We start from the raw sequence: 144,179 nt of genomic DNA on the forward strand, positions 1-144,179 counted from the left end.
CCAAGTCCTTGGGCCTCTCCAGCCGCCCAGCGCAGTCTGCTTTTCGCCCCTTTCATGGCTACGGAATGGGTGCCCCACTACGTCCCACCCAGAGCCACAGGCCGCAGCAAGTTTCCCAACCTTCGCACGGCCAGGGACGTGGGAACCACCGCCGTGGTTCAGGGAGCCAGCGGGCGGGCCAGTCCACCAACCCCCCTCTGCAGCAGCCTCCAAACCCTCCTACTCCGACCTTTCAGGCCCATTAAACGCCAGTGGGTTGCAGGATCTGCCATCACCTCCCCCACTGGCGCACCATCACGCCGACAGGTTAGTTTTGAAAATAGTCCGAAGAGGCTACTCCCTCCCGTTCAAGGCTACCCTTTGAGCCATGCCGCCTCAATACCACCGCATGTCGGATCACCTGGGCCTTCACCAACATTAAGTTTTGGCTCTCTTACCCAAGGGAGCCATTGAGCGCGTTCCTGCCCCAGAAGTAGGTAGTGGTTATTACTCCCACTACTTTCTGGTACCCAAGAAGTACAAGGGCCTGCGTCCTATCTTGGATCTCAGGGATGTCAACCGCTTCCTCCGGAAGGAGAAGTTTAAGATGTTGACGCTTGATCAGGTCTTGTCTGCCCAATTGCAGTGGTAGCTCACGAACCAGGATTGGGTCAACGGCCAGATCCCTCTCCCTTACCCAACCAGACCACACAGTGGTGACAGATGCGTCCCTTCTGGGATGGGACGGCCACATGGGGAAGGCGGAGATCAGAGACCTCTGGTCTCTGGCGGAGTCCGGTCTCCATATCAACCTACTTGAGCTCCGGGCGATTCGTTTTGCACACAAAGCATTCCTTCCCTCTGTCCGGGGATGTGTAGTGCAGGTGTTAACGGACAACAACATCGTCATGTGGAACTGCCACAAACAGAGCGGGTGGGGTCGTCAACCCTATGTCCGGAGGCCCTCCGCCTCTGGACATGGCTGAAACATCAGGGCATTTCCCTGGTGGTTCAACACCTGGCCGGTTCCCTGAACGTCAGGGCGGAAACTCAGCAGAAGGTGCATGATGGATCACGAATGGTGTCTTCACTCGGAGGTGGTGCAAGGTTTCTTTCCACAGTGGGGAGAGCCTTGGTTAGATCTATTCGCCACCGAAGAGAACGCACAATGTCAGCAGTTTTGCGTGTTGAAATTTCCAAGGTGACTCTCGCTCGGCGCCACCTTTCGTCGCGAGTGGAGTTGCGGTCTGTTGTACGCCTTTCTTCCTATACCACTTCTGCCCACAGTGCTGAAGAAGATCAGGCGTGCCCGGGCCCAAGTCATCCTAGTGGCTTCGGATTGGGCACGAAGAGTCTGGTATCCTGAGCTGCTCAACATGGCCATCAATCCTCCGACCCGTCTGCCTCTTCGGGAGGATCTTCTGTCGCAGCAACAGGGGACGGTCCTCCACCCAAACATGTTCAGCCTCCACCTCCTTGAGTGGAGATTGAGCGGCAGCAGTTGACGTCTTTTCACCTGCCTCCCGATGTTTATGATGAAATCTTGGTAGCCAGGCGTCCCTCCACTAAGACGGTATACGCCTGCCGGTGGAACAAGTTTGCGGCATGGTTCACAGCAAAGGCTGTGGATCCCCTTTCTGCCCCTCTTTCTGAGGTTCTCTTGTTTCTTCTTTCTTTAGCCCAGCGGGCTCTGCTCTATCTTTCGGCCATCTCTGCCTTCCTTCAGCTTCCAGATCGGCCCTCTCTTTTCAAGTCCCCGGTTGTTAATCGTTTCTTGAAAGGCATAACTCATCTCTTTCCTCCTATTCCCTTCGTTATGCCTCAGTGGAACTTGAATCTAGTCTTAACCTATTTGATGTGCGCTTCCTTTGAGCTGCTTCACAACTGTCCTTCTGACGCTTAAAACTGCATTCCTGGTAGCCATCACATCTGAAAGAAGAGTGAGTGAGCTCCAGGCCCTTTCCTACAAGCCTCCTTTCCTGTCTGTCCATTGCACAAGGTGGTTCTCAGGACTTGTCCATCCTTCCTTCCCAAGTTTGTCACTGCCTTTCACATCAGGCAGACCATCACTTTTCCCACCTTCTTTCTGCCTCCGCATCCTTCGAAAGAGGAAGAGAGGCTCCACCGTCCGGACCCAAAACGTGCGCTTTCCTTTTATCTGGATCGCACCAAGCAGTTCCGGGTGGATGACCAGCTCTTTGTTGGCTATGTGGGCGCCAAGCAAGGTCAGCCGTACACAAGTGGACTATCTCCTGATAGGTTGTTTTGTGTATCAAGGCCTGTTATTCTCTGGTGAGAAAGGAGCCTCCATTGGGGCAGCGCGCCCATTCCACCAGGGCGATGGCAGCAACTACTGCTTTGGGACGAGGAGTTCCTCTAAACAACATCTGTCAGGCAGCTACGTGGGACTCATTGCACACATTTACAAAACACTACTGCCTTGACAGTCAAGTCAAGTCTTTGGCCGTTCTGTTCTCCAGGATTTTCTGGTGTGATCTTGGTTCGCAGACCCACCTTTTGGGTTGGTATTGCTGGGGTATCTATTCTAAGGTAAGGAATCTATAACTAACGAGTTTCTTTCAGATGAACAAGTTACTTACTTTTGGTAACGATATATCTGTAAGAAACATTAGTTAGTTATAGATTCCTTACCCCCCCAGCCATCCTCCCCATTCTGCTAACTGATTTCTAGGGTTAAGGATATCCTTTCAGGGCCTTAGTTTTATGCACCAGTGGTCAGTGTCTTGCATGGCTCTGCGTCGCTGGCACGGAAAGTCGTGTACAGAACTGACATCAGCGCGCGAGGGCGGCTTCTAAGTAGCTGCCGCAACATCATCCCGGGTACCACGACCCCAACGGCGGACGTGGAGCCCACCAACACCACCTTCCGGCACGCAGAGGTACTGCTGACGAAAAATATTTCCAGATCCAGTCTGACGCCTGGGGGTAATTCTATGGTAAGGAATCTATAACTAACTAATGTTTCTTACAGATCTATCATTATCGAATGTAAGTAACTTGTTAATCATTCTCAGAATGCAGGGGTAGAAACATGGCTGGATTCAGAGGGCAATAGCTTTTGATCGTAATATGTTTGGCAAACAATGTCAATTCGTAGCCAGTTAGACGTGCAATGGTGAGGTGCTGTGTCCTTGTGTTTTTTAAAAAGTGTGTCTACTGCATGGGGCACCATAACTGTGAGGTCAGTATTGAGTATGAGTCCAGCCGATTGTTGGATGGAAGTGGCCGTGACCGCACGCAGACTACTCGGGATGGCCCTTGCGACAGGATCGAGCAAAGCATTGAAACAAATGCAAGGTTTCTGTCTATCGCCACATTTGTGGGTCAAGACAGAGAGCACAACCAGCCATCTCTTGGACCTATAACACAAATGGCTTGTTATAGTCAGGTGTGCCTAATACTGTAGCAGAGCAAAGCGCAGTTTTTAATTCTTCAAAAGATTGCTGACAATCTGGCATCCAAGGTAAGGGTTCATGGACGTCTTTTGTTGTTAATGTAAGCAGGGGTTTGATCAGTAAAAAATAGTTAGGGATACACTGTCGACAGTAGGAAGTGGTGCCTATGAAAGCATTCATGTCCTTTTGAGTTTGTAGACAGAGCATTTTATCAATGGTACTGATGCATTCTGGCGTTAATCTTCTGCCCTCCTTCGACAGAAGGTGACCTAAAAAGGTGACTTCCTGTCGACAGTACTGAAACTTTGAAAGTGGAACTTTATGAACATGGTGTGCCAGGTGGAACAATATCTTCACCGTACTATCTTTGCAACCTTGTTCAGTATCAGAAGCAATTAACAAATCGTCGACATACTGTACCAATGCATTGCCTGTAGAAAGTGAGAGTAAATCCAACTGACCTTTTAGTGCTTGACTATAAATGATAGGACTTCAGTAAGCCCTTGAGGAGCTCTACAGAATCGGAAACATTTGCCAGCCAGCAAAAATCCTGGGTATGGGAATGCTAAAGAATGCATTTTTTAAATCAATGAAAAACTTAGCGATAGATGAAATCATTTTTAAACATGTGGTGATATCAGGAACCACTGGGAATTGCGGGACCACTATTTTATTGACCTCGCGCAAATCAATCACAAAACGATATACATCACCAGCACTGTTGGGAGAGTCTAGAGGCGCCCTTTTTGATCCGGAAGAACAGGACTATTGCATATGTTACCAGTGGTCTCCTCGACAACTCCCTTATGTATGAGGTCCTGAACAATATTAAGGAGAGCTTGTTCTCCTACCTTTGGTATTTTATACTGGGGACTGCGTGGTAGTATGGCGTTGTCTTTCACTCATATAGAAACTGGGGGTATGTGCAATAAGCCTACATCAGTGTCACTGGTGGCCCAGAATGTGGGTGGTACTGGATCAAATTCAGGTGGAAGGGGAACATCTTTAGATAGGCATTGTCTACTACCCACGTCAGGACCCATGGTAATCTAAACACCATCTGGCAAACAATATATGATAGCATGCAACTTCTTTAGTAAGTCCAAGCCCATTAGATTTTCACCACAATTAAATGTTAAAAGGAATGGGGAATCCACAGAAAAAGGGCCAACAGTAAGAGCAAGAGGGCACGAGATGGGGCTTACAATCGACACTCCTGAAAAACTCACTGAAACATTATTATGGCCAGACAGTGCCGCCCCAGGGACCAGGAGTCGGGAAATAGAGCTCTTTGTGGCACCTGTATCAACCAAGAATTCCTTAGTAGATCCTTGCAGATCCACTTTGACATTAGGGCACGCTGATCTAGAGGTTTGTGGACTGGTCCCTTACTCGGTCCTTGGCTGTCCTAGCTGAACACATTTAGTTGCGCGCGCTGCATCGCATTTGGCAATGCAGCGCACGCAATGTAATTCGTTTTATTTATTTAATTAGTTACTTAACTCTGTTTGGCCGTATGCTGTAGTTTACTACCCCCCACCCTGCCCCGCCCCGCCTTACTGTCCCGCACAACTCCCTCCACGAGCCGCTACTGAGAAATATTCCTGAACACTTGGGCCGGCTCCATGTTAATTATATAGGCAGCTTTATTAATATCAAATAGTATTTGGGGTGCTTCCGTTTCGATGTGTGTGCACCTGAGATCAATTAGTGTGGCGGACTTTTGTTTAAGGGCATGTTGCTGTATAAAAGGGTCAAAGTCTCTCATTGATTGCCATATGTCCTCAAGACTGTAAATTGGGTTGCGAGCCCACTGTATTGCCTGTTCTGCTATTACTTTTTTCTCCTCCTCCCCCACACCAGATCGCAGGACCTAACCGTTCCTTGAATCCAGTTAAATCTCTATCTTCCAGACTGTGCGCTGGTGTGTCAGTAACTAGTGTTAATGAAGGATGAGTGACTGTAATGGGAGTAACGGGAATTGCTGCAGTCATAGGTTGTGATGGAAGGGAAGGAGTATGGGGTACGTTACCTGGGGCAGTAGGTGTAGCAGCTTCAGCGACTGATGCACCTGGTGTGGGTTGTTGTTGCTGATGGGGAACAACAGGATATATCCATTCTGGGTTATATGGTGGCGGGGGTCGGGTATCTAATAAGGTCTCCATAAAAGGATCACCATCTTCCTGAGCTATATAGGACTTATCAATTTGCAACCAAAATCTTCTGTCTTACTTTAAAGGCTCCTTCCACCACTTTAAATCTTGTTTGCTTAAAATAACTGCCATCAATCTCTTTAAACAAACAATGTCGGGCCTCAGATCCCAACAAGATCTCAAAAATCGACGGGGCCTCGGCAGTATTAGCCATTCCATCCCCAGTCAATAGAATCCACATTTTTAACAAAAAACATGCAAAAAAATAAAGGCAAAATCCGGTATAGCTAAGCCACCTCTCTCCATTGGTAGCGTCATAAATCTAACCGCTCGTCTTGGTGTACCAGGAGCCCATATAAACTTCATGCAGAAATATGGAAGAGAATATGGAAATTATGTTTATTGGAGAAATTATCATACTATACACCAATGAATGCAACTAAGATCTTTCCTCCCATTTTCTGGGATAATGTTGCTGACGTGTGGAGGAAAAAAGGTATTACTACACTAGGGGATCTTTTTTCCCAGGGGGGGTCACTTATGTCGTATGAAGAATTGGAGAAACATTACAATCTGCCTAATTCTCAGTTTTTAAAATTTCTTCAAGTCCGGGATTATCTAATGCGGAGAAAAGTTGTCGCCGCTCCCAACTTAATTATAGAGTCTGTAAGGCGGCAGGAGAAAATTGGCGTCTTGTATAAGATATTGTTATCATATAGAACAGATGATTTAGGGAAACATAATAGCAAGTGGGCTAGCACTCTGGGTGTATATAATATATCCATTGAGGATGCCATTGTTAGATCTCGGGTTGTGTTAATGTCCGCTAGTTTGAAAGTACAATTTTTAAAACTGTTTTTGATTTGTATTATACCCCTGCTCGTATGTTTAAGTGGGGGGGGGAGGGTATGATGGAAAATGTTTTCGTTGTCGGGGGGATAATGCTGATAGCCTGCATATCTTTTTTAATTGTTGTAAACTGTCCAGATTTATAGCAGATATAGTTCTTGGCTGGAATTATTGGGAGACCGCTGACGATCACACCAGCCATAATGTTATTAGGGATGGGTCCTGAAACTGACAAAGGCACTTCACTATATATTCACCGTTATTTGATTTTTATAGCTATGACAGTTGCACGGCTATGTGTCGCCTCTAATAGGCTCCAAATGGACCCCCCTGTATTTGAATTATGGCGGGCTAAAATGTATAATCTTTTCAATTTAGAATTAAGCTTATTTTCTGTTAAGGGGGCTAAAAAACTTAAGATTGGTTTGAGCATATGGGGTTCATTTCGTGACCATACTTGAATTTGTGAAATTTATATATGTACAGCTGTACTGTATTCCTTTATTGTTTTTTTTTCTTTTCTTTGTTTCTGTTTCTATGCTGCTGTGGAGCAATAAATAAATATAAAAAAAAATAAAAAATCTTCTGTCTTCGCGTTCTATTCCTTTCTGCTGCTTGTCCTTATTGTAAGCTACAGCCTTTTGTGTAAGGGACTGCATATTTCGTTTTCTAGTATCTTTCTCCATTTTTAATTGCCTCCTTCTGCCAAGTATGAAGGGAGTCAAACATAGACTGTCTACTGCGTATTTTAAACAACTGTTCCTGAAGAAATCCTATATTTTGTTAGTCAAAGGAGCCTGTCAAAGGCTACTTTAACTCTGCATTGTTGCTCAAATATATGTGCCATAATGTACTAAACATAATAGGGCCAAGGCCATGGAAGGCGCAGGCTGAGATTCTTCCAACCGTGCATCTTTAGAACAATAATAACAGCACAAACTCCGAATCTCACTGAAACCAGGCATTGCAAAGAAAAGAGAAACAAAATCCGTATTCCACCTGCAAATATTTGCAAAAAACAGTCGTAGTATTGAAACAAAACCTATTTATGGTGGTACCACATAAATTGAAGCAGACTTACCTGGCGTCAGGCGCACCGATACACTGACTCTCCACTGACGACTCTTAGGACCAAACAGTCAGATCACAGGTTTGCCGTTCAGGACTCCATTCAGGATGAGCGCTGGGCGAGACACCCTCCGGTGGGATAGAGACAGCAACTGCAAAAAAACTATTTCATCATGCAGGGATCCCTGAGACCTCAGTCTGACCTGATGATGTTCTCTTCCTCCCCTCCGTCTGTGGAAAATGGATGGGTCATGCCCTGATGGAGTCCCTGTTCAGGCGCCAACTGAAGGAAGTGACCCGACTAGGGCCACCCTGGTTACCACTGACCACCTCTCAGCCTTCCATGCTCAATGAAGAGTCAGAAATACAGTGGAGAATATACACTAATAATTATTTATTATTTGCGCTCACAGCGGGGCTCCATCTGCACAGTCTCGAGAGAGTACTACAGAGGGAACTGAGAAACTGTAAGCATAAAAATATATTATATGCATTTCATTATCAACTAATAAGACGCCCACAGTGGAATTTTCCCAACAGATGTGGGCGAACGGCGTAAAGACAAGAAAGGTTTCTACTCTCGTATCTTGCACAGCTCAAAACACTTTCAAGACCTTTCCACCCTGGGCTCCGATCAAACGGACAGACAGTTGGGAGAGGTTCTTTATCAAGGAAAAGCTATGCACTGGCACAGACAGTTCCTTGTTACAGAAATGAAAATTAGCAAGAGGCGTTTCTTGAAATCAAAGAGGATTAGTTTCGAACAGTACATAAAATGGGACCTGATAATAGAAAATGGCATAGCGAATGCTAAATTATACATGACATGAAAGAGCATCAACAAGCATAATCTAACATTTCCATTTGACAATATATCTGCGACAACAGTACTTTCCACATTTGTGGGACTGGAATTGCAAGACTAGCTGTGTGAGGGCTTGTTTGTAAGACTTATTTGGATTCTCACAGGTAACATACTGCTCAATGAATGACAATACTGCCTTATCAGTATCCTGTACAAATTTGAGTGTACTATTTACCAACAGTAACTTGTATATGTAAAGCACCTCTATCTTGGCACTCTTTGTCCCTAAAGTAACCAATGTCGTCACCTATAGAAGGATTTTTTTGTTGCAAACAAAGTGCAGTATGGGTAGAAATCTATGATTAAGTTACCTACAGACATTTGCTAGCTTCATTGAGCACAATTCCCCAGGCGTTTTTAAATTAATTTCTGCAATGTCTGAGTTAGTTTGCCTGAGGAACTCATGAAGATCATCCCAAGCATACTTAGCACAACTCAGAGTACTCAACCGAAACGTATGAGGTTGTACTCAAGAATTTCATCTTTTCCATAAATTTGTTCCAGAAAGTCTCTGGCAGTAATGTTCTGGAATTGTGCTCCTGTATTGTGAACATTTGCTAGGGCATAGCACACAACGGCCAGTTCATGTTCAAACAGAAGATGAAACAGATATCCAATAGTTTGTTTAAATCGAGGATTTTCAGAATGCAATCTAGTTAACTTGTGCTTTGAAGTAGGAATTTCTCCCATGGGAAAGGGAATTGGAAAACAACAGGCTTCCAAACTTTTTCCAACACACTAATAAGCTCCCCTTTTGCTTCTCTCAGTTTATATATTTCGGACACCCATCACATGCCTAAAGTGTAGACGTGACCACTATTATTTTCATAAATGTATTCTCCTTTAACAGAATCTAATCTCTCAAACTGACCCCATTCTTTAGAATTTGATGAGTGCGTGCCCAATGAACTCAAATGTTGCTCTAAATCTACATATTTGTTTTCTACTTTCAGATATTGTGAATTTTTTCACCTTATCTATCCTAACCAGCTCCTGCCAAATTATTTTATTCTTTGGCATACCATTTACTAAAACCCCTGGTGGTTTTTCAACGTCCCGGTCTAGGACAAGAATTTAAATGTTGTCCTTCAAGTCTACTAGAAGATATACCACTTTCCATTTCAAGCCTTTCAGTAATTCTGTCAATGATAACTTTGTAATTTTTGGCTGCATACATACTATTGCTTATAAAGGGAGCTCAATCTGGATGACAATACCGTCGTACACATTCTGCTGCTGAAACGAGGCAAGAATTGGAAGTTATCGCAAATGCCTCTTACAGGCATGTGTATCCTCTTCCAGTTTGCTAATACAGTACTTACACATCACTTGGCTAATTCATAGATCAAACTAGGGCCATCTTAAGGATTTTGATGGCCCTAGACCAAACACATTTTGGGGGTCCTGTTAGGAACAGCTTTGAATTCACGATTCAGTTCCAGCTCTTTCCTGCCATTTTTGGCCAGGTCACTGACATGCACAGGCACACTTGTCCAAATTCTAAATGTGTTTACATCTAATATTCAGAGATAGTTGGGTGTGTTTTCTGCAAAACAGAGCTAGCTCTATCAGGGGGCCCCCCTGAAAAGCTAGGGCCCTGGGCCAGAGTCCACTTTGCCCATGCCTTAAAACATCTCTGGATCAAACCCTGCTTCAGCTATTAAGTACAGACCTACGTTGAACCACTGTACTAGATCTCTCTCATCAGATTTTCAACAAATATGTACCTTGTTTGTTTGGGCCTTGCAGTTTGTATGATGGCAACTCATACATACTGTGCGAGGAATTTCTGCTAATGTTGCAATAAATTCAGCAACTTCCTTTCTGAAACCATCTAACACGTTCTTTCCTGACATCCCTTCATTGCTCACCTCCAATACCACTTCATTTTCTTCATTCTCTCTTTCAGGACCAAGCATATAATTTGAATATCATCTATGTCATTCTGGAGTGAGTTCCATGTAACAAAGCATTATTTATGGCTTTTAAGTGAAGAGTTGGACTTTTGGCAAAGTTCCACCTTCTCACTAAATTATGCATATTGGTTTGGTGGACAGAGAGCATCGAAATGTGTTGGGAAGTACTGTCACATACTTGATTTGGTAAGCAAGCTAAAGTTTGCCCTTGTAGTTTTGACAGTTTCCTAACTACAGGGATCAAGGCTTCGCAAACATCTCAGTTTCTGCTTTACAGTTTGTTTACTGTACTTATTTCAGAAAGGCTTTAGTTTATCAGTAATCCTGTGTCTTATGTTGCAAATATTCCTACATTGCCACTCATTCACAGGAGCTGGAGAACTTCATTGTAACATCTCATTATTAATGGCATCTTCTGTGTTTCCAGGCACTAACTTCTCCTTTTCAATTGGTGTCGTACATAGGCTATATAGCATGAAGCGAAAACGTTTTTTTTTTTAGAGCACATGTGCCTTTCTTTGACTCTTCTGTGACCTGGGCAGCTCGGCTCCGCTGCCCCAGGTCAAACTGGTCTCACGAGTTCCCCGTCCTCCGGCCACCTGTGATTAGCATTAGGGCTTGACACACCATAAAGTCTTTTCATCCTACACAAGCCTCCAGCTAATCTCTTTCACACCTGACTGTTCCTACTTTATGGCTTGCTTCCCAAAACAGGAGATGCTCATGTTTATTGGGGCCTATCGATATCTGATGTGGGATCTGAGCCTTGCTGGGTAAATAATTACGGGCTTGCTTAAACTGGAATGTGGGATGGTCATCATGACTCTGCCTTTTCGTTTTGTAATGCATACTTTGAATGACCATACCATAAACTTAAGAATGTATGCCTGAGGCAGGAAATTCTGTATTTAAGGAGAAGCCCGTTTCTGTGATTTTTAGCAGTCTCCTGAGAACATACACGCTGTTGTACTTCTAGGATACCTGTAATTGGTCTGCAGCCAATAAACTGATCTTTGACTTCACCCAGAAGACTCTGTGTTTCTGTAGGTCTGAAACAGGAAGAACCCCGAAGTCATAGGGTGTGTTCCCCTGCACCGCTGGGCTTAAAATACCCAGTACTTCAGTTGGCGCCCAATGTTGGGCCATTTCAGCGGTACCGGTCCAAGCCTGAGGTTCGTGAGGAGCTTCGTGTGGAAATTCTGGAGGAAGGCCACCACTTCATCGACCCCTGCATGTCGACGTGGTCCGAAGGTCTTTTCTGCGAGGTTCTCCGCGTCCCGACGGCTACGAAGGACTGCTGCCCTGATTAATCGCCCTGTTTTGGACCCTTGACGATTTTTTGGTAGAGCGAAACAATCGAGAGAGTCTTCTGGTGACGCCATCGATCATCAATATTCAGTTAAGTATAAGTGGAGCGTCTCCCAGTTTGAATTTGGTATCCTTCGGGATCATTTCGATTTGGTGCTTGCAAGTCCCAAAGCCAGAGGACTCGTGTATTCACGAGACTATCGTATTCGATAATCCTTTGACGTTTGAAACTAGACTAGTGAGCGAAGATGCCTGGTGCTAGTGTATTTGGTAATTGGTTTTGTTTGAGTTGTAGAAGGGATTTCCAGTTGGAGGATTCATGTCCGGTTCCTCCAATTGGAACTCCTACTTATGAGCTTTATGTAAAACATGGCGTGGGCCCCATTGCATATAATGAAGTATGGATCCGATACACCAGAAAGGACGGTGTTTTAAAATGGCCCCAAAATGGTAGTTTCGATACAGATATCTTAGATAATTTGGAAGTAAAATTGTTTAAAAAGAAAGCCCGGCCGGCGATGTTTGATTCTTTCCGCCTATGGCGAAAGGAAGCCAAACAGAAGGAAATTAAGCTAGCGAAAAGAAATAAGAGAGAGAGAGGTATGTCAGTGATGCAAGCAGCTGTGCAATTTAAAGATAATGAGGAGGAACAAATGAATGAGCAATTGCACAGACAGCGCAAACTAGGGATTGATAAATGTTACCCTGTTTTGTCACCCCTTGTGCAAGATGAGACAAAAGAGAAAGAAAAAGATTCCCTAATGTCCCATTTGTTAAGTTCGCCACCCCCATATGCGCAAAATGCCACCGCACCTCCACAGCTTGTAAATGCCCAACCTCTAGTAAATATGCCGCAAGTCTTCCCGCAGCCGCCAGCTCCTCCTCAGCTGGCTCCTATCCCTGCAGTGCAGCCCTCTCAATGGCCGCCAGTTTTGCTACCTGTTGCCCCTGCGCTTTCTGCGACTTTGCCTAGCACACCAGCGGTTTCCTCTGGTGCTCCTTCTTGCACTACCCCGGTACCTGTCTCTGAATCTGTTTTTCTTCCCTCTATTTATCCCCCTGTTGTCGCTTCAACTTCTCCTTCAGCACGACAACGACTAACTAATGTACTTACTAGTCTAATGTCGCCTTTCTTTGGGTCATCTAGTGCGACTCATGCCTTACAGCGTAAGCAATTGCGCAGTCAGGTGCCTGATCCTGAAGAGAAAAAGACATTAGATCATATGGCGCGTAGGTGGATTATTTTTTCTTCACTCTATGATGTGGAGTCAGTTGTTGACTTTTTCACCAATGGGATGCCCCGAAACAGAGGTATATGTTCGAGAAAATGTGTGAAATTCTCTGTGAGGAATTGGATGATCATGGTAGAGATCCAAACCCGCAGGAGTTATGTCGAGTAAGATTCGATTTTGGAAAAGGTATGATTGTGGGCCCCGATATAAATAGAGCAGTTGCGATCTTATTATCTTTGAGGAATGATGATTGTCAACAGTCGTTGTTTGAACCAGATTTCCCTGTGGGGAGAAAGGTAAAAGCGCGCCAATACCCCATGAGAGAAGTCCCTCCGGTATGGAAGGAAGCTGTTGCAGCTGATGCCGTTCAAGGGATTGCTGCTGCTCCAGCTCATTTTCAGCGTGTTTGGGTGCATGTTCCATGGAAGCGTTCTGAGGTGTTAGCACTTAAACAGACATTGCCTGATCCCCGTAAAAACCCTGCAGGATATTATAAGGAGTTGTCGCAGACTGCAGAATCATGTGTAATGAATTTGGCTGACATAGATATGCTGTTTGGGAATGTGGTTCCACAGCCTTTATGGGGATCCATTCGTAATGTAGATCACGCTGCAGAATTGGGTGATACGTGGGCTAATATCGTTGCTGCAGACGCTAGACAAGTTGGTGGTGCAAAACCTGAGCCCCTCATAGCAGCGCTCCCTGGTAGAATTATTACCTACATGAAAACTATAATGCCTGCGATGCGCGTAAATTGGGATAAACTATCTGCATGTAAGCAAAAGAAAGATGAGACAGTGTCTGATTTCTTCACCAGGTTTGAAGAAACGTTTATCGACCACAGTGGTCAAGACATGAGCACTGAAGGTGGCCAACGCTTATTTGTTGATAAATTTGTGCAGAATCTACTTCCCGAGTTGTGTAAGAAATTAAAAGATTCAGAAAGTTCTTGGGCTGTTTCCTCCTCAGCGCAAATACTGGCTACTGCACAGTATTATGAGAATAGAGACAAAGATGAGAAGGATAGAACAGATAAGAAAACGAAAGAACTTAAGACAAAGGTCCTTTTGCAACAGGCCTATCCACCACGTGGAGGACAAAGTAATTATAGGCAAACACAAGGTATCTATCAGCAACCCCAACAGTTTCAGAATAGTCAGCAAATGAATGGGCATTATCAACCACGAATCCCTGTAGGTCCCAACCAATGTTCATATTGCAAAGAGGAAGGTCATTTTAAATATAGTTGCCCTAAATTGATGCAGCGTAACAGTAATGCGTATGGCGCAAGAGGTAGAGGTGGTCAGCAAGCTCCTAGAGGCAGAGGGCGTGGAAATCTTCCCCAGAACGCGCGTCCTCTTCTGCCTCAAAATACCATAAATAGCTTTGATCAGCAAGCCAACGCGACTGGTAATACAGCTCAGTACTACAATAATGATTATTATGTGGAAAACGACAATGTAGAGGATGATGATTACTAGGACAGCCGTAGACAGAGAGAGGGAGTTGTTTCAGTGCCAGTGAATCAGAGCGGACCTTATGTTAGAGTAACTACAGCAAATGTAACGGAGCCCTTTCTGCTGGACACTGGTGCTGCAAAGAGTTCAATCATGCATTCAAAACTCCCTGGCGCGCCTATGTCTGGCGAAATAAATGTCTCAGTAGGTTTTTCTGGCGCCCCAGTTAGGAACCCGATTTCTAGTCCTATGTCACTTTCTGTTGGCCCTTGTGAGCTAAAAGCACCCCTCATTCTAACATCAGGTTGTGGTGAAAATTTGCTAGGCTTAGATTTGCTAAAAAGATTGCATGCCATGTTGTATTGTTCTCCCTCAGGAGTACAACTTACATTAGGTAAGAAAGTGATTTCCCCAATGTATTTGTCTAAAAATGCAATGCCACCTGAATTGTCATCCCTTCCGGATGCCCTTTGGGCCACTGGTCCCAATGATGTGGGTCTCTTGGAAATACCGCCATATGTGGTAACTTTAAAAGCCAATGTCAGATTGCCACGCATTCCCCAGTATAAGATCTCCAATGAAGGTCAGAAAGCGTTGTTAGAAATTGTCAGCGATTTGATCAAGAAGGGTGTGATTGAAGAGACAAGAGGCAACGTTTGCAATAGTCCGGTTTTACCTGTCTTAAAATGAACGGACCCTTCACAGCCACCTGTTTACAGATTTGTGATTGATCTTAGAGAGGTTAATAAGATTGTTGTGCCACAGTTTCCAGTTGTCCCTGATATAACTGCCTTGTTAACCATGATTCCAGCCTCCGCTGCATGGTTCTCAGTAATCGATCTAAAGAATGCTTTCTTTAGCATCCCAATTGCAAAGGAGAGCAGAGACATTTTTGGCTTCAGTTTGGGAGGTCGCAGTTTCCGCTTTAAACGCGCTCCCCAGGCCTACTGTGAAAGTCCATCAATATACAGTCAGGCTCTAAAAGCGCAGCTTGATGCACTGGTTTTACCCAGTGGTGCTATCCTCATTCAGTACGTCGACGATTTACTAATCGCCGCGGATACTGAAAAGATTTGCAAAAACGCTACCTTGTCATTGTTGCGTCATTTGTCTGCCTTCCATCACAAAGTGTCTCTCTCAAAGCTGCAATATTGTCGACAAGAGGTGACCTATTTAGGTCATCTCTTATCGAAGGAGGGAAGGAAACTGACCCCAGAAAGAATTCAAGCCATTGCACAGTTGAGTGTGCCAAGAACACAGAGAGAAGTGCGTGCTTTCTTGGGCATTACTTCATACTGTAGGCATTGGATTCCTAATTTTTCCTTGTTGGCAAAACCTTTGTTAGCATTGACATGCAAAGACACACCGAATCCTATTCCATGGTCTGAAGAGTGTCAGAAAAGTTTTTTGGAATTGCGTAATGCATTGTGTTCAGCTCCTGTGTTGGGTACCCCTGACTACAGCAAGCCTTTTACATTGTATGTTCATGAGAAAGATGGTTGCACATTATCAGTGTTAACACAGCCTTTTGGCGACAGACCGCGCGTCCATGCGCGTATTTTTCGTCAACCTTGGACCCTGTAGCGAGGGCATTGCCAAGTTGTCTGAGAGCCACAGCGGCTGCAGCTATGTCTATTCGACAGTCTGCTGGCCTAGTGATGGATAACACATTGATCGTTATGGTTCCACATGCTGTGGACACATTGCTAAACAGGACTAAGACGCAGCACTTAACTAGTGCACGATTATCTGGTTATGAGCTGACACTGTCAGCAAACCATATACACATAAAGAGATGCAACACGTTGAATCCAGCTACACTATTACCAATCCCAGCAGACCTAGATGAGATTGAGCAACATGATTGTCTGTTCAGAACAGAAGAAGAGACGAAAGGAAGAGTAGATCTCAAAGATACTCCCCTGACTGAGTGTGAAGGTACTTTATGGGTGGATGGTTCGTGTTTCAAGCTTCCGAATGGTGATACGACTGCTGCATATGCTATCACGCCTTTGCACACGATTGTTGAAACTGCGCGTGTGCCACAGAATTCGGCTCAAGCAGCAGAATTGATTGCCCTTACAAGAGCATGCGTGTTGTCTGAAGGAATGAAAGTTAACATATACACAGATAGCCAGTACGCCTTTGGCGTGGCTCATAGTTTTGGGCGATTGTGGAAAGAACGTGGGTTCCTGACTTCGCATGGAGCTAAGATTCAGAATGGCAAGTTGGTGAATGATCTGCTTGAGTCGCTGACCCTACCGTTGCAAGTTGCGATTATGAAATGCAGTGCGCACAGGAAAATCACTGATGATGTTGGTCGTGGTAATGCGTTTGCTGATGAAGTTGCGAAAGAAACAGCAAAAGATGTGAAGACCCGAATGTATGTTGCAGGCCCTGCCAGATGGGTTGGTGATGTTGGAATGTGTGAAAACACAATAGAGAGTGTAAAGTCCCTTCAAGCTGAAGCCACAGAGAAAGAGTTGAGCAAGTGGAGAGAAAGTATGGGTAAGTTGGATGAGAATGGTTGTTGGATTGATTTGTCAGAACATAGGCGATGGTTGTTACCTGATGCATATGTGCTTCCAGTGGTTACTATGGCACATGGAATGGCACACATCAGTACGAAAGGAATCTGTAAGTTGTTGGCTCCAGTATGGCAGAATGCTGGAATCCCTAAGGGTGCAGAGAATGTGGTCAAGAATTGTATGGTATGCTTGAAGTACAACCCTGGTAGGGGAACCCCAACTCCAGCTGGTCATTTTGCGCCTCCATCATATCCATTTGAAGTTTTGCAGCTAGATTTTATTCACATGGAAAGGTGCAACAACCTGAAATATGTATTGGTGGTTGTTTGCGCTTTTTCAAAATGGATTGAGGCCTATCCCCTAAAGGATAACACTGCTCTGTCCACAGCCAAAGCCCTTGTGAAGGAATTTTTTCCTAGGTTTGGAATGCCAAGAATGGTGTGGAGTGATAATGGAAGTGAGTTTGTGGGTAAAGTGATGAAGAATGTGTGTGAGGGGTTAGGTGTAAAGCAAAAGTTCCACGCTGCAAATCACCCCCAATCAGCTGGATTAGTAGAGCGCTACAATGGCGCTCTCAAACTCAAACTGGCCAAAATCCAAGCGAGCTCGGGTCTTAAATGGCCTGACGCTCTGCCTCTAGTACTCCTGTCCACTAGAATGACCGTGCACTCACGAGTGGGACTTAGTCCTTATGAGGTTGTTTTTGGCCGCCCGGCCAATGTATGGGGTGTGCCAAGACCGACGAAATTCAGTGAAATCGAACACCCAGAACTGCTTGATTACTTGTATGATTTGACGGTTAAACTGCGTGTTTTACACCAACAGGTGCACGATACTCTCCCTCCAGCCTCTGAGGCTCCAGGACACCCCATTGATCCTGGCACGTGGGTGCTCATCAAGAATTTTCAGCGGAAAACCAACGATGAGCCCCGCTGGATTGGCCCTCACCTCGTGCTACTGTCTACAAGATCAGCTGTTCGAGTAAAGGGGAAGAGGAACTGGATCCACGGCGCCCACGTGAAGAGGATCCCTTTGCCTCTGCCGTATGACCAGTGGGTCCAGGAGGGTATCGCCGACTCTGAAACAGACACTGTACCTCGTTTTGTGCCGTTCAGTGATGCACGCATAAAAGGCACAACCTCAGCACAGGAAAGTGACGATATTTTGCAAGAAGCTGTGCCACCGTCAATTCGATTGGACACTACAGAGCCTGAACTTTTGTTTCAAGATCAAACAGTACCTGGTCGTCTCCACTACAATCTGAGACCAAGGCCTATGGACAAATAAATATTCTTTTCCTCACCTTTTTGTTTTTTGATACCAAAGCTCTCCCATCTGAAGGACTTTCTTGATTTTTGTTTTTCGAACCACCATCCGGGTTCAGCCGCAGGGTCGCGGTGCCAAGACTTTGGGGTACAGGCCGAAGACGTTAGGTCGACGGTTCTGGTTGGTCTAGGGCGTTCCCTGGACTGACAGGCGTACTCCTTAGCAGAAGAAACTCACCCGCCGCGAGCGGCACGATTAGAGGATGGAGTTTTGTAAGATGGAGAGACTCACTGAGGAAATGAACTTTAAAGCACGAATATGTAAAATAATGAAAAGCAAACGTTTTGTATTTTTATGCCTGTTTGTGTTATGTAGTATGGTAGTGTTTACTGTAGGATTTGTATTCTTCTCCTCTCAAGAGCCCATTGCCCCCACTGTACAGCCTATACCTCCTCCTACTATCTCCTCACACTCTTTTCACCCTCTGCCTGAACATGAACAAGTTAGACGATCAGAGTTTGTGAATAACTCGTTTATTCAGCTCCTGCACCAACTAGTCATGAATACAACAAATTGTTGGGTGTGCGGTTTAATGCCACATACCATTAATAAGGGTATTCCCTATTTGGTGCTGCCGTATAGTTACAATGAATCGTCATGGGCATTCCAGACCATGTTTCTCTATGCACTAGATGCGTACTCCCCGCGACAACCGCGTTCCATCAGACCTAGCACCAATAATAAAGCTTTAATGAAAGGAGTTGCCGACATGAGCAGAGATATCGATGCATACTCATCCATTCCCAAAGAAGAGCTGAGAGCTTATGTAGGGTGGAACGCGACGGGGTATAGTATTAGTCTAGGTGAAAAACAGCGGAAAATCTCATCCCCAATCTGGGTCGTACCCCACATAGGTCGGTTCTGTTTGCAAGGTAATGGTCAGAATCCTAGAGCTCAACTGGGAAGAAGTGACTGTACTGAAACGTACACTTTTCCGTCACAGTTTTCCCCTGCGTTTTTGGCTGCCAAGGGTACATATTTTATCTGCAATGACCGAGCATATACATGGTTGCCCCCTGATTTCTCGGGCACATGTTATATTGCAAATCTGCTACCGCCAACATTTACTGCCGCCTCTGACTATCACAAGACCAGAGTTGTGAGAGGCGTGATCAGTAAGGAGGATACTGCCGGTCAGGAAGTGGGAGATTTCTTTTTGGGTTTCCTGCCGTTTTGGGGACCTATGGTTAATAGTAGGAACCTGAGACAACTGACTCGTGTGGTTGAATCCACTGTGAATGTTACGGCTGGTGCCCTTGGTAATTTGACAGCTGAGCTCCAAGCGGATCGCCTCATGACTTTGCAGAACCGCATGGTTCTAGACGTTATACTTGCAGACCGTGGTGGGGTATGTAAGGTTATCCAATCCAGTTGTTGCATTTTCATACCAGACAACGCTCCAACAGTTTATCAAGCCATCTCCAAACTGCATAAAATATCTGAGTCCATACACGTGGATAAAGGAGATTGGTCACTGGTGGGGTGGTTCTGGGAACTGATATCTGCCTGGGGTTGGAAAGTTCTGATGGTCATTGGAATGATCTTAGCCATCCTTTTCCTGTTCTGTCTGTGCATACAGTGTGCTCCTGCGATATGTGGCCTCTGTGCTACATTGTGTGTAAGGAAACCTGTATCGAGGGACGAGCTAAGTAATAGAATGATGCTACAGCAACATCTCCATGACTTCGTGAATATTGACCTAGACTCGGATTGAAATGAGTGTAGTTATTGCCTATGTAAGGGCAAAAGGAGGGTCTGTCGTACTTTAGAATTTGGGACCGCGTAGGAGGCAGGGCCCTACCCCTGTCTATCTCGGTAATAGTGAACCGCGCATGGTTAATGCGGTATGTACAAGTGCTTTGTGTAACGTTTTAGCTATGAATGCACTGTGTATACGCTATTTTACATCACTACGTGGGTTCCATTTTGTATCAGTGGCCATCTTATGGTTGCCCTCACATAGGCTATATAGCATGAAGCGAAAACTGGTTTTTTTTTAGAGCACATGTGCCTTTCTTTGACTCTTCTGTGACCTGGGCAGCTCGGCTCCGCTGCCCCAGGTCAAACTGGTCTCACGAGTTCCCCGTCCTCCGGCCACCTGTGATTAGCATCAGGGCTTGACACACCATAAAGTCTTTTCATCCTACACAAGCCTCCAGCTAATCTCTTTCACACCTGACTGTTCCTACTTTATGGCTTGTTTCCCAAAACAGGAGATGCTCATGTTTATTGGGGCCTATCGATATCTGATGTGGGATCTGAGCCTTGCTGGGTAAATAATTACGGGCTTGCTTAAACTGGAATGTGGGATGGTCATCATGACTCTGCCTTTTCGTTTTGTAATGTATACTTTGAATGACCATACCATAAACTTAAGAATGTATGCCTGAGGCAGGAAATTCTGTATTTAAGGAGAAGCCCGTTTCTGTGATTTTTAGCAGTCTCCTGAGAACATACACGCTGTCGTACTTCTAGGATACCTGTAATTGGTCTGCAGCCAATAAACTGATCTTTGACTTCACCCAGAAGACTCTGTGATTCTGTGGGTCTGAAACAGGAAGAACCCCGAAGTCATAGGGTGTGTTCCCCTGCACCGCTGGGCTTAAAATACCCAGTACTTCATTGGTGGACCTTCTTTCATTACATCACAAGTGCACTTCTGTCAACTGCAAACACTAAACTATTCTGCTGAATGTAGCTTTCCTCATTAAAGAAAGCTTCTGTACTGAAAGTATGTATTCAGTCTACCTCAGACATGCCACAAGTTTGATTTGTTGATATGTTGTTTTTTCTGTCATTTCCTTTCGAGAGAAGTCACAAACCTTTCTAACATTCTCATTCTCATAAGAATAAACAACTTACCCTTTAGAGCAAATGCCTTGTCTTTAAGAGTTTCTACATACGCTTTCTACCTATATCTAGTTAGTCGATTCTTTACTTCAAATATAGACATCATAATATTATTTACTACCCTATTTGTGAAAGAACGTCTGACAAAGTTCCTTAAACTTTTTGCCCTTTGCACAAGAATGTTTTTCTCTCCTATTCAACACATTTCCCCCTTTCTATAATGTAGCTAGGCCAACTTTTCATATTGATAGTCCTTGCTACTTAGTAACAGGTTTTATCACTTTTTAAAAAACTTTTCTCAAATATCTTTTTAATAAGAGCAAGAGTACTCTTACAAATATTCTGTATTTTCCTTTCTTTCAGTTATACCTGTGGGTTTCTGTCTTTAACCTTCACTTGCTTCTTCATTGTACCCAGGCATAACCAGTGCTTAATTTGTGAAACAATAAGTACCAGGGCCCTCCTGCAGCTCGCACTACCCATTGCCCCTGCCAGTGCTCTCAATGACAGTACCAACACAACTTCTAACAATCACACACCTAGAAGTGTGACAATTCAGACTCTTTAAGGCCTCAAAGCTATAAGAATAGCTTGAATGCAAGGTATTAGTTGGTTGCAATGTAATTTGAATTGATAAACAACTGGTGTTGTGCCCATCTTTAAATCAGACAAAAAGCTCCACCATGTAGCAGACAGCCCTAAGGGCCAGTGTGGACAATCAAGTGCTAGTGCCGAGCACCGAACACCACTGGCATAAATTAAGCATTGTGTATACTCTGTTGTCTTATTGCCTTTCTTGTAGAACTTAATGACCTGCAGGTTAAGTATTAGAACATTTTAAAAAACAGCTGTATTAAAAATGTATAGGATTAAAACCTTCACAAAGAATCATCTTTACTGAAATTAAGAAAATTCTAATCTGTTTTCATGACAGTAAGTTAGTACCAGCACCTTTTAAGATGAAACTCTACTTAGAAATAGTAAATCCACTTATGTGTATGGAGACTGTAAACTCTTAAAAGATAGGTCTGTATAATGTGTAAGGTGTATATAGTATGGGCGTGGCCAGATAAACAGCATTGAGGTATCTGCTGGGAATGGACTCTTTGTGAAGATTTCTATAAGAGACAAAAGGTGTGCCTTGTAGGAACTTGAACCTTAATGAACTAGGACACCTGGAGGGGGTGAATTCGCAACGAAGCTTACCATGCACGGTGTACAGTGTGCATCGTAGGGAAATAGCCACCAAACAGGGCTTAGGCGTCTGAGGGGACTGGCCTCTCCATAAACAGTTATGTAGTGGGCGATGACTATACATAGCAAAGATTTAGCCATCTAATGAGTCTTTATTCTATGGAGGGACTAGTCTCTTCATGAGAGCCTTAAAACTCTGAAGTAAAGAGGCTTGGCCATCTATGGAGCATGTGTGTCTAGAAAGACTGGCCTTTAGATGACTGAGCTGTGCAGAGGAAGAGCACTGTTGTAGTAGAGGCTTTTCTATGTAAGAGGGCTAAGGTGAAGTCTGGGCATAGTAGCTGCTTGGCTCTGTAATGGGGCTTAGTTTTGTGGAGAACTGGCCTCTTTGTGAACATCTGCACACATGGCAAATACTGTACATAGTGTACTGTAGTGGCCACCTAATAGGACTTGGATGTCTGGACGGCAGGCCGCTCTGTGAGGTGCTTGGCAAAGAGCAACTGGATGAAGACTGTATGTAGTAGAGACATGGCAACCTAAAGGGACTTGGATGTGTGTAGAGATTAGCCTCTCTATAAACAGTAGTACACAGAGGTAATGATGTGTGTATAGGGACTTGGCCACGTAATGGGTCTTCATTGTCCAGAGAAACTAGCCTCTTCATAAAGAACTGTGCACGGGGTAAAGCTTTGCATTGAAGAGGCTTGTCCATCTAAAGGGGTATGTGTGCTTAGAAGGACGGGCATCTCCATGACTTAGCTCTCTACATGATAGGGACTTTCTCATGTAATGGACCTTGGGTGTCAAAATGGACTGGCCTCTCCACAAAAAGCTGTGCACAGGGTAAATTGTGTATGTTTTAGGTGCTTGGCTATGTAATGGGGCATAGTTGACAGGATGGCCTGGCCTCTCCTTGAAGATCTGTACACAGGATGACATAGTATGTAGTAGAGGCTTCCCAGCATGATTGTCTGAAGGGAGTTCACTTTTTGTGAAGAGCTGTACACAAAATAAAGACTGTACTGAGTAGTAACTTGGCAACCTAATCGAGCTTGGGTGTCTGGAGGAAATGGCCTCTCCATGAAGTGCCTTGCAGAGGGCAAAAACCTTTCATACTAAGGTCATGGCCCCCTAATGGTACTTGGTGGACTACAGAGACTCTAAAATTGGGAGACAGAGGAACTCTGTCCCACGTCACAACGCACAGCTATGCTCCTAAGGTTTCTTTAAACTTCTAAAACTATTTAATATGTTCATCCCAAATCACAAACTTTACTCAAGAATTGAATGAATCAATTGTTATTTCATTGGTTCAATAATGTTTTGAAAAAATCAAACATTGTAAGTTGAATAGATTAATATTTACACATTCTTCAGTTTTATACAAGATTAAATTGGTTGGGTCGTTGTATCCCTGACATCAAGTACAAATATAATAATCATAAAACAAGCTTGAATAACCCCAATGCATTTCGGGTTAAAAACCCTTCTTCAGGGGGAAGAACATTTTTATCAGTAGTACAATAATTCCATGATGCTTTTTAGGTCTCGCTGAGACAGCGAAAGCTGTCTCTTTGAGACATTTTGTAGTGGGTTTTTAAAAGTGATTCCCCTGGCATAGAGCTACAGTGCACGAGGCGTGCACGCGCGCAAAGCAGCCATATGGCTTTACTTCGCTCTCCCTCGTAGTCCCTCTCCGCCCCCTTCCCTGCTGCTATTTCACACCAGCTTATCTCTACTCGCGCTTCTCTCCCCCACCCCCCCACCATCGCGTCTCGCGCGTTCAATGCCTGTTCATTATCCCCCACCATCGCGTTTTGCGCGGCCAATGCTTGTTTAATATATATTGCTCCAGCAGGAGCCATTAGTACACCCCACCCCTTCCCAGGTGTTCTGAGAGGGACCCCCGTCCTCCCCACCGCCGTGCTTGCACCCTTTGTACGCCGAATACGCTGTTTAGCGACTGTTTTAATTCTTCTACTGTTCGTGTTGTGCCTCTTTAATAGCGCTTCGAAGGGATGGTACCTTGCTGAATGCTTTCGGTTGCATAAGGCATGGGCATTTTTCTAGCCTTGTGACCGAAAGAGCAACATTAAAATGACATGGATATTTACGAGGTTATTACAGCTCTTTAAGCGACACCAGTAACACAGCGCAAAAGAGCTCATTCTGAAATGCGGAACTTTGTAATAGGGGCTCCTGTTTATCTGCCCTGAAAACAGCAGGCGCTTTCAAACCCCACTCGTCTCTCCAAAGGCTCTGGAAGAAGAAATATGTGAGGCAAAACACCGAATATATATAAAGCAATCCGCTCACTCTCAAAACACTAGAATGAACATTTACCACAAAAATATATATTTATTATAGACGCATTGTCTGCTCGGGGAGATTAACCTTCTACAAAGAGCAAATGCTTATCAATTAAACCATGAAACCTATTCTCAGCCATATAACTTCCTGGGATGTAGGAAGGGTAGGATAATAAATGCCTCTGTCTTTTTAATTCTAGATTTTTATGGTCACACTGGTCGACAAATCACCATGTAATGTGAAAACTGGAGGCCTGAATTATTTGCCTGTTTAACGCACAAAATCCGAGCCACCACATAATATAGGTTTAGAAAGAACCCGCACACAGGGAGGAACCCGCTGATGCCCTAATGTCTAGTAAACAAAAGCGTTTCGGACTGTTCCGTGCAATTTGGGTGAAAAATAGAAGCAGCATGACCCTGTTTTTTTTTCAAACCTACCCTTATGCACTACTTAATACCTCAGGGCGTCTGTGCCTGTCACCCTCATAAGACATCAAACACAACATACATGGCTTCCATCAGCACCTCCTGCTAGGCAGCGACCTATGCCACAAATCCAATGCTTTATTCACGTGCCACAGCGCTACCTGAGCCATGGGTGTCTAACTGAATACTCAATGAGCCATCTCTTCCTGCTGAAGCATCATCCACCATCATTGGTCCTAGAGCGATCAGGGCGTGACACAAATTTATGATCGTACATTAAACCTTTCTAAAGCAACTCGGTCAGGAGTTTGGCCCTAGCCCCTTGGGCACTGTTTTTATCCCAGGCAGCACAAAGCACAATCTAACCAAAGCTCTTGATATTGTTCCTTATTCCTATGACCCAAACTCATGAGCGTGCCTCAATGTGTGGGTCAAATGAACTCCTCGCCATGGGACGGATGCCTTCAAGATGACACACCCCGCCTCATTGGGCACAAACCCTGGAACCCAAATACAGTGACGCAACATCGAAAACTGAGTTGGCTAACTCGACAGTCTGCAGTTTTCCCTCTTGCAACACACCGTGGAAAATTGGAAAAGCATCACAGTCCACCTTTGGACAAGATTCCTTCTATTTCAATGTAGTCGTGGCTGGAGTCTGCACCGTCTGATCCAGAATAGATGTGTGCTTTGTTTCATTTTTGTTCCTTTAAAACTTTATTAGTGAGCGCGGCGTCCGCTACACGGACACCGTGCTCAGTGTTAAAATAAAAAAACAAGCATTGGCATAGCCAATAGGTCTCACTTTTGGGACCTTATAAGTGTTTAGCCATGCAGCAGTTGATGTTGTTGCACCAAGGATATTGTGCTGCATAACTAAATACTTATAAGGTCCCAAAAGCGAGACCTATTGGCTATGCCAATGCTTGTTTAGAATGCCTTTGCAGAAGCCTCCTGCAGATACAAAATCAAAGCAAACCATGTCAACAGAGTTACAAAAAATATACATATGAATAGAATAGATTTTTCTGTGTGAGCAGTAATCAAAAGGTCAAGTGCTGGAACCCAAATAAATTAGAGTCTATCAAAGCATGCTTCCTGCGATGTTATGATAACATACCCTGTTCGACACCATGTGTGCAACCACGTGCACTCTATAAACAGCAACCATATGCCAAAAGAACAATTTGCATGTTTGAGCTTGAAGAAAGCGAAAATCAGTATTATACCTTGATATCCGGCTTGAAAAAAAACAATCACTGCACAGAGCGGAACGGGAAAATGTGTAATCTGCGTAAAGAAGATGAACCTCGTGAGTAGTTGATAAAATATAATGTGCATGCTCGCAAAAGGTATAGCCTCGTGTTAATGCTTACCCGCTCAGGTCAATATGTCTGTCATGTGTCCCCAGCTTTTCTACAACAGAAATTTAGAAATGCGTTTAATCAAATGCGCATGCGTATCCCAGATAACGCAAGTGCCGCCTACTGCGTAAAAAAAACTTTGCTAGTGGTTGAGTTCTTACCTCCTGATACTTTAAAAACTGCGTGTGGCGATGTATATCTGCAAAAGATTATTAAGAAGCCCATGAAGATATTTAGATAGAATCATGCTCAATGTGAAGCATCCCGAATGCGGTCCAACTCACCGATGCTGCTGCCGAATGGCGTTCATAACAGTCTGGCTTCCTGTTTACGTGAAAACCTCATGCCGTTGCGTAATATATGTACCTGGCGGGCCTCCTTAAGGATATGCCCTTTTGCTACCGTGTAGAAACCTTAAAAACGTTATTGCTCAAGCAGTGAAAATGAACATACTACTATCATGTGATATCAAATTCAATGCGAGTGCGCAAACATATAATCGGAGAAAACGTATCTGGCTAATTGTAAAGGCCAGTATATTCAGTGTGTCTATCCATGTCACTATACATCGAGTAATTATGATGCCTGCACGGTGCCCAGAAGAGGTAATAGTTTATGTCTAAGTTAAAAATAACACAAGTCAATTGCGTCATAAAGTAAAGTGAGATTTGCAGCCACATCGTATGTCAAATGTCTTGATGTGATATCCGATACCATGGTTGAAGCCTACTATCATTCATAACATCCTAACACTGAGAATCCTTAGAGTGCATTTCAAAAGCATTGCTTTGTCTGTGCTAATGGTTACTGTGGACAAAGATACATAATCGTAACATGTTTCATGTCCCATGTAAAATCAAGCAAAATTACAAATTTAAAAAAACATGACATTTCATAGTGATCATTTAAACCCTTGGGAGCCAAATATTTTATCCAAAAAGTTTCTCTCTGGGCCAATAGAGTTTGGAATTATATCCCTGGTCTCTGGGATATTTTCTCTAAAATGATACATTTTAGTTGTGGAATTGTGTGATGTGTAGTTATCCAATGTTTTTGAAAAACAACTAAGACGGCCACATCAAATGGCTGTCTGACACGGTAATGTCTGGCACCTCATTGGTTTTTTAAGAAAACCCTCACACACCAACCTGGTTGGTGTCATGCTTCATCATCGGGTCCCAGCTGAGTAGCCGAATGCTACTCAGATGTGCTACAACACCTGTTTACAGTGGAGCAGGTTTTGAGGTGTAGGTGAAATGTGATGAAGTGAAGTGAATGTAAAAATGCCTCCGGATTCTACCTGTTAGTTTATTCTTGGTGATCCGGGGTATATTTAAAAACAGGAGAGTGGATAAAGGATACTATGTGTAGCCAATTACTATCCAATATTGGTCAACATGTTTCAGCCCACTAACAAAATAAACAAGCATTGGCATCGCCAATAGGTCTCGCCTTTGGGACCTTATAAGTGTTTAGCCATGCAACAGTTGGATAACTAAATACTTATATGGCCCCAAAGCGAGACCTATTGGCTATGCCAAGCGGCCGTGTAAGTGATCGCGATCAAACATCAAAGAGGCCGCGAAAGTGAAAGTAAATCGCGGTAAAGCGCGGCGCGCGCGCCCGCGCACATGCACTGTAGCTCTAGGCTGGCCTGGTAGCACTTTTTGGAGCCCTCTCAATAAGTCTCGCCAGACCAGCGCATGCGCTGGGTCAGGCGAGACCTAATAAATGGGGCTTTCTTCAGGATCTCTCAATTAATGAGTGAAAGTGAAAATGTGTGGTAAAAATTATAACCACGTATTAGGTCATTTTGAGTGTTCGCGCTAAGGAACACTATGTATGCCAAAAAAGGACTGACCGTAATATGGGTCCTCTCAATGGCTATAACACTAATCAGTCTGATGGCTCATATATCTGTTCCTGGGAGGGGCGGGAGAGCCTTTACATCACCAACTTTTGAGTTGTGGTCTCTCCCGCCGTAAACCTGATCGGTATCCTCAGGAGCAGGCTGGCCTGTGCCAATGTGCCACAAGACTGGAGTTGCTGTTTTTTGTGCGAATCATACTTGTGTGTTCCACAATTCTGACTTCTGATTTTTCTAGCTGTTCTTCCTACATAAGTGAGTCCGCATGGACATGGTATGGCGTAAATTACTCCTTCGGTTTTACAATCTGATGAATGTTTTAAGTGGTTCTTCTGTCCTGTAAGTGGATGACTAAAAGTATTCCCAGTCATGACATTACCGCACTGTTTGCTATTCCAACATTTCATCATTCCTTTGATTTTTTTAGATGAGTTTGGTATGGGGGTCTTGAGTATTTCTTACATATTCCTGGATCTGGTGTGAGCAAATAACGGTTTATTCGGAAAAAACATTTTGAAATCTATTTCTTGCTCGATGACCTCCCATCTTTTTAAGATGATCTTTTTTATATGGGTTGATTGTTGGGAGTATTTTAAAACAAAGACTTCCCGTTTGTTGCTTTTTTTGAGACAGCTGGACAGTAGTTCATGTCGTCGTTTTGAGATCACTGATTTTTGTGCTGATTCTAAGATGTCTTCTGGATTGGGTGTACTTGATGAATTGTTCTCCAATTTGTTGATTAGCCTGTTGATCATCCGATGAAATTCTCTTGATCCGTATAAATTGAGATACAGGCAAGTGTTTCTTTAAGGTTGGAGGATGAAAACTCTCATAGTGAAGTGCATTGTTCTTGTCCGTGGGTTTGGTGTAAACCGAAGTTACTAACCCATTGCTTGTGTTTTGAACTACAGAGACTGCCATCTGTGTAAACAGCTGTACAAGCCCGCTTTGCTGTGCCGCTTTGTTCCTGCTGCTGCTGCAGGTTAATCCGGTGGCCAGGGGGCCTGCTCAGCGGCTGTTCACCCAACACCGCCACTTTCCAGGGCCAGGAGGTGCTTCAAAACCAACACAGGGCTCCCGCTGCGAGGGATGTGCCCAGGCCAAGGTCGGGCCCGTCTGCGCCCGTCAGGGCCTGGAGGAGACCGAGCGACTCCCCTAAGCTGTGCACCTCGGGAATTTATCATTGAAAGAACCTTTTCTGCAAGTCAACGGGTGAAGTCTCCTACTACAGGTCAGGTGGAAAAAACAGTGGGTAGGAAAAAGCAAACCATGCCCGGGCCAGGAGGGGTGGGGGCAATTGGCTATAACAACTCCTGACTCATTTCTGGCCAGGGCAGCAAATGTCCTGTCAAATGAAATTGCGCTGAAGGAAAGGAGACTTTCATTGGAACTAACAAATCTACCGCTGAGTTTTTGCTTTTATTTTTATGAACTTTTATTGGCATACAAAAAGTACATGCATTTCTTTTAGCATAGAAAATAAAGACATCATGGATGACATCATCCTTAGTTTGTCTCATATAATGAACATTCACATAATTTACACTGTGGAGGCAAGTCAGCCCATCGATTACACTGCATTTATAGACTTACAACATAATTGAATAAAGAGAGATTTCTAGCAAAATAATACCGGACTGCAAATCCCATTTGGCAGCTTCTATAGTCTGCACTGGATGTGATAATCTTATCAGGGGGTTCCTGCCATAGGTTTGTTTCCGTGTATCACATCCGGCGTCGAGTTTGCACCTGTACTAGGGCTATCTGCGTTAGTTGTGTCTGTTGCTTTTGTGGTCGTGTAGCTTTGATAGAGCCCCCAAAAGTTTTTGGGCCGGCTCCGGGGTGGAAGTAATTCACTGTAAATTTCTGTCTGCGTATTGCAGTATACCATGCCTTTGCACAAACACGCCAATGTGGGTGTTGGGCCACGGGCCCAGTTAATAGCTACTCTGCGCCCAGCTAGCAGTAGCCCCATATACACTAAATATCTCACTGTCTTTGGCAAGCTATTAGAATAGCCTAACAACGCTAACTGAGGGTCTGGGGTCAACATCATGGATGTGATATCTCCTAGAGCTTTAAATATCAAGTCCCAGAAATGTGGAATTTTCTGGACACAGCCAGGCTAAGTGAAAAAACCCTGCTGGACTCGCTCTGCAGCATTCACATTCAGCTGTTTCCCGGAGCCCGTATCTATGCAGTCGCTCCGGGTGTAGTAAACCCTGTAAATCTACTGCAGAGTTATTCATCACCAAATGGTCCTGCTCCAATGGATGGGCACAGCGACATTGTGCCTACTTCAACAGTTGCTAGCACTTCGTTAGTAAAAACCGAGGGCATTCAAGGGGAAGGTGTTTCTATGCAGGAACCTCCAGTTAAAAAGAAAACAGGCTGTGGTAAAAAACCTACACAGACTTAAAAAAACCAAGGGGAATTAGATGTTGTCGATATAGATACTCTGGCCTCGAGCCCGATATTGACTAAACTTTTTCTAAAAGTCATTTTTAAAACACAACTAAAACCTTTTATTGCTTGGTTAGAAAAGATTAAAGCATTACTTTGTAAGTGGAAAGAGTCCCATCACAGCTCCGCACCAAGTGGCACAGTGACAGAATCGGTGGGTTCTAGGGGAGGATTGAGATCTACACAGCGGGGTGATTTTGATCCCACAGTCCCCACATTTAGTAAGGGTCTGCAAGTAAGTAGCGGCATGCACTTACCTCATAGAGAGAGCCCTCAATCAGTCCCAGGTTGTAACCAGCAACCCCTAGGCCATACGGGTCCACGAGGAAGTGTAAGAGCCTTAAAAGATAACAGGGAGGTACGTGAAGCCATAGGGGCGGCCCCGTATAGAGCTTTAGTGACTGATCATACAGACCGTCGAGCAACCCAGGGGGCTGAATCACAGGATCTCAGATCCACTAATACCCCTGGTCAACCATAAGAGAGAACTGACATCATAAATCTACCTTCTGAGTCAGTTCCTCTAGTGGCCGTTTTAGTGGGCGTGCCTCCAATTAAGCGGGGTTCCAAGGAGGCTACAATAGATTTGATACATAAGGTGACCCATTGGCTGGACAGATCATTGGTAAATGGTCGTCACATAGCACCCCATGTCATTATGGCCAGAAGAGTGGGTTGGGTGCGGGAAACCGCATACAAAGACAAGAGGGGTTATTGCATTGTGGTTAATCTGACACACCCGTCATATGCTAGAGCTTTGACCTGTAGCCAGAACAAACCAGATTCCCATACAGGAATTCAGGCCCATCCGCTTTCCTTTATTTATCCCAAAGGGTTCACTATTGGAGCACACAGGGGAAAGCCCGCAGCATATTGCAGGGAAAGTTGATGCTAGGCCCAGGAGTGTGTCCAAATATGTCCTGGCCTATACCCATTGTAAATAGATACGCCCCATTGAGGGACTTAGATAGTGTTGACTGACCATTAGCCCCAAATGATGGTAAGACAGATATCAGTCACCCCTTACCAGTTAGAATGGTTAATGAGATCAAGCCAAACTTAGTTCCTGCAGTGAATGGTTCATCCGTCAGCAAATTCTTGTCTTGGAATATTGCTGGGCTGAGGGCAAAAAAACATGATGAACACTAGTTAGCCATAATAAAATCTGGCCATATTGTTGCATTGCAAGAAACATGGGACACGTCTGACTCTTGTTTTGGATGGTGTTGCTTCTTTTTCAAAGGCCGCTTCCCCCTCTGCTGCTACAGGACTAGCAAAAGGAGGTCTGCTTATTTTAATCTTGCTGAGTATGGCCAGCTCTTCCCCACACTTGTTAGCAGTTGAATTAATTTTCCCCAGGAGCCTAATCATGGTAGTCAATTAATTTTTATAACTCCTTTAGCAGGAACCATGATAGTGAGCACTTAGCTTCTCTTGAGACGTTTATAGAGCACGGTGCACAGGATAGTCGTATTCCCCGTGAATTTATTTTAATGGGGGACTTTAATGTACATTGTTGCTCTTCAAACTGTATTTTGAATAGGGGTACATTGGACAGTTTGGCTCCGGTGGCTCATTTTAAACACTCTCCCCAAGGCACTCTGTTAGAGAGTATATTAGCCGACAACAATTTACATTGTTTAGAGTACATGAGCGAGTCAGAAGCAGTGCCCTCCTTTAATGGGAGGGGGAGTTGTTCAGCCATAGACTATATTGCGGTGTCCGCCCGTTGTCTCAAAACATACTGAAAGTGAGCTCATCCTGAACAGGTTACAGTGAACACAACCCAATTATGGGGCCGATTCCAATCCTGGAAAAAGGCTGTACGAATCGTTGTATGGAGCGTTTTCTCCATACGACTCGTACCCGGTAAACATTCCGTACAACCTAGGAAGTACGATTCGTACAGAAAGCCTATTTCCGTACGTTTCGTACAAAAGACCATACGGGTAAAAAAAAACAACGATTCTGGTCCGGAACAGCTTGTACGCGACGTCCGGACGTATTCAAGCAACGGTTTCCGGCCCAGCAAATGCGATTCGTCCCTACGTCACTCCGTACGGCTCTTTTTTTACGGGAGCCAAACACAGCCGGAAAAGCAGAGTCCTACGCGAACCGCTACGCAACGGAGCCCCGGTACCCGACGTACACGCCATGAACCCCATCGTACGTGTCATCCCGGTCCTCCTAGCCTACGACCTGGTGCACCGGACCCGACGCACACGCTGCAGAAGGTGAGAACAACACCCAGGGGCCAGGGTGAGGGGCAGGAAACATACCCCATACCCAAATCCAAACCTATAATATGGAGCCCATACATTACCACCAGGGTCTGGTCACTTAGGGGGGCGTGGCCAGCAACTCCTGCGTACTGCAACAACGGAAGTGGACGTGTACGGTGCGTTGCACACGTACCCCTACGGCACCAGTACAATAGTGATACGGACCGTACACACGCAATGAATGCGTGGGTACGGTGCGTTTCACACGTACCCCTATGGCACCAGTAGAACAGTGATACGGACCATACACACGCAATGAATGCGTGGGTACGGTGCGTTTCACACGTACCCCTACGGCACCAGTACAATAGTGATACGGACCATACACATGCAATGAATGCGTGGGTACAGTGCGTTTCACACGTACCCCTACGGTACCAGTAGAACAGTGATACAGACCGTACACATGCAATGAATGCGTGGGTACGGTGCGTTTCACACGTACCCCTACGGCACCAGTAGAACAGTGATACGGACCGTACACACGCAATGAAACCGTGTGTACAGTGCGTTTCACACGTACCCCTACGGCACCAGTACAATAGTGATACGATACGTACACACGCAATGAATGCGGGGGTACGGTGCGTTTCACCCGTACCCCTACGCCACCAGTACATTTGGGATACGAGGCGCACACACACCACGAATGTGGGGTTACGGTCTGGCCCTGCATGTTACCTTCATATTGGTGTGTGTGTAGGTCCAGGCCAGCAGTGTACTGCTCCAAGGGGGTGGGTGTGTGGACGCAGAGAATTCCCAGCAGTAGCCAGCCATATGGGGGTGGCTGCAGATCAATACCAGCAGTGTCCAGACATGTAGGGGTGGCTGTAGAGGACTCCCAGCAGTGGTCAGCCATATAGGGGTGGCTGTAGATGAATACCTGCAGTGTCCAGCCATATGGGGGTGGCTGCAGATGAATACCAGCAGTGGACAAACATATAGGGGTGGGTGCAGAGGACTCCCAGCAGTGTCCAGACATATGGGGGTGGGTGCAGAGGACTCCCAGCAGTGGACAGAGACATGGGGGTGGGTGCAGAGGACTCCCAGCAGTGGACAGAGACATGGGGGGGGGGGTGCATATGACTACCAGCAGTGGCATGCAATATGAGGGGTGGGTGCAGAGGACTCCCAGCAGTGGACAGAGACATGGGGGTGGGTGCAGAGGACTCCCAGCAGTGGACAGAGACATGGGGGGTGGGTGCATACGACAACCAGCAGTGGCCTGCAATATGAGGGGTGGGTGCAGAGGACTCCCGGCAGTGGACAGAGACATGGGGTTGGGTGCAGAGGACTCCCAGCAGTGGACAGAGACATGGGGGTGGGTGCAGAGGACTCCCAGCAGTGGACAGAGACATGGGGTGGGTGCATATGACAACCAGCAGTGGCCTGCAATATGAGGGGTGGGTGCAGAGGACTCTCAGCAGTGGACAGAGACATAGGGGTGGGTGCCGAGGACTCCCAGCAGTGGACATAGTTAAGGGGGGGTGTACATCATTATCAGATGACCACACCTACATGGTGGTGTGTACTCATCCCTAACTTTGGACTATGATGACAGTGCTATAACAACACATCACTGACAGCAGTGTCCCACTCCCAGGAGGATGGATGTCTTTCACCCACTGCATGACACACCACATGTGGGTGTGAGTACAAGTAACACATACACACCCATGGCGGATGCAGCACAATACACACCCTGATATCATGCCGCAAGACTGCATAGTCATGTAACTGCCTACAAAACTAAGATAGCCAAAGGGAACACACACTGTCATGCACATCCCAGGACTGATAGGAATGTCCAGGTGCTGGTCCAGCCACCAATATGTTGTCTCTCATGGAAGGAATAGGGTGGAAGTGCCCTAGATACAATGCCCACAATTGTGAGTCACGTGCCCAAATACCCTGCATAACAAGTACCATTTGTGTGGTAGGCTGTGATTACACACATGCATAGTGCTGAAAAGGGTGAATTTGTCCCTGAAGGCATTTCGACATACTCAAAACACAAGTACAGTGACTAGCAAGGATGGCACAGACGATTCAGCAGGAGACATCGGTCTCAAAACAAAATGAACTCACACTACCAATGATTCTTTGCAGAGACATTGTGATGGTACACAGATACCATGGTCCACCTCATGACCATCATACAAAAACATTTCTCAGAACCCTAACACATTACCAGAACACCAACTCCAGGAGCCTCAGCACCAACATCAAGTACCTGAAATGCTATAGTGTTGAAAGTAAAACTAAAGGCTTTATTCAGCACAAAACAAATATATAAAAAAATAGACTATTTACAGAGGCCAATGGCCAGTCCATACGTAAAGTCCTAGGGGGGACGTAGGGGACCGCGTCTACCCCTAGCTTGCCTGCACAAATGAACCTCCAGGTTCGTCGGACGGGGGTGGGGCATCATCTGTGGCAGTACCAGGCACCGCAGGGACAGGAGGGGGAAGCGTAGGTGTGGTGGGTGCAGGGGTGGACGTCTCCACCACAGGGGGTGGGGCAGCGCCGAAGGTGGAGGTGAGCTCGGTGCTGCACACCGCTGCCAGTACCTCCATCAGAACCCCTGCACCTGAGGATTCCCCAGGGTCAAGGGAGGGTGTGGTGGGCGAGGGATGGGGTGCAGCGCTCCTGGGGGAGGAGGTTGATGTGTTGGGGGACTCAACTCCCGTGCCCGGGTACTTCCTCGCCAGCTTGTGGGGTGGTGGCTCAGCGGGGGCGAGGTCCAGCCCACCCAGAAAGAGCTCCTTGGGTGAGCGTTTGTCAGGGGAGCCAAGTGGAGTTGTTTTGGAGGGACAGGGTTGTGAGGACTGCGGACTGCGACTGTGGCTGCGTGTATGTCATCTGTCCCCAGACCCTGTGGGTGTGCCTACATCCCCCTGAGTGTGCGTGCCAGGAGGTGTGCGCTTTGCCTTACTTGGGGGTGTGCTGCCTGTGTCTGGTGGGGTGCATGATCGTGACCGTCTGGGTGTGCGTTGGACAGGTATGGGAGAAGGAAGTGTGGATGGGTCCGGGGTAGGGGGGGACGGAGCGCTGCAGGAGAGTAACTGCTGCTGTCAGCGAAGAGTCCATGGACCGCAGAATTCTGCGTTGGTCAGACATCGTTGCTGACATGCCCTCCATGAACGACAACATCTGTGTAAGCAGTTTAGTGTGGCCATGGAGGACATTCAGCACCGATGCCTGCCCAACCTGCAACTGCCGCAGTATGTCCACAGACTCTTCACTGAGGGCAGCAGTGGTGGCAGGGGGTGCGGTGCCTGGGCCGAAGGAGACATGGTGGGCCTCTGCACGGACAGAAGGGACGGGAGCAACTGGGAGTGCGGAGATGGTAACGGAGGAGGCGGGGACAGATGTGGGGATGCTGCCATGTGTTGTTGCAGCCTCCGCCTCCTCAAGGAGGTCAGCGTCGGACCCGTCGGCGTCGTAGCTAGTATCGCCTCCAGACAGGTCCTCGGACTGACTCCCCTCGCCCTCCGTGCCACTGCCTCCTTCTGACTCTACAGCACTGGTGGCACTGTCGCAGGGTCCCTCCTCCAGGTCCGTGCAGGTATCTCCTTCGGTTTCCGATGATGATGCTGTGGGAAAGGAGAAGAAACAGAAATGCATCAGTCACCTATATACATCTGACACATGAGCACAAAAACAATAGGTCACAGTGCATATCAGGCAATGCATCATGAGTAACAGCTAGATTACTCTACACATATGTAAGCCCTGTACTGCCCAGTTGGTAGACCCACTATGCCACTTGGACACGAGGAAAAAAAGAACACACCAGGCCACAACTTGAATGAGAAATACACTGAGAAGCTAGTGTCTGTGAACAGGTGAGCACAGCAATACAATGAAGGCATGCCACCTCAGCCATTTCGTGAAAAGAACACTCATGTGCCTGCATGAAAGATGTCTCCCAAGGAAGTGCACACAAAACTACATTTATACTGTCATTGAAGAAGCTGGCACCTTTTTCAAAGAAGCCACTGTTAGAAATAAATGGTGTTGCAGAAAGTACATATACATGGGCCCACGGAGGTCTTAATGTCTTGACACACGTTAGTTTGTATCACCAACAACAAAGGAGTTTCACAAAATCAAGACCACTGTGGGAACATGTATACGGAGAATCTGCAACACCATTTAATTCTAACAGTGGCTTCTTTGAAAAGGTGCCAGCGTGTTCCATGAAAGTGGAAATGTCGTTTGGTGTGCACTTCCTTGGAAGACATCTTTCATGCAGGCACATTAGTGTTCTTAACACAAATCATCAAATTACCACATTTAAAACATGAAGAACTGTCGACAAGTGCTGTGAGTGCCAAGGTACAAACATTTTTGACTAACAACTTGAATTATGTCAGTTGTCACATGGCCATCCGTTACCTGATGACACAGTTGGCTACACATATGACCCACTGCCTGTCATGTAGAGTGGCACACATGTCCAAACCCAGGACAATGCATAAGCTAATGGGCCTGTAATTGTGTTGTAAAAAAACATAGCTGTACTGTGGAGCCACCCTCATCGCAAGCCAGAATGTCCACACAGATGTCAGCACACAAAGACCAAACTGCGTTGCATCTGAACCACACACATGTGCCAATAATTTATGAGCAGTATTCATGTTGTTAAAAAAAATACTCAGGCTGCAAAGCACGAACATTAAGCACTGGCCACCATCACAGGGGCACTGCACGGTGATTCTTTGTACAGCCAATTCTCACACACAGGTCAGACCTGGCAAGGAGAAATCAGGGGTGCCCATGTAGGCCTCTTCCGCACAACCCCCCCATACCTGAGTCAATGTGATTGATACAGATCAAGAAGTGACACCTCTTAATCAGGGTTTCCAAAACTGTGCAGCAACAATTGCTAAATTTACACAACATCACCTCGTGGGGCTGCCAACACATATTTGTGACAAACAACCATCAACAGGTGGTTGTGAATAGCCACACAGGCACTGCCCAGTGTGAGTATGCACAAGCCAAATGGTGTATCCCTGTCCAGTGGACACATGTAGCATACATTGGAAACATACAAACTAGGCCAGAGAACAATGCCACAGAGGCAGACCTATGCTGAACCCACAGAGAATGTGCACAGTGTTGGATGACACACATGATTAGGAGGCCAGGGTGTCTCCTTCTTCTCGTAGGCAGTTACCTGTCAGGATGACAAAGTGAGACAACATCACTACACCTGCTCCATGTCCCAGAGACACACATTTGAACATCTTTGATATGTTGAACAGGGCATAGGATGCTGACAGGAATTGCATCATTCTCAATGAGAAATTGGTCTGTGTGCAAGCCCCAATGCACTACATGGCATTGAAAGTCAACAGGTGGCATAAGGGGTGCGACACACTCACTGATCATGGCACACACTGTGCAGCACATGTAACAGCAGGCTGATGGACAGAACGTGCCAAGCAGTCACATGTCCCACTCCACTGACGCACCCTCAGCAGACTAGACAGACACACCCAGGCAAATATCACTCGCCTGTCAGTCACAACAGCGGATACAACCCTCACTCTGCACATGTGCCACTTGCCTGTGGGGTGTCACAGGTGTTGTGCTAGCTCTGCAAGTCAGACACACAGCACGGCTTACTTGTCACATCAGATGGGTAGAGCTGTTGCCTCCTCCATGCAGCTGTGGTGCAACACTTCACATAGACACACACCCACATGACAAGGAACATTCACACACATCAATGTCCATGAGGTCGTACACATCATTTGGACACTCTCACCACAGGTCCACTCAACTCATACACATCTGTGGGCACAGTCACCTATCACACCGGGGGGGACCACTGAATCACCTCAGGACAATAGGAAAAAATGCCCCCAAGGATTTGCCTGGCTGAATGTGTCATGCACTATGCAGTGAATGTCACAGTAAGCTCAATGCATGTGAGGAGTGCACACTGGAACTACCTCATGCTCTGCATGAAAGACATAAGCATGTCCCCCCCTGGGACCCACTCTAAACAACTGTGCACGTCTGTCACATCTGGACACAATGCCAGAAGTGACAGTCACACAACAGGTGCATAGGGAAAGGTAGTGGAGTCAGCACTCACCTGCTCCCCTGGTCTCCCATACAGCTTGGGGTACTGTGGGAGGAGGACGTCCAGCAACGCCTCATTCTCCGCTAGGGTGAATGGCTGGGCCCTCTCCACAGTACGCGACATGGTCCAGAGGAAGCAGAGACAGCAGCAGTGTGGTCGACTGGAAAGTTGTGCAGGCAAGTGCCCTCTCATGGGTTCTGGCTGCCTTATATCTGTCTTGCTGAGGGGCATTCATTTAGAGGAGTACATAGTGATTGGTCAGACTCATTAGCATCATACGTTTACTCCAATCACTTTAAACATACACCAATGACACGCATTCGCATCGTTCAAATTTTGAGCATCATGTCAAGTCAACAACCACTTTGCAACGTTGTATTATTTGGCCAACTGACTGTTCCAGGACACCTGATGGACATATTGCAAATGAAAACTCTGTATCCATGACAACCAGCATGCATTTTGGGCCTAATACTTGTCCCCTATGTGTCCCCTATGTAAATTTGAAATCCACACACATGTACGGTGCGTTTCACACGTACCCATACGGCACCAGTAGAATAGTGATACGGACCGTACACACGCAATGAATGCGGGTGTACGGTGCATTTCACACATACCCCTACGGCACCAGTAGAATAGTGATACAGACCGTACACACGCAATGAATGCGTGGGTACGGTGCGTTTCACACGTACCCGTACGGCACCAGTAGAATAGTGATACGCACTGTACACACGCAATGAATGCGGGTGTACGGTGCGTTTCACACGTACCCCTACGGCACCAGTAGAATAGTGATACGGACCGTACACACGCAATGAATGTGTGGGTACGGTGCGTTTCACACGTACCCGTACGGCACCACTAGAATAGTGATACGGACCGTACAGACGCAATGAATGCGGGTGTACAGTGCGTTTCACACGTACCCCTATGGCACCAGTACTATAGTGATACGGACCGTACACACGCAATGAATGCGTGGGTACGGTGCGTTTCACACATACTCCTACGGCACCAGTAGAACAGTGATACGGACCATACACATGCAAATAATGCGGGTGTACGGTGCGTTTCACACGTACCCATATGGCACCAGTAGAATAGTGATACGGACCGTACACACGCAATGAATGCATGGGTACGATGCGTTTCACACGTACCCCTACGGCACCAGTAGAACAGTGATACGGACCGTACACACGCAATGAATGCGGGTGTACGGTGCATTTCACACATACCCCTACGGCACCAGTAGAATAGTGATACAGACCGTACACACGCAATGAATGCGTGGGTACGGTGCGTTTCACACGTACCCGTACGGCACCAGTAGAATAGTGATACGCACCGTACACACGCAATGAATGCGGGTGTACGGTGCGTTTCACACGTACCCCTACGGCACCAGTAGAATAGTGATACGGACCGTACACACGCAATGAATGTGTGGGTACGGTACGTTTCACACGTACCCGTACGGCACCACTAGAATAGTGATACGGACCGTACAGACGCAATGAATGCGGGTGTACGGTGCGTTTCACACGTACCCCTACGGCACCAGTACTATAGTGATACGGACCGTACACACGCAATGAATGCGTGGGTACGGTGCGTTTCACACGTACTCCTACGGCACCAGTAGAACAGTGATACGGACCATACACATGCAAATAATGCGGGTGTACGGTGCGTTTCACACGTACCCATATGGCACCAGTAGAATAGTGATACGGACCGTACACACGCAATGAATGCATGGGTACGATGCGTTTCACACGTACCCCTACGGCACCAGTAGAACAGTGATACGGACCGTACACACGCAATGAATGCGGGTGTACGGTGCGTTTCACACGTACCTGTACGGCACCAGTACAATAGTGATACGGACCGTACACACGCAATGAATGCATGGGAACCGTGTGTTTCACACGTACCCCTACGGCACCAGTAGAACAGTGATACGGACCGTACAAACGCAATGAATGCGGGTGTACTGTGCGTTTCACACGTACCCGTACGGCACCAGTAGAATAGTGATACGGACAGTACACATGCAATGAATGCGTGGGTACGGTGCGTTTCACACATACCCCTACGGCACCAGCAGAACAGTGATACGGACCGTACACACACAATGAATGCGGGTGTACGGTGCGTTTCACACATACCCGTACGGCACCAGTACAATAGTGATACGGACCGTACACGCAATGAATGCGGGTGTACGGTGCATTTCATACGTACCCGCACGGCACCAGTACAATAATGATACTGACCGTACACACGCAATGAATGCGGGTGTACGGTGCGTTTCACACGTACCCCTACGGCACCAGTAGAACAGTGATACGGACCGTACACACACAATGAATGCGGGTGTACGGTGCGTTTCACATGTACCCCTACGGCACCAGTACAATAGTGATACGAGGTGTACACACGGCAGGAATGGAGGGCTACGAGTCGCACAAGGATGTCCCTCAAGTACTTGTCATTGCATACTTTCATGTGCAGGCCCTAGGTGTGTCAGCCAGTGATATTGCACAGGTCATCTCATCTAGTTGCACAATTGATGTGTGATGACCTGTGGACACATGTCATGTGTGATGGGGCACTATGTGGCACACATCACCTTGACACTTGCCACATGTGTGTCTGTAGTCCAACTGTGTCATGCACAGCAGCAGTGGGATGGGACAGTCATCACCACCCGCACCTGTCTCCTGATGCCAGGGACAGGGACACTCATCAACTGACATGTCACGATCAGCGTGCCCCTATATGACTATGTCAGGTGTGTGTCATGTGTTCCCATGAGCTTGCTGTTAGTGTTCCGTCAACTGCATCTGCTGTTGGTGCATCCAACATGGGTCTGTGTGGAGATGGGCATGGCACACATCTACGCACACGATGCCACATGTGGATTCCCACGGCTGTAGGGTCTTTGTGCATTGGACATCATATTTTCCCAGGCATACATGTCTGCGTCGTCTCAATGGCTGTGTTTATTTGTTGTCACGTGTACCCCTTCATCGCAATGTGTTTCATATGTACATTTCACATTCCATGTGACCTGTGCATGTGCCTTGCAGTCAACTGTCTGGATGAAATGACATCCTTCCAATGCAGCTATGTGGATGTGTGTCACTCCGGTGATATCACTGGCTGTTCACTCAGACTTGCCCTCAGCTCATTTCAGGGCATGTCATGTAGACTTGACAATCAACAGGGGTATCTGGCTTTTCGTATTTGTGTCCTGGATGTATTGCACACACCAGACTCCATAGTTACGTGATGTTTAGTAGCAGTTTAGCATGTGCTATGTTCATTGACATTGATGTTGGCAGACTCTCAATCTTCATTATTCCTTTTTTTTTTTTTTTTTTTGAGAATAATAACAATATACTTTATTACAGAAGATTAGTGTGACAAAACAATCATAGTAGTAGTAGTAGTGAATAACATCCTAAGATGGCACATTATATCCCTACTAATATGTTAATATGTTACAGCATAATTGTTTTTACACAGTACAGAGTGAATACATGCTCTTCTTTATTTATTTTTTTTATTATTTTTTTATTTTTTTGTACAATTCAGTGAGGCCAAATGCTTAAACAAAATTCATAACATACAGAAAAAGCCTTAAATCAGGGACATATACAAACATAAAGCCATAATGCAACATAAATAATCCGTAATTTACAGACATAAATCTAATACTAATCATTAAAATATATTCCTATACCCAGTTAGCAATCGGCTCCCATATTGCAGCCCCGAGTTTCTTCCTTGCCCTACCTTTTAATTTATAAAGGGCGGTTTCCAAATTATACAATGAGATAAGCTTAGCCCTCCAATTAACAAATGACGGAGGTTCGGGGTCTAGCCACTGGGATGTTATACATAGCCTCAGAACCGCCATACATATAAACTTTAGGCCTCTATGCGGTACCAGTTTCCTCCCCGAGTCCATACCATGTTCTATCCCAAACAAAACCAAATGTGCAGTCAGAGAAATCGGTATGCCCAGAGACCCTAAAATAAAACATTCAATATCCGATAAAAGTTGATGGAGCGAGGGGCAGGAAAAAAACATATGTATCGAATCTGCCCCGTATAACCCACATCTAGCACATCTCGTCCCCCTTCCAGCCTTCCACTTTATGATCTTTGCTGGCGTATAATATAAATTAAACATAGCCATATAGGCTTGACTTCTTAAACTGCCAGAAAGCAAAATAACATAAGCAGTCCTCCATACCAGCTGAAGATCGATATTGGTCAATGACAGTTTTCCCTCCCACGTTGCTTCAAATTTACGGATGTCATCGGGCTCTTTCAAGATAATTTCTTTGTATATTTGCCCTATTTTAGATTTCCCTTTTATCAACTCAACTAACCGGATCTGAGACACCTGACAGTTCCCCCTTGCAATTTCAACCTGTAAGAAACTTCTAAGTTGCAGATATTTAAAAAAATCAAACCTACCAACCCCGAATTTCTCTTGGAGTATCAGAAAAGAGAGAATATTACCCATCTCTAATAGGTCCCCTATTACTCTTATACCTTGCTGTGACCACCTCCTCATAACTGAATCATGACATACAGTGAAAGGCAGAATATACAAATCAAAAGGTGTATACCACGTAATGGTAGGGATCGCTAGTTGTTTCCTGAGCCTCTTCCATACTACATATGCTGCCTGAATAATCTTAAACCTAGTCTTTTTATAATAACTTGGCTCCAGGATTTTTACTAATAACCCTCGCGCCGAATCTCCCAAACACCATTCATAAATAGATGGGGAAAAAGCAGACTCCTGTACCTCAGTATTCCCAGATACCAACACACCCATAAATTGTAGCAGCGTAGCACAATAGTAAACGTAGAAGTTAGGAATAGCCAGACCTCCCCGCTCTACCGGCAGATATAACCATTTCATCGCCCTTCTAGAGCGCCGGTACCCCCAGAGAAACCGTGAGCACATTCGCTCTATTTTCTTAAAAAAAATATTAGGAAACATAATTGGGATCGCCCGAAACAGATATAAAAATTTCGGAAAGATTGACATTTTTAAAACATTCCCCCTTCCATATAGAGATAGATGCAGCCTATTTAAACGCTCCAAAGTGTTATTTGATGATATAATCAATGGTTCAACATTAATCCTTGGTATATCTTGAATTTTACTAGAAATGAGCACACCTAAATACGTTGCCTCCGTGGCTACGTCCATCCCTAATGGAAAACCAGCCTCCGTATGTAACACCTGTGTCTTGTCCAAATTTAATTTATAGCCAGACACTGTACCAAAGTTGCTAGTGGTAACCACAATTCTTTCCATAGCCTTCTTCATATCCGCAGACAGCACTGCAAGATCATCCGCATATGCCAGGACTTTCACTGAATATGTATGCGCTTTGACCGGACAGATTTCAGTATCGGCCTCCAGCCTATTTATAAGAGGGTCTATAAACAGAGCAAAGAGAAGTGGGGAGCAGGGGCACCCCTGCCGCGTGCCCCTGCTGACCATAAACCTCTGTGACTCTTCTCCCCCTAGTCGTACTATTGCATTCCGCATACAATACATAGATTGTATTGCTCGTATAAAATCATTAGGAAAGGACTTCCATCTCATCACAGCCCATAAAAACTCCCAGGAGACCCTGTCGAATGCCTTTTCGGCATTCAACAGGGCCACCCCAACGGGAGCCCCCGTTGCCTGCGCCCAGTCAAAGACAGAAATAAGTCGCCTGACGTGATCCGTGGTACCCCTCCCAGCTATGAATCCATGTTGACGCAGTGAGACTAAGGGTGTAATAACCGCCCCCAATCTCTTTGCTAAACATTTCGAATATATTTTGTTGTCGGCATTTATAAGGGAAATTGGGCGGTATGAGGAGAGCTCACAGGGATCCTTTCCCTTCTTCCTAAAAATTATTATGACTGTTTCCGACCAGGAGGCCGGAGGGGACCCCCTAAAGGCAGCCTGGACAACCAAGGTCAATAGCCCGGCTAGGCTCTTCCTGAACTTGGTATAAAACTCTAACGGAATTGAATCAGACCCCATCGCCTTCTCTGCGGCTAGTGACAGCGTAGCTATTTCGATCTCTTCCCAAGAGATCCTTTCCACCAATTCATCTTTATCCACCTCCTCTAATCCGACAGAGCCCATTTCCTCTAAATATTGTTGTCTTCCTCTGACCGGTTCTGCCGTGTATAGTTTTTCATAATACTTTTTAAAAGAATCATGAATCAGGGAGGGAGTCTCTAAAATATTCCCATCTACATCCTTAATCTTAAGAATCCTAGAATAAACCTCCTTTTGTCGTAGCCTTTTAGCCAGTACACTCCCAACCTTTTCCCCATATTCATAAAACTCCCTTCTATGTGCTTGGTATTTGGCGGCTGCTTCATCAGCATACCCTTGGTATATAGTTGAGCGAAAAGCAGCCACTTCCGCTTGAACCTCCCTGACCCTCCCAGCAGACTTTATCTCAGAGACTAACTTTTGCTCCAACATAGAGAGGGCCACCAAATCATTTAGAGATTTCAGGCGGTCCTTTTTCCGCTTCCTTGCTACAAACCTTACTGTCTCACCTCTTATGCCAGCTTTAAGAGCGTCCCACACAATCTCCGTCCTAGCAGATCCAATATTCGACTGAATAAACTCAGGGATCCATTTTTCCATCCAGCTACAATAATCATGATTCATCAATAACTTCCTATCAAAAGTCCATTTCCTCCCCTTGACCTTTAACCCAGCACATTCAAACTCTAATACTACTGGGCTGTGATCCGAAATTATCTTGGGCGGTACATTTATAGAGGCCCTTACTAATATATCATCGGAGACCAAAAAAAGATCGAGTCGTGCCATCTTCTTGTGTGGGGCAGAAAAATACATAAACCCATCTTGCCCTGATTTTAACTCCTCCCAAACATCATAGAGGCCTTGATCTTGAACCAGTGCCTGCAAGCTCCTAAATGCTCTTGGTTTCCTACCCGTATAAAATTTGGCTGTCCTTATATTTAGCTGCGAATATATATGTATATTTAGATCACCACAGAGCAACATAGGGTGAGGATAGTGAGATAACTCTGTATTAATCACTTGAAAAAAATCTGGATCATCCACATTTGGTGCGTATATTGAACACAGCGTCATAACTTGCTGTGAGATTGCCACCTCCATCACCACCCACCTACCAAATGTATCCACTTTATATTTTTTGACCTCCAACAATCCACTTTTAGCCAAAATTGCAACTCCTTTCTGATTGACTGCCTGAGAAGTACAGGCCAACAGTTCGAGCCCTAAAGAACCAAGCCAGGCCCTGTTAGACCATGCTATATGCGTTTCTTGTAAAAAAAGCAGGTCCCATGAACTTGCATAAACAATTCTGGCTAATACACGCCTTTTCTTAAAGTCATTTAGACCACAGATATTCAATGAACAGCAGGTTATTTTCATCATTCAAATCAAGAAAAAAATCCTTACAGCAAACAGCACTGAGGGGTCCCCCCCACCCTGTAATTTCGACAGATAGCTTGCTCTGCTTATATTTAATACCATCAGCATTTTTTAAAGACAATGTACATTCCTTATACCTCACTGAATTGAATACAACCCACCCCCACCACCCCCTTCTTCCCCCCCACCACCTCCGTGACCCACCCCAACCCACCCTGAACCTCCCTCAGCGAGCATTGGGAAAAACAGTTTCCCTATTGATGGTAAAGCCCAAGCTCAAGCACCACCTCTTCCACCCTCCCGCACTCCAAAAAGAAAAAAAGAAAAAGCAATAGAGAGGCGCATAGCATAATTCACCATATAACTATAACTATAACTATAGCTATGTCACAATAGCAATAAACATAATATCTAGTAATCACTTATAGCTCCGACGCCATGCACCCCCTCAAATATCTCCTAAACTGTACAGTGCACAAAATACAATCAGATTGACTGGAGACATTCTTTTGCCTTAATTTCGGACGTAAAAAACTGACTGTGGCCACCCTTAATAACTTTTAATTTGGCTGGATTCTGTAGAAATGCCTGAGCCCCTTTTGCCTGAAACCCTGAGATAAGCTGTCTAAGCCTCCAGCGCCGCTCTACAGTATCCTGACAGTAATCTGGACGTACAAAAAACTCACACCCCCCAGCATTTCTTCTTTTATTTGGGCGGGCTAGATCATATAGCTCCTCCCTTGCCCTAAAATTATTCAAGGATGTCAAGATAGCCCTAGGAAATTCTGACTGTTGGCCCTTCTTCTGCACAAATGGAAATCTGTGTGCCCTTTGGACCTCTTTTTGCCACTCCCAGTGCCCCAACTCCGGGAAAGCCTCCGTTAATAGCCCCACCATGAACCTTAACGTGTCTGATCCCTCCTTTCCCTCAGGTATTCCAAGCACCCTCAGGTTGTTACGTCTAGACCTATTTTCAAGGTCAGAAATCTTCCAATGCGTATCATCACGCTGTGCTTTAAGGGACTCCATTAGCTCCTTCTGGACACATAGTTCATCCTCTAGTGTAGAGATCCTTGTCTCTGCCTCAGTCATCCTTGTGGACACATCTACGCAGGTCTTAGCAACTCGCCTGACAGCGTTTTGAAGCCGTTTACACGCGTTCTGGGTGCGTATTAAACCAGCCTGAGTCTCTGCCCGGTGAGTCATGATTAAATCGTAGATAGTGGCTAAGGTAATTTCTCCAGGAGTTGAAACCTCCGCCCTTTGTTGACCCTGTGAAGGCACGGCTGATTTGCCAGGTAAGCATGACAAAATAGAATTCGGCGAACTCTGCTCATCCCACATAGATGATGCCTCTGAGCCTCTCAGGGCCCCTCCACTGGCTATCTTCTCACCGCTCCTCTGAGGATCAACTGAGTCCTCTAAGATCTCCTCTTCTCCTCCCAGACTGGCCCCTTCCAACCAATCTTGAACCACACTGTCCACTGAGGATCTATCGGACATAGAAAAAAAATCCTCGGTAGTGGATACTTTATCCGGCACCTCCGCCGGACCTATCGGCAACTCGAGAGGTCCAGGTTTAGCTCTTGACGGCTTAGCTACATTTATGCCCTCCATAAGTGGTACTAAAGGCATCTTCTCCTGCTGACTGTGTGGTTGCTGCATCTGGTGTGTTGCCTGATGTATTTCTGGTTCCTGAATCTGACCTAGCCCTTCTTGGACTACAACTCCCAGAATTCCTCTATCAGGAGTACTCAGAGTCAGATTCAGATTTTGTAAATCATGTGAATCCTGTTGGGCAACCTCTTCAATAGAAATAGACTCAGGATTTACCGGGTTGCCTGTTTTATGTTTAGCTTTAAACATTGCAGGGATATGTGGCGAAATACCCGGCTGAGGCTCTGGCTGAATCTCTACTCCCGCCTCCTTCTGATTGAATGGAGCCTTCCCGGTCTTGCCAGCCCCCTTCTCGTTCGGTTTTGTAGCAGCGGCTGTCTGCCGCGTCCTCACTGGTGTACCGGCGGGATTACCAGCCCCTCTATGACGGTTCTTTCCAACCATACCTCCGTCAGAAAGCCCAGCAGCAACGAGTAACCACGAGCGCCTGGAGAGCCAGACCCCCAGCTCAAAGCGAGCGACCGTTGACAGTCTCCACAGCATACACGGAGTTAGCGAGATTAGCGTCGGGCAGCTCCAAGGCGGGAACGCCGAATCTCCCACGGACGGAAAGGGGGACTCCAACCCCGGTTCAGACTGCACAGAGGTATTCGATTTACAGTTCACATCCCTCCGAACAAATATCTAAATCCAGCCTTGCAATTTCGATAATTTGATAATTTGTGCGCCACAGCCACATCAAGCACGGGAAGGGAGAGGTGGAGAGCACTCGCTTAACCGGCCACAGCAGCGGCCGCCATATTGCTCCGCTCAAGACTACTTCCAATACATTATCTTCATTATTCCTAACAATGTCTTGCAGGGCACCGCCTGTCCCAAGACCAATGCCAGACTTGGCTGCCATGAGGGAACGTGCCTGCATCCGACGTTACAGATTCACTCAACAGTTGATTGAGGACTTGACCGACAAGCTGGCACCACACCTCCAACCACGACACAGGTATCCTACTGCGCTGACCCCAAAGATGAAGGTGATGGCAGCCCTACATTTTTTTGCCACAGGTACGTTTCAATTGACCATAGCTGATGTTGGTGGGATGTCACAGACAATGTTCAGCCGTGTCCTGCGTGATGTTTTGGCAGCCATGTTGGAGCACCTTGATGAATTCATCAAATTACCTACTCCTGAGGAGTTGACAGATGTGAAGGGTGATTTCTATGCCCTGGGAGGGATGCCCCATGTAATTGGGTCCATTGATGGGGCACATGTGGCTTTGGTACCACCACAGGCACAGGAGCAAGCCTATCGCAACCGTAAACATTACCACTCAATAAATGCCCTTGTGGTGTCTCTTGCTAACATGCTGATTTCCCATGTCTGTGCACGTTTTCCAGGATCAGCACACAATGCCTACATCAAGAGGCGTAGCAGGGTGCCACAAATGATGCTGTGGCTGCACAACGAACGAGCATGTCTTGTTGGTGGGTATACTCTGTTGGTCCTGTGTGTTGCGGTATATTTGGCTCTTACGGCATCTCCTGACCCACTTATTTACATGATGTTTCCATGTAGGGGACTCTGGATATCCCAACATGCCATGGCTAATGACACCTCTCCGCAACCCAAGAACAGCTGCCGATCACCGGTACAACAATGCACATGGGCAGACCAGGTGAGTGATTGAGAGGACGTTTGGCCTCCTGAAGAGCCGATTCCGGTGCCTTGACAAGACAGGCGGGTCCCTCCCATATGCACCGGAGAAGGTCTGCAAAATCTTCATTGTGTGCTGCATGCTGCACAACATGGCCGTTGAGAAGGCAGTGCCACTCATCCTTGATCCTGATGAGCAGCAACACCGACCCGTGGAAGATCCAGGGCTTGGTCACGAGGCAAGTGATGAGGAGGAGGAGGATGATATCCGGAGTCAGCCCATACGCAACTTCTTCTCATAATGGCGAGTCACTGGGTATGAGTGTGCAAGCTTGTAGCATTGAGTGGCATGTGTTGCAATGTGTGTGTCCAGCTGACTGAATGCACAGTGACTTTGATGTGTGTACTGATGTGTCATTCGAGTGATGATGTCATGCCACACAGTTGTGCGGAGAGACTTTCTTTGAAATTTGCATGTGTCCAACATTGTTCATGTTTCGTAACTGACCATGTGTGCGGCGAGATTTGTTTTAGGTGACTTCTTGTGTGTCTGTCATTCCCAGGTTTTTGCGCCTGTTGTCTGCTCGTGTCATCTTTGTCCTCCTGCTATTCCTCATGAGGATTGCAACATGTGCTGAATCAGCGTTCCATGCACGGACATGTGGAAATGTCAGTTTGGGTGAGGATTGCAGAAAGGCTTTTTGGTGGTGGTACGGGTTGGGAATGTGTGGGGACTGCTTCTGTGCATATTGTGGTACCATGCATACATGTCTTCTCACCATGGAGCATATAACATGTAGCATCACTCCCATGACATGATAGTCACCCTTCTTGACAGTCATCTGTAGTGGAGTGTGGAGTCTGATGAAGGCATCAATGTGCGTAAACCTTGCCTCTGAAACATTGCGGATGCTACGGGTGGACATAGTGTGAGACATCACAACAACAGGCTCTATGGTGAATTGCAGCCTCTCCGTGTGCAGCAGGATGTGTTTGGCTCATCCCCTTAACTTTTGTGCCAGTTCATTGGGATTTACAACATCCGTGTTGTGAAGGGAGGTCCAGCGTATGTCCCACATGTTCTGTCAACTGACCTGTGAGTCTGTTCGTATGGATGCATTTCCCTTTGTGTGAGTTTGTGCAATAAAGGTGTTCAGCAAAATCCAAAGTGCCTCATCTCTGTCACTGCAGATCTCTTGCCAGTTTGCATGCGTCATCTATGGCATAATTGTCAAAGATTGAGCATATGAGTGTATGTGTACTTCGGCAACATGCATGCAGTTCTTCATGGCTAATAATCTCTATTGTGCATGAAGTACCTGGTTGTGTATGTATTTGTGCAGGTTGCTCCCCACAACGGGACGTCAACGCCTGCTGACGGTGTGTCTCCTGTGCGCAGCTCCGCATTTTGTTGCCTGATCCTGTGGCCGTCATTTTTGTTGATTCTTCATACATTTTCTCGGAGTGACCCATGAGTAACCTGACACTCCTTCCTTTACATACACCTGTTGCACTGTGCCATTCTGACCTCCTTGTCTTTGTGTGCTACTTTTTGCCTAGTTTCTCACCCCTTCCGCCTGCTGCAGCCTCACCTGCGGCACCGCCCGACCGAGTGCCCTGATTCTGCAACCCACACGCCTCCAAAATGCTCCTCCCTTCCCCCTCCACCCATTCTTAATGCAGCCAGCAGCTTGTCTGTGCCACTGTTGCACCAACGCTGTGCCAAAGGCAGGACCGTCTGCGCCTGCAACGTGCACAGTGCACGACCCTCTGGTCCTTGCATGACCCACGTCACACAACAGGCTCATGCTGCAGCCATCCCTCCAAGCAATGTCCACCAGACAAGCAACCGCCTGCTATCAGGCAACCCCTAAGCACACACACGACACCTTTGCATGCTGAGTGTGCAACTCCAACTGCCTACACAGCGCTGCCCCGCCTACCCGACCCTGTCAGAACAACCAGGTCATGTGCCTCCTACTCCACACCCGCTCCGTCCACCAGCACGCCATTGGACTCTGTTACCTCCTCAACACAACAGCCCCACACATCACCTTCATGACAGTAACCTAGATAAAAGCATCCTCAGCACACAACTTCTTCATTGCCATCTCTGACGGATACAAGATCACCCGCAGGGACAGCACCAACAATCCCGGTGGATGACTTGCAATTTATTCACAAGTACACCCTCACAGTCAGAAATCCGGTTTTGCACCAACCCCCTGGCAACCCTTAGAGTAACTCTCATCTACAGATCTCCAGGCCTACATCCACAAATCCCCAAAGCCATCAACATGTACATCTGCACGCACGTCCTCACCTCCACAGGATACATGTGGCTGGGGGCCAGTAACTTCTTGCTGGAGGAGAACCACACCACCATCCATCATTGGTCCATCAACATCTGCATCCACGTCTCCAACAAGTAACACCCTGCCCCACACCCCGCTACCGATCCCCCAAAGATGCTTGATGTAAGTCACCACAGACAAGCTGTGTGGGACACTCGAACCAACACCCCCGCCACACCCTGCAACCTCACACACTGGATCAGCAACTGATCCAACAATCTTGCCACATTGACGGACTTTCCTGTGAAGCAAAACAACAGTTAAGCCACCTGGGACAAGGCAGACCTACTGGACTCATACAGATCTAGCCGGACTCTTGTGCAAACCTTGCAACACAAAGAACCATCAGTTACCTTACAGCCCTGGAAAACGCCACGCACAGCCATCACCATATCATCAGCAAGGACAAGTGGAGATCCTTCAGATAGGGCAGAGGCACCAAAACACACGACATAAAGGAGCTCATCAGCATTGTGAGTGGACTGACAGCAGCTCTCCATCCAAAAGACACCCCACCCTTGCAAGGCAGATCAAATCCCTTGCAACTTTCTACCACTGCAAGCTCATGGACATACACGACAACCTTGGCACACAGAGGCAGACAGCACTATTATCCACGGGACAAACCCCCCTCAGGTTCTGGACTCCCGTCAGCAGCAAATACACCACCTGGCTCATGTGCACCATCCACTCTGGCTCTCCATCAGGCCCCTTCCCACACAACATCTCAACCACATCATTCCCCATCCTTGAAGCCCACGTCCAGCACGTCATGAATGTCTCCTTTGAGTTTGCCACATTCCAAGGGAGCTGGAGGCATGCAGAGACCCAGGCCCTTCTTAAACAACGGACGGCAGTACCGCAGGAACTCCTGGAACATCACCCTGCTTCCCTACCCAGCAAATGTCATCAGGCGGACACTCAACGAGCAACTGACAAACTTCCTCCACGCAAACAGCTCCAGGCAACCGGCACCAGACCATCTTCCACAGTAATCACACCACTGCAACCGTCATAATTGCCACCACCAACGACAACTTTGCCCTGCTCAACAATGGTGAGACCACCCCCCGTGACCTCTCAATGGCATTGTACACCATTTGTGCTACCACACTGTCAGCTCACACATCTCCCAGGATTAAATCAACAAGTAGCTCACCAGCAAGGCCCAGAAAGTCGGCCTCCACCCTTCCGCATGTGGTACACTGGGGTCATCTGGCCCATGCCCCAGGGCTCATCTCTCAGCGTGACGATCTTCAATGTCTCCATGTCCCCCCTCTCCACCATCACATGCGCACACGTCCTCATCATCATCTCGTATGCCATTGACATCCAGCTGCTCCTCACCCTCACCAAAGACCCAGCCATTGCCAGATCCAACCTTCAAGAAGGCATGAGATCCGTTGACGAATGGCTGAACATCAGCCACCTGAGGCTGGACTTGGACAGGACTGAGATCATCATCTGAGGATTGTCCCCTTATGGCTGGGTCAACTCCTTGTGTCCCACCGGCCTGGGCACCGCACCAGCACCCAGTGGCCACGCACGCAAGCTAGTGTTCATCATGGACTCATCGCTCACAGTTACCATGCAACTCAATACCATCTGTACCTCATGCTGCAACACCCCCTGCATGCTGCAAATGATCCACAGATAGGTCCACTCCAAGGCAAGACAGACCATCCCCCAGGTCCACGACACCAGCTGTGTCAACTACAGCAACGCCCTGTATGGAGGGACAACAGCAAAACTGCAGGAGAACTTGTCCACATCCAGGGTGCATCCGCACACCTCATCTTCAACATCCCCCGCCCTAGCCACATCACCGTCCACCTGAAATAGCTACAATGGCTCACTGTCTGCTGCAGGATCACCTTCAGACTCCTCACCCACACTCAGGAGGCAGTCCACAACCCCAGACCCAAAACCGACTTTGGACGTCTGTCATCCAACACCCCGTTGGCCCAACTCCATGCAGACAACCTTGCCCGTGGCCACCATTCATCACATCCACAGAACAACTGCATGCAGGAGATAGATCTCCCACATTGCCAAACAGACCTGGGACTCCCTCCCCGGGCACCTCCACATGACCCATGACCTCTACGCCTTCATGATACTCTTCCAAATTGGTCTGTCCGAGCAGTATTTCAAGCCCCCCCTCAGCAGCTTGAGGCCATCACAGGTGAGTATTGGGCTCCATGTCTGTATTTGATGATACATTGTGACCCATGTGTGTCATCGACCGGACTCAGATCCCAATGTATGGATGGCTGGAGTTAGTTCCACACTCAGGCATACTTTGACATATCCCCACACTTATGTTGTGGACTCATGCGAAATGACTGCAACATCAAATTATTTTTTTTATTGTTATTATAGGTCTGGGGCGTGATTTGTGCAAGAAAAAGGTGCAATACAGGGACCATAGAATCCAAAGTTCCCAGGGGGAGGTGGGATCCTTGGCATTTGAAAGCAGCAGAGTCCAGACCACAGTGTTTGCCATCATTGGTCAGACTGTGACCAGCAAGTCCATGTGGCAGAGAATGTCAGTCAATGAGGTGATGCTGTTGCACATGAAGGCCAGGTTCCAGTCCAGGTGACCTAGGAGATGTGGATGGCCCGCTACCTCTCACGGTCTTTTCCGTGGATGACCCACCTTCCTCAGGGGACCCTCAGATACAGGCCTTGACAATGCTTGGGACGCTCCGTCGGACAAATCCTCCTCCTCCTCTCTCCCTGTGGCTGGTGGTGTTCTTTGCTGGTGGCACAGGGAGGGTTGCCCATGTTGTCTGCGATCCGACAGAGTGAATGGCTTATGTCCATTTGCACCGCCAGGAGCTCAGCCAGTCTTGCCTCCATCCGTCTTTGGTGTTCTTGTTGACTGGCTCCATGATGTTGTGTATGTGTGACATACCAGTCTCTTCAGCTGGCTGGTCAGGTTCTGGCCTCTGCCTGCCTCCACCCCCACCACCCCTGCCCACACGAGCCTGGCCTGCCGTTGTGGGCACATCGGGTCTACGGGACCCCTGAGGGATGGCAGGGGTGGTGTTGTCTGCCTCCTCCTGGGAGCCCGGCGAACCTTGTCCCTCCTGGTCAGACTGGCTCAGTTGTTCACTGCGGGCAGGGCTCCTCGGTGTCTCCTGGGATGTGGCAGGAATGGGGGTGTGGTTGGCACAGATGTTCCTGAACCAGGTGCTGCAGGGACTTGGACAGCAGAGGGTCCAGGTCGGTCGGGGTCATCGCTGTCGGTGGGATCAGGTTCCTCCGAGCCTGGGACTGTGATTCTTCACCCCAATTGTTGGGGGGAGATTCCTCATGTTGCCCTGTGTGTGAGAGACAGTCAATGTTAATGGTGTTTCATGCAACATCCATGTTTCATACACATTCTAGTTGGCACTGTTCCTCCAGGGAGTTGTATGTGCCTAGCATTCTCCTCAATGTTCACTTGTGGATGGGTATGTTGCGGGGGACAGATTGATATGTGTTTCTGAGTCTTTGACTTGTTGATTTTTGACTTGGATGCTTCTTCGGCTATGTATTGGTCTTGTTGTGTTACATGTCCATTGTGACAGTGGGTAAATCCATTGCCTGTCCCGGGGGTGTCTGCTTGTGTAAGGGGTGTGTGTGACAGGGCCTGCTAGTGGCTGTAGTGTGATTTTGCACTGGGGCTCCCAGGTGATGTAGCTGTCCCCCCATGGAGCATGCTCCCATGACAGTGAGTGTGAGTTCCTGTCCTAGATATCTGACCTTGTTGTATTGGTGTTTGTGCTGCCTACACCAGGGCCCAGTGTCAGCTATCTTGTCAGTACTTTCACAGTCCCTGTGCATTGAGCATGGTGCATAGGTATTTACCTGGGCCATATGGGATGAGGGCAATTGTGCCTGATTTGGAGTTCAACAATGAGTTTTGTGACACCCACCCTCCCAGCATACAGGACATCCATTCTTGGGTTAGTGCTTCGTGTATCATGGGACATAGCATGGCCTTGCTTTCTCAATGGGGCATACACATGTTAGTGGCATTGGCGTTGTTTTTGACTATGGTTCTGGCCAGTGAGTGTTTGGAGGTAGTTGCGTGCATTTTGTGTTGTTGGGGTGTGGATGCCATTACCCCCATGTTACATAAGTTGTTTGTGTACTCACCAGGCTCTGGAACCCCTTGAAGTCCATGTACTCTCACCGGCGGAAGCAGGGCCATCACCTTCTCCTCCCAGGGATGGAAATGTACTGGTCTGCGGGGCCCACCACCTCCAGTGATGTTGCTCTGGGCGTAGTCATCATTCATTTTTCGCTTGACTGCCCTCCGCAGATCATACCACCTGGCTTGGCATTCAGTCCTGGTCCTTCTGATGGGTGCAACAGCATTCACCCTATCGACAATCCTCTGCCACAGGCGTGATTTTTCGGCTATGCTGGTCTGTCTGACCAATGTTCCAAACAGCTGTGGCTTGACTCTGATGACTTCATTGACAAGGATCTCCAGCTCCTCCCTTGTGAACTTTGGATTCTTGTCTGTGGGCATGGTGTTGGGTGAGGGTGTGGATGGTTGTGGGTGTGTGGGTCTGAATGTGAAGTTGTGGGTCTGAATGTGAAGAGGGGGGTATGTGTAAAGAAGGTTGTGTGAAGGTGTATATGTTAAGGTGGATGGGTGCAGTTGTTGGTGTGTGCTCTGTAGCTGCAGTGAGTCTGTTGCAAAGGCTCATGGTTTGTGTGTGTGGGCCCTTTCTATTGGTCCATTTGTGGGTGGGCCTCAGTTTGAATTTTTGGTGGGTGTGTTAAAGGGGCGGTTGTGAGTTTGGCCCGCTGTTTGCCTGTTTGGATGTGGCCAGGTCAGTCATTTACATGTTTTGTGCACTGTAGACGTGTTTTGTGGTGTTGTGCGAGTCAAATAGACCCTCCTTGTGCTGTTTTATATTGCCTATGTATGGTGCGTACATACGCGATGTTGTTGTAAGGTGTGTACATACGCGATGTTGGGGTACGCACCGTACATACGCAATGATGTTGTTGTAAGGTGTGTACATAAACGATGTTGTGAGGTGCGTACATACGCGATGTTGGGGTACGCACCGTACATACGCGATGATGTTGTTGTAAGGTGTGTACATACGCGATGATGTTGTTGTGAGGTGCGTACATACGTGATGTTGGGGTACGCACCGTACATACGCGATGATGTTGTAAGGTGTGTACATACGCGATGTTGTTGTGAGGTGCATAAATACGCGATGTTGGGGTATGCACCGTACATACATGATGATGTTGTTGTGAGGTGCGTACATACGCGATGTTGGGGTACGCACCATACATATGCGATGATGTTGTTGTAAGGTGTGTACATACGCAATGTTGTTGTGAGGTGCGTACATACGCGATGTTGGGGTACGCACCATACATACTAACCCCGGGCGTAGTACTCCGCTTCGCCCACGGAGTGTATGTAGCGCTGCCTGCTTCGCAGTTTTTGAAGTAGGCGTAGCAGGCAGCGCTACGCACACACCAGGGCGAAGCAGAGCTGCCTGCCGCCCACCACCCGCCTCCCGCCCGCCCTCCTTTTAAAATATTATAAAGTATAATAAAAAATTTAATAGAATGACTTACCTGCAGCGCGGCATCTCCGGGGCTTCCTCTTTATGCCCGCGCATGCACATTTCTTGCGAGAAATGCGCATGCGTGAGCGTCCGCGCATGCGCATTTGTGAAAAGAAGTTGTGAACGAGGAAGAGGGAGCCCCGGAGACGCTGCGCTGCAGGTAAGTCATTCTATTACATTTTTTTATCATACTTTATATAATTTTAAAAGGAGGGCGGGCAGGAGGCGGGCAGCGCGTAGTGGGGCTACGCGGAGCGCGCGAGTGTGCGTAGATTTGGGCACACTATGCGCTGCTCCATGTAGCCCCACTACGCCCAGGCCTGGTACATACGCAATGATGTTGTTGTAAGGTGCGTACATACGCGATGTTGTTGTGAGGTGCGTACATACGCGATGATGTGGTTGTAAGGTGCGTACACACTTGATGTTGTTGTGAGGTGCGTACATACGCGATGTTGGGGTACGCACCGTACATACGCGATTATGTTGTTGTAAGGTGCGTACATACGCGATGTTGTTGTGAGGTGCGTACATACGCGATGTTGGGGTACGCACCGTACATACGCAATGATGTTGTTGTAAGGTTTGTACATACGCAATGTTGTTGTGAGGTGCATACATACGCGATGTTGGGGTACGCACCATACATATGCGATGATGTTGTTGTAAGGTGTGTACATACGTGATGTTGTTGTGAGGTGCTACATATGCATGGGGGGGCCTGTACGACTCGTACCCCTGTACGACTCGCACCCCGGGAACTACTTTTCCCAGGATACGAGTCATACAAAGTTTGCTTTGTAGCGGGTAAAGTCATTCCCCATGTACGGGACGTTTTCCGTACAAATCCTAAATCGGAAAGCCGGTCCGGATCGTACTTGTACGGTCGGCATGTATTTTTTGGATTCGTACGGAAAAGTGTCTGGGTCCATCTCGTACAACTTTTCCCGATCGAATTCGTACGGATCGAGCCGATCCGTACGTATTTTTCCCGTATGAATCGTACTTCACGGGTGGGACGGGACTTGTATGATTCGTACGGGAAAAATTACGGATACGAGTCATACGGGGAAAAAAAAATACAGGATCGGAATCGACCCCTATGTTTGAATCTAAGGGTGAGATGGTCTTTCAGGGATCAGAGCCAACGGCTCTCACAAATGGAGGATTTTATCCAACAGACCAGGACCATTAAATAAGGTGGGGGAAGATCAGCCCAGAGTCTTTTTTAAACCAGCTGTATACTGAGGGTAGGGAAGACATTGAGCAGTGCCTCAATACTCATACTGAACCTGACAAGGTATTAGAGGCATTCGATAACTTGGCTAAGCAGATTGCAATAAATGTAACTGGTGAAGGAAGTCCAGGTGACAACAAAGAGGTCAAATGGTTTAACTCAGTTTGCTCTAAAACCTATAAGGCCCCCTATTGTTGCATTAAAAAATAAGCCTTGGGATCACAAATTGATTAAAGTCCGTAGGAAAGCGTACAATATGGCCATGAAATCAAGGAAAGATTAAATAAGGGAACAGGCATGGGAGGATTTAAATCAGTTGCAAAAACAACAGTTGATGGACAGAATGCAGAACAATGTCATACATTCACCCCAGTACAGAGATCTGGGCCTAAATCCATCGTTTTTTTGCTCACCATGCCGTTCCAGTTTGAATCCAGCCATATGCAAATCAGTTTTGACCCTGTGCCTCATGGGAACAGTCCAGCCCGAACTGCCAAGCCAGGTCCTCCCTGGACTGGAAACAAGCATCCTAGAACCGGTTTCGGGGTTTCACCCCTCTTCAGCCAGGATAGCTTGATGCCAGTGGCATGGAGAACACGGGACCCACGTCTGGGCATACCCTTCCCACTCTGGGTGACAATTGCAAAAACAACAGTTGATGGACAGAATACAGAATAATGTCATACACTCACCCCAGTACAGAGATCTTGGCCTAAATCCATCTTTTTTTGCTCACCATGCAGTTCCAGTTTGAACCCAGCCATAAGCAAATCAGTCTTGACCCTGTGCCTCATGGGAACAGTCCAGCCCGAACTGCCAAGCCAGGTCCTCCCTGGACTGGAACAAGCATCCTAGGACTGGTTTGCTCCTGTCAGTCTTATACACTTCTCCAATCACCAATGCAGCACTATCTACTTATCCTATCACTCCGCCAATATCTAAGCACTTACAAATGCACTAAAGCACTCTCCTTGTAGTATTGTAATCTTTTAGTCACTAGCCATGTATTCATGGAATGATAGATGTTGTTACCATGCAGTTCCATAATTAGATGTGTTCTATTAATGCTGCGCTCTAGTATCTTTCACACTACTCATACACTACTACAATTATGCAGGTAGCTCTGTTCCATTGCTGAAATCATTGATCTAGTTTCTTTCTATGTATTTTTATAGTTATATATGTGAATATCTATATATAATTATTTTATTTATATTAAATTGTTTTGAAAACTTTTCTTATTTTACAGATGTTTTGCATAATTTTTAAGAAAGAGTAAAAATGACAAGAAAAGAGCAAAGAGTAAGAGAACACAGAAATTAGGTTTATTTAAAACAAAAAGGAAAAGAGGAATTAGATCAACTACAACATGGATCTTTAAAGAAAAAGTGTTCTGGTAAGAGAAGTAAAGATTTTTTTTTAAACTTGTAAAAACAGTTTCTAATTTTAAAAATAAAAAACAGACAGATACAACAAGAACAGTGAAACAAAAGGAAGAGAAAAATGTATAAAAAAGTGGAAAATTGGATTATCGGGAAAAGAATTATGTTGGAAGCAGGAAAAACAATTTTCAGAAATTCGAAAAAGAATCTATAAAAGTAGAGTACTCCAAAATTTACTAAAAAAATGTAAAATATATAAAAGGAAATCAGCATTTTACAGACAAAAAAAGAAGGTTCTAAGTGAAATTGAAAAGCCTTTGAATTGAAAAGAAAATTATTTATCTTAATTATAAAAAGATTGAAGACTTTAAATACAATAATGCAGCGTATGAAGGACAAATGTAAAAGGAAGAGAATTGTAAATAGAACTAATTTTTGTAAAATATTTTCCAGGAAATGGAAGCATACTTCTAGTACGGAACCTTTTTTTAATGAAGAAGGCTATTTTCAAGAAAATAGATTACTTCATGCAGTTGATACCTGTGGTCGTTCTTATGAAGTAAAAAATGGCTTTTCAATTGAAAAAGAAAAGATAGTTCCTAGAAATGTTGAACAAGTAATAGCTGAGGAAGTTCAAAGGAGACGTACTCAGGCTCCAGTGTTTACATTGGATTGTAGTAGTATTTGTAGTAAACATCAACAATCTATTGATATTTTACTTGATTTCTTAAGAAAATATGGAAGAAAAACTGTTAAACAGAAGATTAAGATATTACAAGGACTAGATCCTTGCAAAGTGAGAAAATATACAGGGTTGCAAGGTCATTCTCTGGCTTGTCTTTCTAGGAAAGTGTGTCAAAGTCGCTTTCATCATTTAAGAATGTTAGCAGTAAATCATTCCGAAATGCGAAAGTTAGGTATAGATTATACTACATGAAAAGTCTTGCATTATGTTTAAATGAAATTAATACAGCTCTTTTGCATGGTTCAGAGCTGGATGTAAAAAAAGTTTGTGATGATATAGAGTTACTTTTCTTTGCTGGTCAAGAGGAGTGTAGAGAAAGTGAGAGTTTGATAAGTGTAGGTGTTGAAGAAGAGATGGAAGATAGTACTAATGTGAAGTTTGAAAAGGAAATAACAAAGTTTAAAGTAGTGTCTGGTGAAAATCCCAACTAGGTTTGTATTTGTTGTCGACCTAATCATTATAAAATTCAAACTAGGAATGTTGATGCGTTTTTAAAAAGTGAAAACGAAAACAATGATAAGTGGAAAGAATTTGCTGCTTATCTGTTTGTGGAAGGTCGTTTTGAGTTTGGTACTGTACAATGTATTTGTAAATATTGTTACAATAAATTAGAAGAAAACAAAATGCCTGCTAGAGTTGTCCACAATGACTTAGAATTAATAGCTATACCGCCTGAACTTAAAGATTTAAATGCATATGAGGCCATCCTTATTCAATCTGTGCACCCTTTTCAGGCAATAATTTGTATGGAGCCTAAAACAGGTAAGCTGCCTCCAACAGATCTACAAAGAGGTTTAAAAGGAAGAGTTGTGTATTTACCTTTAGATTTTAAGTAAAATGTTGAAACTGTTGGTGTAGAAAGAGAGGATACTGAACCTGTAGTCATTCTTATTAATGGTGTACCCACAAAGAGTCGGAAAATATGGCAAGAGTTAGTAGATGTGAGGAAAGTCCAAAAGGCTACATTATATCTGGTGCAAAACAATATTTACTATAAAAGTGTAAATGTAGAAGAAGAAGAAATTACTTTAGAAGATGAAACAGATATTTCAAGTTGACAAATAGAAAAAGTGGAGAATTCAAGAGAAGAAGAAATGTATGAACATTATACTATACACCCTCTACATTCAAAAGAACTGATAGGAGATACTATTGAATTGTTCCAGATGAAAAAGGCAAAAGGAACTCCCATTAGTGAATGGGAAAAAAGTTTGGAAGCTCGTTGTTTTCCACAGCTGTTCCCTACTGGGAAAGGTGGACGATGTGATGAACGACCAGTTCAGATTCCAGCCTCAGAATATCGTACTTTACGACTCGACTCAGAAGAACCAAGATTTCGTCAGTGTATTCCATATTTGTTTCATCTTTTATTTGAGAGTGATCTGTTGGCACTTTCATATGCAGGCAACCATATATTAAAAACTGGAACGCACCTTTCACATGTTTCTGCAAAGCAATTTATGGACAAAGTTGAAGAAAGAGACGAACATTTAGAATCACAGTTAATTAATTTTATGGCATGTCAACGTGGCACTAATGAATATTGGTATCGACGTCATGGGGAACTAAAATATATGTTAAGAAACTTAGGAACCCCTACGTGGTTTGTTACACTTAGCTGTGCTGAGTACGCATGGGAGGGATGATTTACTGGATTTTCTACGAGAAGCAAATCAAAATATAGAAAATATTGAATTGAAGACACCTGGAGAACTGTGATCCCTAGATCCTGTAAATGTCTGCAGATATTTTAATCATAGATTTGAAGCTATCATGTCTTTCATCTGTAATAAAAAGAATCCACCTATTGGTGAAGTTACTGATTTATTTTGGAGAAAGGAATATCAAGCTAGAGGTGCTCCTCATATACATATCCTTTTATGGATCAAGGATGCACCCAAATTTGGAACTGATTCAGATGAGACTGTTTTATCTTTTATTGAAGATTATGTTACCTGTGTGATTCCAAAAACAGGCGGAGAAAATATCTTTAGACAGCAAGTTTTACGATTTCAAAGTCATCAATGTGGAAAATATTGTCGACGGAAATACAAGTCAAAGGAAAAATTTTGCACAAAATGTCGATTTGGTTTTCCACGTCCAGTAATTTCCAAAGGAAGAGTGAACAGTTTTATGTCTGCAGTGAGGCATACTATCACTCGAAAATCACCAAAAAATACTTATAATATAAAAAGAACAGAAGAATCGAAATACATCAATGATTACAATCCAGTGATTTTAAAGATGTGGAATGCAAATATGGACTTACAATATGTTGCAGATAACTCAATTGCTGTTGCTTGCTATGTCACGTCATATTACGAAATCTGAGAAGATAGCAGTGAAAGAAATGTGGGAGGAAATTTCACAGGTGAAGACACTTAGCAAAAAGTTGTACAGCTTCAGCTTGAAGATGCTTTCAAATCGAGAAATTGGATCCTACGCATGTTTGGATCGATTGACATCTGCAAGTTTATATTCAAAGTCAAGAGGAATCATCTGGATAAGCCTAGGCATTGCTGGAGCACGAAATCGAGTTTTGAAATCTGTACAAGAAATTGAATACTTGGCACTGAATGAACCAGAAAGTACAGAAATTCTGAAATCAAATATGTTGGATACATACTATTCAAATAGAAGTCCATACCTGGAAAACATATGTCTATATGAAATAGTACAGCATTATAGTTTTTAAAAAAATGTTACACAAAAAATAAATGAAGGAAAATACGCTGTAATTGGATCTGACGGATGTTTGGTAAAGCATGACAAAGGAAATTTGATTAATCACAGGAAATTAAGTTGTGATACTCCAGATAAATGAGTGTTTTTCTATTTAGCTCTTCTGCAACTCTTCAAACCTTGGCAGACTGAAATGGAATTACTTGGAGATTTTGACTGCTATGAAGATTCTTTCAATGCATGTAAAGATAGCATTGAATGTACAATTGTTCCAAATTAGCTACAAACGTTGAATAAAGAGATTAATCAAGAAATAACTATTGCAGCTGAAATTGCTAGAGATAGTTCTCAAGTTAGTCAGAGTTCTGCTCCACAAAGTCAAGATCCACTAGGAGAAGCCATACTTGAAAATGAAGCGACAATAGCAATGAGTGAAGTGGAAACAGTGATGCAGCAAGCACAACAGGAGAATATTGATTTGGAAATTTTGGAGGTACGTTTGAATACTTAACCGAAAGAAATATATCACCAAGTTACACAACAGATACAACATAGATTACTGCATGAAAAGAATGATTTTCAATGTACATCATTTAGACCTATTCTCATGTACATCAGTGGACAAGCTGGAACGGGGTAACGTTTCTTAATTAAATGTTTGTCAAGTTATCTACAGAAAACAACAGATTCACATTTATCTTGTGTTGTAACTGCTCCAACTGGGTTAGCAGCACACAACATTAAAGGGATTACATTACATCGTCTACTTATATTAGCCGCTGAACATGAAAATAAGTTGGAATACCACAAGCTATCTGGAGAAGCTTGTTTTGAAGTTTCAAGAGTACTGAAGAAAATGAAACTTCTGGTAATTGATGAAGTAAGCATGGTCTTAAACTTAATGCTTGCGTTTGTACATTTTAGAATGCAGTAGATTTTAAAAACAAATTACGATGTTTTATTTGGAGGAAAACATGTAATTGTATTTGGTGATCGACTACAACTCACACCTGTGAAAGACCAACCCGTTTTTAAAACTCTTCTTCATGAAGACACTAAAAAATCTTTGGGAAGTATTTGAAATGTGAACATTTGGAGTTATTTTGAATATAAGGAACTTATCAAGAACATGCGACAAGCAAATGATGAAGATTTTGGAAATATTCTTCAAAATATTAGAATTGGTGTCTTAACCAAGGATGGAAAAAATGCAGTGACTATTCATAAATCTCAAGGTTTAAGTGTATGTAGACAGTGCTTTGGTAAATATTGGAAGTTCTGTGTTTAAGGAGGGTATGGCATATGTTGCATTATCTTGAGTAAGAACGTTATCCGGATTGTATTTGATTGAATTTGATGAACAAAAAATTAGTGCAGATGTAAATTGTGTAAAAGAGTACAATAGGTTAAGACGACTCTATGCTCCTAGCTTAGGTGAATTTCCTATTTATTAAAAACATTTAATACGTCCAAAACGAAAATATATATATATATATTTTTTTTAAATAATTTTTTTATTGAGAGTTCAAGTATAGCAATACAATATAGGAAAAAGGATACAGTCGAATCCGATTAATACAATGCGAGAAAGAGAGTACCAAAAAGATTCATACAGATTATCATTATCACATTTGAATTATAAAGTGCAGGGTTGTATAGAAGCAAACGAACAGTCAACTGTCATTAAAACAAACAAAAAAAAAAAGAGATTTTGTTAGAATAAAAACAGTACGCAATATTTGAATACAATGAGCGTCTTCTCAGTTAATAATCCAGAGCTAAGTTGTAAAGTGCAATGTGCGAAATCTAGACAATCGTTATAAACTAGTAAACAAATAGATGTTCTCGAAAAAGTATAAATCTAGTTAAGTAAAATCAGGACAAATTTAAAGATCAAACACCCTCCAATATTTGTCATATTTTTTAAGGGCCCCTGATCTAAGAGCATATTTTCTTTCCCTATCCTGGATTCGGAGTAGTTTTGTCTTCCATGCCTGGAAGGATGGAACAAGGTCTGTTTTCCAGGACTGTAATATAAGGGATTTAGCTATTAGAGAAGCTATAAAAAGGGACTCACTATGTTGGGTATGGATATAAGAACAGCCTAGGAGGGGAATTAGATCATCAAATACAATATTAGTTTTGAGAACGATTGAAAGATATTTTTCTATTTCCTTCCATAAAACCTGGATTTTTGGACACTCCCAGACAATGTGTTTCCAAGTGCCTTTTTCATCGCAACGAAAACATTTGTCGGCTACTTGAGGGAAGATATTATGTAAAAAGGATGGGGTTCTATATATTAACCATTTGTTATAAAATTGCATACGTTTAAAATTTGCTCCTCGAAAGATGGTTTTATTAAATTTATTTATTTTGTCCCATACCTGTTGATTAATTGTAATATCTTCCCTCTTTTTCCATCTTTCAGTAATCTTGCTGTAGAAGTCCTGGTCCTTACTTTCTTTTAATATTTTAATCCAAAAACTCATTTTCTTTTGTATATTATGATTAAGGGTAGTGGAAATATTTTCTTTATTGGATACAGTTCCAATATCAAGTTCTGTGAGTTTTGGATTTATCCTAATAAAGGACCAGTTCAGCGTTGAGTGCCAGTGGATTAACTGGCTATGAATTTCATCCCAGGATTTCCACCTATTTCCCAGCATGAAGTCTTCAATTTTCTCAAAACCATTCTGCTTCCAAAGTGTTGTTATTTTTTTGTCCATACAGCAAGCATCTCCCAAGCTAAAATTTATTAAATTCGTCTTATTACTTAAAATAGGTAAATCATAGAATTTAAAAAACTGAGTTTTCACCTTGAAAATCCACTGAAGGGATTTATATCGTACTTTTTTTGGATCTTTCGTAATTCTGACCGGGTCATGGATTTTCAATTCTAACAACATCCTTTTCATAAAGAAATTATCTGTCTCATACGACTCGGAAAAAAACCTGTGGCTATAATGAGCAAACGACGCAAAATAATATTCCTTAATATTTGGGAGGGACAGCCCTCCTTGTGTGGATGATAAATATAAAGTGCACAGTGCTAATCTGGGAGATTTTTTTGCCCATAGGAAAGAGGAGATCAAAGCTTCTATTTTTTTAAAGTAAGAGGCCTGGATTGCGCAGGGAATTGCGCTAAAAAGGAAATTAAAAAGGGGTAGCACCGACATTCGAATTAGCGATGCCCGCCCCATAAGAGACAAGGGTAGTAGATTCCAACGATCTAAGAGTGAGCTCACCTTTTTTAATAAAGGTAAAAAATTAAGTGAAAAGAGATCATCTGGGCTATCCGAAAAAAGTACTCCAAGATATCTCTTTGGATCCGTGTTGTGTATCCGCCTAAATTCTGGAGCTAAAGTGTCTGTAATGCAGTTCAGAAGAATAATTTCCGTTTTTCTTGCATTAATTTTATAACCCCCAAGCTTTTGAAAGTCAGAGAAGATTTTTAAAATCTTCAGTTGGCTTGAGGGTTTAGAGTTTATGAAAAGGGCAATATCGTCCGCATATAATTTTATGTTTGTCATTCCTAATATTGGGGCAGTGTCAGCTTTGATGTTCCTGATAGCGATCGCTAGAGGTTCAATAAATAATGCAAATAAAATTGGCGACAAGGGGCATCCTTGTCGCGTGCCTCTAGTAACCTCACAGGACCCAATATTAGTATTATTGACGATAATTTGTGCCCTAGAATTCATATACAATTGTCGTAGAAGAGAAATAAAAACAATCGGGAAATTAAAACTACGTAAAATTGCAAACAGGCAATCCCAAGACACTAGATCGAAGGCTTTCTCCGCATCCAAAAACCAAATTTGGGCCTTCACCTTATTAGTTTTAAAATAATCTAGTGCCTCCAATAAAAATGTAGTGTTGGAATGGAGATGCCTGCCTGCAATAAAGCCACACTGATCATATGCTACCAGAGATCCTACTATTTTATTTAATTGATTTGCTAAAAGTTTTGTAAAATTTTGTAATCGGTGTTCAAGAGGCTAATCGGTCTGTATGAATTTATATTTTCCTTGTCTTTTCCTTTTTTTAAAATACTGACCATCACCGCTGTATGAAAGGAGTCCGGTGGGGGACTTCCTTGGAGTAAGTTATTAATTAATTTCAAAAGTTCCTTACGTAATGTTCCCCGAAATTTTTTTAAAAATTCAATGGGAAGGCCATCCTCACCGTTGGCCTTGCCATTGGGGAAGGACTTTATCACTTCATCTAATTCAAATAGTGTAAAATCCTGTGTAAGGTGATTCCTGCCCTCAACATCTATTTTAGGTATTTCAAGTGACTGTAGAAATTCCGTGATTGAGTCAGATGTAGCCCCCTCGGTCGCTTGATATATCCCCTCATAGTGTTTTAAAAACAACTCACCGATGGAAATGGTGGTCTTAACTTGTATTTTAGTGATAGGATCAATTAGCTGATCTATTCTATTTCGCACCCGCTTTTCTTTGGATTGCCAGGCCAGCAGCTTTCCTGTATATTCACTCTCCTCATAGATCTTTTGTGCTTGGGAATTACTATTTATCTCACCTAAATCATAATAAAAATCCTTCATCTTGCACTTCGCCTCATGGAGTTTGTGTCCAGAGATACTAGATCTAGCCCTTAAATGCTCTTGGGTTGCCTGAGAGAGTTCAGTTTGGAGTTTGGTTTTCTCTTCCCTTCTTGCCTTGAGCTTGGGAATTTCTTTGGAAGTAATTATTCCACGTAGAGTGGCTTTAAATGCATCCCAGATTATATTTAATGGGGCTGTACCTCTATTCTGTAAGAAAAATTGCTCTATCTTTTCACTAATATCCGTGCACCATTGTTGGTCGAGAAGGTTAAGTTTATTAAAAAACCATCTACTTGTGGGTCTTGCTTCGTAATTCCCCAAATTGACCTCCATGCAAAGGCCTGCATGGTCTGAAAAAGCGTTAGGTAAAAAGGCGTAGTTGTATAATTCTAGATCATGAGATGATAAAAAAAAATCTAGCCTTGATGCAGAATTATATTTTGCTGAGTGACATGTATACTCACACTTGGTGGGATTTAAGTCACGCCAATGATCCATAACATCTAGGTCGATTTTACAACTTTGGACAGCTAAGGCAATTTGGGGTTTATTCTGACGACGGTCTTTCTTGGAAGAATCCAGTCGGGGGTTTTGTAATAGATTACAATCGCCCCCCCAAATTATTGGCCCAGAAAGACCGGTTAATGTCTGCTTAACCTGTAGAATAGCTTGAGGGTCGTCCAAAATTGGTGCATAGATTGTGGCAAGGATAACATTAACATTGTTTAATTTACCATATGCAACTGCCCATCTACCTCTGGGGTCTATGCATGTCCCTTCGAGATTAAAACCTACATGTCTCCCTATTAATATGGAAACTCCTCTCTGAGCCATCCCGGCGGGAGCAGATATGTTATAGCCTGCCCAACTTTTGAAAAGTTTAGCTGACTCTGCCTGATCTTTATGATGGGTTTCTTGGAAGTAGATAACGTCTGGTATAAGGTTTTTCAACCAGCACTCAATAGCGTTCCTTTTATGAACGTTATTTAGGCCATTAACATTTAAAGAGATAAATTTCACCATGTTATTTGTTGTTCAAAATATAGGACGTAACCCTTGTCTAAAGTGCAAGCGTGCAAATGGGCAAATGTGCAAATGGACATACAACAGCAGCAACATATGAAACTAATAAATAATATATATATATATAACAATAAAAGACAATACATGCAGAATCTAAGTTTCAATGTGCAAATATGCAAATAAGCAGCAAGAGTGTAAGGTGATGTTATTTGAAGAAACATACCATTCATTATACAAGACATTATAAAATCTTATCTTATCTAGAAAATAGACCGTATAGGTATATAATATCATAGAAAAAAAAGGGTACCTTTGTCTGTGCAAATATGCATGTGAGCAGAAAAATAGTCCAAATAGTCCAAATAGCAGCACGGGCTTGAAGAATTCAAGCCCCCCCTAGTGTAACAAGCAGATGAGCAGCAAAATAGTGCAAAAAGCAGCGCGGGCTTGGAGGTTTTAAGCCCCCCCTAGTGCAAAATAGGCAGATAGACTTGTAGGGTCTTGTCATCTTAACACGACCCATATGGACAGAATTGACGAGTGCAAAATATTATTTGTGCAGGAAAAAAAAAAAATCATTAAAATGTGAAGAAACATATTGCCTTTGAACTCTCTTTTTTCCCCCCTTGCGACACCCCCCTTCACCCCCCATCGACCCCACCTCCCTCCCCCTCGAGTGGACGGAAACCCCAGTGTCCTTCTCTGTTGTATCTTCTTTTTGGATGCCATCTCATTGCATCCTTGTGTGCTTCCTGTTTCCATCAAATAACCGCCCAAGGTAATATTAACTTCAGCGAGAATCAGCAACTGATTTAATTACCCCCCGAGGCCGTCGAGAAGTGTTTGGGCTTCGTGTAGGACCGAGAATATAAAGAATTTTCCTTTAGCCAAGACTTTAAGTTTCGATTGCTGCACTATCATGGCTTGGGCTCCCTTGCTCTTAAAGGAGTCGATTAGCTTCACAAAGTCCCTGCGTCTGTGGGCAGATGCTGCCGACATATCACCAAACATTAAAAATTCTTTTAGCAAATGCGGTATTTAAAATTTTTTCTTTTACCCTAAAGTCTGAAAAATTAACAGAATTGTACGGGGGTATTTCGAGTTATTAGGTTTATGAGCCGGGACTCTGTGCGCCCTTGTGATAGTCAAGTCACCTTGCAGCCCAGGGATAGCTTTTTTCAATAGAGAGTCTGACCACCTGACTACGTCCTTATCTTCAAGGCCCTCTGGTATGCCTACGAGTCGTAGATTAGATCTCCTATTGAAATTCTCCAGGTCCTGGAGTTTTTCCTCTAAGTGGGATTTCTCTCTATTGGCCTCCGCAAGATTTTTCTGAATTGTAGTTAAAGAGTCCTCTAGTGAAGATATCCGAACTTCAGCTTCAGAGACCCTCAAAGGAATGTTGCCAAGGCACTCCTCCATCTTCGTAAGCCTGGTATGTAAGAGTGAAATTTCCTGAGCCTGAGAGGATTTAAAGTCTCTTAGTTCCTGGAGGATAGTAACTAGGATATCTTCCATCGTGCTTGCTTTTGCTGCACTCGGGAGGGGAAGCAAGCCGTCGTCTTGGAGTAACGGGGGGGTTTCTAGGCTTAGGGCTTGACTTGGAGCTATCGTGGTTTGCTTGCTGCTTGGGCCTGAGTTTGGGCTTGGCCTTTTAGCTGGTGGCAGTAGAGGATGGAGGGAAAGGGAAGTGTTGGAGGAGATCACAGTTGAGACCGTTGGAACCGTTGGTGAGGGTAATGCAACATCTTCTAGCCCAGTCGGTGTCTTCTGGATTGTGGGGCTGCTTACTTGACCTTCAGTGTTAAAGACTTCATGCTCTAAGGTGACACCTCCCCTGCTTTAACCCTCCGTACGTAGGAGTACTTGAAGACTGTCCCTGCTGAAGAAGGGGTTTTGAAAAGAGAGGGTATTGTTTCGGGGTAGAGCAACTCTCGTGGCTAGCAGTATAGGACGTACTAGCAGCCATGTCCATTTTGTCGTTTTTTTCCATATTTTTACCCCTCTTGATCATTCTTGACTCCTTGTCTTTCACATCATCCTCTTCATCCTCTTCTTTGTCGCCAACAGCAAGCAAGCTCAGTTCTGCAGATAGCTCAGATAGAGTCAAGGTCTCTACCTCTACCTCTTCGTCTTCACTGCCCTCCTCTTGATCATTTTCCTCATAATCATCATTCTCAGCCTGTTTCCTTAGCACACTATACTTATTTGTTCTATATAAGTCAGTGGACTCCAGCGTCTTCTGTTTTGGGACTTCTTTTTGATGATTTTTCCTTTTATTTTTTTTCTCTCCCTTTGTTGTTGATGGAGATCTGATCGGGGTCGAGAGCTTAACCTCCTTTCCCAGCTCTAGCTTGAGCTGTTTACCCCTCACTCTTGTCGCCATCTGGAATGTATCTTTTAACCACGCTTTTAAATGGCCTGAATATTCTCTAAAGAGTTTTCACTTTTCAGGTCGCTACTGAGCGCGGAGCAAGGATCAAGGAATCGTGGGGTCGTGGGATATGAGGAGGGAGAGTCAGCTTTGCCCCTTCACAGTCTTTTCAAAGCAATCACCATCCGATTTATAGTACATGCACCGAAGAGGGACCGCAAGAGAGGTGCGGAATAGCAAGCGAGCACGAACTGGGTAAACCCCAGCGTGCCTTACCTCACAAGCAGAACCAGTAGACAAGCGTCCGGCAGCCAACGCCCCCCCAGCTTCCAGTTGTTCACCGCTATTAGTGCAGCGGGGTTAATCACTCCGTGTTCCAGCTGGCAGGGCAGGCACCGAAAAGGGACCGACAGCTTTGCTTTTTACCCCTTCACCCCTTGCAGGCTCCAACCAGCTTTAGAGACAACGTCCAGCATCCAGCGACCAGTGCCCCAGGCCCCCCCGGCAGCTGACCTCCGCAGCAGCCAGCAGCTCTTCAATAATTCACTCGCTCCGCTTGTTAAAGAATCAGAGGGCAGGGGAGAGCAGACTTGCACAGCACAGCGCTCGGAGCCCAACACAGAGACTCTCCGAAGGGTTCCCGCTTGGTTTCCGCTTAGCCCCGCAGATTCCCGGACCCAGCTCGGCATCCAGCGAGGGAGCAGCAGTTACGGCGCTCCGTTCATGAGGGCGTGGTTACGGAGGAAACAGGAAGCACAACGGCATGGGTGGGTGGGTCCAAATATGATAAAGATTTTACTGAGGTTGTAAAGAAAAAAGAATTGATAAGAATGATGAGTCTGGAAAGAAAATAGAAGGGAACACGGTTGCTAATATTGTAGGATATCAGTTTGAAAATAGTTCGGGTATCAACTGCTATGCTAATGTAATCGTCAACGTTGCGTTTTTTTTTTAGAAAAGCCACAGCATGCAATTATGGAAAATCAAGAAAAAAGATTTTGTTCTTTGTTACATAATATTTTTGAGAAGTTGAAAACTGATCAAACGAAAATCCATACTGCTTCTGATGTACGGAATCTTCTGGATATATGTTCTGGATCTTCACAATTTACACAGAATGTACAGCAAGATACTTAGAAATTTCTTATGTTTATGCTTGCAGTATTAGAAGATGAAGGTATACAAATTGAAAATCTGTTTGGACTACGTTACAGATGGGTTCATACATGTGACAGCTGTTCATTTTCATCTACAACTAAAATAGACACTGAACTATTCATATATTTGACAATGCCAGATTTGAAAACAGTGTCTTTCAATGATTTAGTAAAATCAGCTAATCAACTTCTGGAATGTACTCAGTGCAAATCAGAAATTTTGTCAACATTATTTATACAAAAATGTGGACAATATATTATTTTAATGCTGCAACGTTGTAGAGCAGATGGAAAAAAATTGGAAACCAAAATTAAAAATGTTGTGGCAGGTCCAGTCTCAATTTCAGAAAAAACTTTTAAAACAGTGGCTATTGTTTTCCACAATGGAACTGCTTCAACATCTGGACACTATACTGTATATTTGAAATGCAATAAAGGATGGACACTATGTAATGATGCACATTTAGACTATACATTTTGGTTGCCTAATGAATTACCGAATTCATATTGAATATTTTTGAAGCCAAAATTCTGAGAAGATATCAACATGATTTACTGACTATATTTTGGATATTTCCACTACAAATGATTTTAGATACATCATTCACCCTATTGGAAGCATGTGAATATGATTTTAGAAGTTTATCTTGGATATCCTCATTACAAATGTTTTCAGAAAACATAATTCGGCCAGTTGGGAAGGTGTGTATATGAATTCAAAAATGTATTTTAGATATATTAAATGGAAATATTTTCAGAAACATCATTCGGCCAAATGGGAAGGTGTTGGTAATTACAGATTCAATTATTGATTCTGTTCTTTCATATTGCATTTGGAAAATTGTGTTCGAAAGAAGGTGGTCATATATTTGAACTTTGTATTATATACTATGCTATTAAGGATGTTCATTTGTGAAAATGTAAATACCAAGCTGCGTTTGTTGTAGATATTTTGAAGAGAAATATGTTTTTTTTAACAATCTAATTGATTGTATTTTTTTGTCTGCTGTCATCTGATGATTAACATTGAAATCACTGTTTCTGGTGAAATTCAATACAATCTGAAGACAGCAAAAAAAGGCAAATTGAATATGTGATGTAATTGTATACTTATGTTGTGTTGCAAAAACTATGAAATTATATGTAATAACAGGATTTTTTTCTTCTCTTCTACAGATCTTATTACTAAAGTTTAAAATATTTTAAATTTGCATTAAAAAAGAAGTGAATATAATTTACTATTAATTTGATATCTAATTGAAAACAGGTAATAAGAATTCACCCAGGTACTATCCTTGAAGCCTTTCAACGACACGGGCATTCCCCATGCCCATCTCCAGTCACCCAGCCAGTATAATATACTAATGCAATCTGTCCACCAATACCCAACCACTTATGAAATACACTATACACTCTCTTTACAGCACTATAATCATCTAGTTGCTAGTCACGTACTTATGGAATGGCATAATTACTAATACAACTACAGCTACAATATTCTGTACACTATCCATGCAGATCTCTAACCACCTATATACTATTCATAAACTCCTCTAAATACGAATTTATTACCCATGCAGTGTAAGAATCCTCCTGTGAGTCCGATGCACTTCTCCAATCACCCATCCAGGCAATACGTAAGCACTTATAAATTCACCATGCACTCTGTTTGCAGCACTGTCATTATTCCAGTTACTAGTCATGTACTGATGGAATGGACTAGTTACTTATACAAGTATCCGCTATTATTATTAATAGTAGCTTTCAGTGAGGATATTTGTTAGAAATTAGCATTTAAAAACCTTTGAAATTGACTGAAAAAACCATAGGTTTCAGGGACGTAATAGTTACAAATTAGCATTTAAAAATCGTTTGAAATTCACTGAAAAAACCATAGGTTTCAGGGACATTATAGTTACAAATTAGCATTTAAAAACCTTTGAAATTCACTGAAAAAAACATAGGTTTCAGGGACGTTATAGTTAGTTGGACATTTCACTCATACAAAACCATAGAAATTCCGCTGTTATAGTTAGTTGTGCTAACTATAACTCGCGCCCCAGCAATGCACTGCTGATGACGTCACATATTACATCATTCATGAAATGGTCAGTGACATCACTGATGACATCACTGATGACATCTCAAAAGACATCACTGGCATGTTTTAATGACTGATGATAACTTGCGGAGGCATTTGAATTGTAATCCTCAGATCACTTTTAAAAAATGTCGATCTCTGCGAGAAAAAGAGAAACATCACAAAGAACAATACAATCTCACCAGAAAAGAATGGGAACTGTTACAAGCATTAAAGACAGATGACACTTTAATCTTTAAACCCTCAGATAAAGGAGGATATATTGTTGTCCTAGATAAGGAACACTATTACAGGGAAGCCAAGAGACAATTGAAAGATGTAGAATGCTATATCCCTATGCAAAAATCAGAATATCAAGGATTGCATCCAAACCTTCCATCAGTTTCTCTTACAAAGGGAAAATGAGGGAATGATAACACATGATGAGTACTTCTTCCTACACTGGGAGAATCCTGTTCTGCCCACATTTTACCATCTCCCCAAAGTGCACAAATACCTAACCAACCCCCCTAGGAGACCATTGTGGTATCCATTGAAAGTCTTTTAGAGAACACCTCAACGTATATTGATGTGTTTTTAGAACCAATGGTTAGGGATTTGGCATCTTTTGTACAAGATTCACAGGACTTTTTAAGACTAATTGAGGGGATTGTGATGGAAGAGGATATGATGTTAATCATTCTAGATATTACCAGCCTTTATACCTGTATTCACCACACCCAGGGCCTTCATGCGAATTGATAGTTCTTAGAGAAAAGGCCACTGAAATTTCAGCAACATAATCACATGCACCACAAAATGACAAAGTTCTGCCTAGAGAACAATATTTTTATATTCTCTGGGCAATTGTACAAACAACAATGGGGGACTGCGATGGGCACGTGCTTTGCCCCCAGCTATGCAAATCTTTTTGTTGGCTGGTGGGAGTAGCACGTGGCCTGGGCAGGGAGGAATGTAAAATGGGTTGATAGCATTACACTATGGGCGAGATACATCGACGACTTGTTTGTCATTTGGCGAGGCGACCGCTCTTCAGCTGAGGAGTATGTGAAATCGCTAAATGACAATGAGCTGAACATATTCTTCACAGCCACCATAAGTAGGGAGGCTGTATGCTACTTGGACCTAGAGGTGTATGTAGAGAAGAACAGACTCCAGACCAAAACCAAAGGGGATGATGGACGGAGTGTTGAACATTGCAAGCACTCACCCCCAGTCAACTGATCTGGGTTTAATCCATCATCATTCTTTAGCTCACTCCGCCACCCCAGTTCAGAATTGGCCATATGCAAATCAGTCTGACCCTGTGCCTCATGGGAACAGTCTAGCCCGAACTGCCAAGCCATGTCTTCCCTGGACCGGAAACAAGCATCCTGGGACCGGTTTCTGGCTAATCAGCCGTCATCAGCCAGGCTAGCTTGAATCCAGTGGCAAAGTGAGCAAGGGACCCACGTCTGAGCATACCCTGCCAACTTAGGGCGAACAAAGCAAAACCAAAGGGGATTATGGACGGAGTGTTGAATATTGCAAGCACTCACCCCCAGTCAACTGATCTGGGTTTAATCTATCATCATTCGTTAGCTCACTCCGCCACCCCAGTTCAGACATGGCCATATGGAAATCAGTCTGACCCTGTGCCTCATGGGAACAGTCCAGCCCGAACGGCCAAGCCATGTCTTCCCTGGACCGGAAACAAGCATCCTGGGACCGGTTTCTGGCTAATCAGCTGTCATCAGCCAGGCTAGCTTGAATCCAGTGGCAAAGAGAGCAAGGGACCCACGTCTGGCCATACCCTGCCAACTTAGGGTGAACAAAGCAAAACCAAAGGGGATGATGGACGGAGTGTTGAACATTGCAAGCACTCACCTCCAGTCAACTGATCTGGGTTTAATCCATCATCATTCTTTCGCTCACTCTGTGACCCCAGTTCAGACATGGCCATATGCAAATCAGTCTGACCCTGTGCCTCATGGGAACAGTCCAGCTCGAACTGCCAAGCCATGTCTTCCCTGGACCGGAAACAAGCATTCTGGGACCGGTTTCTGGCTAATCAGCCGTCATCAGCCAGACTAGCTTAAATCCAGTGGCAAAGAGAGCAAGGGACCCACATCTGGGCATACCCTGCCAACTTAGGGCAAACAAAGCAAAACCAAAGGGGATGATGGACAGAGTGTTGAACATTGCAAGCACTCACCCCCAGTCAACTGATCTGGGTTTAATCCGTCATCATTCCTTAGCTCACTCCGCCACCCCAGTTCAGACAGGGCCATATGCAAATCAGTCTGACCCTGTGGCTCATGGGAACAGTCCAGCCCGAACTGCCAAGCATGAGGCAGCGGGTCAAGACTGATTTGCATATGGCTGGGTTCAAACTGGAATGGCATGGTGAGCAAAAAAACGATGGATTGCGGCCCAGATCTCTGTACTGGGGTGAATGTATGACATTATTCTGCATTCTGTCCATCAACTGTTGTTTTTGCATTTGTCACCCCGAGTGGGAAGGGTATGCCCAGACGTGGGTCCTGTGCACTCCATGCCACTGGAATCAAGCATTCCTGGCTGAAGAGGGGTGAAACCCCGAAACCGGTCGTAGGATGCTTGTTTTCAGTCCAGGGAGGACCTGGCTTGGCAGTTCGGGCTGGATTGTTCCCATGAGGCACAGGGTCCAGACTGATTTGCATATGGCTGGGTTCAAACTGAAATGGCATTGTGAGCAAAAAAACGATGGATTTAGGCCCAGATCTCTGTACTGGGGTGAATGTGTGAAATTTTTCTGCATTCTGTCCATCAACTGTTGTTTTTGCAGACTGTAGAGAAAACCAACCTCAGAAACTCTATTCTCTATGGCAGGAGCCAACACCCCAAGAGTCTGATCTCCAACATCCTATATGGGGAATTGTGTTGCGTCTGAAACGCAACTGTACAAAAGAAGCTGAATACCAACAAGCTAAGACAGGGGCAATTGAGCGCTTAAAAGCGAGAGGCTATTCTGACAGTAACCGCCGCGCTGCAGAAGAAAAGGTGAACATAGTGCCTAGTGCACAACTGCTAGTGGCTAAAAATAAAAAGAGCACTATCCAACAAGGGGAGAAAAAGGCGGTAAGGATGATTACTCAATTTAACAACAATTTGGCTCGGATTATGTACATTTTCAAGAGAAATTGGAAGATCCTGCAAACGGACCAGGTCCTGCGCAGAGAATTTCCATCCAGACCCACGATCACCTATAGGAGAGGAAAATCCTTGGGCGACCACTTAGTGCACAGTCACTTTCAGTCCACGCCCCTGAGGAAAGATCCGAATACTGGATTCTATCCCTGCATGAGGTGCAAAGCATGCAAATACAGCAAAAAAGTCACCAGTTACAGGATTGATGAGAAAGACCCTAACAAAACGTGGAAAATCAACATGCTGCTTAACTGTAATTCAGAATACACCGTTTATTGCTTAGTATGTCCTTGCAATAAGCGATACATTGGCAGCACGATCCACCATGCTAAGAAGCGTATCTTGGAACATATGAGGGAAATCAGCAAACAAGGATAACAACTATTCGATTGCCCGCCACTTTGAAAAGGTCCATCACAGCAATAGAGACTTATTGAGTTTCTTTTGCCTTGACCAAGTACACAAGAAAGAAAGAGGGGGAGGCAGGATTAAAAAGCTCAGTATTTTGGAGTCTAGGTATGTCATAAAACTCCAAACAATGGTTCCCCAGTGTCTGAACGGTGACAAAGAGATGTGGGTTCACCTAGACTAACGATCTAACAACCTGGGTTGGGGTCTGTCACTGTATCTGCCATAGGTCCTCAGATAATACCTCACATCCGCATTACATGTAATTCCATACTGGCTGCCCCCAGTTGTATTCCTTGATCTGAGAACAACAGTTTGAAGTATTAACTCCGGGCACTAGCCATAGCCAACAAAGATACAGCATGAAGCTACTCCTTTAGAAAATTAGCAATACATGCTGACATATTGAATAGGATGTAGCTTCACGGGACAGGACAGATGTCTATAACACTTTGGGAAACAGACAAGGAGTGAACTGGCGTAAATCGCTATCACAAACTAAAATTAGACATGGGCAAAGAAAGGTCCATTCAGGGCACAAATCTGAAGGGAAAATTGCATACTTAAAAGTCGGTATTTTTCAGTGCATTTATCAATGATGAATTATGTGAAAGTATGCATATATGTATCAATCCTTTATTAATTTGTCCGATAGACATCTACATTCCTAATTTGTAAATACTTATTTTAGTTTAATTATTGGTTTTGCACATATTACTGCAATTATATATGTTTTTTTGCACGTTTAAAGATGGCTGCCATGAATTAGGCCACTAAACCGTTTTCTATTTTAATGTTAATCACTTGACACCAAATGGGCTTGTATATTAACAAGAAAGTTGTTTGTAAACACCTACATCAAAAAAAGCTTCTACGCCGAAACGCGTCTGTCGGTGCGGGGGAGTCCACACAATAAAGGGAATGCAGAGAATCTATCCGTGAGTGCGTCCGTTTGTAGCCTGAACTGTACTTTTGTGGAGGAAAATATATATATATATATATATATATATATATATATATATATATATATATATATATATAAAACAGCCACAAGTCCTGGAACAATCCGATAGGATCCAAAGAAAGCAGGTACGGACCACTTCGTGGAGATAGTTTCTTTTTATTGATGGTGCAAATTAAAGTGCATAGTGCATTTTCAAGCAAGTGCTCAGCTCAGCCTGACGCGTTTCGACTGCCCACGGCAGTCTTGATCACATGACGCGCAGGACCAATCTATATCCTTATATAAGCTGACCAATTACATCACCGCTTAGACAATTGCCAACACAGTTTGCTGCTAAACATAAACATGGGACTTCACTTTGAGCTATATAGATATTACCCTCGATCTCAATATCTTTGCCAAACTTTGTTAAATGCAGAAATGTTTTAAACTAGATACACATCGACATGTAATTTTTAACATCCAGTCAGAGCATAGTGCTCACATTGCGCAAAATATAATATTATATCGTCTAACATTGTCAATCGAATAATTTATCAATAAGAACATAGTGTTCATTTATTTTACGATTCACAAATGATCGATTTCTCTATAATGGAAGCCATTATAACTTCTGTCAAAATTTATATTAATAGGTATAAAGCATTTTTAGTTGGCATCTAATAATTAACTCGTTTGCCCATGTTTTAGTTCTATATATACAATGCATCTTTAAATCATCAATTTCTTAAAGAATATATTTGGCATACGTAGCGGTGATTTGTAAAAACTAGTGCAAAATAGTGTAATACCCATTATTAATGGTAAAGTGCATAACAAAGTAAACTTATAAATATATAAATATGATCAATGTATAATACATAGCAGCTTGTAGTTGACGTTTCCAAGTTTTTCCATGTTTCAATATTCAAAAGTGCAATGTTCACACAGTAGCACGCAACAATTTCTCCAAAACATTCTTATCGATGGCATCTGATAAAATGAGGAAGTCAAAATTATTTACAAATTAGAATTTGGACACATATCTACAGATATTTAAACTCTTGAAAAGTTGAATAAAGTGCATAATTTTGTAAACATCATTAAATGATCAGTGGTTAGCAGACACAAACCACACCTAATTTGCACAGCTTTAAAAAGATGTCTAAAATGAATAAAATCTGGAAGCTTAAAACCAACACTAAAATCCAATAAAACCAAACAAAGTCTAGAAACCTAGACAAAAAATGGTAAAATTAAAATAAAACGTCAGTTCAAAAGCAACCAGGAACTCATTAATTCCTCAACATCCTTGAATTCAACAATTCATTATAAAAAGTTATGCAAATCTTCATTATTGTTAAGCCCATTTGGCATCTTAGTGTCTAATAACATTATGAATTCAGACTCTACTTGTCTCAGTCTTTTCTCCCTATTTCCACCTCTGATGTTTTTCGATATTGCGCTGATGACATAATATCTAAGGTCATTGAGGTTGTTTTTGTGTACCAATTTTAAATGTCTCGCTACAGGGTATGTGGGATCGGAATTCACCACAGCTCTAAGATGTTGAAGGATCCTATTAAAGACTTGCAACTTCGTACTGCCCACATATAATAGATGGCAAGTGCATTCTAAAACATAGATTGCATACTCAGTTCTGCAAGTTAGATGTCCTTTTATCTTAACTGGATCAGGACTAAATGCTGTGACATATTCTGAGACATTTTTTCCGAACTTACAAGCGCGACAAGAATTGCACTTGAAAAAGCCATTTCTGGCCATTAACCAAGTATTGGAAGTTACCACCTCTGGACTATTTTTAACTAAAGCATCCCTCATTGAGGGTGCCCTTCTAAATGTCAATAGGGGAAGTTCTGGCAAAATTTGAGACATGGTGATATCTGTCTTAACTATTGGCCAATTTTTATATAAGATTCTACGAATCTGTCTTTCTTGTCTGCAATAGTTAGTTATTAACCTGATGTTACTTATTGATTCCGGGATAGTAGAGTCCGTATCATTAGTACTAGGCCTTATCAGTTCTTGGGTCTTAGGAGCAATGTGTTGATAAGCAACCAGAGCTGTATTATTTGCCTTGTCTTGAGCTGTGTGTAGATCAGAGGCCTTATAACCTCTCCTTAGAAATCTTTCAAACGTCTCATTTTGACAGGTTTTCAAATCTTCCTCATGGCTGCAAATCCGTTTAGTCCTTAAAAATTCCCCAAAGGGGATACTACGAATCAGATGGCGAGGATGAGAACTCTTAGCGTGTAATACAGAGTTCCCGGCTGTTACTTTTCTGTGCATTCTAGTGTGTAATGTGTCTTCTTTAATAAAGATTTCAACATCCAAAAATTGTACTGCAATATTGCTTATATCTGAAGTGAACCTAAGATTCAATGTGTTTTTATTAATTTCATCTATAAAGATGTTAGCAGACTCTCTGGTTCCTTTCCAAATTAAAAAAACATCATCGATAAATCTCCACCAATGGAGCACATGCTGTTCAAACATGATTTTATGGGTGGCCATCAAAACATACTCCTCCCACCAGCCCACATGTAAACATGCGTAACTGGGGGAGAAGCATGCTCCCATAGCCACGCCGTGCAGCTGTTGAAATACTTCCTTATTAAAAAGAAAGTAATTGTTGGTTAAACAAGTGGCAATCATTTTTATAATCATTTTGTTGTGCTCATACATATTTATACTCCTTTTGTCCAAATAGTAGCGAACTGCATTTATACCATCACTATGGTTAATACTCGTGTATAATGAACAAATGTCCATCACTATTAAATGACAATCATTTTCCCATTTTACATTTTTTAGTTTAGCTAAAAAATGTCCAGTGTCCCTTATATATGACGGCAAACTTTCCACAAATTCATGTAAAAAATAGTCTATATATTTGGACATAGCTTCCAGTAAACTTTTTTGTGCAGATATAATGGGTCTGCCTGGAACTGGTGTTAAATTTTTATGTACTTTCGGGATGGAGTATTAATAGGGAGTCATTGGGTGGTCATTTTTCAAAAAATTATATTCATTTTTAGTTAATAAGCCCACTCGTTTCCACTGCAAAAGTTCAGCAAATATGTTGTCTTTTATTTGACGTAATTCCTGAAAGCTGGCTTTCTTATAACAGCTGGCATCATTCAAATGACGCCCTGCTTCCTCCATATATAGGGGTCTAGGCCATAAAACAATATTGCCGCCCTTGTCCGCTTTGTTTATAATTACTTCCGTATGCTTTTGTAGCTTATGAATAAGTTTAAAATATTGTAGTTCAGAGTAGTTGTTGCGTCTTTTCTGTTACATCACTGATTAAATATGTGTCTTTCTGAAAAATAAATATTTGTAATATATGTATAGCTAAAGAATAATGGAAGAAGACATGGGTAAATAGGTGTCTAAATACAGTGATGTAATATCTGACGTCATCAGCAGAGGATTGCGGTCGCGTGAGTTATAGTTGCCTGCACTAACTATAACGGGGGAATTTCATTGGTTTTTTACGAGGGAAATGTCCAGCTAACTATAACATGTGTGAAACCTATGGTTTTTAAAGTGAATTTGCAAGGTATTTTAAATGCTAATTCCTAACTATAACGTGTGTGAAACCTATGGTTCTTTAAGTGAATATGTATGTTTTTTTAAATGCTAAGTTATGTATTTATTAATATTTTTTTTTTTCAGGCTCTTCACCGTGTGTGCACCGTGTGCGCACCGTGTGCGCACCGTGCGCGCACGGTGCGCTTAGGGCACCGTGCGCGCGCTGTGGGCCCTCGGTGCGCTTTGCGCACCGAGCGCCCACGATGCGTTGTGCGTGCCGCGCGCGCACAGTGCGCACACCCCTCGCTTTTTCGAAAAATAAATAAATAATTTTTTTCATCCTTGGGGGTCCTTCAGTGACCCCCTGACAAAGGCTAGGGGGTCAGGAACTGTCCACCCTGCCCCCTTTTCACATTCCCCACTATTGTTTTTCACTGCCTCAGACTGCGAGAGACAAAATGGCGGCCGACACTTCCTGATTTCGACCGACTGGAATGTTTACTGTCATGTAACCACCAATCAGAATTACGCTCGCGCACAGCAGCGTGCGCGTACGGTATGCTTACCATACGCGCACGTTGCGCGCCTATAGATATATATGTACTTTTAACTGAAATTTTCTCAGGAACTACTGAACAGATTGACTCCAGATATTCAAAAGGCACATCCCTGACCTGAGGACTTTCTCTTTGCCAAATTTCAAATAATTCTGTTCAGCCGTTCGGGCTGTACCTTGGACTAAAGGTCCCTATGGAAAAATGCATGGGGAAAACGTGTTTTGGGACCCCCCTTTTTTCTCGGCCCCCGCTTGACAAATCACCCCGAGACTTTCAGGGTAGGAGCGGAGCGGAGCGCCCCACCTATTTTGAAAAATTCGCGAGGATTCATCAACCGACGCCAAAGTTATTCAAAATAGAATTTTCAGATTTCCTATGGAAACACGGTCCTAACTATAACTATCTACTGACGACCGCCAGTAGATATTATATATATATATATATAGATATATATATATAGCTATATGCTGCAAACAATCATTCCTGAACCTCCTGGTGTGGCGAAAAGGAATGAAGCAAACTCCTCTTAGTGGCAAAAGAAGTTGAATTTATTAATCTCTCAACTGCCTGTCATGACGTGTTTCGGCCGGAACGTCGGCCTTGATCACATATGGTAGGCTTTGCGAAAAGATTCTTTTTTAAATTGCTAAACCCTGTGTCACATGATCAGTAAACATGGAAAACAGACTTGAAAACTTATTACAATGTATGTAAATTGGAAGACAGACTGGCGAATAGTGCATGGTCATATAGCAGTAATTTCATTGTTAATAACCAGAGTTATATAGTGAATCATATGTGTTATTACAATAAATAAAGAAATAAGCATCTAAATATATATTATATAAATAAATGAATAAATAAATAAATATATCTCAATATAAATACAGTTATAAAAACACATAAGGATATATCCGTAATAACAGCATAAATGCAAGATGGTTACTTGGATGTAATACAGATTTACATAAATTTTAGTGCATATATGTTGAATATAAACCATCTATTCGACATAGTAAAAAGTCCAACATATAAGTGAAAGTCTGCAAGAAACCCCATGATAAAATATTAACTGCCCACCTCCTAAATGTGCAAGAATGCAATAGTTGTATATGTTACGCTACTAACATTGATAAAGTCATGTTAGTGCGATCTTTAAAGTGCTTAAAGAAGTGCATAAGTGCCGATTTCTAAAAAAGATATGAAAAAAAAAATATATATACATGTACAGTAACCAATAATAAATTAAATAAATTATATGGAGACTGCAGAAATAGACGGAGGTGTCCTCATATAGTAGACAGAAAATTCTGATCATGCCAATCATAAATGTATGGACGTAGAATACACTAAATATACATTGTAAATCATACTCAAATAAATATATACATGAATGTATATGTGGTGAGGAAAAAACTAACGCCAACTGACGAATGTTACGAATGTAAAAAGTTACAAATATAGAAAGTAGAGGAAGCAGAAGAGGTGGAGGCTACAGGTAGAAAAAACCTCTACAGGTAAGTGTGCATTTCCTCAGTGGTGTTAAGACCAAAGGGGTCCTTAGTATCGAGTTCTAATATTAGGCGAGTCTCTAGTTGTCTCAATAGCTTTTCCCTATTGCCACCCCATCGTAATTTAGGGATGGCATCAATTACAAAATAGTTGAGACATTGGAGGTCATTGTTGTGCCTTTCTTTAAAGTGACGGGCCACCGGGTAGGTGGCATCGTTATTCACAATAGCTCTCAAATGTTGGAGAATGCGGGCATACAGTTGCAGTTTGGTGCTGCCCACATAGGAGAGACCACAAGTACAGGTAAGAACATAAACAGCGTATTCTGTTCGGCATGTGTAGTGCCCTTTGATTTGCATTTCCTTGGAGCTAAAAGGAGTGGTGTATGTTGTACGGTTGATACCAAATTTACATGCCCTACATGAGGTGCATTTGTAGACGCCCTTCTTTGGTTGCAGCCAAGTGTTACTGGAAGTGATCTGAGGGCTGCTTTTAACTAATTGGCTTCTCATAGAAACAGCACGTCTATAAGTAATAGACGGTTTGTCTGGTAAGTAAGGCGCCAACACACCATATGTTCGCAAAATAGGCCAGTTTTTGTTTATAATTGCCTTCAATTGTTTATGTTGCCTATTGTAAGTAGTGATAAGACGTGGAGCATTATCCTCATCTCCCTTGTGTCCTATCTCACAAGACCTACTGGCATTGCCTAATAGGGAAGCTCTTGTTTTTAGTGCCGCCTTATCACTGGCTTGTCTGAGTATAGATTCACTGTAGCCTCTAGCCTTAAATCTAACTAGTGCCTCTTGGGTACACTTGGTGAACTCAGCATCAGTGCTACAAATTCGTTTAAGTCTAAGAAGTTCCCCATAGGGGATACTTCTAATTAGGTGGCTGGGATGGGAACTATAAGCGTGCAGGGTAGCATTACCCGCAGTGGGTTTCCTGAAAAGTGTGGATTCCAATTTGTTTCCTGATACATAGATGGTAGTATCAAGGAAAGCTACCTGTGATTGGCTAACATATGATGTGAATTTGAGATTCATGTCATTATTATTGAGTTTATCAATGAAGGATATAGCACAGTTAGTATCTCCCTTCCATATCAGAAACACGTCATCAATATATCTTAGCCAATGTACCACATTACTGTCATATATTGCACCCATAGAGCCCCTGAGAACCTGCTCCTCCCACCAGCCAACGTGCAAACACGCATAACTGGGAGAGAAGCAGGCTCCCATCGCCACGCCTCGTTTTTGACAGAATAACTTGTTGTCAAACATGAAGAAGTTGTTGAATAAGCACCACTTAATCATTTCAAGGAGCATCACATTATGATTATGAAAAGTAAGAGATCTTTTGTCTAAGTAATACTTTACGGCAGACAGACCTGTTTGATGATTAATACTCGTATAGTGTGATTCAATGTCCATGGTAATGAGCGAAAACTTGTCTTCCCATACAATGTTTTTAATTTTGTCAAGGAAATCACCAGTATCCCTAACATAAGATGGGAGAGCTTGTACATGTATTTGCAGAAAATAATCAACATACTGTGTAATCTGTTCGCTCATACCACCTATTGCAGAGATGATGGGTCTGCCAGGGGTTGGAGAAATTTCTTTGTGTATCTTAGGAATTAGATACAGTGTAGGAATAATTGGAAAGTCATTCATCATGAATTTGAGTTCTTGATTGGATATCAGCCCTTGTCTTTTCCAACTCATCAAATCTTTTTTCAGACTTTCCTTTGCCTTGTTATATTCTGTCATGGTACTGATGACATAGCAGGCCGGGTCGGATAGTTGTTTATATGCCTCTTCAGTGTATTCTTTGCGTGACCAAATAACAACATTACCACCCTTATCCGATTTATTGATAACTCTATCCTTATTATTGCGCAATTTATGGATGAGATTTTCATATTCAATGTCACAATGTTTAAATCTTGCTTTCTTGTGATTAATCTTGTGATCTAGTTTCTTCATTTCATCAGTAACTCTCTCATGGAATATATCAATTGCGTCTTTAGGCATCATGGGGTAAAACGAAGATTTGACTTTAAATGGGCTGATACCTGCACTTGGCTGAACAAGATTCAAAGCTGTCAGTTGTTCTTGAGTGGAAATTTGGCTGTTATCTCCCACCTCTGCAGGACAGTTTTCATTATTTAATTCATGTAATGCAAGTAAAGTTGTGGCATCAGATGCTAGAAGGGTTGGACTATTGGTGACTATTTGAGTCTCCTTTTCAGTGATTTTGGTGCCATTTTTGATCCTGAAGAACTTTTTTAACTTGAGCTTTCTAATGTATTTGTATATGTCCACTCGAGTTTTACCATAATTAAAGTTACTTTCAGGGCAATATGATAAACCAAGAGACAACAACTGAGTTTCAGCCTTTGTTAGAGCTACAGTAGATAAATTAATGACAGTTTTTGAGTCTTCTTCTATCGTCTGCGCCATTGTTGCCTCTTTGATTTTCCTCTCCCTGTGCCTGAGCCTTTCTCTGCGGCGCCGGTTTCTTCTTTGCCAGGTACTTTTGCCACATTCCAAGTCCGTGGTCATAAGGTCTGCAGGCGATCCGTTACTAAAAAAGTAAGCTCTTCCGAAGGACTCAGTATATTGGCCATATCAGGATTGTTAATTCTCTGTGCCCCGTCTTCAGATTCATTGTCGCTAGTTAATGAGCCTGTTTCGGAGCCTGACGCTTCAGTAATGACTCCACTTGCCACAGTTTCTTTTTCCTGAACCGTTGCATTGTGGGTTACATTTCCTGATCGGATTTTTTTGGCCTGATCGTATTTGCGAGAAAATTTAAATACCTGACCCAACTCATAATCCGCTTTATCTCGCGCATATTTGAATGCCTTTCGTGTTTTTATTTTATCCTCATGTTTTTTCATTCTATCATCAATATACTTTTTGAATTTGTCAATGAATTCCTTTTCTTCCAGCTTATTTAATTGTTCGTTAATATCATCTATTTCTTTCAATAGCTGATCACGGTCACTCTGAGCATACTTGATAAGAATTCTTACCAAATTCATGGATGCTGCCAAATTGTTAGTAGCCCATTCTTTAAGCATCTCCGGATTAGGATTTTCAAATGAAGGTGCCAATAAAATTTGTAGTCCTCGAGGCACACGTCCTGCCTCCTCATACTTCTGTAATGATTTGTATTCCCACCATTTTGTGATTTCATTTCTAATACATTTCTCCAATCTTTTGAGTAATGACTTAGCGTCAGTTTGAATTTCATTGCCTTGTGGAACAGTGTTTCGTAACGTTGCGCTTTGTGCATTATTGAACAGCTTGTCGGCTGCTGCCTCGCGCTCCCGCAAAGCGTCCCTTGACATTGCAGTAGCTAATGAGAGCCCCGTGTAGAATATATTGTCGTCGGGGAAAGTCTTATTGCCAGAATACCTCCTCACCTGTGTTTTAATGCCAGAATTAAATTCACCGCTAGTTTGATAGAAAACCGCAGACGCGTCCTCCGACCTGTACGTTTGTTCCTTCCCAGCTGCTGCGTTATTCTTGAGGCTACACAGGGGGCTGCCGCCAAAAGTATCCTTCAGGATTGCTACTCGCTCATGTGGCTGAAGGCGGCTGCCTGCTTTAGAGGAGGGGGTTCGCTGACAGGAAGAAGACCCACTTCCCTTCCGTAAAGACGCTGCAAACAATGATTCCTGAACCTCCTGGTATGGCGAAAAGGAATGAAGCAAACTCCTCTTAGTGGCAAAAGAAGTTGAATTTATTAATCTCTCAACTGCCTGTCATGACGTGTTTCGGCCGGAACGTCGGCCTTGATCACATATGGTAGGCTTTGCGGAAAGATTCTTTTTTAAATTGCTAAACCCTGTGTCACATGATCAGTAAACATGGAAAACAGACTTGAAAACTCATTACAATGCATGTCAATTGGAAGACAGACTGGCGAATAGTGCACGGTCATATAGCAGTAATTTCATTGTTAATAACCAGAGTTATATAGTGAATCATATGTGTTATTACAATAAATAAATAAATATGCATCTAAATATATATTATATAAATAAATGAATAAATAAATAAATATATCTCAATATAAATACAGTTATAAAAACACATAAGTATATATCCGTAATAACAGCATAAATGCAAGATGGCTACTTGGATGTAATACAGATTTACATACATATTAGTGCATATATGTTGAATATAAACCATCTATTCGACATAGTAAAAAGTCCAACATATAAGTGAAAGTCTGCAAGCAACTCCATGATAAAATATTAACTGACCACCTCCTAAATGTGCAAAAATGCAATAGTTGTATATGTTACGCTACTAACTTTGATAAATTCATGTTAGTGCGATCTTTAAAGTGCTTAAAGAAGTGCATAAGTGCCGATTTCTAAAAAAGATATGAAAAAATATATATATATATACATGTACAGTAACCAATAATAAATTATATGGAGACTGCAGAAATAGACGGAGGTGTCCTCATATAGTAGACAGAAAATTCTGATCATGCCAATCATAAATGTATGGGCGTAGAGTTCACTAAATATACATTGTAAATCATCTCAAATATATATATATCTCCAACACTAGTAGCAGCGAAGGACCCGTGCCGCTTACAATGGCGGGCCGTGGCAGGGTCGCCAACCCTAGTAGATCCACACACAAAGAGCCGTCTCGAACGTACGAAGACAACAAGCCTTAGCCCATAATTGCTTCAAGTGTGATATTTTATTCACAGAAAGTCACCCAACGCATTTCGAAGCATCCGCTTCTTGTTCACGATATTCCCACTCCAGTCAGTCTAACAGTAGAGAAAGTGTTGGATTGCGGAGGGGTAAAAATAACTATTCCCACTCCAGCGAGTGCAACAGTAGAGAAAGTGATGGATAGCGGAGGGATCAAATTTACTATTTGTACTCCAGTCAGTACAACAGTAGGGAAAATATTGGATTGCAGAGGGGTAAAATGTACTCTTCCCACTCCAGTCAGTTCAAAATGAAAACCAAGTTATCATCAAAAAAATAAAAATATTTTAAAACAAAGAAAATAAAAATACATAGAAATATGTTGAAAAATAAAATAGAAATATATATAATATTAACAATATTATAATGTTAAATACATGTATTTTCAATTAAATAACTAATAGTATTTAACAACTAGTCATTCAGTATATAAAATTAATTTACTCCCCACCCTTTATCCCTATAAAACCAAAATCCACACACAAAAAAGGCAATTAAACAATTACCCTAATTAATTCTCAATTAATTAATTAATAATAATTATCAACTAATTATTAATTAATATAGCCGTATAGCCCGCCGTAGCGGGCTATACCGGCTATTAAAGGCCCGCTGCCGCGTTAAAGGCCCGAGCCGAAGGTGGGAAGTAAATAAAAATAAATTACTTCCCACCCTTTAGCCCTATAAACCCTACAACCTCACCTAAAAAGAAATTACACAATTGATCATTAAGTATCAATTAATTAATTATTAATAATGAACAACTAATTAATAATTTATTCAAAAATAAATTACTTCCCATCTTTTGCCCCCTATAAACCCCACAACCTACACATAAATTTTACCCCCCAAAAATTAAAAGCACAATTAATACCATAAAATATTTATAAATGAAAAATAATCATTAATTTCTTACAATTAAATTACTAACCCTATTCCCCTATAAACCCACAGCCCTCTACGGAACTAAAAAACACTCAATGTAATTGAAATAAAATGAATAACTATTAAAAATGTAAACTATATATTAAAAAAGATAAACAATACTTCTACAAAAGAATACATCACATACATTTAAAATATATACTGAAATACATAACACTAATTGAAAAAATCGATGTTTTAAACAACTAGATTTTTGTAAATGATATTAATGACTTTTATATTTTAAAAATCGATGTTACTTATTTTGAAATCGATATTCTTGTCCACGTTATTCTTGGTATCGATATTTCTGTGTCACAATATTTACAATTCGATAATTGTGTCAGTCGATATTACTGACTCGATATTTTGTCTGAATACCATATTTCACTTTTGTTCACCATATATGCAAATGGGGCAGCTTTTCAAATGCCATAAGTGGCCATATTTAGTATAATATTCTACCATGGAACATTGTAGTAGTATGTACATTCTATTCATGTAAGACCTGCAGGGGGCATTGACTTTTGGTGTTACCTAATGCACAACTTTGCTTCTGATTACCTGTGTACAATGTATGCAATGGCATGTAAACTGATTCCCAGCACTGGATCCTTGATAAATTCACATGCTTGAAATATTTCCTGATGTCAGGCTGGGAACCCTTGGTAGTCACTGTTACATCAGCAGTGTCTCAGTATAGCAAGTAATATTGATAGTAAACAAAGAGTATTTGTAGCCAGTCCAAATCATTATACGATCTGATATCCGGCCAGTGAAATGTAGGGGTTCAGAGCTCCAACCCTCCTCAGATGCACCAATTGTCAGATTTTCTACAGCATGTCTACAAGCAACTGTGACTCCCATGAGCTTTGCTCTTCTGTTTTTTAATCATATTTCCAAGTGAGATTTTTTCTTCACCTCTATCTGCAGAAGGTAGGCACCTTCTGTTCCTTTTGTAACTAGGAGTCTGAACCACTGGGAGTTTGGTTGTACTTGCACCTATGGCTGAGATGCCCTCTCGCACCAAAATTCTTTTAAACCCACGTTTAGTGTGTGAAGTGAGGAAGATCTTCCTAGAAGACCCCCACACTAAATATATTTACAGTTTCCACAAGTCGGGCATGTTCTTAAAGACTGTTGCCTCTGTGGGACATTTAGCTCAAAGTCCATTAATGACAAAGAAGATAGTCTACCTTGTGCTTTAATACTGACTGGTCTGAGTGAACTCCAACAAAGGATACCAGTCTTTGGGGACTATTAGGATGGCGGGCGGACCTGAGTCCGCCCGCCATCCTAGCGGTATTGGGACCGGCCGCCAGACATGCAGCCGTCCCACACCGCGAATTAGGATGCGACTGCCACCCTGGCGGTCGCATTCCGCATTTTAACATTGCGGTGAATTAGGTAATGCTAACTGGAAATCTACAGGACTTATGCTTTTTGTGATCTTGTATGGTCCAATAAACCGAGGGTTGAAAATAATATATCTCTGAAAATAAAGATTGCTGGTGTCAAAATCTCATGCCTGTCATTTCCCTGTACCACGCGGTGCCTGCCAAGTGCACCCCCATCCTCTGGGGGCCCACAACGGGCCCCCAAAGCTAATCCCTGCCAGCCCTTCCATGGCGGCGAAGGGCCTGTATACCACCCACATTGTAATATGGCTGGCGGTGCCTGCTAGGCACCGCCACCATATTACTGGCCCAGCACCACCCGGCCAGCCATCGGAACGATTGCCGACCGGCAGAAAAGCGGTGGATGGAATTTACATCCGCTGCGATGCCCCCCACCATCATAATATGACGTGGATATTTCACGTTACGATGGCGTAACGGTCGCCACCGCCGGCTCGGTGGTGGCGATCGTTACGCCATTGTAATGAGCCCCTTAGTTCGGCATTGAAGCCCAAACATCACAATTTGGAATTTCTCTATTCTAAGGATCCAGTCAGAGCACCTCAGCAGAGTCCTATGTGACCCCATCAAAAGACCCTCTGTGCCCGTCATGAAGGTGGAGACTTGAGGTTCTGATTAGTGATTCAACATCACAGTCCAGAACTAAATGCGCATCTGATGAGGATTAAGCTTGCTCAGTTTTGAAAAACGTGTCAGTACCTGTCGATGGATAAAGACAAGAAGTCACTCTCTAACACTTTGTCATCAGCATCCCTACCACTGACAGAGACTAGGTCATCACAGTCGATAAGGCTTTCCCTGTGACAGCAGAATCTACAGTGATGAAGTTTGTTCCACTGATGATAACACTGTTGACAAAGATATCACTGATGAAATCCATTCGATCGACTAAGGCCACCCCATTAGCAGTGACCTAACCATCAATAAAGATAACGCCATCAACAAATGCCTCCCTGTTGACAATGACCAAATTGTCGACAAAGTTTATGCTGTCGTCGAAGGCCTCATTATAAACGAAGAAACCTGTACTGTCGCCTACGGCAGCCATTTTAACAATAGAATTAATTATACTAACTTTGGCCCTACCTCAGACTCCGATCTTGGTGCTACTACCTCTGTTATCTTTGGGGTGCCCAGTAAAGATTACGCTAGAGATAAGTAAGCAGGTCTTTCATGCCAACTTTAGCAGTCACATCAATGAAGAAGGCAGTCGGCTCCAATAGATTCAGAAGATTACATTTTGAAAGAAGCTGATTCACAAACAGCACATTCACACAACTTATAAGACAATAATCAGCAGCACCTTGAATCGGAAAGCTATGCCTTGTCTGAAGATCCAAGCCAGACCTAGCAGCCAGTGACTCTATACCTGACAACATCTATCACTTCCACACGTTACTTAATACAGGGCAACACAAAAGTTAAATCTTCTGACAGCTTCAGAGGAGAAGACCTACTTTTTCTTAGACTTCAAAGACAAGTTTAGACGTTCCATGAAAGCTATGCCTATGCTAGGTCACCTTTAACGAAGCAGATTTATCATGCATACAGAATCCAGCTACAGGTTCTACTTTTATATCCAGGTAGGGAAAAAATAAAAAGGCTCGTAGTCAGCAGCAGCGTGTCTTCTAACTCAAATCAAGATAGACTCTATAACATCAGTGATAAAGATAGTCCTGGAATCAGATGGCTTCATCTGTGGTCCCTACTGACCTGACCATAAAGATAAACATTTGGGCCACACGGGAAAAAGAAATGGTGTGTTTACAGCAATATCAATAAAGATGGTGAATTTTAGGCACTGCCAGCTTTAGGGCAGTGCGACTGGTGCCACCTCACCTGATGCCAAGTTCAGGAGGGCGTAATAAAGGCAAGGTTTCTGACTGTGTCAGTTTGTTCAGTGTGCACTGTAAAATTGTCACAGACACTCTTCAAGTCATTTTTTTTAATTGTCCTTTTATTTTCTGGTTTGAAACAATGTATATATTTTCAATAGGTGCAGGGCGCCAGATTGGCAGGTGCTGAAGGGAAGTTGAAAGGCCTGTGAACCATGCAGTTTTGGTTGTTTCCTGTCCCACGCCTGTCCACCACCCTCTTTCAACTCACTGTCACCTCTTTTAATTTGGAGGGACCGGGGGAGCCAAACATGGCAATTTAAGCTGTGGGTTCGGCAGCATGCAAGGTGGAAGGAGTAAGGCCCCCATCGGCATAGAGGGACGCATGTGACATCAGCATACAGAGAGGTAACAACTATCTGGGGTGAGATAGGAATATGATAGTGGAGACGGTCGGTGACCGAGGACAAGTGCCCAATAGCAGACTGTGCTCGGGTGTCTAAGTGAGTTGAGCGAGAGAACACCCTTTCCAATGTAAATTTGTCACTCAGTAGTGAGATGTAAAATTGTGCAGTCTGAATGTCTGCCCTCTCTGCAGGCTGACCCAGGCTGGATCATTCTGAAGCAGGTAATATGCTGTGTGTTCGTATTGCAATTCATGCACATTGTGATAAAATCATCAGTGTCTTTATATGTAGGCCTAATCTTCACTACACCGGCTGCATTTCCCAGTACATAGGCATAGAAAAGCATTAGTGGCTACGCATCACCCACCTGGAGTCCGCGCACAAAGGGTGCCAAGGCCTGCACCAATTTAAAACACACTGCTGAGCGAAATATGAATTGGAAGTTCTGTACTGTTATTTTTTATCTTTTTGTCATGGAAAATATCCACTGCTGAGCGACATATGAATTGGAAGTTCTGTAATGTTATTTTTTATTTTTTTGTCATGGAAAATATCCAATGCAGTACTGGAAATCCGTAATACCAGTGCCGTTTGTCGCCATCGAGCTCAACTGCATTGGTACCTGTTAGAGGCCATAGCCAGTTTATGTCCTCTTCCACATTTTGTACCTGGATTGTCACTTTTTTAAATCGCTGCAATCAATCAATTAACATTGGAAAGCACAGCACTGTCACCCCTAGGGGTATCTGAGCGATAGGGATGCCATGTCTTTGTCGAACAGCCAGGTCTTGAGTCTCTTCCTGTAGTCAGTTAGGGAGGGTGATGTTCGGAGGAGGTGAGCAGGTCATTCCAAGTCTTGGCAGTGAAGTAAGAGAAGGAGCGACCCCTGCTGTGGCTGTGACGGATGCACAGGGCATGGGCGAGGGCAAGTGAGGAGGAACCCAGGATGGACGATGGAATTTCATTCGATGGTTGATGTAGGCTGGTTCTTGGTCGTGGATGGCTTTGTAGGCGTGCCTGAGGATCTTGAACTGGCATCTCTTCTCGTTCGGGAGCCAGTGGAGGTGTCTGAGGTAGGGGGTGATGTGTGGCCATTTGGGGAGGTTCAGGATGAGTCTGACTGTCGCGTTCTGTATGGTCTGGAGTCTTCTAAGGAGATGGGTGGGAATACGGTGCAGAGAGTATTGCCATAGTTGGAGTGGCTTGTGAAGAGGGCCTGGGTGATGGTCTTTCTGGTGTCGATAGGGATCCATTTGAAGATTCTGGGGAGCATGCAGAGAGTGTGGAAGCAGGCAGACACGTCTTAGTTGACTTATTGTTTCATGGTCTGTTGGCTGTTGAGGTTGGTCCGTAAGTTGCATGCATGGTCTGTTGGTAAAGGAGTTGGTCCAACTACCACTGGCCACCAGCTATGATCCCAGGCAGAGGTGTTGTTCTAGAAGATCAGTACTTTTGCCTTGTCGGAGTTCAGTCTGATGCAGTTGTCTCTCATCCAGTTGGCTTCGTTGGTCATGGCGTTGAAGAAGCTGGTTTTGGTGGGGTCCTCGGTGAGCGAAAGGATGAGTTGAGTGCCGTCTGCATAGGAGATTATGTAGAGTCCAGTGGGATTTGAGCATTATGTAGGTGTTGAATATGTTGGGGCTGAGTGATGATCCTTGAGGTATGCCGCAAATTATGTTTTTGGGTGCGGCAGTGAAGGGAGACAGCCTGATACTCTGTGTGTCCTGTAAGGAAGGAGGCATTCCACTTGAGGTCGTATTACTGTATGCCAATGTTGTGGAGGGTGTTGTGGGAAATTGTGTTGAATGCCCCAGAGCGGCTGAGGAGGATCAGGGCCACAGTTTCTCTGTCCTTGAGGAGAGTTCTAATGTCATCTGTGGTGGCAATCAGCACGGTCTCAGTGCTGTAGCCGCCCAAAATTCTGATTTTGAGGTGTCCAGTAGGTGGTGTTGCTCCAGGAATTCAGTGAGTTGTTGGTTGATGGCTTTCTTGTGTCTTTGGTCCAGGTAGGGGAGCAGGGAGATTGGTTGATAGTTTTTGAGATCGCTGGGTTCGGCGGAGTGTTTCTTTAGGAGGGGTCTGACTTCTGCATGTTTCCATTTTTTCCGGAAAGGTTGCTGTGGTAATGGAAGTGCTGAGGATGCTGGTGAGTTCCGAGTTGAATAGGTTCATTCTGAGGTTGAAGATGTGGGAGGGCAGAGGTTGGTGGGCACCCTGGATTGGATGGAAGGCATGATGGCTGTGGTGCTCTGTGCGGTAATAGGAGACCATGTGGTGATCGTTTGGTTGGTGTTCGCTGGTTGGTTGAGGTCGTTGAGGTTAAGAGTGGTGGGCTGGGGGTCCAAAGTTGTAGATGCTGCAAATCTTATTGTGGAAGTAGTCTGAATGTGGGTCGCAGAGTTCTTGGAAGGGGTGGATTGTGTTTTATCTGGCTGTCGGTTTGGAGAATACCTTGATTATTTTGAAGGGTTCCTTAGTGTGGTTGGCCGCGGTGTCGATCCAGGCAGATAATCTGCTCTCTTGGCTTCCTTGAAGTTATGGTGGTAGTTGTGAGGGATGTTTTGGGAGCAGCTATATACGGGGTTCTTCGTGACGCACCAGTGCTTCTCCAGTTGGTAGCAGTTGTGCTTGGTGGTCCTGAGCACTTGGGTGTACCAGCTGCCCTGTTTGGAGGTTTTGTTGGCATTTGTTGTTTTCAGTGTGGTGACTCTATCAGCGTAATTGGTTGTTCAGGTGGAAAAGTTCTGGACGGCCTGGTTAAGGTCTGCTGAGGCTTCCGGTTGGGTGGTGGTGAGAGCTTGTGTCCACTGCGTTCCAATAACCTTGCTCCAACTACGGTAGGAGGAGGGGTGATGCTGGGGTCTAGTGGTTTAGTGGAATAATGTGTCCCCTGTAGGAGCCTCTGTTCTATCTTATGGTCAAAGGTTAAAATCCTGGTGAGTCCACTCAGCCTTTCATCCTTCTGAGGTTGATGAAAAGTGTACCATTTAGTTGGGTAACAATAAACATCTGTTATTCAGCACCAAGATACCCTTTGGTGAGCATGCGCTTTATAAATACACATTATGTTATGTTTTGCATTTTGTAAAGAGGGCACCTGCGTTTTTGGTCCTGGGCTCTGCAGCCTTCTACGGAAACCTACCAATCTCAGACATTTCTGAAAACTAGACACCCATGGGAGTATAGTAATGTGTGACTTGCTTGGAACCTCCAAAGTTTTCTCACCCAGAATTACCTGAAAACCTCAAATTTAGCTAAAAAGTCACCTTTTCCTCACATTTCTGTGTGGCAAGGTTGTGAGATCACTGCGCCAGCACAGATTTCCCACCACCCAACGATCCCCTCAGTATCCCGGGAAAAATGATACCCCACTTGTGTGAGTGCCAAAAGCAGAGTAAGCCTAAAAACGTATTAATAAAAGTGCCTTTTTGGACCCACTTTGGTTCCCCCAGAGTTTTTCATTTTATATCTTTTTAGGTTCTCTGCTTTGGGCACACACACAAGTGAGGTATACATTTTATCAGGAGACCGAGGAGAATAATTGGTGGTGGCAAATTTGTGCTGGTGTGGTGATCCCACAACATTTCCACACAGAAATGTGATGAAAGTGTGAATTTTCAGCAAACTGTAAGGTTTGCAGGGGATTCTTGGTGGTGATTAAATGCTAGAGTATCCACGCAAGCCACACCGCCAGCCAATTGCCATCTATGTACACCACCAGCCAAGCTCCATCCATGCCCACTGCCAGACAAACAACATCCACGCACATCACCAGCCAAGCGACCGCCAATGCACACCGCCAGCCAAGCAACAGTCCACACACACCACCAGACATGTGGCATCCAGGCAGACCACTAGCCAAGTGACAGTCCACGCACACTGCCAGCCAAGCGCTAGTCCACGCACACTGCTAGCTAAGCACAAGTCCACACACACTGCCAGCAAAATGCAGGTTCACACATAGCCAGCCGAACGCCAGTACCACAGACCGTCAGCTGAACTCCAGTTTACACACATACACACAGAAACGTACGCTAGAGTTTAGTGGTTTTCTTCCCCACTTGGGGACAGATGTGCCTAAAAATATCACTGATCTGTTCCCAAGGCGGCAGAAGCAGCTAAAATGTATTCACAAAAATAAAAGGGGAGCAACCCTTGCCTAAGGGGCCGCTCCCTTACTTGCCCATAAACATATCTCTGGTGCCTAGTGGTCTTTCTGCCCCCCAGGGAGAGATCTGGGGCTTTTGCCTTGGCGGAAAGACTGTAGCTATTTTTTGGAGGGTAGGGGCATTAGCATTGCCCATTATGGGCAGCACACACCCCTCTTTTTTTTGACAAAAAATCCCTGGAGTCTAATGGGCTTACTGCCCCCCTGGGAGCAGATCAGGGGTAATAACCCCCATCTACACCCAGGGCCAGCAGACAGACTGTCCCTTTTTTGTATGGGGGTGGGGACATTGGCATACCCATTTTGGGCAGCCCGACCCCTACATATTCAAAACAAAAAGTCCCTGGTGCCTAGTGGGCTTTCTGCCTCCTGGGGGGGGCAGATTGGGGACTAATACCTCCATCTGCACCCTGGGGGGCAGAAAGACTTCTGTTGTTATAATTGTGAGTGGGGGCATGGTTTTGCCAATTGTGAGCAGCCCCATCCTGCTTTTATAATTAAAAATAATCCTTGGTGTCTAGTGGGCTGATTGGGTGTAATAACACCCATCAGACCCCGGGTGGGGGGGGCAGAAAGACTGTCCCTTTTGTTTTGGAAGTGGGAGCATTAGAATGCTCATTTTGGACAGCCCCCACCCCTCTTTTCTTAAAAAAAAACAAAAATCCTAATGCCTAGTGGACTTTCTGCCCCTCGGGGGAGCAGATCAGGGTCTATTGCCCCCATATGCACCCCAGGAGAGGTAGAAAGACTGTGGCCATTTTTGAGAGGGGTAGAGGTATTATAATGTACTTTTAGAGCAGCCCCCACCCCTAAGTATTCATAAAAATAATCCCTGGTGCCTAGTGTGCTTTCTGTCCATGGGGGCAGATTGGAGGCTACTGCCCCCAATTGCCCCTCAGGTAATCATGGGGTAACAAAATCCTCACTTAAAAAGGGCAAACGGTTAAAAAAAAGAAATCTGAAAATTATGTAAAGTAGCACACGTGACATGGAATCACTTAGTTGTCCTGCATGAATTAGCTGCTGGTGTGAAACGTTTGTCATCACTGGTTAAGGAAACAGAGTACCCTAATATTTTCAGCCACAGACCCCAACCACAGCAGAGGGTGCCATATTTCCAGGAAGTACTTCATTTTTCAAGATTCCTGTTGTCTCCAATTCTGCTTGCTCTATACCTTATTTGGTATGAGTCCAGTAATAAGACACCAGAAAAATAATGCCACTGTGTCTCAATGTCTTGCCAATTAGTTCCACAATTTTGCTAGTTTATTAAAGTTCATGCAAATTTTTAGTGCCTAAAATTCAGGCTTATTTGAACGTTTTTCAAGAGTGCCACCCATATTGCTTTGCGCAAATCTCTATATTAGTGGGATTCGAAATGTTTGATACTCCTAGTCTAAAGCATACCTCGTATTTGACTTGATTTTAAAATATCCACAACTGAGGCATTCTAGGATTTACTTAGGGGGCAATCCAAACGGTGGCTTCCCCTTTGAAACTCGCCTTTTGGACCCACACCCACTCTGGCCATTCTGCCAAGAAGAGATAATGCCTCTTCACATGGCAGGACTTTTGTTTTGCATCCTGATAGTTAACACCTCTCTCCAGGGGGCAGAAAGCTGTCTCGAGGGCAGCAACGTTTATGCAAGCATAAACGGATAGTGGACAACTTTGGACAAAAACATGGCAATTTTCTAAAATTCTACTTTTTAAACTAGTGACAATGAATTTGACATGAGAAACAAGTCTGAGTTAATGCACTGATTCTTTTGATACCTTGAAGTACAACATTTTTTAGTCACATCTGCAAGCTAGTAAGCTGTAGCTGTCCACATGTAACTCTTTGCTCACCAATGGGGCTTCTAGTTTTCTACAGCAAAAACTAAAATGTGTTTTACATTTCCTGACAGTAAAAACCCTGCATGCCCTTTTTAGGTCAAGCCTGGGCAGCACATGCGCTGCTCTACAAGGCATGCTGTATTCAGGTATGGACTTGGAGCTCCGCGAGGCATGCTGTATTCAGGTATGGACTTGAATCCCTGCCCACTCTCCACCCATATTTTTCATTGGCTTGTGTCATTGTCCACTGTAAACTGTACCTTTTATTGCTCAATAGGCTTAGTAGCTCCTCCTTAGTACTGCCTTGTCTTATTTTGTAATCTCCCATGAGGACCCCCCGTGACGTGTGTTGTTACTAAGTAGGCTTTAATTACAGCCTTCGAGCATTATTTTCTCAAATAGTGTTGTCCTGCCTTCTGTTGGGACATGCTCTCTCCTAACACTTTAAAAAAAATCTTTATAACACGGGTGCCAAGCGCATTTGCAATGCAATAGGTCTTGCATTTTCGAGAGTTTAAGCTATTGGCATTGTAAATGACAATGCCTTTAATTTGTGTTTTTTAAAACAACACATAAATAAAAGGCATTGTCATTTACAATGCCAATAGCTCAAACTCTTGTAAATGCGAGACCTATTGCATTGCAAATGCTTGTTTTTATGTACAGTAAAACACATGTCCTTTTTAGGTCAAGCCTAGGCAGCACACATGCGCTGTCTTCAAGACCTGCAGGAATAACTAAAAGTACTTTATTCCTGCCTGCTGCTTACCATTGTCTTACTCCAGCATCGCTCCTCTGTGCTGCCTCCTAACTGGTTCTACAGCCGATACCTCACATCCGTTTAAGGCTGAGGAGCACCGGCCAAGTACAGTTTTCATATGCTTTCCATGCTTCTCTGTGTAGGAGAACTCTTTTTTACTTTGCTGCCCTTCATCCCAGATTGAAGGCATTTTCGTGCACCCTGTGGTTTGTCAGTCTTGAGCAGCTGCCCATTCAAGCCATGATCTTGTGTTTGCATCTTCGTTTCCATGCGAGTTTAGCTAGTAATCACCATTTTTTTTTTGTTTTTCATAATTTCCCGCTCATCTCTGCCTAATGTTGTCATGTGGTGCCATCCCCCCACCACCACATTCCGTCACTCCTTGTTTCACTTTTCCAGTCACAGACGTTGAGAGCATCGATGTCCTGCTTAGGACAGAGCAACATACTAGACACACATCTAATTTCTGCCCAAGTATACAAGCATTTCCTAAGCTTATTAAATGTGGGCGTAGCTGTTTTTTTCAAATATAAATACTTGTCGCCTTATTAATTCTACTTTTTTTGTTCACAAATAAACATTTTTTTTTTATTTGAACAGGAAAATACACAAAAACAAGAGTAAACAGTCAGGATATATAGCATCAGATATAGTACATAAATAATGACGAGGTACAAACTAAACCCAAACAACATAATTGTAAAATCACACTGAATACCAGCTATAAAACTTACTCCTTAGCAAATTCATAACAGATCTTATCCGAGTAATTTAAAACATGGTTCCAAACGGTCCACATTAAGGTACCGCTAAAAGATATAGAAATTCCCTATAGTTTCTACATTGCATACACTCTAATCTACCTAAGTAGAAATCATTCTTACTTGATTAAAGTGCCTACAGTCCTTACAACAGATATCCCTTTAATCACTTAAAAAAGTGCAATGTGCAAAAGGGTAAAGTGCATACAAATCTAGCAGCAGATATACTTCTAATCGCTTCAAAATTTCCATGTGCAAAAATTTGTTTGAAGGATACAAGAGGACCCTGTAATACTTTTTTTATTTATTTTTTATTGGGATTTTAGATAAGCATGTATAATGCACAATATCATCAGCAACGGTCATATACAAAGCAATAAAAACAGTCTCATAACACATAAACATAAAATATCGACATGTGATTGTAGCCACAATGAGTAGAATAGTGTCATGCTTTTGGTCCATACATCTTAAAGTTAACTTGCTACATTGATTGGGGGCTCGTCTGTTGACACAGAACGCAAATATTGTAGAAATGTTTCCCATATATCAGCAGGTCTAGATGAGGAGGGGCGCTCCTCTGCATAAAGAATGAGTCGGTCTCGACAACTCGCCAAGTCCTGGAGCCATCGTGTAGTCGTTGGAGCTGCCATGCTCTCCCAGGTCATTGCCACCCGCCTCTTAGCCATCAGGAAAGCCACCCTCACCAACCTGCCCAGAGCCCCCTTCACAGCAGGCACCAAACGCAGCAAACAGATATGCGGAGAGCATTGTAACTGCAAACCAACCATTGTGGATAGTATTCGGATCACCCCCGCCCAGAATTGAGCCTCCCTGGGGCATACCCACGACAAATGCCAGAAATCAGCGTCTAGTGTACCGCACCGCTTACAGAGGTCGTTGTCTTGAAGCCCATATTTAAATAATCGACTGGGAGTATAGTATACTTGATGTAGATACTTATAATGTATGATTGGAAGATTACAGTTCGAGGTCAGGGTTCCCGTGAGCTGACAGCAACGCTCCCAGTCAGGCAATGACAACGGTGGGTTCAAATAAGTATTCCATACATCCAAGCTACGGTTGGGGGGCTGCGGTCTTTCCTCCCTGGCAGCGCGATATAGTTTGGGGAGTAGGTGGCGGTGTGTTGGGCTAAGAAGGAGAACTTGGAGAGTATTGAGGGTCGTGGGTTCTGTGGGGAAGGTATGGTAGAGCGTCTGCAGCGCTCTCTTCAGTCTATGAACAAGGAAAATAAATAATGGTGTTTTGTTCTGAATGTAGTCGAGGTCTCCAGCCGTCAAGAAGGAACCCTCCGGAAAGAGGTCCTGCATTTTAACCATACCTACTTGACGGAAGGTGCTCAGTGCCCCTGTCTCGTGTGTTACCAATAGATCTGCATGAAAAGCAATAGGTAAGAGAGGGGAGTACAGTGGTAGCTTCCGGCCAGGCAGCCTAGGGCTTGCCAGGCTTTGATAGTGGTGTCAATCGTGTTAATTTGTGTATGGCGGTCTCCCTCTTAGCGTGTGTTAGTATGGAGCTTAACAGAACAGGATGGGTATCACCGTCCTTTATCTCAATGTGTGGGATGAATTCATGCATGCCAATCCAGTAGTGGGCATATTGTGCTTGAGCACAGAAATAGTACAGCTATGGGTCGGGTACGCTAAAGCCCCCATGCCTGTATCCATGATAAGCGTTTTCCATGACACCTGGGCCTGTCTACCCCCCATACCAGCCGAAGGTGCTGTGTGCGTATAGTACTAAAGAAGTGTTGAGTGAGCGGTATTGGCATGTTACTAAAAAGATACAAGAACTGTGTCAGTATTATCACTTTTATTAGCATGATGCGGTCAGCCAGGGGCAATGGGAGATGCACCCATCTATCTACCTGTTGCTCCAATTTAGCATACGCTGGGCCGTAGTTTGCACGTATCACCATGTCGGGGTCTCTGTGCACCCATACCCCCAGATATTTCACAGGATCCAACGACCACTCAAGTGGCTGTTCCAGGTCATAGGGCGTAGTGCACTCCATAAGCGGTACTTCTACCGACTTGGACCAGTTTATCTGCAGCCTTGAAAACAGACCAAAGCGGATGAATTACCGCAGCACTGGTGCCATGAAATTGCGGGGTTCTTGTAGAAATAGCAGCATGTCATCCGCGTACATGGAAAGACTGATTGGGCGGTGGGCAAATCGCAGAGCTGCGGCCCTATGTCGCTGGCGGACAATGCAGGCCAGAGGGTCAAGAGACAAAGCGAATAGAAGAAGCGACAGGGGACAACCCTGCCTCGTGCCCCTGGTAATGCGGATCGGGTCGGATTTGCAGTCCTCTACCCGAACACGTGCTATGGGGTTGGTGTACAGTAAAGTTATCCACTGCACAATTATTGGGGGAAAGCCCATACGACGGAGAATGCCAAACAAATAACTCCACTCGATAGAGTCAAATGCTTTGATAGCATCAAGCATAACAGCCGCCGCCGGCAGACGTGGTTCAAGTATGTGAAAAGTAGCAAAAAGGGCACGCAGATTGTGAGAAGTGGATCGAGTGGGAATAAAACTAGATTGATCTGGGAGGACCAGCTTTTGCATCAATGGTTGTAGCATGGTGGCCAATATTTTAGCCAAGATCTTAGCATCAATGTTGATAAGTGAAAGCGGCCGGTATGAGTCGCAACTATGTGTGGGCTTATCTTTTTTAAGAAGCGTGATGATCAGAGCGGCGGAAGTGTGCCAGAGTCAATCAATCAATCAATCAATCAATCAATCAATCAATCATGTCATTTATAAAGTGTGCTACTTATCTGTGAGGGTCTCAAGGCGCTGGGGGGTGGGGGTTGCTGCTACTGCTGGAAAAGCCAGGTCTTGAGGAGTCTTCTGAAGGTCAGCAGGTATTGGGTCTGCCGTAGGTGGATGGGGAGGGTGTTCCAGGTCTTGGCGGCGAGGTGAAAGAACGATCCGCTGCCGGAGGTCACTCTTCGGATGCGGGGGACTGTGGTGAGGGCGAGGTCGGCAGAGCGGAGCTGGCGGGTGGGGGTGTAGAAGCTGAGTCGTCTGTTGAGGTACGCTGGTCCGGTGTTGTGGAGTGCCTTGTGTGCGTGGGTGAGGAGCTTGAAGGTTATCCTCTTGTTGATGGGGAGCCAGTGCAGGTGTCTCAGGTGGGGTGTGATGTGGCTGCGGCAAGGGATGTCGAGGATCAGGCGTGCCGAGGCATTCTGGATCTGTTGAGGCCGTCTCAGGAGTTTGGCCGAGGCTCCTGCATAGAGGGCGTTTCCGTAGTCCAACCTGCTGCTGACGAGGGCCTGGGTGACCGTTCTTCTCGTTTCGGTGGGGATCCACTTGTAGATCCTGAGGAGCATGCGAAGGGTGTTGAAACAGGAGGAAGAGATGGCGTTGACCTGCTTAGTCATGGAGAGGGTGGAGTCGAGGATGACCCCTAGGTTGCGTGCGTGGTTGGTGGGTGTTGGAGCAGTTCCCAGTGCGGTCAGCCACCAGGAATCGTCCCAGGCCGAAGGGGTGGATCCGAGGATGAGGACCTCCGTCTTGTCCGAGTTCAGCTTCAGTCAGCTGTTCCTCATCCATTCGGCGACGGCCTTCATTCCTTCGTGGAGGTTGGTTTTGGCGGTGTGGGGGTCTTTGGTGAGGGAGAGAATCAGCTGGGTGTCATCGGCGTAGGATATGATGTTGAAGTCGGGCAACGTGGGCAAGCGGTGCCATGTAGATGTTAAACAGCGTAGGGCTGAGGGATGAGCCCTGGGGTACGCCGCAGATAATCTCGGTGGCTTCGGAGCGGAAGGGGGGAAGGCGGACGCTCTGTGTTCTGCCGGAGAGGAAGGAGGTGGTCCAGTCCAGGGCCTTCTCTTGGATCCCGGCGTCATGGAGGCGTGTTCGTAGTGTGCGGTGGCAGACTGTGTCGAAGGCGGCTGACAGATCCAGGAGGATGAAGGCTGCTGTTTCTCCGTTGTCCAGCAGGGCCCTGATGTCATCTGTGGCGGCGATGAGGGTTGTTTCGGTGCTGTGGTTTCTGCAGAACCTGGACTGGGAAGGGTCCAGGATGCTGTTCTCCTCGAGGTAGCGGGTCAGATGTTTGTTGACGATCTTCTCGATGACCTTCGCTGGGAACGGGAGCAGGGAGATGGGCTGGAGGTTCTTGAGGTCCTTAAGGTCCGCCTTGGGTTTCTTAAGTAAGGCGTTGATCTCAGCGTGCTTTCAGCTCTCCGAGAAGGTTGCTGTCTCGAAGGAGATATTGATGACTTTCCGGAGATGGGGTGCGATGGCTGTGCTGGCTTTGTTGAAGATGTGGTGTGGGCATGGGTCTAACGGAGATCCGGAGTGGATGGTGTTCATGATCTTGATGGTGTCGTCGTCATCGATGTTGGTCCAGGAGAGTATGCGGTTGGTGAGGGTGGTGGTCGTGGGGGCGGAGGTCTTAGTGGTTGTTGGGGCGGTCGTGGCGTTGAAGCTGTCATGGATGTCTGCGATCTTGCGGTGGAAGAAGGTGACCAGCGAGTCGCACAGGTCTTGCAAAGGTGGGATATCGTTGGTGTTGGAGCTGGGGTTGGAGAGTTCCTTCACGATGTTGAAGAGCTCTTTGCTATTGTGTGCGTTGTTGTCTAGGCGGTCTTTGAAGGTGGCCCTTTTGGCGGCTCTGATGAGGTAATGGTGTCTGCGGGTGGCGTTATTGTAGGCTGCGTAGGTGTCCGGTTTTCGTTCGCGGAGCCAGTTCTTCTCCAGTTTTCAGCAGGTTTGCTTGGAGGCCTGGAGGTCTTCTGTGAACCAGCTGGCTTTCTTGCTGGTGTGACTGTTGGGGGGTTTCTTTAACGGGGCGAGGGTGTTGGTGCAGTCGTCGATCCACTGTCTGAGGTTGCGGGTGGCAGTGTCAAGGTCGGTGGGGTCGGCGGGTGGGCTCCGGGCAAGGGTGGTGGTTAGCTGGTCTCCGGTGACTTTGCTCCAGCAGCGGCGAGGCATCTGTTGGGTGCAGTGGTGCGTGGTGGACTTCTTGAAGGTAAAGTGGATGCAGCGGTGGTCAGTCCAGTGGAGTTCCGTGGTGTGGTTGAAGGAGATGTGGTGGCTTGCAGAGAAGATGGGGTCAAGTGTGTGGCCGGCGGAGTGGGTGAGTGTTGTGACGAGTTGTCTGAGTCTGAGGTTGGCTAGGTTGTCGATCAGGGTGGTGGAGTTGGTGTCATTTTTGTTCTCGAGGTGGAAGTTCAGGTCCCCGAGGAGGATGTTGTCTGTGGAGGGGAGGGCGTGTGTGCTGACGAAGTCGGCGATGGAGTCGCTGAACTGTGGTCGGGGTCTGGGGGGGTCTGTAGACGAGGGTTCCTCTGAGGGTGGTGTTCGGGTCAGTGTGGATCTGAAAGTGCAGGTGTTCGGTGGTGCTGAGGGTGTCGTCGGTGCTGGTCGAGACTCTGAGAGTGTTCCTTTGGATGATGGCGATTCCTCCTCCTACTCTGTTGGTGCAGTCCCTGCGGGTGATCTTGTAGCCTTCCGGGATGGCTATGGCGATGTCGAGTGCCGAGGAGGGGTGCAGCCAGGTCTCCGTCAGGAAGGCGACATCTGGGGAGGTGGAGTCGAGTAGGTCCCAGAGTTCAACGGCGTGTTTGTGGGCGGAGCGGGTGTTGAGAAGAATGCAGCTGAGGTAGTTGGGTTCTTTCCTGGTCGGTGGATTGGCGGGTCTGATGCTGGTGAAGCTGCAGTTTCGGCAGGAGAAGGGTCCTTGGGTGTGCTTCGGGGCAGTCAGGCAGCAGGTGCGTGATCAGCCTGCGTTGAGTGCATGGAGGGTGCTGGAACCATAGCGGAGATGGGCGTTGTGGCGTTCGCGGGGGCCAGGGGTTCTGGCGCTGGGCACGGTCCAGGCGCGGACAGTCGCAGACGGGCTTGCCTTAGGCGCGCCTTTGGCGCGCCAGTGCGCGCCCGCTGCGCACGGCCGCACAGCAGCCGCCATAAGAAGGGGAGGTGGGAGGGAGGAGCAGCTGGGAGGTGGGAGGGAGCGGACGAATGGGAGCAGGGGGCGGGGCCACAGGGGACACAGCGGTGGGAAAGTGGGATCGGCGGAGGGTACAGAAGGAAAAAAGAGGGGCACAGAAGAGACAGGGGAAATAAAGGGGCGGAAAAACGAGTACAGAAAACAATTACAATACAATACAGGCACAATACAATACAGGTACAATTACAATACAATACGGGCAACAAACCAAGCAAGCGAGCAAACCTGCGGCCTACCACTGGCCACCAGGGATGAGGCACAGGTGGTAGCCTGCGGGGGGAGGAGGGCCTCGATCTCACGGCAGAGCGGCAGCAGGGCTCAAGGGCGCAACACACTGGTGGTGCTGTGCGGCGTGGGGGGCGACCTGCCTAAGCAGAGTCAAAGGCTTCAGCGTACGTTTCTAATAGGTGCGGCGTTATCTCCTCCGCGTACTCCTTATAAAATTCTCAAGGGAAGCCATCGGAGCCCGGAGCTTTATTGTTCGGGAGGGATTTAATAACCGCGCGGACTTCTTCTACTGTGATCGGCTGACCGAGGTACTCCCGCTGCCTGTCCGATAACCAGGCTATGGCTATGTCAGAGAGGTAGTCATGTAAGTCAGCAGCTTCTGTCTCCCCTTGTGAGGTGTATAATGCTTCGTATGTGAGCCTAATTTGTTCCAGGATCTCTGAGGTGGTCTAATAGTCTTGTCCGGCGGTATCTGTTATTTTGGAAATAACCTGTTGGGTAATGCGATCTTTGATTTTCCTAGCTAAGTGCCGTTCGGGTCGCCCACCCTCCCCAAAAGCATGGGCCACATGTCACCGGGAAATATATTTTACCTCCCTTTCAGCCATGTCAATGTATTCTAATGTGATCTCCTTAATGGCTGCTAGCGTTTGAGCGCAGGGCAGGATCTCATAGTCCCTCTCAAGAGCATGCAACTTGTCCTCCAGTTTGCTAAGCTGTCCTCGCAAATCCTGTAAAATACCGGCAGACGTGCTAATGCACTTGCCCCGGATAGTGGCCTTGAAGGCCTCCCAGAGGGTCAATGTGTTGTCCACTGACCCCTTGTTATCCTCAAAGTATTGTGTAATGGCATCACGAATGGTCGTGGCATAGAGAGGATCAGGGAGAGCCTCCGTGCGGATACGCCATGTGAAAGCATGACGTGTGATGCAGGGAAGGTGTAAGGACACCAGCACAGGACTGTGATCGGACAGAGTGCGGGGCAGCCCAGCTGTGTTGGAGACCCACTCAATTGCTGTCTCACTCAGGAGCCAATAGTCTAGTCAGGACCAACTGTTGTGTGCAGTGGACACATGCTTCTCGCGCCTCTGGATTCCCCTGTCTCCAAACATCAAGCAAGCCCAATTCAGCCATTCCATCATTAATAATTTTTGCCGCCTTAGGTGAGTGACCCACCCCTGCTGCTTGCTTTAACTTTCCCCGGATCAAGATGTGTGTTAAAATCACCCCCCCATAATATCACCGCATCAGACCAGGCACGCAGTTTGGAGAAGACTCGTTCAAAAAAACCCGGGTCATCGGTGTTTGGGTCATAAGTGTTTACAATGGTGATAAGAGTGCCTGCTAACTTCCCATGTTCCATAGCAAATCACCCAGCATCATCAACACGGGCATGAAGCTCAGTGAATGGCAGTTGTTTATTAACTAGTGTGAGGACGCCATGGGAATAAGAAGAGTAGTAGGACGCTATGCGATAACCCGCCCATTGTGACCCAGCTCGACCATCGGATTGGGGTGTGAGGTGTGTTTCTTGCAATAAGGCGATAGCGACTTCATGTCTGTCCAGGAACGCCAAGACCTGTCTGATCTTTTTCGGTGTATTGAGCCCCTGTACGTTCCAAGTTAGGCATTTAACTACAGTGTGGTCAGGATGTGATGCGGAAACAGAACATAGCATGAGCATGACAATGCAGTGTAATACAAAATCACATATACAGTAATCATAGGGTTGATCGTAAATGTGGCCACGAAACAAAACCCCCCAACACCCCACCGCCCCCTCACCTCCCACCCACTTCAGCAGCCCCAACACGCCAAAGCCATCCCAAACCTCCCAAGATGCACCTTGAGTAACGGCACAAGGGGGAAACAATAGCGGGGAACACCCATAGGGGGGCACAGGAACACAACATCCCTCCCGGTGTGGTGGGAGGTGGCTGAGCGTTTGCAGTGAAATTGCCTGGTGAGCAACACGTAATAATACAATGAACAAAGAGAGAGAACCCTCATGGTAGGATACAGGTTTACAATAGGTGGAGTAAGAGCAGTACAGTATGACCAGGTCCCGTGAGTGCCATCCAGTACAATATGCAATTTTAAAACCGCATTGAAAGGAGAAAGTTAACAATATAACAGGAAAGACGCTGTCTAGTCAAGGGAGAGCACAATGAGGAGATGAAATGCAGTTCCCAGCCCACCAATCTTGACACTGGCGTCAATTGTTCACCACTGCATCTGTTGAGCTGTCATCACTCCCTGCCGCTGCCTTGGGGAAGCAGCTGTGCCTGGTCAAAGTCTTCACAAAGTCCATGGCCGCCTTGGGAGTGTTGAAGATCCTGCGTCTACCATTATCATCAATGCGCAGCCGCGCAGGATAGAGCATTGCATAAGACACTTTAGCGGAGATGAGGAGCTTTTTAACAGGTAGGTATTCTCGACGAGCTTCCTGTACCGCCGCCGTGCAGTCCGGATAGAAGTCAAGTTTATTACCCTCATGGGTGACATCCCCTCTTTCACAAGCCAGTCGAAGGATGGTATCACGGTCTCTATAATTTAAGAGACGGGCTATGATGGGGCATGGCGGTGCGCCAGGTGGAGGGTGAGCAGCCAGGGATCTCTGAGCCCACTCGACAATCAGCACATTGGAGAAATGTTCAGCGCGGAAAATATCACAAAGTAATTTATCAAGATATGTCTCAAGGTGGCCTGTATTCATGGATTCTGGCAAATCAGTAAGATGCACATTGTTGCATCTCGATCTGGCCCCCAATCTTCATTTCGTGCTTGAATTACAGCTAGCACCTTCTCCATGGAAGCCGTCTTCGTGGTCACATCCTCGCATTCGAAATACGTGTTTCTGCCTCCCAAGCCGCAGCGCATGCTTGTCTAGTTTCTGCGACATGTGGTCCAAACGGAGGTTCGGATTGTCGATCTTACCATCAATGGATTGGAGACTTGATTGAACAGTGAGAAGAGTCTTGTCTATGCTGGACAGCCGGTCGCTAGGACCATTGAGCTCCGAGTCCGAAACTGCCTGTTGGTACGTCTTGGTGGACCGGCGAGGCTCAAAGGTGAGACGCGGTTGAGTATTCTCCGAGTTCCCCATGACAGTGCGCCCAGCACGGAAAACAGAGCAGTGCAGAAGACGAATAGCGCTGTGGGCACATCCACCCGCAACGCCCGCAGATGTGTCGTAGGTGATGAACAGCAGCGGCCGAACCAGTAAACTGTGGGAGATCTATACATGTGGCAGGGAGAGTTCACCAGTGCGCTCAGTGATCCCTGACACCCCCAGGGATGATCCACGGGTGTGGGCCGGACACCAGACCCAGCTTCGGCCGTCAAAAGCTGACGGAGTATATGGCCGGGCCACGTAGCCGAAGATGAAATTGTAGCAGATCACAGAGGGAAGTAGGTAATGTCCTGCAGTGCCTGAGGCTGGCACAACCACCAACGTTGTGTTTGGAGAGGCAATGGACAGTGCGGTGAGGTCGTGCAGGCAGGCAGGCAGGGCAGGGTGGAGGTCACGGCTCTCCACAGCTCCAGCGGTCCACGGCACAAGCAGCCGATGGTAGGTCAGGCCGCAGCGCATGTGGCAGCACAGCAGACGGTCTTAGGAGGCTGGAGGAATCTCAGCCCCCAGGCCGGAGCACACCATACCAGCAAGCACACATGGGCAAGTGCAATGAGCGGCACAGCCAGGAGCAACCGCAGCAGGAGACTCCAGCACCTGTCCGCAAGCAGGGAGCTCATGGGCGACCGGGAGGAGTGAGCCGGCGGCGAAGAGGTGCGTAGGCTGCAGCAAACAGCAAGGAAGGCCGATAGGTGAGGGGGGCATACACCGCAATCCACACCCGGAGCTGCCGCCAGCCGTTAGCGGGACTAAGCAGGTGCGTTGCCACGAGTCAACCGCCGGACTCTGAAGTCACCATGGGAGAGAGGCAGTCACAGCAGCCCGCGATCTGCGTGTCAGACGGGGCCCGGTAGGGAAGGCCTCAGTTCCGGCAGCCAATACAACCGTCTCCGGCACCCCCCAACCAGTACCAAACATGTAGCCCCCACAACACCCGGCCACCAGCGACACTCTCCACCCCCCTGGATCAGGCTGCAGTTAGGTCCGCACCACACTCACCGCATCACCGCTGCCAGACACTGCTCCGGGCCGCCATGCTGGTGCTGCAGGCCTGAAAGTTCAACGGCTCTGCTCTCCGTAAGCTTCTCACAGGCATCGCAGGGTGCTGAAATGCAGCCCTCACACTGGACCTCTGTGTTAGAGGGGTCGATGTCGCCAGGAAACCAGGATATTTGTTGGATGTTCATCTCAGCCTGTGGAGCTGCTCTACAGGGCAACCATTTTGTGTTGCGCCCTCTAGCGCCCACCGAGGGCTATGTAATACTTAAAGTGCATTGTGCTAATAGCAAGAATCACCTATATCCTATAATCACCTTTCTTCCGCGAGCCCATTAAAAGAGAAATTTTGCCAGATACCTCTTAATCTTACAGTTGCTCCTATACGTTTGGCGTAGGCCTCTTCTAATCTACAGGTCCTGGATATTTTATTAAACCAATGTCCTATACTAGGTTGTTTATTTGTTCTCCAGTTTTCAAGGACAAGTGACCTAGCAACTGTGATAGAAATTAATATAAAATACTGCTAATGTTTTGTGAAACACTTCACTTCTCCTCATGAGCCAAATAACACGAACATAGCTGATGGCTCAAATGGCATTGACAAAATCAGAGACATCTCGGCAAAAATCGCCTTCCAGAAGTGCTGCAAATCATTACATTCATAGAGTATATGTACCCAGCCACCATTACCATTTTTGTTACATCGAAAACATTGATTCGGGCTCGTTTGAAACATTTTGGAGAGTCTTTCGGGTGTATAATATAATAACCATCTTGATAGAAAATTCATTCTCTTATAGTTAGCGCCTCTAAATGCTTTATTTGCTAACTCACTAAGCTGTTTCTATTCTTTCACATTAAACTTACAGCCAGTCTCCGAGCAGATTTTTTGTAGTTCTTTTGTCAAGATCTCATCAGAATGGGCCTTTTGATGAAGCAGCCGATACCAACATCCGACCCCCACCATTTTATTTGCCATCTGCTTAGTGATTTGATGTGCCATTTTGCCCATCATCGAATAATTGATTTTAAGAAAATTAACTAGCTGTAAGAAACTAAGAAAGAGGCCAGTAGTCAGTATACTGGATCGAAGTCGAACCGTTTCCCAGTTAATTAATGTTTCCTGATTATAAACATTCCCTAGCTGAAGAAAACCTAACTCTTGCCATACCTGATAAAGCCCTCTAGACAATATGGAACCTTCTGCTTCACAATCCTGTATAGGGGTATATGCATGAAATATAGAGATATTTCGCGATTTAAAAAATAACTGAATTATTTCGGCTAATGTCAGTATCACCTTGTACCTTGTTTTCTTCGGAAGTTTCGCCAACCATAGAAAAATGGGGGGTGTTATAGCACTTTCCTTCAGCATGTGAGTTAGCAGAAAATTATCAAAAAACGGCTTTTCCTCGCCGAGTTGGGAGATTAAGTTAGCTAAAGAAGCCTGGTAATACGTAAGAAAATGTGGAAGTGCCAAGCCTCCTGATGTTACATCTAATTGTAATGTAGCTATTTTAACCCGCTGATGTTTGTTATTCCATACGAACTTCTGACTATTTGAGCTAGCTCTTTAAAATATAAATTTGGGATTTTCAAAGGAAGATTGTCAAAAAGAAACAAAAACAAAGGAAGCACCGACATTTTGACCATAGAGATCCTCCCTATTAATGATAGTGGGAGCATAGACCATTTGTCTAATAGCTTTTTCACTTTCGTGAGCATGCTAGTATAATTTAAAGAAAGTAGTTGCCCATAATCATTTGTAACGTGTATCTCCAAATATCTAACTTGATGTGGTGGTTTTAACTGAATGGAAGATGGAATATCCGAGGGAATCACATTAAATGTTAGGAATTCAGTTTTCGCTTGATTTACTTTATATCCGCCAACCTGTGTGAATTTCTGGATTTCATCAAGAGAATTCTGTATATTGACTACCCCTGCTTTTAGGTATAGAATAATGTCATCCGCATATAGCTTAATTTTTGCCATCCCCTCAATTGGAGGCAAAATCATTCAGCTCTTCCGGATGCTAACAGTCAGGGGTTAAATAAAAATTGAAAATAAAAGTGGGGATAACGGGCATCCCTGACGTGTGCCACGTTTAATACTTGCCTTCTTCTGAACCGTTAATAATGATTTTAGCTTCAGCACAACTATATACCTTTTTTAGCATCTGTATGAATTGTGACGGAAAACCAAGTTTTTCCAAAATAAAGAATTAAGCTCTCCAGTCTACCAAATCAAAAGCCTTTTCGGTATCCATCATCATAATCACCGCCTTGGTCTTATGAATAGAAAAGTAATCTTTAACTTGTGTTTAAAAATACGTATTAGAGGCCATAAGTCGTCCTGGATTAAAACCATTTGGGTCACTATGAACTACTTGTTGTGCACAGGGTGCTATCCTTTTTGCCCAAATTGTGATAAGCAGTTTATAATCTGTGTTTAGCAGACTGATAGGGCGATAAGAGCTGGGATCGGAGGGATCTTTATCTTTTTTAAAGAAAATTATTAATACTGATTCCTTAAAATGTTTTGGAATGTCTATAGATTCTTTAATTTGATTAAACAATTTTGTTAAAAAGGGAAGCAATTCTTCCTATCCCCACCACAGGCCTTGGCACTGGGCATACTATTTAAACTGTTTCAGGCCTCCATTGTTCCTATTTGGGCATTTAATGTCTCAGAATGTCTCAGAAAGCTGTTGTGATAGTAAAGGTAATTCTAATTCTTCGAAATAACTCCTCAATGCTAGCTCATCTGTTACTTGAGTTTCTGCGTAAATTTGATTAAAATGTGTAAGAAACACCTCAGCAATTGCCTCTTTATCATCCTCTAATATACTCGTTGATGGATTTTTAATTTGGGTAATTTACTGTGCAGCTTTTTGACATTTAGTAGACCAAGCCAGAAATCTGCCCATCTGTTGGCTTTCCTCGTAAAGCTTCTGCTGATAGGCCCTACTGCCCATAATCTTCTCTAATAGAAAACAATCCTTCAGTTTCTCCTTGGCTCTATCTAACTCTTGCTGTTGCACTTTTATAATAGACAATGGTTTAGCCGTTAGAGCTACACTTAGTCTAGCTTTTTCCACGGCAGTCTGTAATGCCGAATTTTTTGTTTTCCGAATATTACCTATTTTTACCTTACATGATATGATTTGCCCTCTAAAGGTGGCTTTGAATGCCTCCCATACCGTGAATAATGGAGCTGTTTTAGATTATGCTGGAAAAGTTCCTTAATAAACCCTCTGGCTTCTGACAGCCAAGTCATATCTTGTAATAGGGATTTATCAAACTGCCATCTTGACCTCTTTTTTTATAACACTTTCTAATTTCAATGTGAATGAAACTAATGAATGATCTGAAAAAGAGTTAGCCACTATTTCTGTCGGGCCATTGGCAACCAACTTATCTACTAAAAAGTTATCCAAACGGTTCCCGGGTCTCCAAGGATCTATTAGTGAGAAATCATTAGAGAGACTATTTATTTATTTTGCGGTTTTAGGCTTTAGTTGGCGTTTTGCCTTGTTTGATGTATCAAGGGCCAAGTTCTGAATAAAATTAAAATCCCCTCCCAAAATTAATATACCTTCCATTGGTACTACTAAATGATAGATTTATGCGAGTGCTGCAGTATCATCCTCAATAGGACCTTAATAGTTAACCAAATTCAGGACTGTTTCCTGCAGCTTTACTTTCACCCAAAGCCATCTACCGTTCCCTTCTCGATGAACATCCTTAACCTGCCAATCAAAGGTATTAGATAATATAATCCCTACTCCGTGAACTGCTGAATTAGCAGATGAGAATTATGCCTGCTGATACTTCTTAGGAAGTGATATCTTTGGGGTGTCAGTCCTGAGATGCGTTTCTTGCAAAAATATAATCTTGGGAGAGAGGGACGTTATCCAGTTTAAAAGAGCAGCACTTTTCCGGGGGTTAAGTAATCCATGCAATCAATCAATCAATTCTTTATTTCGGTTAAAGAACCATAAAAGAGTACAATACAATGTTTAAAACCATGAGGAAGGTATAGCATTAGTAGTAAATACAATTGATATATGCATAAATTCAAAAAGGGCAGACAATATGTGGAGACTTTAAAAGATTCTTCTAAGGACAATATAAGTTCATCAGCCCTTTGAACAGAGCCAACCATTCAGGGAAAGTAGTACTTATGTATATAATAATAATACAATAGAAAAGTTAAAAAGTTAAAATAATACAAGAAAGGGAAAAAGAAAAATAGCAATATCATTACATTTTTAAGCCATTTCTTCTCCTAACTATCGCTACAGCAAGTAAAAAACGGCTCAGGCTGAATACTATAGTCTGTGACGTGTCACCCTTGAACACTCTTTCCCCATCTTGGATACGCCGGAGGCCTAAAATGAGGCAGATGGGTTTAATCTACTTTTTCCTTGCCTGCAAATATGCAGGACATATAAATAAAACATGGGCTTCATCCTCCTTGACGCCCATGTCACACAATTGGCACAGATCAGATTTATTAATGTGCCCGGATCCTTTATTACACACCCACATCGATTTTCTGGAATTGAGTTGTAAAATGCCATAGCGGTATTTTGAATACAGTGATTTAGCCAGAGGGGGCTCGATTTCATCCATAAAATATTCAAATTTGCTTTCGGTTTTAACATTAAGGAATTTAAGGGTCAATGTTCCTAATTTAGAGTTTTGTAATACGCAGTTATGGATATATTCCCAATATCTTGCCTTCAGCAATTTTTTGGAAGAGTTGGTAAGGGAATCGGGATCCGTCCAAAAACGACGTAGACCCAATTTTAAAAACCAGTTTTCCACGTGCACTAACAAAGCCAACCGGGTAATGTTCTTTATTTGCATTATATCTTTTAGTGCATCTCTGTAGTCCACTAACTCATCAGTGGACCACAGACGAACCCAGTATAGTAGTGGACGTAAGTAGGCATGATCATCCAGACGACGTATGTTCAAGTCCCAAAATAAAGGGGTTGGGGGGTGCAGCCCGGGACAGCTAAAAGTTGTCTAAAGACTGGAAAAGTGTCTCGTGCTGCATTGCCCCATAGTTCTGCCCCATATAGAGTGGCTGATTGAGCTTTATATTTAAATAGCTCAATTGCAGGTGCTACTGCTCTAGCAAAACGTTTCTTAAACTTCCTAATTATGGGCGCTTGATTTTGTGTTAGGGTTAACCTTGATTTTTCTATTTGTGGCCTCCAGTTCATTTTAGTGTCAAGGGTGATACCCAAATATTTAAAATTTTTCACATATTCGATCTTTTCATTATTTACAGTAAACACTTTATTAAAACCTCTATGGGGGCTAATCGTCATGACCTTGGTTTTGGAAGCATTAATTTCAAGCTTTTTGTCCAAACAATAGGACAGAAATTTGTTCAACAGATTCTGTAATCCTTTAGGGGGTCTGGGAAATTAAAATCGTATCCCTTTACATTACATGTTACAATTTTTATATCCTGCCATATTGAATCCATCTTATCCAATTTTCTCCCTCATTTCGTCTCAAGATCAATCTCTAACGTTTTCTCGTCCCTTTCAGCTTAATTCTAAATGGTTTATATGTTTCCTGCTCATTATTTACCTTTCCATATTTTTCCTGTTCATTTTTTGCTACTATACTACCCACCACCCCCTACCCCCAACCCAAAGAAGAAGCCCCCCCCCAAAATGTGGTCAACCCCACATCCCCGCAAACCACATTTTTCCCCTCCCTACTACACTATGGGGTGCCCTGTCCCTGCACCCTAGGTGATCTTCCCCACCCACACAACAGTGAAGACCTCATAATCATAAAGAAGAAAATAAAACGAAAAACATTAATATCCTCTAATAACCACTAATTCATTTTGCAGTGGAAATCTCTTTCAATAAATCCTGGGCCTCCTCAATGCGAGAGAACATATGAAATTTCCCTTTAGCCAACACCCTGAGTTTGGATTGCTGCGCAATAGATGCCTGAGCCCCCTGTGCTTGGATTGCTGCGCAATAGATGCCTGACCTCTCTGTGCTTTAAATAGATACAGGAGCTTCACAAACTCTTTCCATCTGCGAGCCGCCACTGCAGGCATATCTGGAAAGATCCGACATTTAGTCCCCTCGTAGATGGTAAACTGTCTCTCCTGAATTGCTTTGGACAAAATATTCTCTTTTACTCTACAATCCGCAAAATTAGTCAGAATTGTACGAGGGAACTTGGAATTAGTAGTGGAGTGGGCAGGAACCAGATGTGCCCTAGTTAGCGTTAAGTCTCCTGTGAAATCTGGAATCACTTTTTGCTTGATAAAAGACTCCACCCACCGAACAGTGTTAATTTACTCCATCCCCTCGGGTACTCCAACAATCCGAAGATTAGAGTGATGTGAATGATTTTCCAGTTCTCCGTGCTTGTTCTCCTGTACAATTTTGTCTTCCGTCACCAAATTAATTTTCTATTTCATGGAACCCATCTGGTCCTCCAGGTGGGCTATCCTTGATTCAGCTTCCTGAAATCTTGCGGGGATAACTGCGACTGATTCTTCAATTTTTTACAGACGGAGATGAAGAGCAGCTATCTCAGTTTCTTGAGATTTTTTCATATTCCTAATCTCATCCAGTATAAGATTAAGTAAAGTTTTAATTTCGAGCTGTTGTGTGTTGGCTCCGCTGGTTAACAATTCCGAATCATCTTGTAGATTTTTGTTCTGCGGGCTGACTGTTTGGCCTGACGGTTCCGGGCCCCGCTCTGTTAGTGCTCGAGAAATTTCCTGAGATTTTTCCTGAGACTGCGGCCCGCTCTGCAGCTTCTGTTTTAGAATGTCAGCGGATGAGGATCGATCAGGGAGCAGAGGATGGAGTGATGGAACGAGTGGGCTTGCCTGAGAGTGCAACGGGCGTCCTTCCCCAGAGTGAGTGATCGAATCTTGAACCATGCCTCGGGGAGGTGGAGATATGTGTAACATCTCCAAAGAATTAATTGCTGCTGCTGCTTCTTCCTCTTCTTCTGGTATTACTGACCCGCCTAGATTTAAGTGTGGTGAATCTTGAGCGACTAAATGCTGAGTAGTTTTTTTTGTAAACAATGGAAACTCTTTATAATTCTTCAGCTCCAATTTTTCTGCCCCTGCCCCTGGTAGTAGACAGCAGTTTGCCCCTTCTCTACATCGTTAGATCCTTCCGTTACAAGAATAGGGTTATCTCCTTCTAGGTGTAACTCGGACTGTGGCTCGGATAGATCTTCTGCAGGGCTCTCAAAACTTGAGTTCAAGCCTGAGAGATTTACTGGGTTGGATGCCTTGGCCAGAGATACAGTCCCTTTTGCTTAAATTAGACGTTTTTTCGCTTTCAGCCCAGTCGCAGCCTCTACTTTTGCTACTGCATTGATGTGTTTTAAATGTCTCCCCATCTTACTTTAGTTTCCTTAAGTCCTGGGGGTACGTGGCAAGTATCCTGTGCCTTAGTTCGTTACAGCAAACAAATCATACATTTTGCTAGAGGCTAGCCTGTTTTTTTTTTTCTTTTCCACTTTTGTCTCTGGATTTGTTTCTTTTAGTTTTTTCCCTCTAGTTCTGCTGGATTTATACTACAGCCAGCACCTGATTTCAATTTTCAGTTTCCCAAAGTTGAGCAAATCCTGACATCCGCTGTCATAATTACTTTAGCCTTCCTCATAATTTTCGCCCAGCTCTTTTAACCTTAAAACATCCGGTGCCACCCTGCAGAACAGATGTCTCGTCTCCCCTTACTGCAGTCACTTCAATTAAGTCCTAATCAATTTCCCAGGGGAACATCTGTGTCTTCCCCTTTGCTGTGTTTGCCAAATTAACTTAGCAAGTTCTTTTTTTTTTAAAAAAAGCTGATTTTACAATTTGAATTTTTTTGTTGTTGTTGCAGCTCTAACTTCAAAAACCTCTTATACGTTGTCCATAGAGAGCATAGCACATAGCACAAGAGCAGCAACAGCGCAGGAGTTTGATGATATGCCTTGATTCACCGAGGATATCCAGTGGTATCCTGTAACATTGCTCCCTGCTCCTTACTTCAGATGAGCTGCAGCACCTTGCCTCTCAGCACTGTATTGTCCCTGCACTCAGCAATCAGCGCGCCCTTACCCTGTGCCGCATTAGCGCTGGTCTCTGGGCGCTGGTCTGCTCACACCACCTGCTTACTCCACTGCCTGACGATCCACGATGCCTCGCTGTCACCAAGCCGCATTCTGCATTCTGCACATACAGCGCGTTCTTACCGGAGCTCCGTGCAGCCAGTACAGCCTTGATTTATGGTTTTAGCTGCATCGCTGGTCTATTACCGTGCTCCTTGACCTCTTTCTCATTTGGGATTTAGAGGATTCGGGAGGTTCACAAAACGTTTCTGTGGCTGCCGATGGTAGTAAGTATTTAATATTCGCGGTAAACAGAACTCGCTGCTTCCGCTTGTAGTATTCGGCGCGCGCGAGGCGTTCTAGCCTTCCGCGCTGCTGAGGTGCGCTAGCGCTGACGCGTGACGTCAGACGCTAGCTCGTTTAAATAAAGAGGCGTGGCCACGGCGCGGGAGTCGGAGCCGCGTGTGTGTTAACTAAAGATCGGCTCCCGTGTCTTATTCAGCGCCTATGCGCAGCCATGCTAATTAGGCCCTTTAAGACTCCACACTGGCGACGAGGGTCTATTGAGCCCTGATGTGCTGTTTTATGCCCCAGAGTGACCGTTTTGGCCACCCATGTGTCCTGAGCCTGTGTATGCTGCCCCCCTCCTGGTGACCCGGCTGAGCCTGCTGTGAGGCCTGGTGAGGAACACTGCAAGTGCCCTGGAGGCCCCCCAAGCCATCGATGGTGACGCTGTGTGCGCCCTGGTGCCCCAATCCACAGCCGGTAAGGGGTATGTCTCGCCCAGGTGGTGCCGCACCTGCCCCACGAGGTGCCTGACGGCGACCGCGCCCTCCTACGGTTCAGGCCTACGCCGGGTGTGATCGCCTCGACCCAGAAGCGACTACGGGGGCCCCCGGATGACGTCTGGAGGTAGGTGTGCCCGCTGCTTGGTGCAGAAGCACGAAGGGAGTCTACGCGCAACACCCGTAGGGGGTGCACGCCTGGTGGCGTCGACGCAGAGGAGAGGAAGCCAGCTTCCACCGCGTGCTGCGCACGTGCCAAGATGGCGTCGATTCCCGCCATTGAGCCGTTTGCCGTTGACGGTGCCCCGTCATCCCTCGCCCCGCGCTGGAGGGATTGGACAGACCGCCTACAAATTTACTTCGAAGGGGCTGGCATCGCGAGGGAAAGGAGCAGAGCGTTGCTGCTCCACCTAGGAGGCAAAGACATCCACCGCATCTACAAAGCTCTCGTGGAAGCCACGCTGAAAACATACCACACACTGCTGAACGCGCTCAACGCCCACTTCGAGCCCATGGCGAACAGAGACTATGAAAGGTTCATCTTCCGTCAGGCCAAACAAGAGGCGGATGAGTCCCTGGATGCGTTCCATGGCAGGCTGAAGGAATTAGCCAGCACGTGTGGGTTCCGCGACGAACAGGAGGAGATCCGAGGGCAGATTATACAGGGTTGTTACTCGTCTAAGCTTCGTGTCACGGTCCTCCAGGAAGAAGGAAAGCCCCTGGCGGACATCCTCACTCTCGGACGGTCGAAGGAGCTATCGCAAGCGAGAGCCTCGCATATGGATGGAGCCCTACATCGCCCTGTCAAGACGTAGCAAGTGGCGGAAGCGGTGAACGTAGTGCGGCCAAAAGGAAGGCAAGCCGGAGGGAAACGGCAGCCGGAGGCAAAGAAGAAAGACGGGGGGTACTGTGGCGGCCAACCCCACCGCATGCAAGACTGCCCAGCCAGAGGGAAAAAGTGCGGCGCCTGCGGGTGGATGAACCACTTTGCGGCGGTGTGCCGGTCCACCAGAGTCAAGAAGGAGGCGGCCCATGCGGTACGCGAAGAAGCAGACAGTGAAGACATGGACGACGACACCGAAGAGTACCCAGTCCATTATGTGTTTGCAATCCATCAACCACAGAAGAAGAGGCGCAGACTTCCGAAGTGTCGCATCCTAGTACAACAATAAGAGGTACAATTGACACTGGGGCCTCCATCGAGCTGATGGCCGCCAATGTCTACCACCAACTGCGGGTCAAACCCCCGCTGAGAGAGGCGAAGATTCGGGTGTTCGCATACGGCCAGAAGACGCCCATTCCCCTCATCGGGTGCTTCAAAACAGAGCTACAACATGGTGAGAGGAGCATCAACACCACCGTCTATGTCACGGAAGAGGGCAGCGGGATGCTGCTGAGCGGGCAATCGGCCGAAGAATTGAGACTGATCTCGTTTGCCATGGCAGTCCTGGAGGAAGAACTGGATACCATCATGGAAGAGTTTGGAGAAGTCTTTAACGGCATCGGGTGCCTGAAAGGAAAGGAAGTATCCTTACACATCGACCCATCGGTCCAACCAGTGGCGTTGAGGCACCGGCGAATTGCTTTCCACCTGCGGCAGAAGGTCGAGGAGGAGCTGGAGGCCCTGGAGAGACAAGGCATCATCAAAAAGGTCAGTGGGCCAACCCCGTGGGTATCCCCGATCGTCATCGCCAGGAAGCCGAAGCAGCCAGGACAAGTCCGCATCTGTGTGGACATGCGCCTCCCTAACGCCGCGGTCAAAAGAGAGCGACACCTGACGCCCACCATTGATGACATCCTGGGGGAGCTGAACGGGGCCAGGTGGTTTTCGAAGATGGACCTACGGTCAGGCTACCACCAGCTACCACTTCATCCGGACTCGAGGTACATCACCACATTTTCCACCCATGTGGGCCTCAGACGGTATCGGCGCCTGAACTTCGGCATCTCGAGTGCCGCCGAGGTATTCAAAAATACCATCAGAGAAGTGCTCAGTGGGCTCCCCGGCGTGCTCAATGTGAGCGACGACCTGCTCATATATGCGTCAACCATAGAGGATCACCACCAGCGGTTGAGAGGGGTCCTCAAGAGGATTCAGGAGTCAGGCTTGACCCTGCACCGGGAGAAGTGTCAGTTCCTGCAGAACAAGATCAGTTTCTTTGGGTACACCTTCTCGGACCAAGGGGTGGCCCCAGAACCGGACAAGGTGAAGGATGTCCAAGATGCCCCAGCCCCGACGAACATCTCGGAGGCCCGGAGTTTCCTGGGTAAGGTCAACTTCTGCGGCCGCTTCATTCCGGACCTCTCCAACCTCACCAAACCCCTCAGGGAGCTGACCAAGTCGTCCACCACGTGGCAGTGGGGCCCGGAACAGGAACAGGCGTTCCAAGCAACGAAGGTGGCCCTGTCCGCGGACACTACCCTCTCATACTTCGACCCGGCAAAGCCCACCAACGTGGCAGTCGACGCGAGCCCGTTTGGGCTGGGAGCGGTCCTGACGCAACTCCAGGACAACGAGGAGTGGGCACCCATCGCCTACGCCAGCCGGTCCCTGACCGAAACAGAGCAGCGGTACTCGCAAATCGAGCGAGAAGCCATCGCCATCCACTGGGCATGCCGGCATTTTCACGTGTACGTGTATGGACATCATTTCACGGTGACAACCGATCACAAGCCACTCATTCCTCTATTCCAAGGGTCGTCCTCGAAGCCGCCACCCCGGATTGAAAAATGGATACTCCAACTACAAGGGTACGACTACCGGGTGGAGTACAAACCAGGGGCCACTAACCCGGCGGACTATCTGTCACGGCACCCGCGGAAAGCCACAACAGAAGAGAAGCAGGAGGCCGAGGACACAGAGGAGTACGTCCGGTATGTGACAGAGCGGTCACGACCCCTCCCAATGAGCCTGGCCGCAATAATAGAGGCCTCAGAAGGTGATGAATGCATGAGAGCAGCAGCGGAGGCTGTCAGGTCGGGAGACTGGAGGACAATCCAAGCTTCGCTCAACAGAAGGACGCCCCAAGCCAAGCTGACACTGGAATCATTCTTGAAAGTAAAAAGTGAGCTGTCCGTTGACGCCCAAGGATGTCTTCTGCGGGGTCCGAGACTAGTCATGCCGGCCAGCCTCGCTCAACAGGCGGTGGACCTCGCCCACAGGGGGCATCAAGGAATGGTAAAGACAAAGGGCAGGCTCCGAGCCAAAGTATGGTTCCCAGGCATGGATGCGATGGTGGAACAGACGGTGAGAACCTGCACGTGGTGCCAAGCCGCAGGACAGCCGGAACGCCCTCACCCGGTGGCGACCGAAGACAATCCTCTTCGACCATGGGAGTGCGTGAGTGCCGACTTCGGACATCTCCCCGATGGACGGTACGCGCTGGTCATTATCGATGACTTCACCAAATACCCAGAGGTCGAAATTGTGGGGAGCCAAACAGCCACTGAAGTGATCGCGAAGTTCGAAAAAACCATCGCCACTCATCGCATATTCAGGGTGGTCAAGACCGACAATGGACCGCCTTTCCAAGGGCAGGAGTTCGCAGAGTATCTCAAGAGCTGGGGGATCCATCACCGCAAAATAACACCACGGTGGCCTCAAGCCAATGGAGAGGTGAAGAGGTTTATGAGGACACTCAACAAAACCATTCGTATCGCCATGGCTGACGGATCTCCACTGGAGAGAGCGATCTACAGTTTTCTGCGGGAATACCGGCTGACCCCCCATGTCACAACCGAGGCAGCGCCAGGAACAGCCACCATGGGGAGAATCGTAAGTGACACGATCCCACACCACCCTACATGGGTTCCGGCACAAGCCACCAACGAAAAGACCTTAGCCAATCGGATGCGCTCGAACGACCACGCCAGCCGGCGAAGGGGAGCTAAGGAGTCCATGATACAACAGCAAGATCGAGTGTACGTGAAGGACCGCTACCCAGGCAGCAAGTTCAGACTTCCTTTCGAACCAAAACCATGGGTTGTCACTCGCCGAACAGGCACGATGGTGACTGCTCAAAGAGGTGCTGAAACGGTCACGCGAGATGTGTCCTTCTTCAAAAAAGTCCACCCAGGAACACCCTCACGCCCCGGGGCCGAGCCCGAGGGGCCGGATCCCGACCACCCAAGCGGAGATCAGGAGGTGGAGGACGGTCGGAGCGAGAATGGTGGTTCCCAGTCTGTCCCAGCCACCCCGGGGGGTAACCCGCCTGGCAGCTCCCCAGCCCGGGTAGAGTCGAACACCCCAAGGCGCAGAACCCCCGAGGTGGCCCTTGCCAGAGGCGGCCCATCCCGCTACAACCTGAGGAAGAACCCGGCACCGTCATCCCAGCTGGCGGACTATATGGTGTAACCTGTAAGGACTGGCAGACTGGTAATAGATTCATCGTTGGTTTCATGTTTTGCTTAATGTTTTATAAAGGTTGGAAGGAGTGTAGTATTCGGCGCGCGCGAGGCGTTCTAGCCTCCCGCGCTGCCGAGGTGCGCTAGCGCTGACGCGTGACGTCAGACGCTAGCTCGTTTAAATAAAGAGGCGTGTCCTCGGCGCGGGAGTCGGAGCCGCGTGTGTGTTAACTAAAGATCGGCTCCCGTGTCTTATTCAGCGCCTATGCGCAGCCATGCTAATTAGGCCCTTTAAGACTCCACACCGCTTTCACCGTGTCCACTATTGCAGTCTCCACTTCAGGGGGTGGGGCCAGCAATCACCTGGTGCTACAGAGAGGCAGGAGTCTCCATAGTGCCCGCAAAAAAAAAAAAAAAACACTTTTTCTTTAGGAAGCTGCTTTGTCCAAGATGGTGGCCATGTGAAATAACCTTGTTTTAGTCTTTTGCCTCTGTCCATGACAGACGCCGTCGCTGTCATCTCCCAGCATCCTCCGTTCTTGCAAACCGATTGAGTTGAGTGCCAACATTGGTGGTCATTGATTCTTTTGTTTATGCTGGTACAGATTATACTTTTTAAAAGTTGTGATTTTGTGAAATTTTGCAGCTGGTTTCTGGGAGTTCAGGCTGGAAGGGGAACTAGGTGGATGAGAAGTGGGGCCCTGCTGAGGATCTGCAAAGTCTTCTGTATTCTCTCTACAGAGGCTTACATAGCACTGGATTAACACGATTGCCATTTTATCAGTTGCCCAATGACCGCAACATAATTTAGTAGCTGTGTTCCCTCTAGGGCACACATTCCTCCCTAATGCTGCACACTGAAATGCTGCAGGCGTGCAGACAGACAGACTGGGAATATGCAGATGTGCAATCCACCTATTCTTCTTCAAAAGAAAAAGAAAATGCCTTTCAGTCCAAAAGCACATGGACAGTTACATAAACGTTAGAATCAAATATATTTATAAAGTACTACTGGGGGCAAATCACAAGAACTCTTGTTCAGTAGCTTTGAGTGCTATACTCTCAAAGGTCCCAACGCGCCAATACATTCCCTGGGCCAATAAATAAACACTGTTTTATGGATGTGGCGCACGCAAACATTTCTTAAGCACTTGCCTATGCATTATAGTTTATCACTAGCTGCTTAAACAGTGCTGTGCTGCACCTGTCACCTTTATTCCACATTTTAAGGCAGGAGTGTGGGAGCTGGTGTGCCCTGAAATCTTGGCAATTCTTGGCAAAAGCTAAGGTGAGCCAGGAACGAATTCATGAGAAATCTAAGCAGGAACAAGGCACCAGTTTCTATGGTTTCAATACACTGCTTTTACTGTAGTAGTGGGCGCCTTTCACCCCTCCTCCCACATCTATTTCTCATCACCCCAAACCCCCTGTTGTCCATTGTTGCATGGTGCCCGGGAGTTTTCCCAAATCCATCTCCCACACCCCCAAAAAGGAACTCTTTATAATGTTTTGAAACATTGTTTCTAATGAATACGCTGTCTCCAAGTGGTCCGAGAACAGGCTGTTTGTGGTGTGTTGCAGGTTCCATTTCTATTTCAAGTCTCTAAAAATTCTGAATCGTGCCAGTCATTGTAGATATTGCTGGTGCACACGCACAATAATAGCCCATATACCCCGAGCATTAGTTGAAAACACATTTCACCATAAATATTGGTGGAGTTTTGGATAAGGTTTCTTTCCTTTGAATACTATCAGACCAGCCATTTTGTACAGATCCTGCCATGCTGGTTCTTCTGTAAAACATACGTCCTCCTCGTTGTCAACTGTTAACAACGAGGAGGACGTATTTCTAGGCGAACTGCTGCATTTTATTAGAGCACAACAAGGGAGAGGAGGTGGAGTATTTTAAATCCCCTCGACCCGTGGAGAACAACCGATTGATTCGGGAGCACTGCGTATACAAGGAACGCGGTAATAAGGTGCATGTAAACGGCAACCTTTGTACGAGCCAAAATTGAGGTGTCGACTCATGTAACGAGCCAATGCGACTGTGTGGTGACACATACAGACAACTTGAACTAATTGAGTGACAGACTGCGGTTTTGAATAGAAGTAGATTCAGAGGACTGAGATATCTGACACTACAATAGTTTGAAGTTCGACTGGACTCTCCTCTTATAAAAGGACATAGAAACCGGGAACTACAACAGAGAAAATGTAATCTATGGTCTTGATAAAGATGGAACAATAATTTAAACCATCGAAACACGTCAACGCATTTTGATTTACATATTCCCAGGGTTAACTCGGTCCTGTATTTGCAAGATAAGGAGTGCACCCAGGCCGGGTTCTTAATAATTTTCCCATAGGATATGTTTTGTCTAATCACAGAGTATATTGTCTAAAAATCTCTTTTTCTCTTTTGTCCATGTTAGATCGTATTGTGATTTATGTTCTGTGTAATATTGTGATTATTTTATTAATTGTTTTTTAGGAATTGTTTGAGATATGTTTGTGAGATTTTAACTGTTTTATAAAAATGTGTTTTACATTGTGATAACAATAATTCAATAAAACATGTTTTGTAATTTTCTAATTGACTGAGTTAGCATATGATTTTATTTGTCGGGTGGGCTGGAAGTAATACCAGTGTGGTCGCCTGATAGGTAACAGAGAAATCTAAATCTAGTAGTGGTATTGGCGTTGTTACAGAAACTATTGTTCAAGGGACTATTTGTTTAACTTGTTCTGTAAAACATGTCAGTTTAAAATACAGTGGCACAAACAAGTGTATCAACAAGCATTGCAAAATTCTTAGTACCTCATAAATGCACCCACTCATAAAACCATTCTAAACCACATACCAATCCACAAATATTCACTGCACAGCATGCCACATAATTACAATCCACATAATTTCACTCAATACCACACTGTTCCATTCCACACTAATACACCTGACACATTTCCATTACACACCACATCATTCAACAAGAAATCACTACAAATTTACAGCACAATTACATAACAATTACATAACACACCACATGCATACAATTCACACCACATAATTATACATCTCGCACCATAAAATTATACAGCACACCACTTAATTACACTCCACTACATAACACTCCACAGCACAAAATACCATACCACATACACTAAATGCCACATAATTTCTATCCACATATTTCCACTGCACAACAGACTACACAATTCCATAAAAAACCATGTTCCTACACTCCACTCCACTTCAAAACACAAGTTAAAAACATCTACTACGCTTATAGCTCCAACTCTCACAAAGGTGAGACGTATTGCATTTCAAATGCTTGTTAATGTACAATACCCAACCTTGGGGCCCATAAGCTGTCTAGCAATATCTTCTTCTCCTGCTGGTAACATATATTTTGCAATGGAAAGTTGGGTATTTGCCAAAGGTTCAAATAGCAAAGTTGTTAGCGGTTTAAAAGCTGCTCTACTAGCCTACAGTGGTGGACTCGAAGACATGCTTTACTTTGCCACAATTTTGATGGCACAATCAGTGCTGCAATCCACGAGGGACACTTAACTTACAGGCCCTAGGTACACCATATAATATAACTTAGGGACTTGTAAATAAGCTAACTTATGCCAATTGATGGTAAGCCAGTTAGTCATATTTTTGGATGTTGGAGCTCATGCGCTGAGGCCTGGTCAGCAGGGACCAATGCATTACATAGTCAGTAGACAGTACCTAATAGTTTAAAAGTGGGGGGCAGAAAACGGGGTTAACCTGCAAAAAGTGATTTCCTCACACGTGTAAGAAATTCAGTACGTTCTCTGGCACATAGAAGTAAGATGGGCCTATACAATAGCTGAACTGGAGATAACTTCGGGGCTCCTACACAGTTCTGGCATAGCCTGACTGCAGTGCTTAATTTGTAACATATAAAGTGCCAGGGCTCTGACCAGGAGGCCACTGCAGGTTGCACCACCCATCGCCCTTGTCTTCGCTGCCAAAACAACTACTAACCATCTCTCTCACATGTAAATGCGACATTTCAGATTATTCCAGGTCCCCAAAGCTAAAGGAATGGCTGGGGAGGCAGGTATAAGCAATTTTAATGTATATTGTATTCCTAAATGACCGTTTTTCTGCTCATCTCTAAATTAGATGAGCAGCACCACCACGTGGTAGACTGTTCTAGGAATGGTGTTGACAATTAGATGCCGAGCACCAGAAACCAATAAAGTGCCGGTGCTGAGCATCGGAAAGCACTGGCTCAAATTAAGCACGGCCTGACCAGGAAATCGTGGTGGCCAGATCTCATTTTAGTCAGTCATTAAGAACCAGCTGGTTAAAGCTGTTACTTGCTTGATCCATATTTAGAGCCACACCATGAGGGCACAAAAAGTGATGTGATCAGATCAGTAATGTATTAAGTCCATACTTCAGCTTGTATGAAGTTTGTCGGTTGGAGATGAGCTTGCCATGGTACTCTGGCGTTTGACTATCAAAGAAGGATCTATGATATGGGAGAAAAAAATTACTTGTTCTGGTTCTGCATCATAGATATCTTCATTAAAGTCATAAATGACACTTCTGCCTCCTTGGCTTCCTCTCAAGGGTTGTTACAACCTTCAAATTTCAAAATGAACTGGCGCTGTGAGGCCACTACCAGTACAAGGCATGTTGGGATATGAAAACTGCTGGTTGCTTACTGAAAGTGTGTATTTGTATTCTAATTTATACTGCTGACTATGTGGCTGCATGTTTACTTCATTTTATTTCAGGTTTCGTTCGTTTCACATCGCTGAAAAGTTAGGATAGAAGCTGCAATGTTGCTTTGTGTAGTATATTTCAGTTAATTTGAGTCATAACTCTTCAAAACATCTCAGAAATGTTAGCCTTGAACAGGCGGAAGTGTGGTTGTCTGCATTTATAAAGCCCAGATGCATATGCATTATTTATGTAGTTTTCATTTGCGAATTGTTCTGTATCTCTGGTACTTGGTTAAGTCTAGCATGTAGTATGCAATGAAGGTGAATACAATGCAGCCATTGGATTACATGTAAATAACGTTTAACGAGTATTGCATGAAATATCATTAAGCCAGGCAACGTAGCATCTTTTGATGGCCCCAAAAAGTTCATTATTTACTATGGAAATTAGACATAGAATTTTACTTAATAAGCTTCTCTAGTGTTTAAGCGCTTACTGAACATACATTTGTTATTAGAGCTGATATGCATAGCTAGCTATCCAAATAACCCTTCAGCGTTCTCAGATGTAATCAATATAGGGCTTCTCACTACATCCCGGGAATACAGTATAGGCAGGGTCACTGGAATTATGCGATTGTGCGGCCGCGGCAATATTCGCATAAATATAGCTTTGCCACATGATCCATCATCTGCTGCATAATCTGCAGATTTTAATTTTAAAAAAAATATTCTATCTCAAAGGAATCAAAAGTTACAAAAAACTTAGACGCGTTGCTGTGCAGTGGAAGGCCCTTCGCAAAGGTCACCTTTCTGTAGTTTATTGCTGTGTTTGGATGTTAGACTGGTACTTATAAGTTGCAACCAATGCCTAGACAGTGATAAGAAGTTTTAAAATGACAAAATACAGTAATACTATCCCCAAATGTGCCGCATAATTTGGGCTTTCTTGCCGCATAATTTACCCGGCTCTGCCTTATAATTGTCCCTCCCTAGCCACATAATTCCAGTGGCCCTGTGTAAAGGTTTGTACAACTATGGTTTCATACCTAAACTATAAACACCCAATCCAGTCACCTGCACCAGTGATTATTCATTAGCGTCCCTCATATGTTCAGGCTTTATTGTAACATTTTTGCATTCAAATAAGGTTGATGTCTAACGTAACTCATAAATTGTGTGTCTCTCAAATAAATGAAAACTTAGGAGTCTCCTTCCTCTGACATGATCTTGCCATTCCTGTAGTCCCTAAAGTAAACTTGGGGATTTATCGGGATTCTTCTATCGGTGCATGTAAAACTGTTTGTAATTTAAACTTCATCTGCATTGGGACATTTTTTTGGAGATTATCTTGCCTTGTTAGCTTCAGCCATCATCTGTTCCACTTTATAAAATACAATCCGCTAAACGCTGTCTGGCAACATCTTCATCTCCTACTGGTAAATTACGACACTTTCATTGTCTCAGCTGGGTATTAAACCATGGAGTATATGTTGATCTGGCTCACTGGGCGCTACTAAATGCTCCTTACTACTTGCTTAATAGTCTCTAGCATGTTTATTGAGTGTGCTGCTCATTAACCAGGTTTAGTTAGGTCAATAAAGCTCATTCTTTTTTGCTACCTAGTCCTGAAGTAGTTTCCCGCTCTAACTACATGAGAGTGTTATGATTCGTAAATGTACCCCAATATAGGCCTAAGTAGTCACCCAACCTTTCACCTACATTTCTTCTGACATTATACTGCATAACGGTTTTTGGTACTGACCATTTACCTAGTTAAATGCACAAATGTCGTGTGGTTTTCTCCGAAAACTAGCCTAATTTATTATGCATGAGGATACTCGGAATCACAGCAGGACTACCATCTTCTGCATAATAACTATGTACAAGGGTCATCCCTTACGTCATCCTTGACCGACATGACACATCATGGTAGAACCCCTGAGGGCACCTTTATGGGAATATAAACACCACATCTTTGTTGGGGCAAGCAGAGCAGAAAGACTTCCATGCTGACACACTGATGCGAGACGCTGAAGCTCCTGCACACAGACACTCCAGAACGCAGTGCTCTGACATCCCTCGTGGGATGTTCATCTTGAGACCAAGAAGGGGTCCCACAATTTTTCACTTCAGTTAATGCGGTTGGCTTCATCCAAGGGAGATTCTTGGCTCTACACCTACATACATGCTAGGTGCACTTAGGTGCATCTAGTTAGGGTTGCATCGTAGAAGTACGCATTATTATTGTCATGTATTCATATACTTGCCTTTATTCATTATTTTGGCACTATGGTAGGGATCTACCATCCATTTACACTGTTGGTACCTATAATCATTTATATCTGTTTCTGTCTTATCGTTGTTTCAGCACACCTATTTTACACTAGAATGATGCTGGTTCAATAAATACTTAATGAAAACGTCCCCACCGTTATTCTGTGTATCTCTCTGAGACTAAGTGGGCACAAGTGACTGAACGAAAAGTACTGTACTGTTTCCACGATCCCTGGCGGAACAGGGTTGTCATGTTCGATAGTTGCCAAGAACTATTCTCTTTTTGGTAAAAGTAGTCTGCAGTGGCACTGTGAGCTAGCTGGTATACAGGCTAACATACCTTGCGGGGTGTCTGGAAACCATCTGGACACTAATCCCACAATTTGTAGTCTAAATGCGCAGATTCTCTATAGATTTATAGGAACTCTACAACTAGAGGTTGGCCAGCCATTTAGCTATTTTGGAAATGTTAAAACCTTGCTTAGTTTGCTCAATTTTCAAAAAGCCCTTGCCTTTTCCCTCTCTAAACTAGTGAGTACCGTCCTACCTTGTACTAGTCTTGTTAACCTCTTCAATTGCTGTTTAAAATATAGTTGTGTGCACCACTAGAATGTGTACTTGCATACATTATAAGTGTCGCAACCCAATCCTAGAATGTAAGTACGCCCTCTTCTCCCCCTTGTGTGGTAACTGGAGTGGATCAGATGCTATTTCTTTCAGTGAATTTCTAATAATGTCTTTCCCTCTTTGTCCTTTTTTTGTCTGCAGCTTTACCCTGATCTTTCTTCAGCTTAGCAAGGTGCATTACTTTGCCTTTGTCTTGCTTTTTTTTCCGCAGCTGACCTCTGGGAATGGGTCATTCAGTGAATATCGGTGCTACTATCGGTATGAGGTGCCTCCGAAACCACCTGGTTTTCAAGCAGATAAAGACAGTGAATTTCATCATCAGTCTAGATCTTGATCCCCCAGTGCAGTATTGAGCACTTATTCTGCTGATGAGGTGCCAAAGTACCCTTCCCATGTAGAGGTAACAGTCAATGGTCCATTAGTATGTATAACCCTGGGCAAGGTGAAAGAAAATGGTCGCAAGTCCATATTTCCCCATACTGTTGTCACAATCATTGGAAGGGGTGTGGAGAGTCTGAGAGCTGAAGGCCGTTTGGTGACCAAATCACCCCCGCGCTCCCGTCCCCCAAACACTCAACTGCATTGCAGAAGAATGCTCCTTATCAAGGTATAGTATTCTCAAAACATATGTCAGAGTGTTCCTGTGTCTCCAGAGGCCTGCAATGGACAGTCTAGCCTTTGATTTGATTTGATTTTAGGTTTTCTAGAGCGCGCAGCTACCCTAGGGCATCCCGGCGCTAAAAGACCACGGTACTGAGTGAAGGAAAGGTCAGGAAGACGAGCTCAAGGGAAAAGTATGGTTTTTAGACGTTTCCTGAACCTGAGGTGGTTGTGTTCTTGCCTCAGGGAGAGAGGAAGGGCGTTCCACAGTCTAGGAGCATTATAGGAGAACAGGCGACCGCCTGTTCTGGCCTTCCTAATTCTAGGGACATTAGCGAGGGAAAGAGAGTTAGATCTTAATTGTCGACTTGAATGTTGTTGAGTCACGAGTGTCCTAAGAATCGGAGGGCCTTCGTTGTGCAACATTCTATGCGTAATGCACAGGGTCTTAAATTTGACCCTCTCCTTTACTGGCAACCAGTGCAGGCTTCTGAGAGCTGGTTTGGCCGAATTCCTCGCTGGGGTTCCTGTGAGGATTCTAGCCGCCGCATTCTGTGCGCATTGAAGTCTTTGGACAACCGAGGCTGGGGCCCCCAGATACAGGACATTTCCATAGTCCAGTCTGGAGTTCACAAGCCCCTGCATCAGGAGTTTCCTGGACTGGAGCGGGAGTAGATGTAAAATCTTTCGAGCCATCTTTATCAGGCCGAAACAAGTTCCCGCCGTTTTTCTCGCCTGAGTTTTGAAACTTAGATCCTGATCAAGCCATATCCCTAAGCTCTTGACTTCGGATTTGGGAATTGGTGGCGTTCCCATGCATGGTGGCCAAGGGAGGGATATGGGGATTTTGTTGGAGGTTCCCAAGAGGAGAATTTCAGATTTCTCCCCATTCAGTTTTAACCTGGATTCGCACATCCATTGATGCACCTTCTCCAGGCAACTGCTCAGATTGGACAAGGCGTTGTCAGGTTGGTTAAGGGAGACGACGAGCTGAGTGTCGTCAGCATACATTATTGATTTAATGACAAATGGCTTGACAACATCCTCAAGGGGAGCCATGTAGACATTAATAAGTGTGGGGCTCAGGGAGGATCCCTGAGGCACACCACACTTAAGAGACTGCACATTAGAGACGGAATACCCGTCAACAACTTGAAAGGACCTGTCTTTGAGAAAGGATGAGATCCAGGCCAAAGCGGAATCCGCCACTCCCATCAGACCAAGGCGCTGGACAAGGGTTGCATGGTCCACCGTGTCGAAGGCGGCACTCAGGTCGAGGAGGATCACTGCCACTGATCCTCCTGCGTCCATTATGCCCCTAGCTTCTTCGACCACGGCTAACAATGCGGTGTCAGTCCCTTGTCCTGGTCTAAAGCCTGTCTGGGACATGCGGAGAAGATGATTGGTCTCTAAGAATGCCGAAAGTTGTTGGTTTGCTACTCGTTCGGCTATTTTACTCATAGCCGGTAGCAATGAGATCGCTCTAAAATTAGAAGGATCTGTGGGATCTAAGTGCGGTTTTTTTATGAGAGCCTTGACTGTGGCTTTTTTCCAGTTCGCCGGGACTATACCAGTTTTAAGGGAAGCGTTGATCAGATTGGTAAAAAGGGGGGCAATAGTGGGAGCAACTAGCTTCAATTTACTAATGGGAGCTGGGTCTGATGGGGAACCACTTTTGATTTTCTGTAGAACGTTAAGAAACGTTTCAGTGGAGATTTGGGAGAAAAAGGTTAATCTCGGGGTGTCTTGAAGGGGAGAGGAACCAAAGCCTGTTTGTGCGGTAGAAGGAGCTGGAAGGGAGGTCAGAATTTTAGCAATTTTTGCCGAAAAGAAATCTGCCATTTGATTACATTTTGCCCCATCCAAGTCTGAGGATGATGGAGGGTCTTGTATTTTGGTGAGGAGTTTCACTATTCGGTAGGTCTCTTTCGCGGAATTAGCAGCTGAGGCTATTTGCTCCTCAAAGTAGGAGGCCTGCGCGGTTTTTAATGCGTTTTTATAAAACCTAATATGGGTTCTATAATCGTTTTTATCAGCTGTGTTCCAGTTCTTTCTCCATTGGCGTTCAAGCCTTTTGCCCTTCCTTCTTATTTCGCGTAGTTCTTCAGAGAACCATGGTAATTTGGACGATTTCCTACTGGATGGGAGAGTTTTAAATGGTAAGACTGAGTCGAGGGAGTCATTTATCCAGTTATGAAGTTGGATTTCAGCTGACGAGGGGTTAGGGTCTACTATAGGTAGAGTGGAAGTCAGAGCGTGATCCCATAGGATTGTGTCCAATTTTTTCCAGGGACGAGAAGGGACTCGGGGAAGGGGGGTGTCAGGCGGTTTACCTGGAAGTTGAAGTTTAAAAGGGACCAAAAAGTGGTCTGACCAGGGAAAGGGCAGAGGGGTTTGTACGGAGAGTTTGGAAAGGTTGGAAAAGATGGGGTCCAGTAGCCGTCCTTTCATATGGGTGGGTTCATTGTTGAGTAGATGAAGATTAAGGGAAGCCAAATCGGCTTGTAAGTCAGTGGCGAGTTTGTTGCCTTGATCATTGAAGTGGAGATTTAGGTCTCCGAGGATTGTGAAGTTTGGGGTCACACAAGCAAAAGAAGAGATGGCGTCCATGAGTGAGTCTATGAAACACCCTACCTGTCCCGGAGGTCGGTAGATTAGGGCCCCAGATAGTGTCGTAGATGGCGGCAAGTGAAGGGAGAACAGAACATTTTCACTATCTAAAATGGGGCTATCTTTAAACTGGCATGAGAAATTGTCACGATAAATAATCGCAATACCCCCTCCAATACCCTTCGGTCTATTAAGGGTTTTAATGAGGTATCCGGGAGGAAGTGCTTGATTGATGTCCGGATCCGTGCTAGGGGAAAGCCACGTTTCTATTAAGAACAGGACGTCTAAGTCCGACTCTGATAATAATAGGTGAATTTCTGTCTGGTGCTTTGGGAGTGACCTACAATTAAGCAGGGCCATCTCAATATATACTGGTTCGGGTTGGGGGGATGGGGACAATCTGTAGTCGCAGTTTGGGCAGCCAGTAGGATCGGTTTCAAGAATGATAGTTCCATTACACCTGGTGTTTAATGGTTTCCTGAGCTGGTACAGAGTATCTAGTGAATAGTTCAATCGAGGGCAGGTGTGACCAGCCTGGGGTATGGGCTCAGGGCTCGGTCTGGCGCGGACGGGCGCAGACGGGCTTACCTTAGGCGCGCCTTCGGCGCGCCATCGGCGCGCCCGCTGCGCTCGTCCGCTGCGCTTCCTGGCGAGGCACATAATTTATAATGGGGAGAGAAGAGGCGTCACGGGGGCGTGGCCACCTGAGGTGGGCGTGTCTCTCGTCGCGCCTCGCCCTCGAGAATGGCGGTGGGAGAGTGACAAGCGTTGCAGCGATGAGCTCGCTGTTCGTGGACTGCGGAGTGCAAGAGGTGAGTATTTTAAAAACAGAGTATCACACACAAGAGCTTTTAAAAGAAGTTTCTCAATCACTCCTGGCTTCCGCCTCAGGAGTCTCGTGGGTCTTAGTGTCGCGCTCTCCAGCTGCGCGCACTCTTTATACTCTTATCAGGGGGCGTGGCCACCTGAGGTGGGCGTGTCTCTCGTCGCGCCTCGCCCTCGAGAATGGCGGTGGGAGAGTGACAAGCGTTGCAGCGATGAGCTCGCTGTTCGTGGACTGCGGAGTGCAAGAGGTGAGTATATTAAAAACAGAGTATCACACACAAGAGATTTTCTCCTGTAGGTGCCCCTTGCTGTCCTATCATGAATAGGTATGCCATTACTAATTTTAACCCCCCATGGTTGAGCTGCTCTCTCACTGGGAAGTAGGCAGTGAGTGCCATATAGTTGGCAAGCAGAGTTTCTGCATATGGAATGCAGGAAGCAGGCCAATCTGTGTTTGGGCACACAAATATCCCTCCCTGATCACAGGAGGCTCATAAAAAAGTGTGATACCTGAAAGTGAATAGCCCATGTACTTATTCCACTGCATTCCCAACCCCAGTGGTAATATGGGAAGTTGTTTTGCTTCCTCACTATAGTCACACTGCATTGTGGAATAAATTACCCCTATTCTCATCTCATGTTTCTTTTTTTTTCTTTTTTTATTAAAATATACATCTTTAATTATGCGACGTAAAACAACTTTTATTACACACAGTACTAGAAAGAAGTGAAAACAGAATTAGACAAAAAAAGGAAAGGAACATATCGGTGTGTATGACCAAAGGAATCAAAGATACTTCAAGAATGCTTCACAAACCACTATCCAGAGACATAGAGATGCAAATGGTAGCATTGATATATAGTATAAGCCCTGTGCACTGGTCCCAGCAGCTAGATGGCCCTGGAATGCAGCAACGATAAGATCACTGCCTGGTTCTAATATTCACACTACAAAAGTAATCAAAGACAGGCAAAATAAGACACTCATTTTTAGTGAAAAGGGGTTTGTAACAAAAACGACCAAAATGGAATCGATATATTCTGTGTGAAATGCCATATGTACCAATGATGTTCACGCAGAGTAGATAAGAAGTGATAAAGTAATACATTAGGCTATGTGGAATCATCACATCAATGCACAGAAAATATTTTATTGTTGCCCTATGATTGCAGGGTTGCAATTAACTGGTCAACTATTCTTTGAAGTCGAGACCATGCAAGAGGATGAATGTTTGTCTTGATTTAATATAATGGGCACACGTCTTCATTACAGAAGTCTCCATGCTCAAGAATAGATGAAACAATGCACAGGTATTGATTATGAAAATAAGTATTGGCAGCCTAACAGAAAAATTGTGAGAAATGTGTGCAGAGCATCAAAAACTGAATTACCGTCATTTTGTGACCTAGTACAGAACCTACACAAAAAGTATTTTGTATTTTTCTACCAAATGTATATATATATATGTATATTTTTTAAATAATGCAATGTAAATGATAGTATACAGAACAATTAAGATTCATTGTCAGTGGGAAGCCGAAAAGAAAAAGAACAAAGACTTTTCCCCCCACTTTTAACCCTTCCTGGTTGAGCCTTCCCTCACACCCACCCACCAAACACCCACCCTACCCACCCCCGAGGGAGTTGGCCTAGATTTGATATCCTTAGTTTGGATTCTTGCTTGTTTTCCACTTTATAATTTAACCATTCTTCTCAATCCATCTGGTCAATGGTGCCTAGATTTGTAATCCTTTTGTTCGGGAGCGTAGTCCCCTTCTTACGTATATAGCTTTTCCAGATTGTAGTTTGCTAAGAAGCAAGAGAGCCATTGCTGGAACCCTGGGGGGGGGGGTGCTTAGGATCCAGCCATGCGGATGCGAGACATAAACGGAGGATCCCCATGCCGATGAACACCAGTTCTTCTCCAAGCTTCCTCTGAGTGTTCTGCACTACCCCAAGTCCTATCAAGGTTAGAGAGAGGACGCAGTTGACTCCTAGGGACTCCTTAAAAAAGTTGGTAATCTCTTGCTTCAGTTTACTAAGGGCATCACAGGAGGCAAAGATGTGAATCAGATCTGCCTGAAATAACGCACACCGGAGGCAGAAGGTTCCTCTCCCCGTCCCCAATCCTTTTAGGGGTAAAATAAAGCGAGAAGCATGTTTTGTAGTATTGTGCCTGGAGTCGGGCCAGGATTCAAATATTCTGTGGTAATTTCACTGGGTGAAAAAATAGGTTTTCCGAGACTACAGTTTCCACTTTCCACTTTAAAGCCCGATCATTCATATCATCTTTCATTAGTGAGTTAAAAAGATTATAAACTACTTGCATAGATAGGTCTGTATTCCTTCTCCATATATCAATTATATCATTATTAGCGAATCCGATTGGCCCCCCACCTTTCTTATTTAAATAATCTCTAATTTAGAGGTATTTATAAAAATCCCTCCGATCTCGCTCAAACCATTCTTTAAGATTATCGAAAGAGGCCAGACCTATTGGAGAGAAAAAAAGCTCCGAGCTTAGTCAGCCGTGCGTCGCACCATCTTTGAATGATTGGGCCTTTAAACATTTCTGGTAAATTGGGATTATTGCAGAGTGGTGTATAGTAATTGAGCCGACCCATACCGATCAGTTTTCGAACTAACTTCCAGATTCTATGCCCCCCCTTGTAGAGTTTTAAAGCAAACTTTCTTGTAGTGGCTGTCATTTAAGAATCGCCAAGCCCAGCACCACGCTTCCACCCCCATTATAAGTTCAAGGGGGGTCAGTACTTCTTTGATCGCGCTAAGTTTTGGCCTCCCTTGTTTTAGAACTAAATTGTATAGTAGTGTAGTGGCCCAATAATAGAGTCTTATATTTGGTAGAACCAGTCCTCCCCTCTCTCTATGTAAAGAAAGATATTTATATGCCCTTCTTGGCTTAGCGTATGCCCAGATAAATCGGGAAAATAGATCTTCAATTATTTTTAAACAGTCGGTGGTAAATTCAATCGGGATTGCACGCAAAAGATATAAAAATTTAGGGAAAAATAAAATTTTAATGATGTTACATCTGCCGATGATAGACAGATGTAAATTATGTAGTCTCACCAGGTCTGGATTTGTTTTAGCAGTTCCATATTATCTTTGACGATATTGTCAATGTTAGCAGAGATGTCCAGGCCTAGATAAGTTGTGTTTGTAACTGCGCAAGTATCATTGATAGTTAAGTTCTCATTGCACACGATTTGCGTTTTTGCTACAATTAAGGGAGTACCCAGAGAGTGTCCCATATCTCGCTGCTTCTACTTCAATTTAGACAATAGTAGTTTTGGGGTCGGGAGTCACAAGAGCAATATCATCGGCATATGCCAAAACTTTAGTTTCCCATCCATGGGTTACGATGGGCCTGATAACTTTGTTGTTTTTCATTGATGTAAAAAGGGGTCGATATAAATTGCGAATATCAGTGGCGAGATTGGCATCCCTGGCGGGTACCTCTCGTTATCTTAAAAGTATCTGTGAGTGCTCCGTTAACAAAAAGCCTTGCAGTACGGTGAAAGTAAAGCATTTTGAAAGCCTGCAGGATTCCTTTTTCAATTCCGACCCTTGAAAGGCTCTCCCATAAGAAAAGCTAGGAGACACTGTCAAAGGCCTTTTCTGCATATAGCAAAATTAGTGCATTTGGGTCGCTGGAGATGTTTGCAGCATCAGAAAGTGAGATAATCCTTCATATATGGTCCGTCATCCCCCGCCCTGGTATGAACCCATGTTGCCTGATAGAGATCACCTTATGAATAACAGAGGCCAGACTAGTAGCCAGGATTATAGAGTAAACCTTGCTATCGCTATTATTTAATGTTATAGGGCGGTATGAGCCGGGTTCGGATGGTGTTTTATGTTTTTTAAGAAAGACTACAATTTTGGCCTGCGACCAGGATTCAGGTGGTCTGCCACCCTTGAATACTTGTATGAATAGCTCTGTCATACAATCTTTAAGCTGTGGCGAGAATTTCTTTTAGAATTCGAGAGGTGTGCGATCTAGGCCGGTGTCCTTACCGTTGGGGATACTAATAATGCACAATAATATCTCAATCCATTGCGGAAGTTCATCCAGCTGTAGCTGGTCTTCCTGAGAAAATTGTTCCTTTAGAATTGAGTTAAGATGTGCCGCAACATCTCTCTGATTCCCAGATGAATCCTCATGATATAGTTCTTGATAGTATGTATAAAAAACATTTCGGATTCCATCTGAGTCTGTGATCATCCCTCACTCTGGATCTTTTATTTCTTGTATTGTATTCTGAGTCGCTTTTTGTCTAGCTCTGATTGCCAGGTGATGCCCTGCCTGCTCACTGCACTCATATACTCCCTCCCACCATACTGTAAGTTTATCCGCGGCAGTATTTGCTATTATCTCCAGAATCGCGGATTTATCAACTGTCTCTTTTGCCTGTGCTTCTACGGGGTTCCCCCAGTCTGGAGCACTGTGATCAGTTCTTCTTCCGCAATGGCCAGTCTGACTTGTATATCGTTTGTCAAAGAGCGTTTTTTTGTTGTTCAGAGATAGGGAAAATCCTAGGGTTTCCCCTCATATACCAGCTTTTAGCATTTCCCGTACAATTTCGATTTCTGTGCTCCCTAAATTCTCCTTAAAATATTGAGGGATCCACACTCTCATATGATCACAGTAATCTTCGTTGATGAGAAGAGCTCGCTCAAAGCTCCATGTGATACCACCCCCACCTTTTGGCGATTTAACCTTTATCTCTACCGTTAGGGGATTGTGATCAGCTAGAATGCGTGGGGCTTTCTCAATCGAAAAGTCATGAAGAAGAAAGTGAGATACTAAGATATAATCTAATCTTGCATGTTTATTGTGGAGATAAGAGAAATAAGTAAAACTGGGGTCAGAAGTGTTCTGCCAGTTCCAAAGATCAGAGAGCACGCGCTCTAGGCATAATGTCCTTACTGCCCGAAACACCTTCGGTTTCCTGCCATTATATACCCAGACAGTTTCTGAACTTAGTTTTTTATCATCAGGCAAGTAAATGTTAAAATCGCTGCAGATAATTATAGGGAGTGGCCAGGCAGCTAGTTCATTATTTATATAGAGAAAGACTGTTGGGTCATCTAAGGTGTTGCCATAAATCAAGCATATGGTGAGTGGGTCTCTGTTATTCTTGCTGCATTCCATTTTTACCCATCTCCCTAACTGATCAACTGATGTGCGCCTGAATTGTAGGGTGATATTAGATGTCAGGATCGCAACCCCGCGTGTCCGTGAATTTTGACGTTCCCCCACCAATGTATACCCAAGTGTTTTTAATAAGTGAGGGTGAGCCCTTTTGATGTGTGTCTCCTGTGTGCAAATTATGTCGGCCTTCAATAAGGGAAGTCCAACTGTAGTATTCCGTCTTTTATTTGGATTATTGAGGCCACAGATATTGATTGTGGCTATACGCAGTTTACTCATCTAAGATATGTGAGAGAAGACGAAAAAGGAAAACAACATTTTGTGAGATCTCTCCATGTAGTGCCAACCCTCCTCCACACCTGGAAGCCCCCTCACCCTCTCCCTTCCCATCCCCCCTCCCACCGCCGATTACTTAGGTTACCTGGCCCCGCCCGAGCCAGGATGATGCCATCTGAGCAGTCATATCCCCGCAGGTCTTCCCCCCACTCACTGACATTGATAATAGTTAAGCTCTACCATCTACTGTAAGATTCTTAAGTTAGGATACCACTACGATGTGGAGGAGAGAAAAAGAAAAAGACAAAAGGAATAAGATAATGTCTTTGGGAGAATGAGAATTCATGGTGGTAAAGTTTTGAGTCTGTTGGTCACTAGGTCTTGTTCACATTTCGGCCGGTGATCTCGTGTAAATATGCCTGGGCCTGAATTTCCCCCCAAAAACTGTACATGATCCCCCTAAAGACAACCCTTAGCCGAGCTGGGTTATGTAGGTATACTTCAGCCCGAGTTGTTGGTAGGGAGAAAAGCGCTGTCTAAGCCTCCACCTACTCTACACAGTGGCATGGGCGACATCGGGTCTTGTAAAGAAAGTCACTCAATTGAATTCCTTCTTGGCAGTTGGTGTAGCCAAGTCATAGAGAGATTGGCGGAGGAGGAAATTACCAAAGTATAGAAGCATTGTGCGCGGGTGCTGAGGAGTAGATGAGGGACGTTTTGATGGTGTTAGCGGGAATCTATGGGCTCGCTGGATCTCTTTGTCCCAGTCCTAGGTGTGTAGTTCTGGGAAGGTGCCCTTGAGCAACGTGATCATATTGATTCTGCGGCCGCTCCCTTCGACCCCTTCCAAAATGCCAAGAACTGGGAAGGGTAATGCGACGTTGTCTGTTCTCATGTTCCTCCATTTTCCACATTAGGTCCTTCACAATGCTCTCATGTTCATTTCCTTGTGCTTTCAATGTGACAAGATGCTTCTCCAAATTTTCAGTCCATACTTCGATGGAGGCCATTCTGTCTGCGATTTCAGCACACGTTCTGCTCACCTTCCTGACGGCCCCTTGTAGTTTTTTAGCAACTAGGCGCTATCTCCGGTTGTCTAGTCTTACCTCCTCTTGAAAGCTCTTGATTGATTGTAGCACCACGGCTAAAACAGGATTGTTCTTGGTCCCCAGCCCACCATCTTCAGCGCTGCCTGTGATTGTGCGGTTTCCCCCTGAACACACGGGTAAATCAGACATGGTAGTGAGTTGTGAGGCAGAATAGTCCCTTGTGAGATCCCCAGCGCTTCCATGGTCGGGGGTCTCACATCTCTTTCTCCGGCTTCCTTTTTTTATTTGGAGTTCGTTCTGTCCATGAGTTTTTGCGGGTGGGTCTGAGTCTGAGCTGCTGTTCGAGTTTCGCCCCTCTCCTACACTGGAGGTAGACATGCTCAGGTCTGAGACGTCAGATTCATCAGTTAGAGAATAGAACTTCTCCAAAGTGTCAGGTGTCCTGGGCAGGGAGCGAGGGGTATTACCCGCTTCATTTTCAGGGGCCTTGCTGGCC

This window comes from Triturus cristatus, chromosome 1_2, assembly GCF_964204655.1.
Source record: "Triturus cristatus chromosome 1_2, aTriCri1.1, whole genome shotgun sequence".
In the NCBI taxonomy this organism is placed as follows: Eukaryota; Metazoa; Chordata; class Amphibia; order Caudata; family Salamandridae; genus Triturus; species Triturus cristatus.